Consider the following 138811-nt stretch of genomic DNA (forward strand, 5'->3'; position numbering starts at 1 on the left):
ATTGGGGGGCACACAAAAGGCAACCACATGTTGATGTTTCCCTCTCTCCCTTCCCCTCTGTCTAAAAATAAGTAAATAAAATCTTTTTTAAAAAATACAAACTACTTCAGGAAAAAAGTCACAATAGAAAGAGCACTGCACAAGGAAGCAGGAGACCTGGATTCTAGTCCTCTCAGTAAAACCCACTTACCAGCTGTGTGGCCTTGAGAGAATTCTCAGAGCCTTAGTTAGTTACCTTTTCTGAAACTAGGGAAAATGATATTATCCCATAAGCGGGAAGGGGTAGGGAGAGGGAATGAACCACATACTTTCTTGTAGGCCCCTTTCTCCTCTAAGATCTTAGGAGCAGCCTTAAACAATGGAATCATCCCAGTGTAAACACTTATGTAGAGGCTCAAATGAGACTTTAGGAGAAAATACTCGGTTCTGCTTTCAGCACTTAAACTTTCCCTCTCCTTGGATACAACTCTGAGGAGTAACTTAAGTGACCTTTTCTTGGAATGAGGGAAAGCAGTGATACCTGGCAAATCAGGCTTCTGTTCTGCATAAGTAAACCTGTGCCAGACAACTAAGTAGTCAAAAAGCAGTGACTAGTTTGCCTGCTGTGCCCAGGTATCTGTGCTTGCTTGATTGGTAGACATGGGTCAGAGGAGCCCACATAGCAGCATGAACTGAAAAATTGTAGTTAACTCCAAGGTTGAATGAAATGGTATCTGACTGGCCCCATGGGTTATGAGCGCATTCATTTAGTGGTAGTAAGATCCTTCACTCCTGCTGGACAATTTTTTGCTTGTTCTTATTTTTATACTCACCAGAGGATATGCCTATTGATTTTTAGTAAGAAGGGAAGGGAGGGAGAAAAATACTGATGTGATGGGAGAGAGAGAACCATTCAGGGACCAAATCCACAACCTAGGCATGTTCCCTGACTTGGAATTGAACTTGTGACCTTTCAGTTTACTGGATGACACTCCAACCAACTGAACCACACTGGCTAGTGTTGCCTACTCTTTGAGCCAAGTAAGAGGCTCTCTGCATCACCACTCATTCCCCATTTGAGAAAAAAAAAAACTCCATCAAAATAAGTAGTTAATCATAAGCAGCTTCTGGAGAGCCCTGAGAATTGGAATTTTGACACACTCCCTCTGACCATGACAGAAAGCTAAACTTGCCAGCAGAAGGGAAGCTCCTGGCTGAGTCCCAGCACCCTCTGTTGGAGCTTCTAGCCAGCCTAGCCAATAAGCATTTCCCGTCCATTGCCCCAGCTTTAGCACAGCTGAGAGAATTTGGTCCAGAGTCAAATGCTTCTGAAAATGTACACACAGACTGGGGCAGCCCTCTGCCTTCTGCCAAGACACCCAAGTGCCCTTCTTGGCAAAAGATCATCCCTGCCCTAGTGTCCTTCCAGTTGGCAGAAATTGTTCCCTCCCTCCTCACCAACAGCTGCAAATCCAGGGACTTCCACCCTGCGTGCAGGAAGAGCTGAGGTCCTGTTTCGGCTCTTCATTGCAGAGGAAGGAGCACTAGATTCTGCTCTCATGCATTCTCCTCTGCCTCTTCTTGGTGGATAATCACTCCACAGGGGAGGGAGTGATTTCACTGCTCTGGCAGTCTCAGCTTCACCTTTATACTAGACCTCATCACCCCCAGAAAAAAAAAAGTGATTTCAAGGACTATAGACCCTATAAATGAGAATTCCATCTTCTCAACTAAATCACTCTGGTATTCAGCAAAGACCATTATGGTTTCAGTTAACCATGGAAGATATAACAGGACCGCAGCTAGGTGGACGCACCTGTGTGACCTAAAGACGACACAGTTTTCTCTTTGACCTTGGAGGGATGGAGTTGTTCTTCTCTAAGGATCTAAGGAATGAGCTGATTTTATGGCCAGCAGCTGTCCTTTTACCATCCTACTAACAGTCTTTAACAGTCTGGGAGAGGGACATGAAGGGCCCAAGGCAGGAAGCTTCCTGTTTACCCTGAGGTCTAACAATGCTGCAGCTGGGTTGGGCTTCTACAATTTCAGAGAAAAGTAATTTCCTTCTGAGACCCAGCTAAAACAGAAACCAGAGCTTCGTGTATCTAGAAGTTGATTCTTTTTTTGTTCTTCAGTGAAGGTGGGAGGAGGGGGAGTGTTTGACATGTCTTCACCAGTCCCCCTGGTGGGGGGGTGGGGGGTCGCGGGGAAATCACTCCTTTTCTTGAACAGGCCCTCTTACTTTCATCTAAAAATATAATGTGTGCAAGCTCAAGGCATTTCAAGTTGACTGATTCTTTCAGCAATTGTTTATTCTTACTTTTGGGGAATAAAATGATTCACTATACCTCCCATCCTCAAATAACTGCCTCACAGAGTTACTGACAGATACACAGAAATATTAATCAAGACAGAAACTGATTAATTCTGGGAAATAAAGGGATACTTAAATGTCTCTCTGTGTATCACTCTGCTTTAACTTTTTATGATCAAGGTGAATTAAAGTTTTACTGGTATGCTCAGGAAAATGTAAGTGAGTTACAGAGTAAATACTCTGTAAATTCAAACAAAGTGGAGATCCGTTCCAGCTTGGAATACCTGAAAACGCTTCATGGACAAATGGCCTTTGGGCTGGACTCTGAAGGACAGATAAGATTTGAAAGTTAAGTGTAGAGAATGAGTATAGGAAGCAGAAAATGGAACAGGACAGGAAGAGCTTAGTTTGAGTGGAACTGAGGTATTGTCATTATTGAGATCTAGGCCTTGAAATCAGCCCTAAGACCAGCCCTACTGTGTACTAGTTGTGTAAATAGGAGCCAGATATTAAGTCTCTAGTCCTCAGTTTACTCCTCTGTAGAATGCGGGTAACACTATAGCTCATAGATGTGAATGATGACATTATCTATCTCAGGCTTGTTGTGGGTATTAAATGAAAAGTGTTTAAAACAGTACTAACAAGGGAATAGCTGCATTTGGACATACTGAGTTTATAATGCCATCAGCACATTCATATGCCAGGAAATGTGGAACTAGAGACAAGGAAAGGGCTCAGAGAGTCTTCTACCCAGACATGATAATTACAGCAGCCATGAGATTGGATTTGATTGTCAAAAGGAAAAGTGTGGAGAGAGAAGGGGGTCTATAAGACCTTGGGCAAGTGACTCAACTTTTCTAAAACTTTTCTCATCTCTAAAATAGGGGTGTTAGCACCTATCACACAGAGTAGTCATGAGGATTAAAAGAGACACTAAATAAAGCATTAGGTCTGTCTGACACACAGACCTTCATGAAAAACAAAAAAGAAAGAATTTCACAAATGGTAGCTATCATTATTATCATTATCATCATCACTAAAGGACTATAAACAAATAGCTTCATGGAAAGAGAGAGTTTCAAGAAGAAAGAAATTGTTACCAGGATCATGCTATTAAGATTAAAGAAAGGATGAGAAAAATCCACTAACTGCTGCTATAACAGCTCCCAAAATTCAGTATCTTAAAAATAAAAGTTTTTTTCTTGTTTACACTGTAGTATAATGCAGGTTTGGAGAGGGAAGCCTGTTTTACCCAGTCACTTGGGACCCTGGCTTCTTCCATTTTGTGGCTCTGCCCTCTGAGAGAGAGAGGGAGGGAGGGAGAGAGGGGAGAGAGAGAGAGAGAGAGAGAGAGAGAGAGAGAGAGAGAGAGAGAGAGTTTGATTGTAAGGTACTGGCTCAGGATTGTGGAGGCTGGCAAGTCTAAAATCCGCAGGGTAGCCAGCAGCTGAAGACCCATGAAAGAGTTGACGCTGCAGTTTGAGTCCAAAAACAATATGCTGGTAGAATTCCCTCTTTCTCAGGGGGAAGTCTATTGGGATTCCCACCCCTCCCACACACACCCATTAAGACCTTCAACTGATTAGATGGGGCCCACCTACCTTATGGAAAATAATTTACTTTGCTCAAAGCCTACTGATTTAAATGTCAATCTCATTTTTAAAAAATACCTTCATGGAAACATCTAGAATAATATTTGACCAAATATCTGCATACTCTGGTCTAGTCAAGTTGACACATATAACTAACACAATAGATTTCTGCTCTGTTAGCTTCTAGTCAGATCCACGTGACACTAACCACACTCAAGTTCTTTCCTAGATAGACTTCTCAACCTGATTACTTATTTGCTTGTTCACCCCCTTTCCTCACTCTCAATGTAATAGTGGCTCCATTAAAGCTGTGTGAATTAATAAGTGGGAAGGTCATGCTCTTCACCTGATGTTTGCCTTAGAGGTGATCACATCTTTCAATTCCAGTGGTTCAAGACATTTTCCAATCTTATACTATTTGTTGTCCAGAATCAGTCAACTTTTCCCATCCTGAAATGCCCATCACATCTAGACTTCCTCTACAGGTTCAGGCAAAAGTAGGCTTACAGTTGCTCATATGGAAAGTAATACAATAGTTAATACACAATAATAATACAAGAATAAACTTTTGTGTACTCACAACTATAAACCTACTTTTGCTGCACCCTGTATTTCCTTTCCATGTCTGCTTGAATACCAGCTAATTATCACCTAAGTCCACCTCTTCCTTCTAACACTTTATAAAGGAACCTGTGCTAGTTATTAAGTTACTGTCTTTCACCTCCAAAACCTCCCTTCTACTTTCCACTTTTGAGATACTGGAGCTGGGATGCTGCGTATAACATTTCTCTGCTGTCAGCGGGGTCTATGTGTGGCTCTGCCCATAAGGGCCACCAGAGGGAGCTAGTGAGGACGGAGGAGGAAGAAAGGACTCCTGTTTGCTTCCTGTTCCTGTGAAGTCACCCCAGCAATTCTCCTACATCCTGGCAATAGCAGTTCCTTCCTATAGCAGGAGCTGAATGCACTTGGCAATTTTTTAAAAAAATATTTTATTTATTCATTTCTAGAGAGAGGGAAAGGGAGGGAGAAAGACAGGGAGAGAAACATCATAGGTTGCTTCTCACATGCCACCAAGTGGGACTTGGCCTGCAACCCACACATGTGCCCTGACTGGGAATCAAACCAGTGACCTTTCAGTTCTCAGGCCAGTACTCAGACCACTGAGCCACACCAGCCAGGGCCACTTTGAAGTTTTTTCCAATATTTGCAGAAACAGCTTCAGAGTGTCCCCCTCAGAAACACCAGCACCAACTGGGTAGCACCCCTTTTCTCAGAGGTGTTGGTCCCTCTTCCAAGTTCAGAGATATCAGCACCAGACTTGGAGGTCTGAGTGTCAGCTCTGTAGGGCCCCTCTCCTAAGTGTCTAAGTTTTAGTAATTCCAAACTCTTCTCTTTGCTCTCCTAGCTCTAGGAATTACAGATGCTTCCTGCTGTTGCTGTCCCCATGATATCTCAGAGGGTTTTTTTTTTTACCCTTCCAGTTATCTAGTTAACAACTCTATACTTAGTCAACCATTCAACCATTCTTTATATTAAGTTCTCCCTGTCCAATGGCTGGTGTGGTTTCTGTCTCATTGGCTGGACACTGACTGCTATTGAAATTGGTACTAGTAGTGATCCCAGGAAGTAACCTCAAAAGATAGGATTAGGAAACTGGTTTGGTTGTGCCATTGAGTTTGAATGTGTTAAGCTCCTTGCCAATGAGAAACGTGATGCTACTAATCCATGGCATGCTGTGGCATCGTGATTAATCAAATTATCACCTAGGGTTATTTGTGATAAAGTGCCAACTAGAGCAAGTGCCTTGGGGACCCAAGTGGTTGTTGCACTTGACTGTTGTAGCAGTGATGATGACTACAGGGATTTGGTGTGGGAGGAATTCTTCTGAATGTATCAGAGTCCTTGCAGTAAATGACAAATTTCAGTCTTTAAACTCCTCCCTCAAGTCATGGTCAGAGAATCATAGACATTCCATGATAGCCATAAAATAATGTCTTATTTCTTGTAAGCACCAGACTTACTTGCTAGAAATAAAATAAAAAATTATGCATGGTGCGGAGTTACATCAGTTTAATTTAGTCTTACTAAATCTTCTGTGATTGAGGAGTGGGACCCTGAAACTTGGAATGGGGATATCTAGTTTGACTTTCTTCTAGGTTCTCAGAGTCTCCTGTATTCTGCTAGCAGACAGGAAGGAGAGCAAGGGCCAGCACCTGGGAGTTTTATGGGCCAAGCTATCACTTCCAGTCACATTTCATTAGTCAGAATTCAGTCACTTCTATCTGTAAGAGAGCTTGGGAACTATGGGTATTGGTGAATGAGTAGTTTATGCCACACAAAATTGGTCACTAGGGACATTTAAGATAGAAGTTTTAGGAGAGTGATGTAGACAGGATAAATTATAAGAAGTTAAGAAATGAATAGGTGGCCAGGAAATGGTAGCTGCTCTTTAATATGACTCTAATGAGACAGAAAAAGATAAACCTGAAGATAGAGGAAGGAGGTAGCCAAGCATGGAAAGCAGTTTCAGTTGTTGGTGTTTTAGCTTAGTTTTGCTTTTTAATTGATAGAGAGTTGAGTATGAGCTTGCAGTCTCAGTGAGCAGGAGAGATAAGACATGAATTGACTGTGGGCTGAGGGAAGTCCACATTAAATTTATTTAAAAATTTATTTATTGATTAGGGCCTGGCTGGTGTGGCTCAGTGGACTGAGTACCAGCTTGTGAACCAAAGGATCACTGGTTCGATTCCCAGTCAGGGCACATGCCTGGGTTGCAGGCCAGGTCCTTAGTGGGGGGTATGCAAGAGGCAACCACACATTGATGTTTATCTCCCTCTTCCTCCCTCCCTCCCCCTCTCTCTAAAAATAAATAAATAAAAATTTTAAAAAATACAAATTTATTGATTGAGAGAGAGAACATCAATTTGTGTTGTTCCACTTATTTTTGCATTTATTGGTTGATTCCTGCATGTGCCCCAACTAGGGATCGAACTCACAACCCTGGCATATCAGGACAAGCTCTAACCAACTGAGCTACCTGGCCAGAGCCAGAGGTCCACATTTTCAAGATGTGAAGAAAGGATAGATTCAAACACAAATTATGAGGCAGAGAGGAGGGAAGCTGAAAATTAAGTTGGTTTCCGTGAAGTGACAAGGAACAAGAGAAGGTTTAGGGTTTTAAGAGGACCCAGTTGAAGTGGGACAGCAGGAATGTGTACTGGAACCAGTATGTCCAGTTTTTGTGACTTTGTTCCATAGCCAAGGAGTGAGAGGAGAGAAAGCCCACAACTTGGTTGACTCCTTCAAGGTGGGGCTCATCAAATCCAGAATCTTTGGCACCAAGAGGGTGGCCTTGGACATGTGTACCACAATTAGTGATCCTTGAGGTTACTGTTATTGCCTTTCCACTTTCCATGGTATATTTTGACGTCCTTCCTTCCTCTCTCCTACCCTAGTCTCCAGCTCTCCCTTTTCTTTCTTTTTATTATGATTATTTTATATTGTATTTCTTTTCAGAGAGACAGGGAAGGAGAAAGAGATACATTGATGAAGGATACATCGATGGGTTGCCTCTCACATGCCCCTGCCCCACAGATGGGCACCTGGCCCACAACCCAGGCATGTGCTGACATGGAATCGAACCAGCGACCTTTCAGTTTGCAGTCCGGCACTCAGTCCACTGAGCCACACCAGCCAGGGCTCCAGCTCTCCTTTTTCCTATATTTTTACTTAGGTTTTCCAATAACCTCAGTCTGGTGCACAGACCCTAACTGACCCTCAGTGATTCCTGCCTCCTGGTATTCACACTTTTGTGTAATCCTCTGCTCTTGAGTTAAAATGGGACCTGTGACTTTCTTCTAATCTATGGAATATGCCAAAGGTGATGGGATGTCACTCTTGTTACATATACAGTTGACCTTTGAACGATGTGGAGGCTGGGAGCGCCTACCCCTGTGCAATAAAAAATACACGTTTCACTTTCGACTCCCTAAAAACTTAGTGGTCCCTTGGTATCCATGGGGAATTAGTTTCAGGATCCAGGCAGATACTAAAATCCGAGGATGCTCAAATCCCATATAGAAAATGGCATACATCAGCCCTCCTCATTGTGGACTCCCAACTGTGGATGAAAGGTACAGGTATTTATTGAAAAAAAAAATATCTGTGTGCATTTCAAACCCATGGTGTTCAAGTGTCAACTGTGAAATAAGTTACACTATATAAGTGTCTTAGCAGACTAGAGGTATAGACTCGCCCTGTGGGCTTGATGAAGTAAGCAGCCATGTTGGAGAAGCCCACATGACATGGAACTATGCTAACCTCCAGGAACTGCAGGTGGCTGAGGGACACCTCCAGCTGACAGCCAGCAAAAATCCTAGGGCCTCAGTCATATATTCCCAAGGAAGTAAGTTCTGCCAACAACCTGAATGGGCTTGCAAGCGGATTCTTTCCCAGCTGAGTCTCCAGGAGAGACTGCAGCCCGGCTGACACCTTGAATGTAGCCTTCTCTGAGACTTGACGCAAAGGACTCCGCTGAGCTGTGTGGGGGCTCCTGACCTGGAACATGTGAGGTAATGTGTGTGGTCCTAGGCTGCTAAATTGTGGTAATGTGTTACACACCAATAGAAAATGAACTCACCGAGAATTCCTGAAAGACACTGGGGCCATGAGGTGTGAACTTCACATGAAGGGACACCTAGGATCACGGAGTTGGGTGAGGACGGCCTGCGCATACGCTCCCCGCCCCCGCCGCCCACACATACAACTACCGGGCACTTTGAAATTCAAGGCAGTTAACAGGCTTTCAAAGAAGATTGTGTCCCCACACGCACTCCTGCTTGTCCCGTAAAATGCCTGCCTAGTCAGTCATCAAGAAGTAGGTGAAGCCTGGCCCTGGAATTACAGACTACAGAAAATCACGAAGTCCACCATCCCAACCTCAGCGCTTGGCACGGTGCCCGGCGCAAACGGGACGCCCAACAAATGGTTTGCTTGAAAAGGAACAGAAAGACCTCGAGACCTCATCTGCTGCCCTGTCATTGTGCAGAACGGACCGGGCCGCTTTAGGGGCCGCAAGGACTGGCCGGCACGCTGCAGCAGGTCAGGCAGGACCCGGCGGCGGGTCGGAGCGCCTTCCCGGGCCCAGGCCGAGGGGGCGCTGCGGCGGGAGGCCGCGGCGGCGGCGGGGGCAGGGCGGGGCGGGGCCGCCCCCAGCGAGTGAGCTATCGCCGTGCGCGCGCCGCCGCCGCCGTCGCCACCTCCGCTGCTCGGCCCGGTCCGGTGCTGCGCGGCCGGCCCGCGGGGCGCGGAGCGGAGGCCCGCGGCCGGCCGCATGAAGGACTGCGAGTACCAGCAGATCAGCCCCGGGGCCGCCCCGCCGCCCGCCTCCCCCGGGGCGCGCCGCCCCGGCCCCGCCGCGCCCCCCGGTCCGGGCCCCGGGCCCCCGCCGCCCGCCACTGCACCGCGCTGGAGCGGCAGCGGCAGCGGCAGCGGGAGCCTCGGCCACCGCCCTCGGCGCAAGTGGGAGGTGTTCCCCGGCCGCAACCGCTTCTACTGCGGCGGCCGCCTCATGCTGGCCGGCCACGGCGGCGTCTTCGCGCTCACGCTGCTGCTCATCCTCACCACCACGGTCCTCTTCTTCGTCTTCGAGTGAGTTCGGGGGCACCCCCTGTCCCCACCCCCTCAGGCGTCCCATCCCCTCCAGCCTCCTCCATCCCCTGTCGCGCATCCCACCTTCCCCAGCCTTTGATGGCCACCCGATCCTTCTGGGCCTCGTTGGGTACCTATCCCATCCCACTTCTCCGGGACTCCACCCTTCCCAGCACCTGACAGGCAGCTTTCACTCCTGGCCCCCCTGGGGCCTGCATCCTCTCTGTACCTCCGAGTCTGCCTTCAGGCCTCTCTCCAGCACCTTGCCTACTTCTTATCTTCCTCCCTGGTCCCCGTCCGCCCTCCCAGCCACCTCACCCTCTGTGGCCCCACCCTCGAACCCCCATCCTTCCCTGACACCCTGCCTTTGCCAGCAGCACTGCCCTCCCAAGTCCCTTGACCCCCATCCTCTCTGCCCTCTCAGAATCTTCCACCCCACCCCAGCCCTCCCCGGCTCCTTGGGCAGATCCCCTCTCCTCACCTATCCCCAGGACTGGCTCTGGCCCACCCCCTAGGTTCTTCCTGACTTGGAGGCATGTTTTCTGAATATTCCTTCCAGGTATCTTCTGAGATTCTTCCATGGCCTTTGGCTATATATTCCTCACCACAGATTTCGTAGCCGTCTTCCCCATTCCCTTCAGGGTCCTTCTTTCTAGGGTCCCCTTGCTCATCTCTCTACTCTCAGACCCTCTCCCTTTCTTCTGCCTCATGGCCTGGGTCCTCAGGCAATCTTCCTTCAAATGTAATATCTTTGGGCCTCTCAGGCCTCCCTTTCCCTGTCCAGCACCTTCTCTAGAGCTTTCTGTCCTTCCTCAGTCTCCTCCTGTCTCCCACTAGACTTCTCTTAAGCCCCTGTCCCCCACCTCCTGACCTCCTGTTTTTTTTAACCCACTTAACATTTGGAGCATCCCTCTGGCCTGTTCCATGGCTGTAGTGCCTCTTTATTTTTTAGTAGAGTCCATAGTACTTTCATGTGACAAGTCATGTTTGCCCCTGTGGATTTTAACCTCTTCATATCCCCAGGATTGGCCCACATGGTACCCCCAGTTTATGGATGAGGAGGGGACACACATCATTTTACCAGGGTAACATTTGTATCAGAAGTTTCCCACCCTACCCTTGGTCTCTAGCTTCAGCCACTTGCTACGTGATTCCTTGCACGCATACATGTGCACACATACACACCCACTGCACGCTGTATGAGCTTCACTTCCCCCTCCTAGTTCCCCCCAGTTTTTGTGGTCTTACTTCATAATACAATGTAGTTAAGAACACCATCTCTAGAGCCAAGAGACTTGGTTCAAATCCCAGATCCACCACACACTAACTGTGGGACTTTGGGGCAGTCACTTCACCCATCAGAGCTTCAGTTTCCTCATCTGTAAAGTGGGGAATATAACAGTACCCACTCCCTAAGGTTGTCATGAGGCCACGCACTTAGCTTTTAGCCTATAATAAGAAAATGCTGGCTGCTGCTGTTGTTGTTGTCTTTGCCAAAAACTCATCCCCGGGGCCTGTGGCCATGATGAATGAGTCTGCTACAAAGACATCAGTCCCTGGGGAACCCTTTCCAGCTGCCTGATTATGAATCTTCGACCTTGGGTTTTGTGTCCCTGCCTTTTTTTATCCTTACCTGAGGATATGTTTATTAATTTTAGAGAGAGGAAGGGAGAGAGAGAGAAAAAAAGAAACATGAATGTGAAAGAGAAACATTGATCAGTTACCTATGTGCCCTGACTAGGAATCTAACCCACAGTCTGTTGGTGTATGGGGACAACACTCCAACCAACCGAGCCACCCAGCCAGAACGGGTTTCCCCTTGAAGCGAGGAGAGGAGTTCCTACCACTTAGCTTCTCCCTTTCACCCTTCCCTTCTGAGTCAGGGTGGATACAAAGTTCTGGGATAGTTTTAGCAAGCAGAAGCTCTGAGGGCCCCCCAGTGATGCCCCTCCCACTCTACCCCCCTGTCCCATGGCTCTGGGCTGAGTTTCACATCTGTGTTGCTGAGACAGCCCACAGGGGTGTTTTGATAGTACATTTTCCAGTATCCTGCCCAGGTCTTCCCACCAGGGCTGCCACAAGGGCAGGAGGGCAGGAGGAAGCGGTGCTTGCCATGGGTTGGCCTCATGACCTGCCATGTGGGATTTTGTCATTTTGGAAGCAGGATGTTCTCTGGGCCGAGTGGGTGTCTTCACTTGGGACAGACTTGACCCCAGAGAAGGAGGAAGCAAGGAATTCTGAGTTTGGGGAGAGCTTGTGAAACATCTTGCCTTTCTCTTTGCTCCTCCTCACTTGGGGTGGTGGACTTAGCAGGGAGGTTTGGGTTCGGGCCAAGAGCTCACGTCAGTCTGGACTGGGATGAAAGCTCGGTAGGCAGCTGGCATAATGGGAATGGTGTTGGTGAGGGTGCTCACCTATTGCTCTGGGGAAAGGGAAAGGTGGCTCTCTAGGTCCTTCCTGCCGAGAATGGTTTTGCTCTGTTGTTTGGTTTGGCATATTATTGCACAGGCCTCCAAGCAGGGCTTCTGCCCTGTTTCCCACCACAGAGAACAGCCAGAGTGCATCTGTAATTGTAAGTCAGACCTTGAGTCCTCCCTGGCTCCTTGGATGAGGGCCAAAGTCCCGATAACCGGCTTCCTCCTGGTTTCCATCTCTTCCTGCTACCCTTGTGCATTTCCCTTCAGGCACACTGGACTCCTTGCACACTCCTAACCCCCGCCCTTGCACCTGTAGGTAGTAGCCTCAAGGCTCACTCTCTTCTGTCCTTTCTTGACCATCCCCATAATGCAGCAAACGAGGACCTGTCCCAAATTCCCTCTGCCCAGACTTACTGTTCTCATCTGACATACCATATGTATACTTTTTGTTGTTTCGTGCCTTTCTCCATGGGAGCAAGATTTCATTCTCCTCACTGTGGCATTCTTAGTGCCTAGAGCAGGGCCTGGTGTGTAGCAGACACTCAGTACAGTAAATGTTTTTCAAATGAATGGACAGGGCATTGCTGGGAACCTGAAGACCTCAGTCCCGTCACTGGCTGGGTGACCTTGCATCTGGCTGTGGGTTTTGGAGTCCCCCTTTGTAAAATCAGCGGGTTGGGGCTTGGTGTTTCTGAGGGCTCTACAAGTCTCCAATTTCAAGTCTCCTCTATCCTCCAAGAAATCTGGTTGAGTTGTCACGTGGGTGACATGGAGGGCTCAGCTCTGTTTGAGGTTTGGATCTAGGGAACACGAAGATGTTTGGAGCAGAATGTGTCTCACTTGGAGCTCTTGGCCTTGAAAGTCTCTGCTCCTCAAGGGATGGACCTCTCTGGAGGCCAGAGCCTCCAACGATGGAGGCTCCAGAAGGAGCACGTAGGTGCCCACATGTTTGCTTCCTGCTGTTATGTTAGCTCCTGGAACCTTGACTGATTCGGGCCTCCCAGTGGCCAGTCATCTCCCAAATAGCAGCTCCTCACCCCATCAGGTGCCGCTATGGCTCTGGGAGGGAAGGCAGCAGAGGGCAGTGGTTAATAATGCGGTTTGGCCTCAAAATCAGTCTTGTGCACAAGGTGCTCTGGAAGCCAGCTGGGGTCAGGGGCCTGACAGAACTGACTTGGGACACTGGCCTTTGGGCAACGATGTCAGTGACGACCATGTTTTTCTCCAGCCCCCTTCTGAGGGGACTGGGGACCTGGCTGATCCTACTCATTCCTCAGGGTTTAGTGTAGGCATCTCCATAGCCAGCCTGTCTTCCTGACTGTTCTGCTGCCCTCCCCTTACCACTGTAGCCTGCAAAGCTCTTTGTTTGCATATCTGTTCTCCTCACTAGACCCTAAGCCTCATCGAGGGAGCAGGGGACTCCTGTCTTATTCACTGCCAGTATGCCTGCTTCTTCTCGAAGGTGTTGCCTGGCACATAGAAGGCCTCAGTAAATATTTGTGGAGTGAGTGAGTGACTGTCGTGGATGCTTCATCTCAAGTGACATTCCAATTGGTTGGTAGTAGCTGCCTGGGGCTCTGCGTTTAGGAGGATTCTGAGGCTGCACTAATTGTAAGGGTTAAGAGTGCTGGGATCTACTTACCATATCTGCCATGCCTCAGGGTGAAAGTGCAAAGATTAATTAGTGATGTCAGGCTCCTATGGGGGAGTGGCTGCTGCCTCCGGGGAGAGGCTCTATTCAAGAATATGGTGCTGTTTGCTGGGATGACAACACCTGCCTAGTGCCCTGTGCCCAGGGAACCCTTGGGGTAGCCGCTCATCTCTCTCTCTCTTTCTCTCTAGTTGTCCCTACCTGGCCCACCAACTGACCCTTGCCATCCCCATCATTGCTGCCATCCTCTTCTTCTTCGTCATGAGCTGCCTGCTACAGACAAGTTTCACCGACCCTGGGATCCTGCCCCGGGCCACCGTCTGTGAAGCAGCTGCCCTGGAGAAACAGATCGGTGAGGCTTCTACTTCAACTGAAGCTGTGTCCCCCAGGTCCATGTGCCCTGATTTGAGAGGAGGCTTGGTTTTCCCTTCCCAAACTATGTTAGGCCCTAGGGGTCCAGTACGAGCAAGGCAGGCCGAAGCCACACTAGAATGGAGGAGACAGATGATAAATAAGTGAGCAGATAAACAAGAAATGCTAGCAGGTGAAGGCTGTGATGGCAGCCAGCATAGTATGGAGTGCTTCCTGGGTGCCAAGCACTGTTTTCACCTTTTTATATGCATGATCTTATTTAATTAGTCAATAATCCTATGAGGTGAGTACTGTTTTTATTTGCCTTTTATGATTAAATGGAGTCTTAGAGAAGTTAACTAAATGGTCCAAGATCACACAGTAAGTGGAAGAGCTGGGATGAGGCCCCAGGCAGCCTGACTAGAGCCCCTACTCTTAAACATTCAGATACATTTATTCACTGACTCATCAAACATTTATTGAGACCCTCCTGTGTGCCAGGTACTTGTCTAGATGCTGGCAATACAGCGGTGAACAAATCTACAATAATCTGTGCCCTCCTGGAGCTGACATCCTAGTGGGGAGAATAAAACAGTAAACAGCGATGGAAGATCTAGGGTGTGAGACAGAGAAGGGGAAAGCAGGGAGACAGGACGAGAGCTGAGAGTGTATGGTTTTAAATAGGGTGTTCAGGGAAAGCTTCAGGAATGAGGTGGCACCTGAGCAGAGAAGCAAAGACCTGCAGAGGTGAGGGGTTTAGCTGTGTGGGGATCTGGGGGGAGAGCACAGTAGATACGGGGAGTGGGCTCATTTAGACTAGGTGCTCAGGAGAGGCCGCTAGGAGGAGGTGGCACCTGAGGTGAGCCCTGAATGGTGCAATGGAGCCAGTAATAAGTGGTCTGTAAATAGGAAAAGCAAAAGTCTGGAGTTGCAAACAGATTGGTGTGTTTAAGGAAAGGCAGGCAGGCTAGTGTGACCAAAAAGGACCTGTGTTCCCAAGCACCCCAGATGGCCTTTGATTCCTCACAGTGTGGGTCCTGCTGGGTGGCTGGGCAGCAGGGGTCCAGGGCCTTCGTCTCATCTTGCTTCACCCCAGCTCCTTCCTGCTGAGAAGTGATGTAGGTATTTGCACACCTCACTGGTTTCCGGTTTGTGGTTGGCTCCTTCCCCTAATGGGGTGGCTTTCAGAGAAGCTTTTAAATACCCAGCTGGCCCTGAAGAGACCTGTGGCCTATAAATGTCAGAACCCTGCTGCACCCGTCATGGGAAGTCATCACACTAACTCCCCGCAGCAGCTCTGGAGGGTTGTGGGACAGGAGAGGATGTTCTCTTGCTCTATCTGTTCTTCGTCTCATACTCTGCCCAGGCCCATCCTCGGCCATGCCCTCGGTTGTTCTCTTCTTCTAGCTTCCTTCCCCCTTGCATCCCTGGGTCACTTGGCCTGGTTTCTGCTCTGTTCAAACCCCAAGGTCTGACCTGGGCCAGTCTGCCTGGCAGTCTAGCCCCATTTCTCCTCCCTCCTGGTTGGGGCCAATCAGGAGGCAGGATTATGGTCCAGTGCAGCCTGGGCTCAGGGGTCTGGCCGCCTAGAATGCTCTGCCTCCTGTGAGCTGTCTGGGTGATACTGACAGCAGTAATCCTCCATGTTTGGGGAGGGCTTGGCCATGTGCTGAGGGCTTTCCTTCCCTTATCCCCTCAAATCCTCACAGCAGCCGGCTGTGCTGATGCAGAAACTGAGGAACTGAGGCGGGTGATCACAGGCCAGAGGGTGGAGGGGCAGAGACGGAGTATGTGCCTTGACTCCCAAACCCCTTGCTTTCACTTCCGAGATTGCCACATCCTTGTGTCTCAGCTCAAGTGTCCCATGCTTTGGGAAGCCTTTGTGACCCCAGTTGGGCCACACCTTCCACGACACATTCCGAAAGCACCCTGTGGTCTTGGTCCTGTGCTACATGGTGGTCACTCGGGAATTGTCGGGCAGACCCAGTAGCCTTTCCTAGACAGTGAGTGTCTCATTCACCTTGTCTGCTCCTGGGACAGCTGAGTGACTTTGGCTCAGTGTATGAGCCTCCTTGCTGTCCCCATGTGATGGCGGAGAGACAGTTGGAACTTCTCCCAATTAAGCATCATGGGTTTGATCATTTATGTGTCAGATCATTTATGTGTTGATTCCTTATGCCGACTCCTGAGTGTGTGTGCATTGGGGGACAAAGATAGGCCTGACTGGCCGCTGCAGGTGAGGTCAGGCTTTGGAAGAGGATCAGGGAAGCCAGGAGTATCTTCCACCAGGAGGATATGGGGAGGCTTCATGGAGAAGTGCACTGAGCCAAACCATCAAGTTTAGGTGGAGTTCAAGCACAGGAAGATGTGTGAGGGGAGTCCTTTAGGCTGGAACGGGAGGAGGAGAGGACAGAATGGGAAGAAGCGGGCCAGGCATGGGACCCTGATCAGGCCATGTCTGCTAGGGTACAAGGAGCACTTCAGAGAATCTGGGACATTGTTGTTGGAGGATGAGGTAGAGGCAGTCTTGTGGGGCCCCCATGTCAGCGTTGGAGACTTTCCTTTGAGAACAGTTGCCAAGCCTAGAAAGAAGCATCTTTGTGGGCTTTGAAGTCTCCAACTTGAACAGGAGGCTTCCAATCAGAGTGAAACATTTTCTTGGAAAGGACTAAGGTCACTGAGCCTTTTTGTGAAGGTTGGGGACTGGCTCTGAGGTCATGGTGCTGTCCATCTGAACATGACCTGACTGCCTGGGCACAGGTCCATGCAGGCTGTGCCCTTCTCACTTTGGCCCCAGAGGCCGGCAGCTCCAGCCCCCCAGGATCTGGCCCAGAGCTCCATCCCACAAGTACCATCTGAGGTTGGATGACCAGGACCTCCCAGATTTCCCAGGACTGTCCCTGTTTTACCACTGAAAGTCTCCTGTTTTGGGAAACCCCTCAGCTGCAGTGCAAGGGCAAACCAGGCCCTTGGTCACCCTGGTCTGAGATCCTGAGTTGTCAGCTGGCACGCCGTGCAGCTGGGTCACCCTGCAGGGCCACACAGAGCCCAGGCACACTAGACAGTTGGGAGAGAGGCAGGGGTTGGAACATTGGCGCATAAAGCTCCTGGTATGATGTGAGATGATAGAAACATCTAAATCTGATTGACAGGCACTCATCTGGACAGTCACGACTGACAGGACAGACATGAATGCCTCCTCTTCCTCTGCCAGCACACAGCAGGTCCCAAACCCCATCCTGTCTCCAGGATATCTCCCCTCCAATCCTTCCACAGCCCTGGGACCAACTTTACCCTGACTGGCTCTGCTGACCAGGCCTGGACACCTGGCTCTTCCTTCAGTCATGGTTGTCTCTCTAAGACTCAAATTTGGCCATGACGCTCCATGGCTCAGAGTTTGGGTGACTTCGTAACACCCTCAGCAGTATTTCCTAAAGATGGTCTGTGGAGTATAACCTTTGTGACTTTTGCCCTTTCTGCTCTCACCATGTAACTGCAGTTCTTTAGCATTTTCCTTTAAATGGCTTGCTTTTAAATGTAGTTTACAAGGAAAATTTTTTGCCACCCTGTAAGCAGAAAGGCACTTTTCTGCATAGAAGATAAGCATAAAAACAAAACAACAAAACCTAACAATGTCAGGGAATTGTTGGTGGTTGCAGTTGCCTGCTGAAAGCAGCCGCTTGGAGGCCTGTGAGGATCACAGGTGTTAAATATGAAAAGCTGAGGCTTTCCCTTGATGGAATGAAAGGCTTGAAAGAGAATTGAAAAGTGGCCTTCGTCTTTCTACCAGCTTGGACAAACCTGTGGAGGCTGCAGGGAACAGGACTTCCATGATGACAGATATGTCTGGAAAGCTATAGTGCAAGGCCATTTTTGCTGGCTATAAGCATAGCTCTTCTTAAAGTTGAAGGTGTTTGTGCTCGAGATGAAACTGAGTTCTGTCTAGGCAAGAGATGTGCTTATGTGCACAAAGCCAGGAACAACACAGTGACTCCTGGTGGCAAACTGAACGAAGCCAAGGTCATCTGGGGAAAGGTAACTCATGCACATGGAAACAGTGTCTGGTTCGTGCTAAATTGCGAAGCAACCTTCCTGCTGAGGTCATTGGACACAGAACCCATGTAATGCTGTACCCCTTGAGGATTTAAATTTATTGAAAAGTAAATAAAAAGGATTTGTTCTCACAAAAAGTGGGGGCAGGAATTAACTCTCTCATCACGCCATTCAAGGTTGCTTTGTGTCATGGCCAGGAAACAAACTACAGTGTCTCTCATCTTCCTGAAAACTTGCTTGTCTGCAGAGGTGTGCTTGCCTGCAGGACCAAGGCAAGCTCCAGGCCACCCTTCCCCCATCTCCTGCCACTCTCCAGTGCCCCCAGCCCCACGGTGCAGTTCATGCCTCTGTGCCTGTGCTCACTGCCATGTCCTCCGCTGGAGGGCCCAAGGAATCCTGCTTTCTGATCTAGCTTAATTTCTTTCTTTTTCTCTTTCTTTGATTTTATTTATTTACTTTTAGAGAGAGGGGAAGAGGAGGAAGAGAGGGACAGAAACATTGATGTGTGAGAGACACATCGATCAGTCGCCTCTCATACACCCGCAACCAGGGACCTGGCCCACAACCCAGGCACAAGCCTTGACTGGGAATCGAACCAGCGACCTCTCGGTTCTCAGGCTGGTGCTCAAGGCACTGACCCACGCCAGCCAATGCACCACTTGCTTTCTTGAATGCTGCCTCCTGCCCTATCATATTGTCTATATTTTCACAGTGTTGAACCTAGACACCAGTTAATACCATTAATTTACTAGCTGTGGGGTTGGATTTTTTTCACTATGTCATCTCTAATTTGCATCATCATCTTACAATGTTGATAATATTACCCAGTGAGGATACTGAGGCTCAGAGAGGTTGAGCAACTTCCTCAAAGTCACAGACTAACAAGAGACCAGGGCAAGTTTCAAAATGAGATCAGGCTAGCCCCAGAATCACCAGGCCTGATTCACAGTGCCTCTTCCACTGACTGTAATTATCCACTTTCGGCTCACTCTGCCCTCAGGCTGAGCTCTTCCTGTATTTCCAGGTTACCACTAAGCCCATACTCAGCAGGGGCTCCATAAACCTCTGGAATGAACAGGAATGGTCAGATTGGGATTACAGTGACCCAGCACTCACAGCCTGAGAACTGGGACTGACTGACTGACCTTCAGCTGGCCCGGAAGCCAGACAGACCGCAGCCCTGCCGTTGCTTCCTCCACAGGTGGGGACAAGAGAAAGCAGCAGGGCTCAGCAGAGCCAATGAGATCCCCTCCTTCCCTCACTAAAGCCTTCTCAGAAGGTCATGACCTTCTGAAATCTCAGAGGGCTTCCGAGCCAGCCACTGGGCTTCATTTACAGCTCTAGCCATTGGGGTTCTGATTGCAGAATGCCTGCCACCTGCTCTTCTCTGTGGGTTGTGGCCGGGGTGTGGAGACCCATAGCAGGCCTCTCGGTCAGGAGGAAGGTGTCTGGAGACTTACTTGCTTCTCATGGACATTCGGTGGGAAGGACCCTTTCTCCCCATTACCACCTCCCCAGGGGCGTAGCGCCTCCCTGGAAGGCAGCAGGACAGCCTCACTAGTAGGAGGGGGCCTTTTTACTTTCTGGGGAAAGGCCTAAAGCAGAAAGAGTCCTGGCGTGGATCTTAGACTCCCTTAGGGCAGGGAGAGCATCTCTTATACCACTCTCTTCATGTCTCCCACACGTATTTTCTGAACTGGTAACCAAAGCCAAACGTACTTGACTCATCTATATATATGCTCGCCCCTTCTCCCCTCACCTGCCACCCCCAGGCTCTTGTACAATAGCTTGGCATAGTAGATGCTAATGTTTGAAAGAAGGAACAAATGAATGCCTTCAAAGACATGGGTTCTCATTTCAGCTCCATTTTATACTGTTGGAGTGAAGTCAGTTTCCCTATCTGTAAAATGTGGGCACATATTTTCTTGCCCAGCCCAGAGCACTTCGGTGCACCAAGTGAGACAGGGAATGTCAGTACACTTTGAAAATTGTTTTCTTCTATTGAAACATAAGAGGCTTGAGCCTTGTGGTAAGGAATGGCAAATGGACTTGCCCCGGGCACTGATAGTCTACCACTGATAGTGGCTGCTGGGAGGAGTGGGTTGAGAGTTCTGAGGCCAAGTCCAAGGGGGTGAATGGCCAGGACTGTTTGGCCTGAGAAAAAGCAGTGGACTGCTGCTTGTTTCCCCCTGCATGGAGTTCAGCCTCTTTTAACTCAGGTTGTTTAGGGTCCTGCAGTTGGTGACTCATTCAGCGTCTGGGTGGCACCCTTGCTCCAGCTTGACACCTCCTCTCCTTTGCCCCTGGCTCTTGGCAGCCTGGGGAAGCTGCGTGTGCAGAGCTTTACTTTCTCTGAGTTCTAGAGAAGTCCTGGCCCTGAGGCCAGAACGTGCCCTGTGCCGTGGAGGAGAGGCTTAGGCTCTCCTCCGCCCTGGGGAGGGCCCTCGAGTACTGCGGTGCTTTCAGTCCTCTGGAGGGTCTGTGGCTGTCCTTCACGCACAGATGGCTGTGTTCTGAAGTTTCTTTGTAAATCAGTTGTTTGGAATGTAGTGTGACATACAAAAAGCCATAATAATAATAATAATGGTTACTATTTCTTAAGCTCTTGCCAGGTACTATATACACTTGACTAAATACACTTCATGAATTCTCACCTAACCCTCCTAATGACACCAGAAAACAAGGCAGAGTTGATTATGTTCCATTTTCATCTGAGGATACAGGGAAGTTAAGCAACCTGGCTCACATCACACAGCTAGGAAGTGGTTGGGCCAAGATTCATACCCACACATCTGAGCACAGCCACAGTGTGCTCTGCCAGGGCCGCGACTCCCCTGAATCCAGCGCCATGCTCAGCCGTCTTTGCAGCATCTCAGTCAGCCCTCAACACCAGCCTATGAGATTGAGACTGTCTTACCTCCATTTTATGGGTGAGGAAACTGAGTCCCAGGGAGGTAAAGGGACTTCTTTAAGTAACGAATGGGTAACAAAACCAGTATTTGAACCCAGCGTTCCAGACTCCAGAGCCTGCCCCTTGCTGCCCCTTGTGAAAATAGCTTTTAGTAAGTACTCACTGGGTGCCAGGTCCTTTCTGTGTGCTATTTCCAATCCTCACAACCTTTCTAGGTAGTTGTTACATTTGTCTGCTTTTACAGACACAGCAACAGGCTCACAACCACAAAGGCTAAGTAACTGCCCTGAGGACACTAGCTCATAAATGGAAGGGTTGGAATTTGAACTCCAGGCCTGCCTGAGTCCAAAGCACATTTTCTTTCCTCTTTGCCTGTTGCCTATAGTTCATAGGCCTAGGACTGACTGTCCCTGCTCTCAAGGGGGGTACGGTCTAGTTGGAGAGACAGTATACACACAGCAGTCCTGTCATGCTTCAGCATGGAGCAGCGAGTATGTTCACATGCTGTGTGCAAGGCACGAGAGCCCCTGAGGCCTGAGTGGTCAAAGAACCTGCTAGAGATGGGACAGGGCTATGGCAAGTCCTGGGGAGCAAAGAGAAGCGAGGGGCTGGGGCTGGGTGGGAGCAGGGGCAGGAAGCCATGGGCTCCAGTGACTCGTGGGGAAGAGCTGTTGGACAAAAGCCCGGAATGGAGGTTGGGCTCAATTGTGAAAGGCCTTAATATCAGGAAAAAACATTTGTCCTTTTATCTTGATTTTTAGGGGAGGCAAGTGAAGGGTGTTGAGCTGAAAAGTGACTCTAAAGGGGTCATTTAGAGGAATGTGCCAGTGTGTACAAGAGGGAGTTGAAAGGCAGAGGGGCTGGAAGCAGGGAGTCCTTGGGCTGATTGGTGATATAGGCCTGGCCTGGGTAGGCTGTTGGAAGTGGAGAAGGTAGTGGCCAGGCAGGGATGAGGGAGAAGGAAGTGTCTGCAAAGAGACTCCAAACTGGGTTCTCCTGCCTCTGCCACTTACTGGCTGTGAGTCCTTGGGCAAATTCCCTACGCTCTCTGGGCCTCTCTCTCATTTGTAAACTGAAGGGGTTAGAACAGAGGCAGTGAGCAAAGGGACATTTATCAAGTATCTGCTGTGTGCTGGGGCTGTGTATTCTGCTGCTTGAGATTTCTGTCAACTCTTGGATTGTGACTCCTTCAGTAGAAATAAGCAACCAGGCAGGGATAAATAATACTCATTATAACACTTTAAAATTTACAAAAAGACCTCAACCCCACACTTTGGAAATTTGGTTTCACATCCTGGTTCTGCCACCTACTAGCTGTGTGGCCTTAGACAAGTCACTTAACTTCACTTTAAAGTCTCCTTACCTGTAATCTGATGATAATTATAACCTAACCTGTTGTGATGTTATCAGAGTTAAAAAAGATACTGTATGGCCCTGGCTGGCGCATCTCAGTGGATTGAGCACCCGCCTGAGGACCAAAAGGTAACTGGTGCGATTCCCACTCAGGGCACGTGCCTGGGTTGCAGGCCAGATTCTCAGCTGGGGGTGTATGAGAGGCAACCAATTGATATTTCTCTCACACATTGATGTTTCCCTCTCTTTCTCTCTCCCATTCCCTCTCTCTAAAAATAAATAAGTAAAAAAGATACTGTATATAAAGCCCTCAGTGAAGTGTTTTCTGTGCCTTTTCCCTTCTTTCTCTCAGTAATTCTATGAGCTAATAATAACAGTGCACACTTCTTAAGCATTTACTTTATGCAGCTTCACATATATTAATTCATTTAATTCTCACAACAACCTGGTGAGGTGGGTACAATTGTCCGCATTTCCGCACTGAGGAAACAGAGGCACAGAGAGGTTAAATGATTCGCCCTCTCACACATCTAGCCAATGGTATAATCAGGAGAAACCCAGCTAGTAAGAGGTGGAGCCAGGATTCATGCCCCGTTCTATCTGTTATTCCCATTTTACAGATGAGAAAACTAAGGCTTGGAGAAGTTCAACCTGACACACAACCAGTCAGTGGTAAAATCAGCTTCCAGAGAGTGTCCATTGGCCTCAGTCCCTCTGCCCTTTACCATGCTGCTGGGTTTTAAGGGAGAGATGGATGCTCAGATGCTTAGTTCTACTCCAGACACACGGATTGAGGTGATGGTGAAACAGCCTAGCAAAAGTCTATCTGGTAGCTAGAGATGTGACATTTGAATCTGCTTCACTGGTGCCTGCCGAGCGTCTAGAAGAGTGCCTGGCATGTGGTTTGTACTCAGTGATTAATAATGAGAGGCAAGTGGTCAAATTGAAAGTATCTGGGGAGTAGGTCCAGTGGAAGTGATGGTTGAGTGCTGGGAATCACAGGAGCCCTACGTGACTCAGAAATCTGTCCCAGAAGGGACCACTGCTCTGGAGACTTGGTCCTCTGTGGCGGGGCACCAGGAGGCTCGGGGGTGGAACTGTGGGCTTTGTATATGGCAGACCTGGGTTCAGATTCCTGTTTTGCCAGCATACCAACTACACAACTTCAAATGAGACCTTGGACCTTGCTTTTTTTAGATTTTTACTGAAGTGTAATGGGCCTACCCAACTGTACAAATCATATGTATTCTATATATTCATATAGAATATAATCAGCGTTCAGATCAAGAGAGTACATGAGTGGTGTCCCAGGAGCCCCACCTTTGTTCCCCTTTCTGATCACTGTTACCCCTCCACGGGTAATACCGTAGATTACTTTTACCTGTTTTTGTGTTCTTACATATGTGTTTTTTTCATTTTACACAATGTTGACGAGATTCACTCATATTGCTGTGTGTTGTTGAATATATCATTCTCATTGCTGTATTAGAATTTCATTGTCTGAATGAATACAACACTTGAGTGAGGACCCAAGGATATGTTTGTTTTGTTTTTTAGAGAGAGAGAGTGAGAGAGAGAGAAACATGGATCAGTTGCCTCCTGTACATGCCCCGACCAGGGATCGAACCCACAACCTTTTGGTGTATGGGGTGATGCTCGAACCAACTGAACCACTTGGCCAGGGCTGAATATGAGTATACCACATTTTTTAAAAAGATTTGATTTATTTTTAGAGGGAGGGGAAGGGAAGGAGACAGAGAGGGATAGAAACATCGATGTGAGAGAGAAACATTCATTGGTTGCCTCTCGTACGCACCCCAACCCTGGGCCAAACCTGGGAATCCAACCGGTGACCTTTTGCTTTTCAGGGCATTGCCCAACCAACTGAGCCACACCAACCAGGGCTGAATACACCACGTATTAAAGTCCATTCCACAATTGGTGAGCGTTTGGGTAGGTCCAGCTTTGGGCTGTCGGGAGAATTGTTGTGAACATTTCGTGTTTGTCTTTCAGTTCACATCGAATCATGCACACTTCTGTTGGGAAGACACCCAGGAGTGGGGTTGCTGGGGTGCAGATATTGCACTTTCATAGTTAGTGACAAACAATATGACATTTCTAGTTGCTTTACATTTTTGCCGACACTTGATTTCTAAATTTTTTTCGTTTTAGCCATTCTGTTGCATGTGTAGTGGTAGCATATTGTGGTTTTAATTTGCATTTCCCTGGTGACTAATGAGTGTGAGCCCCCTTTCATGTGTCTATTAGTCATTTGGGCAGCTTTTATGAAATGCCTGTTTGAATCTTGTGTCCACATTTAAAGTCAGTTGTCTGACTTTTTCTTACTGACTTTGTAGGACTTCTTTATATATTCTGGATTCGAATCCTTTGTCCTTTGTCAGATGTTGTAAATATTACCTCCTAATCTGAAGGTCACCTATTTATTCTCTAAATGCTATCTTTAGATGAACAGAAGTTCTTGTTGTGATTTATGAGTGCAGTTCAGCAAATTGCTCTTTTATGATTATCCCCTTTGTGTCTTGTTTAAGAAATCTTTGTCTACTTCACAGTCATGAAATCATTCTCCTATTTGTTTAAAAGATTTTTTAAATTTATTCTTGGATTGAGGAGAAGGGAGAGAGGTAGAGAGGGAGAAAAACATCTATGTGAGAGAGAAACATCAATTGGTTTGCCTTGCCCCCACCAGGCAGAACCCGCAACCTAGGCATATGCTCTGACTAGGAATTGAACCAGCGACCTTTCGCTTTGTGGAATGACACCCCACCAACTGAGCCATACCAGTCAGGACTTAAATCCCAAACTTTTGCATTTAAAGCTACAGTCCATCTGGAACTGAATGTGTGTTTGGAGGGCGACAGGAGTGCAGATGTATTTTCCCTATTTGTATGTCTAGTGGACCCAGCTCTGCTTATGGGGGAAGACCACTTTCCTTCACATCGGCGCAGTGTTGCCTTGGTTACTAACCGTATGATCATAGACATGTGTGTCTGCTTCTGGATTCTCTTTTCTGTCCATTGGTCAACGTTTCTACCCTTCCACCCAAACCAGTCTGTCTCAAATACTACAGCTTTATCCTAAGTCTTTTTTTTTTTCTTTATGTTTTTTCTGTTTAATCCTAAGTTGTTGTTGTTTTAACACCTTTCAACAAGTATTTATTATTAGGTAAGCCATGATTCAGGATCCTAGGGTGGGATGTACCCAGGTCCCCCTTCACCTCTCTGGGAGGATGGAGGACAGAGGACAGGTGGGCAGCCAGTTCAGATCTTCCCAAGAAACATGCCTTCTGCCCAGCAGTCATCTCAGACTGACACCCAGGATACGGGGCAAAGGGACTGGTACCTGCTGTAGTACCATTCCCACACAGAGACATCATCCCTTGTAGCAGTCATTGCCTTCGCACAGTGGTGGGAGTCCAGGAAGTTCTACCAGTAGTTCCTGGTCTGGTTCTGGTTAGGGAGTGACTATCAAAGGGGCAGTCTGGTAGTTCTCGATTTTGGTCTTAATGTCTTCTGCCATGTTGCTCAGCCCTAAAGACACTCCTACCCCAGCTGGTGTAGCTCAGTGGATTGAGCACCGGCCTGTGAACGGAAGGGTCACAGGTTCGATTCCCAGTCAGGGCACATGCCTGGTAGGCCAGGTCCCCAACTGAGGGTCTGTGAGAGGCAGCTGGTTGATGTTTCTCTCCCTCTCTTTCTTCTTCCCTTCCCCTCTCTCTAAAAGTAAAATTAAAAAAAAAATTTTAAGTATGGAAAAAATAATAAGAAAATAAAGACACTCCTGAAGCCACTCTCAGCTCAATGTGGCCCTCAGCAAAGATCCTGAGTCCTGATATCGAGTTGTGTAAGTCCTTTTGCTTTGCTCTTCGTGAACGCCCAGGCTGCTCTCAGCGCTTTGCATTTCTGTATGAACTTGAGACTAGTTTATCAGTTCCCACGCCCCCAAAATAACCCTGAGGTTTTTGACTGGGACTATGTTGAATATACAGATTAATTTATTTTTTCTAATATTGAGTCTTCCATTCCATGAATATGATGTAGGTTTGTATTTTTTTCTCTTAAAATTTTTATGAAAAATTTCAAACATCTAGAAAAGTGGGAAGAACTAGTACAATGAATTCCTAAACATTCACCATCTAGATTTAATAGTTGTAGATATTATAGACACTTTACCTATAAATATTTTAACATATATCTTCAAAATCCAAGGATAACTTCCAACATAACCACAATTCCATGATCACATCTAGGAAGATTCGTAGTTCCCAAATTTGTAATCTGTAGTTGTTTTTCCCAGTTACCCTCCAAATGTCCTTTGTTGCTCTGTTTTATCTTCTTTTTCAAAACAGTCTCCAGTCTAGGATCATGCATTGCTTGTTTACATCTCCTAAATCTCTTCTAACTTAGAATCATCCCGGCCTTTTTTTTTTTTTTTGATTGTCCTAAATTGTTTATTAGGTAAGAAGTTTACAACCATTACTTATATTAGCTATAATGGTGGAGCTAGAGAGTATTGTGCCTTCTCCAAGCAGCATGGTGAGAACCACCAATAGTGTGGCAGGAACGTGGCCCTTCCAAGGCCATGGCTCTTGCTGCCTGCAGGTGGTAGCCCTTGCATCTCCCTCTGCTTGTGGACTGGTTTACTGATCCATTGGGTGTCAAGGTTCCTCCTGATGGCCTTATGTAATGCGCAGACTGAGACACGAGCCCCCTGTCTTTTTGAAAGTGACTGACTTTTGTTGGAGATCAGGATAGTCAATATCCTGGAGATCAGGTCTTGTCAATATGCTCAATTCCGGATCTGATTGTTTGCCTGTAGCATTGTTTACTTTGTCCCTCCATGTCCAGAACTGCCTGGAAATTGAAACCTGCGTCTAGACTTGAGCAGATACAAATAAACCTCACTAAGCTTTACTGGCCTCCTTCTCTGATAGCCCTCGTCAGAGCTGTGTGAGGCCAGCTGTGTGCGAGCAGGTGTGTAAAACGCATTACAGTCTCAGTAAGTGGCAGCAGTTCTTAATGTCTGTCCCCACCTTAGGCTAGCATTTTACCCTAATATTTGGTCTCTGGAACCAAATGTTATGAGTAGTTATGAGAAGTTATTAAGAGAATATTAAGAGAAGTTATGAGGCTTCTCTTGTCCCAGCCAGGCAGCACTGGCTTCCCCCCAGCTGGGGCTCCTGACCCCAGGCTTGGACACCCCCCACCTTTCTCTCCTCCTGCCCCCAGACAACACAGGCAGCTCCACATACCGGCCGCCCCCGCGGACCCGGGAGGTGATGATCAATGGGCAGATGGTGAAGTTGAAGTATTGCTTCACCTGCAAGATGTTTCGGCCACCCCGGACCTCACACTGCAGTGTCTGCGACAACTGTGTGGGTAAGTGAGGGGCCTCAGGGAAGGATGTGGGGAGCCCTGAGAGAGAGGGAGACCTGGAGACAGGGGAGTCACTGGTGTAGGGGGTGGGCAGCCTGTTGGGAATATCTGGGGCTGAGCAGGAAGTCTGGTTCACTCAGGTGTGCTCTGACTGAAGAGGAACCTGAGTGTGACCAGTGGTGTCTTGGCTTCAGCCCACGATTGGTGGATTCTTTCCCCCCAGTTCTGAAGTGTGGGGCAGACACAGGGAGGCCCTGAACTCTTCTCCCAGGCCTCAGCCTCTTCCTCAGTAGGTCCAAGGTCCCAGGAACCAGAGACTGGAACAATAACTTTCTAGATTTGTTTGGTCCAGAAAGGGAATGATTTGTCATCCAGTGCCCAGGACCAGCTATACTAAAAGCCTTTAATCTGATTCCCAGGGTTTGGGAGAGACAAGAACCTGGGAATAGAAGGTGGAGAGGATATAGCTGGGATTGGAGGCTAAGCAGCCAACCCACAACTGCAGTGGTTTCTGGGTAACCAGAGGCTGTTTTGTCCCCTCTCCCTGCTCTCCAGGGGCTGGGAAGCTCTGATAGGGACCAAGGTGTGCCCCTGGGAGGGTGTCGTAAGGGAAATACTATGCAAGAGGACCCAGGTGAGGTAAGCCACAGTGACTGTGCACAGTCTCCAGGGAAGTGAGCTCATCACACTGGCTCAGCATTCCCTGAGCAAGAGAACAGTGGGGAACACCCCACGATGGCAGGCAGTGAAGTGGGTGACTCAGTGGGCGTCATTCATCCATGAGAATCTGCCCTGCCCACCCCCTGCAAAGGGTGCTGGCCTTGGTATGAGGCCTGCAACGGGCTTATGACCCATATTCCCACAGGGGACTTTTCTCACCAGCCTGGGTGTGACCCTACCCCCGGGGCGTGGTACCGGTGCGAGATCAGGCCTCTGATGCCAGTTCTCCACTATTTGCATAGAGGCCCAGCCCTTCCCTGGGCCTCTTGTTCTATCTCAAGGTACAGGGGTCATTGGTTGTCATCTAGGCTGGGGTCGTAGGCTGAGCATCAAGTACATTTTGTGAATCTTCCTTGTAGCAGGCACTGCTGAACCCTGGATTCAGCTCAATGTGAGGCCAACACGGGCGCCCCCACAGAGCTTAAATCGAGCAGGGGGAACTGGCCCGTCCATGAATTATAAATAAGTTTGTAAACACCGTGGGCAAAGTGCTTCAAAAGATAACTGCCCAGACAACAGGGGACCCTTGCCTTGTCTGGGGTCAGAGGATACTTTTTTACAGAAGTGGCTTTGTAGCCAAGACATGAAGGAGAAATTACCCTTCACCAGGAAAGAAACAGGGAAGAATGTGTGGGCAGCGGAAACCCATTCTCCAAGGACCAGAAAGCGCAGGGAGTGTCCCAGGAGCTGAGAGCTGCCGCGGTGGAGAGTGAGAGTGAGGCCTAGGGAAGCCCCCGCCCTGGTGAGGCCTCCGAACACCCTGCTGATCGCAGGCCAGCCCTGTGCCGACCTGTCCCCTCTGACCTTTTCCAGAACGGTTCGACCATCACTGCCCCTGGGTGGGCAACTGTGTGGGGAGACGGAACTACCGCTTCTTCTACGCATTTATCCTCTCCCTCTCATTCCTGACGGCCTTCATCTTCGCCTGCGTGGTCACCCATCTAACGCTGCGTGAGTGGGCAGTGGCAGTGGGATTGCGGAGGAGCAGAGGGGCAGGCCAGCAAGCTCAGCCAGGCTGAGGGGCTGTAGTTGCCATCCCTCTGAGCGGTGTCCTCTCCTTTTCTTCCTCCCCAGGCTCTCAGGGAAGCAACTTCCTCTCCACTCTGAAGGAGACACCAGCGAGATATCCTTTGCCTTTTGTCTGCTAGTGGATGCCCTGGTGGGAACTGAGACCCCTTCACTGGGGCAGGTCCCCCACACCTCATTGTGTAAACAGGGGAGAATAGTGTAGAGACGATGTTTGTCCTCTAGAATCCAATGTACCAGCTGCATCTGTTCACACCCAGGCTTGAGCTGATCCTAGATGGGCTGTTGTGGGGATGGGGTGGCTGAGAACTCTCAGGGGCACAGTTCCTGTCTTCCCTTGAGACACCACGCTCCCTGGACCACCTCATGTCCATCACCCTGGGCTCATCGTGTTCTTGAGGCAAGCTCCCAAACTCTTCTTGGGACTCAGGGGGTGATGTTGCTGAGAAGTTGTGACTGGGCCGTGGGAAGGTTGCACACTTCGTTTCCTTCCTGGGGAAGGACAGGTGAGAAAGGCTCCCAGGCCTGGGGAGGCTCCCAGCCCTGATCCCAGCTGTGGGTCCTTGACTGCTCTGCTCACTGTGCTGGAGTTGGTGATCTGCTTCTTCTCCATCTGGTCCATCCTGGGCCTCTCAGGGTTTCACACTTACCTCGTCGCCTCCAACTTGACAACTAACGAGGACGTGAGTAGGGCTGGAGCAACCCCTCGTTCCTGGGCAGGACCCTGGGCAGGAGGCAGGGCTGGGGGAGCTGGCGGGGCAGCGGTGCATCCCCGTCTCTCAGACTGCTGCGGAGACATGGGTAGAGATGATAGGCAGCCAGACGCCTCCTTCCAGTGCTCGTGGCCTGGCCCTGGGGGAACCAGTGCCAGTGTCTGAGGCCCCTGTGTGCCTTGGCCCCTCAGTCCAGGTTCCCAGGGCCCCCGAGATGCTTCCTCCCTCACCCCACAGAAGCAGCACTCATGCCCCAACAGCCATTACATTTGGCCAGCATGTCATTGTTTCCAGAGTTCTTTCAGTTTCCATCATCTCTGAATCCTTTTGCCAACTCTGAGGCAGAAGGAACAGGGATGCTTTTTCTCCATTTGATGACTGAGTGACTTGCCCCAAGATCACGCAGCTAGGAAGGGATAGAGCCAGGGTTTCACCCGGAAGCTATAGCCATGCTCACTGTGCCCCGTTTTACTTGTAGGCAGCAGAGATATGACTGTTCTCAGGTATCCCTGGGGCTCCCTGGGCTTTCTTATGGGGGGGGCGGGCAGCCAGCTGATTTCTGAAACCGGATCGTGAGTCTCCATCTACCTTCCCTGCCTGCTGTCTTACAGAACCCCCGCCAACAAGCGTTGTTTAAGCACTCACTCTGTGCCCAGCTCTGGGCCGGGGTCTGACCTCCCCTTCCCGTTCTCCCGAACAATAGAAAAGCCAGTGAGAGCACCCATTCCAGGGCTGCCATCTGATGCTAAGAGGCCCATCAACCAACAGAATACATTTCTTGACCTCAGCTTCTCATTTGGGGAAACAAAACTCAACATGCATGATGAGGTATCACGTGCTGGGTGAAGGAAGGGTACAGAGTAGAAATGACATCAGCCAGCATCTCCCAAGGTGGTTGGTTTCCTGGGTGCTGGTTCTGTAGGATATCACTAGGAATTAAGCCAAGAGGACTGATATAGCCAAATAAATTTGGAAATCTGTGGGTTAAAGTCAAGCAGGAGTCCTTCACTGCTAAACTTCTCAGTGCCTTTGATAGCCAGCTTCACAGAGCTAGAGATGGGCAAGATATCATCTGATACTCCAACAGTGCTATCAGAGAGTTCATATCAGAGAGTTCTCCATTTTTCAAATGGGGATTCAGAGAAGAGGCGCTCTGTCCAGGGTCATGTAGTGAGTCAGTGGGAGGGCCAGTGTTCATAGTCAGAGAAGTCTGAGCCCTGTCTTGCCCTCCTCTTAGGTGGCTGGCCAGAGAAGGGAGAATGCACCCAAAAAGTTTCTTTTGGAGGCTTCTCTGGCTCTACTCTCTCTTCTGTCCCATTTGGGGCCTCCTCCTCTCTGCTAGGTGCCCCCAGCATCCAGAAGTCCCCCACATTCTCTCTGAATGGCCTGGGTTAAAGATGTATCCCCTCCAATAGTCTAGCTGGAATTGGTTTCAGAAATCAGCTGGAATTCGTCAGTTTTTTCCCCTGCCTCTAGACTTTCCTTCTAGAAGAGAAGAACAAAGGGAGTTACCTGACCCAGACTTCCTTCCTGCTTGCAGATCAAAGGCTCATGGTCCAGTAAGCGGGGCGGTGAAGCCTCTGTCAATCCCTACAGCCATAAAAGTGTTATCACCAACTGCTGTGCTGTGCTGTGCGGCCCCTTGCCTCCCAGGTGAGATGGGGTAACCCTGTGAATTCATACCTCTCAAAGAGGTTCTAGAACCAGCAGACCTCGCTCCACATCACAGTCCTCTCTGTCCACCATCCCCTGCTGAATGCCCTGAGTGCATCCGTCACATAAAGGAGTTCTATGGAGAGTTTTCATTTTTAATCACATGCTCATTGTAGAAAAAAAATTAAGTACAGAATATAAAGAAGATGCCCTGGCCCATGTGGCTCATTTGGTTGGAGTGTCATCTCATAAACCAAAAGATTGCAGGTTCACGATCAGGGGCACATGCCTAGGTTGAGGATTTGGTTCCTGGTCGGTCTGGCATGTAAGGGAGGCAACCAACCAATCGATGTTTATTTCTCTCTGACACCTTCTCTTCTCTCTGGAATGAATATATATACATATCAATTTATTTAAATAAAAGGAGAATATTAGATCTCACATGTAATCATACTCCCCAGGGATGACCACAATTAATGTTTTGGCCACGCTTGAGCAACGCTGCCCTTCTGGTGCTGTTGGCCAGACTGGGTGGGGCCTCCATTCTCCTCCCAGAAGAAAGCAAGTCCTGGTGGTTCATCCCTGCTAGGAAGCGCCCTGTCCGTCCTGACAGCAGGGGGCGCCAGAGTGCCAGACCGGGAGCTAAGTCGCAGTGGACACTGAGTACAAGACTTCCCATACTGTCCCCCTCTCCTCCCACTAATCCTGCCCCGGGGTAGGAATGATAGGAATTGCACTATCTCCAAATGCCCCTTCATCCTTACTTTTCCCCTTACTTGCAGCTTGGCTTCTTGGCAGTCACACAGAAGGGTGGACCAGTTTAAATTAACACTGAATAAATTCTGTGGCCAAAGGCTAGGTGCTGGGAGTGCAGAGAGGGCCCTTTTGGAAAGGAGGAGTCATGATCCCCCAGTGGGAGGGCAGCTGTCTTTTCCTCAGACTTTCTAGGGCTTGGACTTCCCCTGGCTGGGCCTCGAACTCTGCCATCCTCCCCCTGCCCGACTGCACACCCCCACCGCCCGTCTGGAACTCTGGTGTCAGACAGGGCCCTCATGTGCCCCCCTTATATTTTGGAAGCCTGATTGACCGGAGGGGATTCGTGCAGTCTGACACCGTGTTGCCCTCGCCCATCAGAAGCGACGATCCAGCCTGCGGAGCCAAGCCTGATGCCAGCATGGTAGGAGGCCACCCCTGAACCAGGCTCAGTACTTGCCAACTGCTGGCCTGTTTGCCCTTCTGCACTCACCTGCCACCCTCCACACCTGCTGGGATCCTTCCCATTCCACCCAAGCGAAGCAGAGCTGCCAAAGACTCAAGTCTTTTCGTATTTATTTCCCATCCTGCGTGGCTGCCCCTACACTGTTCCGTGGCTGTACCCTCTGCTCCCCAAACCCAGGTTCCCACGGCCATGGGCCTGAGATCCCCGCCAAAGCTGATCAGTGGCAGGAGTGACAGGATAGAGAGACCAGGGCCAGGCCACCCAGAGGACCACACCAAGTCTCTGTGCCAGGGCGAGCCCTGTGTGAGTGAGGGTGTGGACTGAGTGTGATGCCTCCCCTTTGGGGAAGCTGCTGAGCCCAACTGAGCTGGGGTCCTGGGGTGAGGCACGGCCCATGAGCAGCTGGCCCTGGACAGTGGGCTATGGGAGAGGATGCTTTCTTGGGCTGCTTTGGTTTGTGAGCTCCTTCATTCTTTTTATGATGATCATTGTTTTTAATTCAGTTTTTATTTTTTTGTATGGAGTTGATCCAGTATGATAGAGCTGGGTTCCAGGTAGAGGAGGCAGAGTTGGGAGGTGAGTAGAGAGGCAGCCTGTATCAGAGAGAGCCAAACCAGCCAGCCAGGCACCCAAGACCTCAGCTCCTACATGATTCCTGGGCAGCACACTAGGAAGTGGGGGGCCTTGCCCTTTCTCTGCCCGTGAAGGGTTCTCTATGGGATCCCAGCCTGGCCCCAATCTCTCTCCCAAGTCAAATCTGGGATGGGTAGATTATACTCATGCTGGCAATACTTGAAACGGGTTTATTAATGCTGGGTATTTTGCACAATTTTATAGACCTCTTTTCTACATAGCATTTTTAAATGGAAGAAGAAGAAAGAAAAAAAAAAAAAGCCAAATTGCTGTCTCTGTAGTGCCAGCTTAAGGGTTATCAGAAGGCAAGCTGGTTTTAATAAGTTTATTGCAAGAGACCTTCTGGCTGTGAATGAGAGTGTGTGTGTGCGTGCACACACATGCTAGCCCTTGTACAAATGTGGCTGGCTCCCACTTCCCCACATGCCCTGGGCTGTCCCCTTCCCTGCCATCGCCCTCCAGTGTAGGCTGGCAACAGCAGGAGCAGCCTGTACCATGGGGACAGGGAACGTGTATATTGGTTACTAGAGACCCCTAGGCTCCTGCTGTGGCTCAGCCCCTCCTGCTACCTTTGCGTCCTGCAGGGACTTCAGACAGCCAGTGGCTAGAGACTCAGCCACCCCTGACCCCACCCCTGCCACCCAGGCCCCAGGTGAGGCATCCAGCTGGGATCTGCCTAGACAAGCCGAGGCTGGGTGTGGTGGATGGGGTAATGGATGTGGGGAGCGGCTGCCATCCTACAAGCCACACCCCCTCCTCCAAGCCCTGAGTATGGGACCCAGTGCCAGGGGCTAGGGGACAGGGAATCTCTGCCAACTGGAGGCCTCTGTCCACAGAAAAGGAAGGAAGGAGCAGGGCTGAGGCAAGTGAAGATTGGCCTAAATCTAGGCCAGAGACTCAGAGGATGTCCCTCCTCTGCTGGGAGCTATAGTTTCTTGTCAAAATAGATAGGAAATGTCCCTTTGGCCCCCTCCTTGGCCCTTCAAGTGGGCTGAAGTCCTTGGAAAGTGACATAGGAAGTCCCCTCATCTTGCCCTTCCTTGTTCCAGAGGCTAGTGGGTCCCAGGCTGCTGCGAGATGGCAGCCAGCAAGGCCCCCTCTGGGACAGCTTTGCCCCAGCCTCAGCGCCCTGAGCCAAGCAGCAGTAGCGCTGTGGGGTGGGGAGGAAACTGGCTGGAGGAGGGGACTCCCATCTGCCTTTTATTTAAGCCAGTATTCTTTGTTCCTGCTTGTAATAAAACTTTTGTTTTTAAGAGTTGATTTGCTTTGGTTGGTTTTTGTTTGCTCACCCTTTGCTGAGGCCCCAAATGGCAGCTATTTAGTCTTTTAGTCACACTTGGTCTTTCCTGGGGAGACGGAGAAAAGGCAGGCAGCCCATAGACCCAGCTGAAGTTCTCTCCTCGCTGGAGTCTGTCTGCTGGAGGCAGAACAGAGGGAGCTGCAGCTAAGCCCTACAGGCGAGTGAGAAGAGGCCATTCTGTCCCCTGTACCTTCCCCTGCCTCAGGGTCTTGGAGACCCCCAAGCCCTTCTTCCTTGCTGTCTTTTTACTCTGACCCCCCAGTGACTGCTCGGCTAAGAAAATGTTTAGGAGATGGTAGATTGCAGTTTGAGAGCCAGAGCCTTCCTGATCCCCACCCCCATGTGGGCAGCAGAGCCCAGCCAGACACCTCATAACACTGGCCCACCTCTCTGGTATCTCCTCCAGGAGGACACCTGTCAGGATTTTGCCATCTCCTGCACAGCCTGAGGGGAGCTAACAGGCCTCTTTGCAGAGGGTTAGCTGGTAAGACCATGTATCTCCTGTCAGCCAGCACTGCCCACTCCCCTTACACACCCATCTCATTCTCATCGCATGCCTCGCCAGCCTCATGGAGCCCATTCGTTTGTCTGGTGTGCGGTGTGGTGTGTGTGCTGGCGGTGGTAGGGTCCCGAGGGCTCCCCGCTGAGCTGAAGGATGGGGGTGTGGGGCCGGGGCCAGGGCCAAGAGCCCAGCCCCGCTCCACATGAGGAAGTAGCTTCGCACACAGCAGCTCTCCAACTGGCACAGGAGGTAAAGGGTGAGGCTGGAGAAAGGATGGCATACCTGCTCTGAGGTGCTCGGGCCTGTTCTGGTGGTGTCCTGGTGTGCAGGGGCCCTTGATCACTAACATGTGTCCTGGCTTTCTGTCCCTCTGGAGCTTTCACCTGCCCTTTTCCCCTCCTGCTTCGTTGCCTGCTGCGGAATTTTGACCCATCTGTGGGAAGAAGCAGGTGCTATGGCACCCCTACAGGCCTCCTCTTTCCTTCCAATCCCGCTAACCCTCTCTCTTCTCCTTCTTTGCTGTCCTGCCTGGGATCTCCAGTGTGTGAAGGGGCTTAAGGACCTCCTGAGGACTGCGGCTCTCTGCCTCTCCAGGAGTGGCCTGGGGGGAGCCAGGCACCCGGCACCTCTACCTGCCTAACCTGTGTGGCCCATCTGCCACCATCTGTGCCTACAGGGTCTACCCCCAAGCCTGCCCCACACATGTGCGCTCTAGGGTCCCCCCACAGGGGGCAGGGGCTGGCCTCTTTGCCCCCATCCCTGCTCCATGCTGGCCGGAGTGTAGAAAAGCCATAGCGCAGCTGTCAGCACAACGGTGTATAATATTGTGCTGAAACTCGCCCTCCCCTCGTCCACCTTACTTTCCCTTCCCCAGATTTGTAAGGTGTCAAGACTCTTTAGGAATCTTGCCTTACAGCCTGCCTCCCTTCCACCCCGGAATCAGACATAGCCATAGTCGAGCTGAGCAGGTTTCTTCAGGAGCTGTCTGGGGTGTTCATGGTTGATGACGCTGCTGAACAAGTTTGGTAACTGTTAAGCACAACTGGTTTGACACTGTTCCCACGGCCCCCTCCACCCCCCAGCACCAGGGTAGGTAGGTTGCAAGGAGAATGCTTGTACCTTTTGCTCCAGGCACTGAGGGGCTGAGTTAGCTTGGACTGCCCCTTGTTCTTCAGAGGAACTAAAGGAAACCAGGGTAAGCTTCAGAAATCTGCTGGACCCACAGCTGGGGGCTGCTTGTCTGCTGTCCTGTACCTTTTTTAACCAAAATAAAGATGTCCCTCTTCTTGCCATACCCTTGGCTGTCTGGTGCCACCTTTACTTTGGGGTCTGGGGCGGGGCCTGCAATGAGTGTGCAAGAGAACTGCTGGCTCACAGCTGCCAGCTTTGTTGCAGTTGGTCAGTGCTATTTGGAGATTTTAAAAAGGCACATCAAAGCCAGAAGTGACATAGGAAGAGTGACCAGCATCCTCTACACTCTGCTCCTCCAAGAATTCCTGGTCTCAGTTCCAGAGACCTTCAAGCCTTAGCTGACCTCTGAACTCTGAAAAATCCCAGCCTAGGCTGTGACAGAGGGTTTGACTCCAGTCTGGGGCTGTCACACCCCTGAACTGAGCCCAGCCCAGGGTAACACTCTCATGGGGCCTTCCCTCCTCCCAGCTGCCTCCCGGCCTCAAGATGTGCACACAGTGTTCTGAGAGCTAAAAAGTAAAAAAATAAATAAAAATAAATAACTACTGCGGCCATTTAGCAAGGACTTGCCAAGTGCTAGGCCTGTTTTCTCATGTGAGCTATGAGGAAACCTTTTTACAGATGAGGGAACTGTGGCTCAAGGAAAGCATAGGAGTTTCCCAGGGTCTCCCAGCTGATAAAGTAGCAAATTCACGATTTGAACCTGAACTCTGCTCTGACCTCTGACCCTTCTGCACTACCCAAGGAATGAATAGGGCTGCTTCAGGAGGAGGGGATCTCAGAAGGAGAAACCCTAAAACTAAAGAATGTCACTCACAGCAAGCAGGGGGCTTGGAGATGATCTGCAGGGCCTCCTTGCACCAACAGAGAAACTGAAGCTTAGAGCCAGGAACCTGCCCAAGGCCTTATAACAGAGTTGGAATGCAGTCCCACACCCTGAACTCATTCCATTCTGTTTCTGAAAATTCCACACCATGTCCTAGACTGGACTGGTCTTGGAAATGTGGGATACTTTAAACAGTAGTGCCTTAAGAAGGAAAAGTGTCAAGATAGCTGACTCAAAATAATCTAACTCCCCATCCCCCCCACACACCAAAGACAACTGGTGGAGTGAGCTCTTGGCTGGATAACTGAACTCTGGTTCACAACTAGCCAGGGGGAGAAGATGCTGTAGCTTCTGTAGTCACCTATTTAGTTCGATCCTGCCAAGACTGGAAGAATTTCCTAGGAAATTTTTCCTGGAATCTCAACCAGAGTCCCTCCTGCTGCAAGCAGAGCCCTATCCCTGTTCTCATTGGAGATAGGCAGAAACGACTGTATTTTTCTGTGTGTACCACGCTCCCATGTATAATGCGTGTTCACGTTTTTGGCCCAAACTTTTAGGAAAAAAAATCTTTTGTTTCAATATTTTAATTCCATTTTTAATTTATTTATATTTAGATACTTGTATTTTTTGTATTATAAAGGAATTCTAACATCTGTTTTTTAACATATTATGGTACAAGAAATTTTCTGTCACAAATAGTTACAAAACTCAAGAACAGATAAAAGGTATTTCAGGTACCACCCATGTATGGTGGGCATCCTTATTTTTTCCCTCAAAAACTTGGGCAAAAAAGTGTACATTATACACGACAAAGTGCTGTAGTTGCTTTCTGCCTCCTCTGTACCACAACCCTTCAACGCCTGTTTACCAGCTAAGAAGGATTGGTTGTCTGTGGGATCAGAGGCCATAAGCCTGCTGGGAGAATGGATATTATACAGAAGGGTGGGAGGTAGTAGGCAGGATGAGGAAAGCCCCTTTGGGCTGCAGCCCCAGCTTCTGTGCTGCTGACTCAGATGGCTGACTGGAACTCTGTGCCCTGCTGGGGCCTGCTGCCTCCCGCCTGCCTGGGCTTCTGGACTTGGGAAATGGAGGCCTGGAGGCAAAGGGAGGTGCCTGAGACAGGAACTGAGTCAGGATCAACAGGCCAGAGCGGGCAGTGGAGATGTCGGGCTGCCTGACTGTCAGATTCAGCGGGAGAGAGAGAAGAGTGAAGGGGCTTCCCATCTGTGTCGAGGGCATGGAGTTTGCCGGTGCCACCTGCCACCAGGCCTCCTGGCTTGAGTGATGAAAAGGAGCATGTTCACTCCCTACAGACAGAAATAGCTCCAAAATTACCAGGCCCTACCTCCCAGGTTTATGCTGTTCTGGGATCTCCAGCTTTCTCCCATGACTTGGAAAGCCTGGACTGGGTGACTACTCAAAGGAAGGTCCCTGAGGGCCCAGGGCCCTGCATAGGGCCGGAGGAATGTCCAAGATGGAGAAGGAGGAGGCGGTATTGAGTGAGCACATCTGACCGTTCATCCATCTTCTTTCCCATGTGGGCACCCAGCTGAGCAGGCTCTACCTGGTCTTTGACTGAGACCTGGTGTGGGGCCCTTCCTCATTTCAGAGGCCCCGGTTCCATGTTCATGCTGTGAGTGTGTATGCTTAGAATAATAAAGTTGTCTTTTTTTTCACGTAATAATAGTTATCATCCACTCGAATAAATGCGTTCAATCAACTCATTTAACCCTCCCAACAAGCCCCATTTTACACTTAGGAAAACAGGCTCACAGAGGCTAAGTCACTTGGCATAGGCCACAACAGCCTGTAAGAATTGAACCCAGCTGGTCTGATTCCAAAGATACTGGCTATTCTGTCTCTCAGAAAAATATTGCACATTCATGATTGGTAACTCGAGAATACAAAAAGGGAAAACAATCACTCACAGTCTCACTACTTAAAGATGCCCTCTGTAAGTTGCATTTCCTTTCCATCTTTTTCTGTCTGATTTAAGCAAAGCCTTCAGGATATCAAGCCCAAAATTCCTTCTGCTTCCTTGGGAAACCTGTAGCATCAGCCCAGATACGTCCCTACTTTTGCTCCTAAGGGGCAGAGCTCATCCTTGGGCCTAAGCCTCCCTCTCTCCAGAAGGGGAGGATGGGTATTCACACACCAAGACAGACACGAACTCGGACTCGGGGAGGGACAGGCCTGTGAATTGGCCCTGGCTCCAGGATTAAGCTGGCTGGATCCCGGTGAGGAGAGCCCCACCCTGAGCCCCACCTGAGCTTTAGCTAGGGGTGAGGCAGATAAGCAGGAACCCATCTTCATGGGCACAGTGCCGACACAACTCTTGGCTGCATAAGGACAGCACCCCAGCTAACAGGGACAGAAAGCTGGCAACAGAGACCTCTCCATCTCTGAGGCCTCTGACAGAGGTCAGAGGTGGGGCCATGGTCAAAGGAAGGGGCAGGAAAAACTCTGAGAGGCAGGCTATGGGAGGCAGCGCTCAGCTGGGACTGCTGCCCCATAAAATAGAATGATGTGTGTCATCGCCACCTCCTTTTTCTTGGTCCCATCTCTCTCCCCAGTTGCTAGCGTCCCCCCTGGGGAACCAAACTGGGCTGAGCACCCAGGTGGCCTGCTTCCCAGCCTCTGACAGAGGGTGAGCTGAGTCAGGCAGGAAAGTGGGGCAGCCAGCAAGCTGGGCCCCCACCCTTTGTGAGCCCCACTGATACAGGATGGCTGGCGACTTGGAGGGGGCAGGTGACCTGGCGTGGAGAGCCAGAGGGTAAGTCCTCAAACAAGTGGCAACAGGCCACCAACTTGAAAGGGAAAATTGTGCTGTGATGGGAAAGGTGTCCAACAAACCTACTGGGTGACTAATTACAACGGCTGGGCTGGAGCGTCAGAGGCTGCTCATTAAATACCTCATTAAGTGGCACCCTGAAAACTGCCACCTGTGCATTCTGGGAGTTCAGAGGGGACAAGACCCTAAGGGGGAATGAGGATGGGGGATGGAACCATTTCAAGAAGCTTGGATCTCACTTCTAAATACATCCTGGAGCTCCCAAGTCCGAGGCCTTCATGGGAGAGAAATCAAAGGAAGTAGAATGCAGGGGACTTAGTAGCTGTGTGACCTTGAGCAGATCTTATCCCTCTCTGAGCCTTAGTATTCCTATCTCTAAAGTAGGGTAGTAGTCACATTCTTGCCCCCCTCACAGACACAGTAAGGGTTAAATTAGATAATGGATATGGAGGTGCTCGGGGAAACTGCAGAGACCTACCTAAACATGAATGATCTCGCCTGAACCAAGGGGAGAACCTATCTGGCAGGAATAGGAACACCATCCTCCTGCACCTGGGTTTATGGGGTCTGCCTAGGCTGATGCAGCCAGGTGGCTGAAGTCATCCTTAGCCCCTGGAAGGACACCGTGAAGGAGAATACGATTTGAGAAAGTGGGGCAGCTACCTAATGTAGGCGGGCACCCATGTAATAGAGCCTGGAAAGGTGCTTGTGCAGGTGGGGCCAACGCCCAGACTTCTCCTGCTGACTGTCCGGATGACTCACCCCACATCCCAGCCCTTTTACCTTTAAGGAAGACCGGAAAGGGTGTGAGAAGAGCCGAGGGAGGGAGGTCCAGGTCCCCAGTCCCGCCCTCTGCCCCTCCCTCCCCACCCTTCTCTGGGCCAGTCCGTCCAGCCAAAAGGCAGGCAAGGAACTGGAGAGGCACAGAACCCAGCTTGATCCTGAGGCAGCCAGTTAGCCCAACACCTGTCTGTCTGTCTGTCCCCAGAGCCATGGAGAGAGCAAGTCTAATCCAGAAGGCCAAGTTGGCAGAGCAGGCTGAACGCTATGAGGACATGGCAGCCTTCATGAAAAGCGCTGTGGAAAAGGGTGAGGAGCTTTCCTGCGAAGAGCGAAACCTGCTGTCAGTGGCCTACAAGAATGTGGTGGGTGGCCAGAGGGCTGCCTGGAGGGTCCTGTCCAGTATTGAGCAGAAAAGCAACGAGGAAGGCTCGGAGGAGAAGGGCCCAGAGGTTCAAGAGTACCGGGAGAAGGTGGAGACTGAGCTCCGGGGCGTGTGCGACACCGTGCTGGGCCTGCTGGACTCCCACCTCATCAAGAAGGCTGGTGATGCCGAAAGCCAGGTCTTCTACCTGAAAATGAAGGGTGACTATTACCGCTATCTGGCCGAGGTGGCCACCGGTGACGACAAGAAGCGTATCATCGACTCTGCCCGGTCAGCCTACCAGGAGGCCATGGACATCAGCAAGAAGGAGATGCCACCCACCAACCCCATCCGCCTGGGCCTGGCCCTGAACTTTTCTGTTTTCCACTATGAGATCGCCAACAGCCCTGAGGAGGCCATCTCACTGGCCAAGACCACCTTCGATGAGGCCATGGCTGACCTGCACACCCTCAGTGAGGACTCCTACAAAGACAGCACCCTCATCATGCAGCTGCTTCGAGACAACCTGACTCTGTGGACGGCTGACAACGCTGGAGAAGAGGGGTGTGAAGCACCAGAGGAGCCCCAGAGCTGAACCACACCGCTACCCTCCCTGCCCTGCCCTGCCTGCTCCTGTCCCCCACCCCTAGCAGAGAGGACTAGTATGGGGTGGGAGGCCCGACCCTTTTCCCTAAATGCTCTGCCCCAGCTCAGAGAAGCTCCATAGAGAGGGACCAGCGGAGTCGGGCCTCCTGGAACCATTGGATCCCACTCTTCTGGCGCTGTCGGGTGCTCACCCAGCCCTGCTCTCTGCACCCCCTCCTTGAGACCCCACCCGTGAACCAGGTCATTTCCTTCGCCCTCTTGACTCCTTCCTGCCCCTGCTGCATCTGGATCTTAGGAATTGAGGAGTGTCCCACCCTTGTGGCTGAGATGTGGACTGTGTGGCAGAGGCTGGAGATGAGTGTGTTTGTGTGTGTGAGAGAGAGAGAGAGAGAGAGAGAGAGAGAGAGAGAGACCCAGAATGAGAGGGAAAGCATGTCTGCTGGGTGTGACCATGTTTCCTCTCAATAAAGTTCCCTTGTGACACTCCTCCTGTCTTTTCCACTTATTGGCGGAGGGCTGGGACTAGTATTGGTGTATGCTTTACAGAAAACCTGATTTTGGCCCCCTGACTTGGGGCCCTAACTTCCTACGGGGCTGGCTTAGTGACCCGCACGCAAGACTTTGGGGCCGGTGACTCCAGGTGAGAAGCTGGGGTCCGGCGCTCTCCGCCAGGCCCCAAACAAACAGGTCTGGTCCGGGGAGGGTCAGGTGAGCGCAAAGGTGGCTCTAAGGCTCTTCTGCTGAAGAGCTCAGATCTGAGGGGGCAGGAAACCAGTGAAGCCTCAGGTATAAGGTTTGAGGACGGCGCCGTACGAATATGCTGTAGTGAGCAGCATTGAGCCCCCCTCCGCCCCCCCGATTTGAAAGCGGGGGATAGTCCGATCAGGTGCTCAGAACTGAGAGGCGGGAAGTACGATCTGGGGCAGAATGTGACGCCACCATTAAAAAACCCAGTTCTGAGGAGAGGAGAACGCACTACAGCGTTCGCAGACGGGACAAAATGGAACGGGCTGGCGGAGAGAAGGCGCTAGCTGGGTGGGCAGAGCCTCGGAAAACTGAGGTCCGCCCCCGCGTTCGACCCCCGCCCCCCGCCGCCTACCCGCCGGGAAGCAACGCGCCTAGCCCGCTGGGTGCCGGCTGAAGGCGGGCCCGAGGCCAATATTGTCCAGTCACGGGAGGGGGCTGCTCGAAGTACTGGCCAATGGGAGGGTGAGCGGCGGCCGCGCGCCCGCCTTCAGACGCCCACGGGCTTTGCGGACGCCGAGACTCCCTTGCGGAACTGAGGATCTCTCCAGGCCCGCCGAGCGCCGAGGGGAGCGCTTACCGGGTTTCACTCAAACAAGTTGCTACCCGCCCAGCCCGGGATCTAGGATCCGCAGAGCTGCGAAACGGGGCGGTCCGGAAAAAGCAGCAGTCCCCTCCCTTTGAGTCATCTGCTTGGGTGCCTGGCCGGCAGGGCCAGCTGGGAGAAGCCACCAAGGGGTCCACACCACACGCCAGATTCCAGGCAGCCCTGAACTAGTAGTGGCCAGGAGGCTTAGATTGTGTTGTGGGACCTAGACTTGGTTGTGGGACCTTGGAAAAGCCATTATACTTTGCTGGGCCTTAGTTTCCCCTTCTGTATGTAAAGGGCCTTGAACTTAAGGATCTCGAAACCTGAAGAATCTGAGTTCTGGAGTCAAACCGCCTGGGTGGGCTAACTCCCGTCCTGCCTTGGCCAAGGTCCTTAACGTTGCTTAACTTTTGTGCCCTCGTTTATAAAGTGAGGATTAAAAAATAGTACCTTCCTCTTAAGAGTTGCTGTGAAATTTGAAAAAAATAAATGCACTTAGAGTAGTTCATAGTACATGTTAGCTATTAATCCTTCTAGCATCTATAATAGTCTAGGATTTATCCAACATTTCTGTGCCAAAAGCAGAATCATCAGTCAGGCCCAGTCTTGAGGAGCAGCTTTACTGCCAAAGCTGACCTGCGTGCTCACTTGAAAATTGGGGCCCCTGAAAATTGCTGGCGTGACTGCAGGAGCTCAGTCCAGCCTCATCAAGAGTCCAAGTTTGGCCACACCCATGGAACTCAAAATTGAAGGGCTCTTATCAGAGTTAGTAGTTCTACAGGGGAAATTGGCAGGACCACTGTAATGCCTTCTGAGTCCCCTATTTTCTCCTCTCCTTTCCTGGAAGTGTGTTGGATTCCCAAATCAGGCAGAGACTCTGGACTAGGGCAAGTGACTCCCCCTCCGCTCTGAAAGTGACCCAGTTTCTCTTACCAGACAGGTCTGGTAACTTTCTCTTAATGGGATAGGTTTTGGGAAAGGAACTTCTTTATTTTCTCTCAGCCTCTGACTTTGCCTTCTCTCTCTACACCACTTGCTGTTGACCTATATGGAGAAAGAAATGAGCATGTTGGTGTTGAAGGATTTCAAAAGCATATGGTGTGGATTAGAACACCATCAAATCAGATGGCTAAATGTGAGTTGGTTTAGGCAACAGGTCATGAGGGTCACAGACCTTTTTATCTTTGACTTAATCTCTGTAAAGCTTTCTTACTGTTACCCAGAGTGGGGTTTCAGTGAGCATTTCTTGCCATCTTTTCCTGGCCTAGATTTGCCATTTTAGAAAGTTCAGTCCTACTGCTAATGGGTACAGAGGTTTTTTTGGAGCAATGAAATGTTCTGGATTAAATTGTGGTGATATTTGCACAACTTTGTGCATACATAAAAAATACTGAACTGTACACATTAGAAGGATGAATTTTATAGTATGTGAATTTTATCTGTTTAAAAATCAGTCCCAGAAGGCAAAGCAGGTAAGAACGCCAATCAAGTTCCCCTGGAAATTTCATGGTGGCCATTCTCCCATTCCCATCATCCTCTCCACGGGAGCACACTGCTGTAAGCTTTTCCAAATTTCAAAGCCCATCTCCGGGTCAAAACACGACTGACCAGTTTCCCTCTCCCTTCAATACATTTACAGAGCTTTGGATATGCACTATTTTACCATCTCCTTTCCTTTATATAGGTGCATTTATTCAGCTATGACTTCATAGCTACTTGATTCTATCTCTGGGTTTGCAGCTATGTCCTGTGTTTATTTCTTGTCTCCTCAGAGAGCTCTCTAAAAATAGTAACTTTGTCCCATTATTCATCCTTTCTTCCCACTGTGTCTCCAGGAAGGTTTTGTGCATAGGAAGGTGCTCCAAACTCAATTTTAAAACCATCCTTCCAAGTGCCTGGAAATCTGGTTTAGTGCCAGATCCTGAGTTGTGGAAATGGAAATACAGCTGGTTCTGAGAGGAGGCAGGACTATAGACAGAGGTTGGCTCACAGAGATTTAAATAATCACAGCCCTATCCTTATAGGCTCAGGGTTTCGAAGATCATCCTCTCTTAAGAATTTGACTGGTATGGGGAAAATTTGCAACCTAAAATTTTCTAGAGAAGATACTCACTCTTAACTGGCTCCATAGATCCACAGCAGTGGGTGATGGAGGCAAGGCATTGGATTCAATGTGCCTTCTCAGAACCAACCAGGCATCCATCATAGGGAGGCCAAGGCACTGGGGGTAGGCAGGCCACTGTGGCTCCTTCCAGAAAGGCAAGATACTCTTACTACTAACACACACACAGATACACACAACCAGGGTCCAACTGTCCAGTGCCTTTTTGGGAAAACCTGAGTTCAGAGGCTCACACCAAGATTATTCTGATCAACAGGGCCCCACTCCTGCTTCTTCCTAGAGAACAGAGTACTGTAACAATAGTAGTGGGCATAACTGCTGTTATCACCTTTGTTTTGCAGATGAAGAGAATGGGCTCAGTGTAGCTCAATAACCTAATAACCAAGGTTATACAACTCTTGATGTGCCTGGAGAGTGGAATAGATCTGACTCCAAAGTCTGTGGTTTTTAACTACAACAGTTGTTTTCAGAGTGTGTTCAGAGGGTTCCCCAGAAGTTGCCACAAGGCAGGAGCCCAGTGGTCAGGGTTTCTCATTTCCACAAATGGCTAAAATAGCCACATGTATGTCTATATTGTATATTGGAGTTACATGAGTTAAAAATAAGTTTGAAAAGAACCACACTGTGCTATGCTGCCCTATTCCTAAGAATCAAGAAAGAATTATTCTACTCTCAGTCTAATGCCACCCCAGGGCCCGGCAAAAAGTTATTGTCTTAAATGAGAAAAAACTGTATAGTGGACCAATTTTCTGGCTCATTCACCAAGTTAAGCTTTCCTTAATCTGGTTACATCTTTTGTTCCTTTTCCATTCTTCACCCTGTTCACAGGGCCTACCCACCCCACAATCCTTGCTGTGTGTAGGGGATGAGGAAGGCAGGTTTTTGCAGGGTAGGTGCCCCTCCTCCCACCCCCCAGCCCCACCTACTCACTGATTCAGGGGCCCGGAATGTCTGTGGGGGCAGTAGACAGGTATGTCACCCTAGGGGTGTCTGAGGATGATTCATCTCTCCACCCAATCTTCTCCTTACTGCTCTCTGGGAAATTTAACTCTTTATTTGTCTAGAGATAAAAGGAGATCCCAGACTCTGAACTCACGGAGTCTTCAATCTGTGGCTAGGTACAGTACTTAATACATCAGATTATGGTATCCAAGAAATATATGTTGAAAGAGAAGGAGGAACGGTGGAAGGGAAGGAGGAAGGGAGGGAGGAAGACACATTTTCTCCCCTTTCTTCCTCCAGAATAAAGTTAACCTGAAATTTCCTTGTCTGAGTGTAGAGGGGACTGATTTTTAACTCAGAATAGATTGTGAGACCACAATCTATTCTGGTGTGCTTTGAGTTGGGAGAAATCTTACCCATGTCCCAATATCCCTTCTGTGATGTTTATATGATTCCACAGAGCAATGTGGAATCTCCAGGATTAATATACAGGAAGAGGCCACCAGTCAGTGTGAAGGGAGCTGTATTTGCACAGTAAGCACACTTCTTGAGATTTTGTTTATTTGGGATGGCTTTGAAGGGGCCTTTCATCTCCCTCTTCCACACTGCTTCAAGGTTTTGGATGGGGAAATTTAAAACTTTGTTATATATTCCAGTCCAGAGCATTTTTATCAATACTCATCTTTTTTCACTTTAGTTGGACTCCAAATCCTGGGCCTACCCCCTCACAGATCCTCACCTGAACTCCTGGGGCTGCCTGAAGTTGGCTCCCCGGTGGGAAATGAAGGCCATAATGGATCGTAAATGAGACTTATGACTTCCCCTGTCCTCAATAGGCCTGATGACATTGAAATATGTGCTAACTTGGAATTCGTCCTTCTAAAAGGAACAGAAAGTGGATGTGGGCAGCCCAGACCAGGCTCCATGGAGCCTGGGGCCCAGGCCAGGAAGGGCTCCATGGCCAGGAAGGGCTCCATGGCTGCGGCAAGAGCGAAGAGAAGGGAAAGGAAGGGAGCTACTCCGCTTGCTAGAGAATTTCCTTCCAGGAGTCTGGGGGCAGTTGGGCCTCCGCACTGCTTTAAAAAGCTGGTGGGACTTGGTAGTGCTGAGATGGGTCTGAAGTCATTCCCCCTCTCTCAGGAGTCTTGAGAAAGGACAGAGAATCTCCAAGTTTGACCTTCCCACAGACCTCAATGGGCTCAGGCTTCCTAGTCTCAGCCAACTGGGGGTGAGCATTTTGTTAATTCAAACAGCTGAAATCAGGCTGGCTGTGCTTCAGCTCTGTGGACTTCAGGGTGTTGCCCTCACTCCTAAGCCCCTTTGTCTGGGCTGGGAGCCTTTCCAATGAACTATGGTCTCTGAGAAGTTCCAAATGCTATCTTCCAATTGTTGGGGTCCCAATTCAGAGCCGGGACATGCATCTATCCTAATATCAGTGGTTAGTGGAGATGACCAAGAAGGTCCCTTCTAAGGTACTCAGACATGGTTTCCTTCCTCCACAAGTTGTTCACAACTTGCCAGTCCAGTACGGTCTGGGGGAAAGAGGGACACTTTCAGGAAGTGTCTTTGGATGTCAAGTGGCACTTTTCTGGAAGGCATTTTGGCAATATGAATTTGGACCTGGAAAACACCAGCTTTTTTTATTTCTAGGATGTTATAAGTTAAAAGTCAAAGACTCAATGGTTTGGGTACAAAGATGTTAATCACAGCACTATTTACAATAGCAAAAAAACGGTGATGACTTACAGGCTAGACATGGGAATCTAAATAGGTACACAACGTATTAGCCATACCAGAATATTATCATGTAAACAAAAAAGTTTTTATATTTTTAATTACATCAACTATAAAAAGTTACAAAGCAATTATATCTCACTTATATAAATGCTGTAACTATCCCTCTACATGTATAGGAAAATATATACACAATATACATTTAAATATAAAATTTATTATGTTATATTTTTGTTACAGGATTATGGGTCTAATTTTCTTTTTATTTCCCAAGTTTTTTATTTTGCTATTTTCATCAGGAAATTTTAAAAAATTAAGAAATCTTAAAGACAGTTGCCATATCCCCACCATACTGGAAAATGGGCTTTCTTCTACTCTACACATTTATATTGCTGAACAGACCTCACCTGGAGCCCAGACATGTAACCCTGTCTGCATTGTGCCATCCAGTCCCCAACATTCTGCGACCAGTGGGAGGCGGAGAAAGCTACATTTACTGGAGTAGAAAACATCCTTACTGTCACACAAATAAAGTTTTGAAAATTTGAAAATAAAGTTTTGGACTATTCCACCCTTCTCTACTCCATGACTGCAAAGAACGAATGCTGAGGGTGCTTGGATATGAGCCTATAAAGTTCTAAATGACACTTCTTTCCAAGTGGTTTGCTTTGGTGACATCTGTGGCGTCCGTGATGGTGTAGGCATCAAAAGCCATGACCACAGCTATTGGTACTATTTTCAAAAACATAGCACCCATTCTTACTCCCCGACGTGTGATTTGCCCAGCAGCCAGGGCATCAGGATTCCTGGGCTTCAGGCCCCACAGGTGACTCATGGCCAGCCCTAGGCTGGGTCTCCTGGCCTCAGTTTCCCTAGCTTGCTCTGTTGATACTTCCCACCTACTATATAGGGTGTTAACAGGAGTGAGGTGCTTTGAACTCTGCAGATGAAAGAGGCGGGGGAAGCAGCACCCAATTATTATCCCCTGTAACACCAGGCGTGGGAGCAGAGATTGGCTGCTTTCATACTGTTCCAGCCACAGGAGGCTCTTCGTAGTGCTTCACTCCACTCTGGGTGTCAAAACTGGAAAGCAAAGCTCAGTCATTATCTCAACACTACTTCAGAATAGATTTTTCTTTCTTTCTTTTTTTTTTTTTTTAAGGAAGGGAGAAAGAGAGGGAGAGAAACATCAATGTTTGGTTGCCTCTCATGTGCCCCAAATTGGGGACCTGCCCACAACCTAGACATGTGTCCTGACTGGGACTCGAACTGGCAACCCTTTGCTTTGTAGGCCACCACTCAATCCACTAAGCTATACCAGCCAAGACCAGAATAGATTTTCTTAAACTGCCCAAATCACCAGTGACCTATCTTCCCCCTGGATTTATGATTCAGTAACACTCTAAAGGTATCTAAATTCTTCCTTCCGCCCTGGCTGGTGTAGCACAGTGGACTGAGCCCAGGCCTGCGAACCAAAGGGCTGCTGGTTGGGTTCCCAGACAGGGCACATGCCTGGGTTGCAGGCCAGGTCCCCAGTAAGGGGTGTGCAAGAGGCAACCACACATTGATGTTTCCTTCCGTTTCTCCCTCCCTTTCCCTCTCTAAAAATAAATAAAATCTTTAAAATAAATAAATAAATAAATAAATCCTCCCAATTGGCCTCAAATCCTGTGGAATATGAACCATGACTTGTCACCAGTAAGTATTCACAATTAAGAAGTCAGCAAAGTGAGTCAGATAGTCAGGCTGACCAAACTTCAAATGCTTCTTTTTCCTTTTTGCAAAGTGGGGCTTACTAACAGTCCCCATCTTGTTTGTATCCTTAGGAATTGCTGTGGAACCACAGGAGGACCATGTGTGAAAACACTTTGTAAAATGGTAGCCCTTTACATGTGTTAACAGGACCAAATATCTGCAAATAAGACTTCTGGCACAACTGCCATCTGTCCCCTTGAACCTCCAAGCTATAACTGCAAAAATAAGCCTGGGTAGCCACCTATTGGTTAAAAATACAAATTGCATCCTACCAGTTGCAAGTAGAGCAAAGGAAGCAAAAACTAGTATTTTCAACTTTAAATCATCTTAATTTTTCCCATGCCCCTCATGTCACATTATGTACTTAACACATTGTTTGCGGGTAGTTTTTATCACGCGCTCTACTACCAGTTAACGTAAAACGTATAAATACGTTTCCCACATACAATGTGTTAATACTGTCCTTTAAAAAATGTACTCTATGTCCTGGATGGTGTGGCTCAGTGGATTAAGCGCTGGTCTGCAAACCAAAAGTTCGCTGGTTCACTTCCCAGCCAGGTCCCCAGTTGGGGGCACGTGAGAGGCAACTGATCGATGTTTCTCTCCCTCTCTTTCTCCCTTGTTTCCCCTTCCTCTAAATATAACTACATAAAATCTTTTTGTAAAAATGCACCTTGTATAAATAACTTCATTTTTAAAGTAAACTTTTAATTACTACTATAAATGGAAACTAACTAGCACTTGCCAAAAGCAGAATAAAACCAGAAATAAATACAATGAAAATAAAGTTAAGATCTAGTTCGGAAGTCTTGCCTCAAGCTTAAGGTTCACTGTTAAAACTGAAGATTAACCTAAGTACACAAATAGAGAATAAATGTCAACCCTCTAGTGTGATCCTGTGCTTTGGGGAAACACTGCCCTGCATGAAAAAATAGAACTCTTCTGAGGGAGGATGACATTCACTCGTTCTGTCCCAGCTCCCTGGATGGTTGATGGAAGTTTGAAAGCCACAAAATGTATAAGAAAATAAACTCTTGTATTGTGGCACATCCCACCACAGTCCGAGTGGGGCCAGTACTGAACTCCCAGTGGCAGTGCCCAGGGCTTGTAAGCACTGACGATATGGTGGTGTTTTGCTTGAGCCATGCCTGGCCTTTGGCCAGGAGTCCTTTGCAGGGCTGAGTGTCCCTTCACCACTCTGGCTGGGAGGACTGTTCTTGGACCTGCAGCCTGCTGAGCTGTCCACTGCTCATTGGGAGTTGCCGCTTTCCCAGGTGTTTCTTTACGTGTCATTCTCCAGAGTCCAGCTGGTGGTTACAGCTTCATGGCTTCCTGCTCCACTGACTGGTCTGAGGGTGCCAGGTACTTCTCCTGGATGCTCAGGGTACTGCGGGAGTCGGTCAAGGATGGCAGCATGGGCAGGATCTGACCTCTACTGACGACAGCCTTCCAACCACGTCTGGCAGAGTGCTTGCATCCTTTCCCCTTCTTCATAATTACAGCCTCAGGCAACAGGGACCAACTGGGTCCGAGAAGCCTATCAAAGCAACCTGACTCAAATGCTCCCATACTCAACTCTTCCCCACACTGCTGAGGGTCAAAGGACCAGAGAGTGGTAACCCTTCAGCTCTGCGTTATGACACACACTCTGAGCCAGACCAATGTCATGCCACAGGTCATGCCATTCTACTTGCAACCCTCCAGACCTGTCTCAGTCTTGGACTCCTATGCCTTTGTATACACTGTTCTCTGCCTTGCATTCCCTTTCCTTCTTAAGTCAACCTGACTGACCCTCACTTTGAGATGACGCAACTCAAATGCCACTGCACAGCAAAGCTCTCTTTACCCACGCACTCCTTTCTTTATACCAGTCCCTAATTATACACAGAGTGAAGATGAACCCTAAGGAAATTAGGATGCAGGGTAGAATCTAAAATCAGCACAAATGTATATGGTTAAAAATACCCTTAAAATTCCTTTGTAAAGTACAATATTTGATTGTCTAACCACTATGATGTAACACCTGAAACCAAAACAAAGTAAACTATAACCAAAAAATTGAAAATAAATAAATAAATAAGCCATGCAGGGAATCAAAACCAAAATAAAATACCTTTAAAATTCCTTAAATCGCTTATTAAATACAGTATACATAGTTTTATGAACAGAATCCTGTATGATAATATGACTGCATAATGTATGGTGTGCAAAACATCACAGCACTATTGAAAGTGCCCCTTTCCTTTTTTGCTGAGCACATGCAGTTGACTTTGCCAACATTAACTGCATGTGTGAGGCAGCTCCTCGGTCCCTTCTGCAGGTACTGCATGCTCTGCTGCCATCATTTGTAACTCGTCTGTTTCCCTGTGAGTGTTGTTTCTCACATGTGAAAGGGTCTGACCCAGGTCAGTAAGTGTTGGCTGGAACTACTGTCCTCCCTGTCCAAGGACCCTGGTGCCCTCCTACCCCGCCTTGTCTCCAGTATCCTGTGTAGATGCCAAGTGTCTGAAACCAGCTTAGAAAGCCCAGACTTCCCTTGTCCTGCCTCATATGTAATCTGTGTGACCTGAGAGACTTCTGCACATGACCTCAGCTCCACCCCCGCACTGGTCCAGTTCTGAAGGTCTAGCTGCCTCCCAGACAGCTCTGACTGTCCTGGGGCCCCTCAAACATATCACATCTGTCAGCTCCCATCCCTTCTATCCACGTGACAAACCTTCCTCTTTCTTCCCTTGCCTCAGTGACTAGCACAACCACCCACACCACTGTCTAAGCCAGAAACCAGAATCTAAATTCTGCTCCACCTCCATCTATCTTACAACCAACTAGTCACAAACGCTGGTAGTCTATCACCTTAATATTTTTCTAATCCACACTCTTCTTTCTATTCTCACCATTAACATTTCATCTCTTCTCTTCTAGACTGTAAAACCTCTCCTGCCCACAATCACATTCCTTAAATGTATTTTCCACACTTGGAGGAGATGTCTTATCCTGCTCAACAACACTATGCTGGCTGCTCCTGTTCACCCAGGAGCTGAAGTCCACACTCTTCAGCAGGGCACTCACGCACTCCATTGCCAGCCCTGCACCCCACCTCACCCCCCCATACTCAAGACACTAGGCAAACTGAACCCCTTGCTTCTCTCCCATGTGACCAGTGCCTTTTCATTTCTGAGCCTCTGTATTTGCTGTTCCTTCTTATCAATATCCTTTCTTGTCCTCAGGTACAACCAACCCCGAAGCCTTCCAAAGAACCACGCTTTGTACACGAAAGACCAGGAAGCCCAACTGGTCCACATAAAATCAGTCATCTACAAGGGTAGATGTAGCCGTTCCTGAGGCCCATGTCTCATTCCCTCCCCCTGCCCCTCAACTTGACTGTGGCTAAGAGGCTAGCCAGCAAGGATACGAGGAGAAGTGGAAGTCGGCTCCCATTGCAGCAGACATCATGGCCTCCAGGCTTCGCTGCTCTTGGACCCCGAAGCAGTAGCCATTGGCTTTATCCACAGCCTGCAGGACCCGCTGGACACTCTCCTTGTCCTAGGCAGAGAGGAGAGAAACGGCTCGTGAGTAAAACAGGCATGTGGAAGTGAGGTTATATCAAACTGTCTGCTGTATCCAAACACCCTCCTCAATCTTCCCTCATGAAGCCTCTGCATATGCAGCTTCCTTGGCCTGGAGTAGTTCTCCATGTTCCCAGAGGCCTGGCCACAGCCCATTTTCCCTGACCACCAATCCACCTCAATTAGAACAATAAGCTCCTCTATGCACAATCACAGCCCCCTGGGTTTATCCCTATTGCAACTCTGATCCTACCATCTAACTATTAATAAATTATTAACTCACCTACCTCCCCTACTCAACTGTGCCACCCTCAAGATCAGGAACTCATTTGTCAAGGTATTCCCAGTGCCTGGCATAGTACTTAGCTAACTGTAAGCACCCAATAAATATGCATGTAACGTATTTATTTACTCATCCACATTAAAGTAATAAGAACAATTCATACTCACATGTCAGGAAAAAAAGACCAAAGTAATGTATCACAGTCCCTTACCACAATGCCTAGCATAGAAAGCCTTCAATAAGTGGTAGTTGTGCCCTGGCCGGGTAGCTCAGTGGGTTAGGACATTGTCCCAGTACACCCAAGTTGTGGGTTCGATCCCCAGTCAGAGCACACACAAGGATCAACTAATGAATGCATAAGTAAGTGAAACAACAAATCAATGTTTCTCTCTAAAAATCAATTTTTAAGAAAGTAGTAGTTGTTATGATTAATATTATAGAATTCAACTCATTTTAGAGAAGAATGTGGCACTAAAAAGGGAAGAGACAAGTTCACTCAAGTCTCCCAGCTTATCTCTGCAGGGTGAAGGTGAGAGGCACAGAGGCACAGTGGTTGTGTATGACTTTGCAAAGTCAACAAGCAGTTGCTCACATTGAAGGAGCCCAAGAGACTTGTTCCTGGTTTTGGTCAAGTCCCTTGCTGGTGATTTTCTGATCTCATCCATTCTCACACTGAGGAGGGAACATGTGTGGAGAGGACCCAGAAACACAGAACAGATAGGGCCAAAGTTTGGCCCACCCTCTTTCTTGGAATCCTGCTCACCAGAGCCCCTGGTCCCTAAACCAAGGGCAATGGATGATAATTGGACCCAGGACAAAGAGCCCTGTTTGAGCCCTCAAAGCCTCCTGTACACTTGGCTTGGTGAGGTCCCAGGCACTGCCAGAGCCTATAGCTAAGGGAAGAGGCTTCTTAGTCCCTGATACCTGGATATTAAGAGGAATGAAGGAGACCAGGCTGTAGTCTTCAATGAGCTGCACCAGTTTCTCATTGAGCTGACGGTAGTGGCGGAAGAAAGGGTCAGAAGCCAGGTGGTCAAGCAAGTAGGAGAGGTCGAGGACCTCTGTGTAGTAGTCCAGGTTGAAGGCTAAGGAGAGAAACCAATGTTCAGGAGTAGTTGGCATCAGGCTAAAGTCCCAAGGACAGGGACCGTACTTTTTCTTTCTTTTTCTACCTTTATTCCTTCCCTCATGTATTCTTTCAACAAGAAAATAGATAGTTTCACCTCCCAGCTCTGTCATTTACTGGCTCTGTCATATGGACAGGTACTCAGCTCATAGGGTTGCTGTGAGGACTACCAGTAAATGCTATAAGCCCCAGTGCCTGGCACAAAGACGTGCTTGGTCAATAGTAGTAAAGAATCACATCCAGCATGTACCAAGTACAGTGCTTGGTGTCTCCCTCACGAAGCTCAGAGTCGGGTATCCCCAGGACCCAGCACACACTATAAGGACTTCAGCAGGGTGGCATCTGGGTAAACCTCTTTCCCTTTCTGGGACATTTCCTTCTTAATGTAAAGTGGGGAGATCAGACTAGATGACTCAGGGCTTCCTGACTCAGTTCTGTGACTACAAACTTCCCACTAAGGGAAGGAAAGTGGGCCTGCATTGTCCATTGCAGCCTGGAAAACCAGGCAGTTGTGCTGCTCAGCAGGTCTGTCCCAAAGTGAGCTGAGGGGCTAGGCTGTCAGACTAGAGATTTGTCAACTCACTCCCTGAGCTCTGTCTCTCACATTCTATATCAGCTCTGATTGGAAACTGACACCCCTAGCTGGCTGGTGTGGCTCCATGGACTGAGTGCCGGCCTGCAATCCTAAAGGCTGCTAGTTCAATTCCCAGTTAGGACACGTGCCTGGGTTGCATGGTTCCCCACTGAGGGCACGCAAGAGGCAACCTTCTCTCACATACCAATATTTCCTTCTCTTTCTCCCTTCCTTCCCCTCTCTCTAAAAAAGTAAACAGAATTTTAAACAGGAAAGAAACTGACACCCTTGTGCCTACAAAGAAGAACATCCTGGGCATTCCAACAGACTTCTTGGGTTGCTTGACAGGTACATTTCTCAACTCAAATTACGAGAGTGGAGGCAGGTACACCTGGGTTTAGATTCCACCTCAGCTAACGCACTAGCTGTGTGATTTGTGTAAGGTCTCTGGGCCTCAGCTGTCTCATCTGACTTGCTCATCAGCCTCTTGTGAGGATAACTGTCAAGAATCAAGGCTAGGAAGGTTGAAGACCACCACACAGCCTCTGAACTGGAGGCTGGGAAGGGGGAGAGAGGCTAGGGAGGACTACAGATCCGGGCATAGGTAGAATGGGGCTTTTCTGGGCTTGCTGAAAGACGGACCGGGACTCTGACTGACCAGAGGTGCTGACATCCCTCCATGTCCTGATTGGCAGCCAGCAGGCCTTCCCTGTACAAGCCCCTATACATCACTCTCCCAACAACCTCCCTTCCTGCTCACTGCCCGTCACTTCAGCTGTTTTTTTTTCTTTGTGGCTAGAGATACTATTTAGGAGAACTGATGCCCCAGCTCAGCACAGCACTAATTTTGTGGGAAAGAAATTCTGGCTATAGGGTCCTTATGCAACTGCACTGCCTCATACCAGCCTGCTTTTCCCTCAATTTTCTCCACCTTGATAAATGTCACCCTTACCTGTCCACTGGCTTGGTCAGAAACCTGAACGTCACCCTTAACTCCTCTGTCTCCATGTCCAATCCACAAACAAATCCTATCTCTTGAGTAAGTTTTGAATCTATTTCTCTCCATTCCCATCACAATTGCTTGGGCTGCTATGAAAATCTCCTAAAGCAGCTGTTTTTACTCTTGCCCCTTTCAGTGCATTCTTGACAAAGCAGCCAGAATAACATTTTCAGTTCATGTTATTCCCCTGCTTAATATTCATCAATTGCTTTTCTGTGTTTAAACGGTACAGGTTTTGCCCTGGCTGGTGTGGCTCAGTGGACTGAGCGCCAGCCTGCAAAACGAAAGATCGCTTGTTTGATTCCCAGTCAGGGTACGTGCTTGGGTTTCGGGCCAGGTCCCCAGTTGGGGATGTGTGAGAGGCAACTGATCAATGTATTTCTCAAACATTGATATTTTTCTCTCTCTCTCTCTTCCTCCCTCCCCCCCACTCTAAAAGTAAATAAATAAATACTTTAAAAAGTAGTACAGGTTTTTAGCCCCCACCGACCTCTCTGACCTCTCCTACCACCCTTCCCCTGACCACTATTTTGGCTATCCTGTCTCACCCACTTTCCTTGAACACAAAAAGCACTTCCCTGCTGAAAGGCCCTTACCCCTACTGGTCCCTGCCTAAAACAGTTCTCCCTTGGCAGAGAACTGTTCAAATCTCAGATCTCAGGTCAGACAGCACTGCTCACTTCCCACCACTCACTGTCCTAGCATTCAATTTTAATTCCTTCATAACACATATTGCTATTTTAACCCCTTGTCCCCAAAAGCCAGAACAGTATCTGGCACAAAATAAATGGGCAGGGGTCATGACCTGTCTGTGGCTATGATCACCAGGCCATGCATAGTCCCTGGAGATGGCTCCCTTTAGCTGAGATCTCTGTTTCACTCTGGCCTAGCCACTGCCCTACACCTTGCCAGACTGAAACAAGAGCACTTACCCAGCTTCCCATAGTGCTCAATGAGGTCCATCTTGGAGAGGATGTTGACGTGGGGCAGCTCTACGTGCAGCATGGTAGCCAGGGAGGTACACAGTACTGAAATGAACTTGGCCGGGTCTGTGCAGTAGTGAGAATCCACCAGGTGGACAGCAGTCAGCTGGGAGGGGAGGAGGAGACAGGGTGAGAGGGGTCTGCGGAGGCAGGGAAAATTAGGGCCTATGTCTCCCCAGCCATAGGCCCTCAGGGGGTACCTGAGGACAGAGTGCAAGCCCTCCCCATTAGTTTCCTCCTTCTGTTTTGTTCTAATAGCCACACTCATTTCCTTCTCCCAGGAGATACGGGCATTTTTCTTACAAGATGCCTTGCACTGAGCCTTCCAGTGGGCAAATGGTTAGATTTTCACTACATCTAACTCCATTCTTTCACTTAATCTTGCCCCTAACTCACAATAATAATCGCCATGTCATTTTTCACTCAACTCCTTCCATACTTCCAATAACCCCAAATTGGGCACGAGCACATCCATTGTACAGATGAGAAAACAGATTCAGAGAGATAAACTGACTTACCAATGACCACATAGTGAGTCAATGGCAGAGCCAGAATTCTAAATCACACTTGTTATACTCCAAAGCAACTCTGCCCCTACCTCGCTGTGTGACATGGGGGTGTGGCACGTCCTCCCTGTCTTAGTTCCTTCATCTGCAAAATGGGCCTGCCCAACACAAGACGCACCCTGAGGTCCCAATGGGCCATCTGGGAGAAGATGCTGCGCAGGGAGCCATGGTGCGTGCAGAGCTCCACTTGGCCTGGGCAGTCGAAGAGGAAGTAGTGGCCACGGAGGGGGTCAAGCTTGGCACGCAGCCAGTCCAGGTTGGCCTCCAAGTACTCCATGCAGTACAGCAGCCCGCCGTTGGGCCCCAGCCGCAGGGCGTCCATCACGTCGCTCAAGCCTACCAGCTCGCTCACGTCCACCGCGCATTCGTACGGCAGCCCGTCGTTGGCCGGGTCCAGGTTCACTACCGCCACGCGCCGACCCAGCGCGCGCAGAAACTCGCTCATGCCCAGGCAGTACGTGGTCTTTCCCGAACCCGGCGGGCCGATCACCGCCTGCCCAAAGGCCGTAGTCAGAGCAGCCCCCGCCATGAGTCCCGCTCGGTCCGGTGAGCAGCAGGTAAGCGCGGCGGAGAAACAGGGAGGGCGGCCGCACCAGAGACAAGAGCGAGGGCGACGAGATCTCCGGTGGAAGAGTGGGTTGCGGTGGCGATACCCTGGATTTACCTAAGGAGAAACAGCAGGGAGCCGAGCAACGCAAAAACTGAAAGGCCCGGTTACAAACTGCACCAGCACCGACTTCCGGATGACATCGGAAACGGCGGGGCCCGGGAAGGAAGTCCCGCCCTCACGGTGACGACACTGCTTAGCGCCGAGTATCCTGGCGGTGCGCTGCACTTCGCCCCCGGCGGACTGGGTGACGTTATGAGCCGTCCTTGGGAAGTCGGGTTCGGGCGGGGGACATTTCCCGGGATTTCCCCAAACTTCCTCCAGGCCCAAATTAGAAGAGAAATAGAATTCTAGTCATACTTCTTTATTACCCTTTCGGTCGCAGATGCGGGCCACCTACCGCGGATTCCCCCCTTAGTTAGTCCTAGACAGAGGTAGAAGCAGTGGAGGGCCCGCCCCAAGACCGTCTCTTCTGAGCACCACAAACCACCTCTTCCAGGTCCTTTTTCCACTCTTTCTGGCCTTCACGGTGACCACACCCCAACGAAAGTTGTGATGATAAATAACCTCAGTAAATCCAGCTTTTCAAGGTAGTGGGGGAGGCAACAGCCGCAAGCCCAAACAGGGAGGAGGATTAGACCACCAAAAAGAGGCCATTATGCCCTGGCATCAAAGGAGAGGACAGGGGGCTTTTTGTAAAAATGCCCCTGAGGTAGAGAGCCAGAACGCAAGTTCATAACAAAGCACCCTGAGGGAGCCTTGCAGATTGCTGCTCCCAGACTTCTTGCTTTCATGGGAGATTTCTTCATGCTTCCCAGGCAGATAAGGCTGGGGCAGAGGGCTGCCACTGTGCACTTATGAGTAATCCTGAGTAAGGAAGCCCCTGAACCTGTCAGTCAGGCTTGGAGAAGCTGTCCAAGGCACAGCTGGGGCCCCTCACAAAGGTCATATCTGTCCGAAACTTCATGCTGGTGGGTGGCTGGCGGCGGAGCAGCAACTCCCCTTGGTCCTGGGGTAGGGGCTCATCGTAGATGGTGGAGATGAGCCCCAAACCAGTTCCACGGGGTCTCTTCCGTTGCCCAAATGGCTGTAACTTCTCTCCGTGGTACCTGGATTAGAAAGGGCCCTCTGTCTCTGAAACCCCAGTTAAATGGGTTGGGGAAGGACAGGGAAGTAGCTACTACATATCTGGTTTATTCCGAAGACAGAGCCTTTAAGCCTGGATCTTCGCTCTCCAGCCCCCTTATCCATTCATTGACAGTGCCAGTAAGCAGGGTCCTCATTGCTTTCATTTTTAGTATGCAAAGTTTAAAACAACCGTCACCGCTCTGTGACTTCCTAATGGCAATCATCAAGCCCAAATTCCTCAGACTAAGGGAATGGACCGCCCCGCCACCCCCCCCCCCCCCCCCGGCCAGGACATCCAGACCTATTTTTTTCTATCTAACTCTATTCTGAAATTTACCCCCTAGGAGTCTCGAGCACCCACCCCAAAACCAGAGGGAAGGGAGAAGCACGGTATAGCTGAAAGGCTAGCTTGGGACCCCAGGGAAGTTCCTCAGCCATACTCACCCCAATCCACGCTTGCATCTGGGGTGCTGGCCATCATTATCCAGGGCCTCAGGCACCCCTGAGCACCGGCTGCCCAGGCCCTGGCCCTCAGCCCATCCCTGCCGCTCCATCACCTTCCGCCCAATGCCCTGCAAAAGGAAGGGAGAAGACTCGAGATGGGGCTCTCTTGGAGGGCGGGGGATGGAAGGTGGAGAGAAGGAACAGGGGCAGAGAAGGAAAAGAGGTCAATGGACTGGGCACAGTACTCACCTTGGTGTGGCGCTCAAAGGTGCCCACCTGGTGTTCCATCACGGAGCAGTCCTCCTGACCAGCTCGGAGTCTTTGTTCCAGACGCATTTGAACAGCATCTCGGGCATCCTTGTCTCCACCATCTGAGGAAGCAGAGCCCAGTTTGCAGAAACATCTCTCTCAGCAAGAGGGGAAAATCAGGTTTCTTGGACTTCCTCACAAAATTTACATATTTGTCTTTATGGTGTTTTATTACTTTATTATTCTCTCTCTCATTAGGCTGGGAACTCGCCAAGAGTAGGAACCTCAGTTTTCCCATCTTAACAGATGAGGGAATTATGGTGCAGAAAAATCATATAGCCAACAAATGAAAGATAGAATTAGAACCCAGGTCTTCCCCTTCTCTCCCCATCCAGGTCGTTTTTGATTCCAGAATCTAAATTCTTAACCAGAGTGTGAGTTCCTGATCCCCACTCTACCAGGGTCTGCCCACCAGAACCGAGATTCCTGAGGGCTGTCCTTTCATGTCCTTGCTCCATAAAGAAAGGAAAAAGGCTCTGCCAACAGTGAGTGCACTCGACTAGAGATGTCTTAAGAGAGGAACCCTCTCAGTGAGCTACCCCAAGGGAACTGGTGTCCTGTCTCAGCTTCTGCTAAGCAGGTCTGCTAAACTTCACTGCGAGACCAGGGCATCAGTTCCACCTCCCAGTACCGCACCCCCTGGCCCAGTACCAGTACCTCTGTCGTAGTACACGCTCATGTCCACATCCCAGTCATCGGCTGTCTGTTCATCAAAGTCTGCAGGTGTAAAAGCATTAGCAGAGTGAGCTAAGGACTCTCAGTTATATTGAGGGTTAAATCTAGACTTAGACATATGTTCTAGAACTTGAGGCTTTTGAGAGTAGTTTTAAATTTCTCCTCTGGGAGGATCATTCAGAATTTGCAGGAGGGCATATTCTTTCCACCCCACTAATTTCCCCCACCCCTAAATAGGATAACTGGTCCTTCATACACAGTCAAGGCAAGCCACTTTCCTAGTGCTTTATTTGGGCCCACTACCAGGGAATGCAGCAGGAATCACTCCCACCCTTGACTGGTGCCAGTATTACCTCCTTCTTCCTCCTGCCAGAACTGGGCATCAGTGTAGAACACCAGACCAGAGCCGCCCTTCTCCCACTTGAGCTCAATCTCCTCCTCAAAGAGCCGCTCAGTGGTACGCTCTTGCCCGGTCACGTCTTCATGCAGCGCTTCATGCCGCTCCCACTCCTCACCCCGATCATCATCCTGGGAGAACGGGAGAGGTGACCTGCCTGTTTAGCTTCCTGACCTTAGGCCCACAAGGAGGGCAGCTCAGGGGACAGGCCCATGAAATGCACCCTCAGCACCGTTCCTCCAAATTCTTCCAAGATGCAATACATATTAGGCTCTTGAGGTCTTGACCAACCCTTCCCTCCATCCCATTTCTCAACATACTTGTCTTTTTCCCCTGACAAGCCTGCTTCACTCTTATTTCTGTTTTTTGGTCATATTTTCCCCCTACCTGAAACATCTGCTCTTCTCTTTCACCCTCATGTCTTCACTTGGTTAAATCCTCCTCCTCCCTCAAGTTCTATAGTCTACATGGAGCCATCCACACTGACGCCCACAGCACTCTCACTGGTCTTGGAACTTCTCAGTTTTAATCAGCATCACTGTTTAGGCCTTTGTACACAGTATCACAAAGAAAGAAGGGACAAGAACTAATACCTATTTTCTACTGTGTCAGGCCCTTCACATAACTTAGCTCCTTTAATCACTCCAACAACCCTATGAGGTGAGTACCATTACCCCATTCTGTAGTCAAGGACACTTGGGTTCAGAGGAGTAAAGTGATGTGTCCAAGGTAGTATGTCTACACAGTGGTAGAGCCAGCATTCAAACCAGCTCACCACACTATACAGCCTTCCCAGATGCCCTTTCTTTTCAGGGAGATTTCCAGCTCTTCGAGGGCAGGAAATGGTCTTAGAATATCTTTGGAATCCTGTGCTAGGCCCTGTGTTTATACTGCTTAACTGGACTTGTGGAATGGTAAGGTGAATTATGGTTTGAAATCTTGGGGGTCCCTGTCTGGGTTAAACTCCAGGAGGCCTCAGGAATCACTGCTGCAGAACAGGTGCCAGAGAAGTCAGTACGGTACCACATGAGGGTGCGGTCCAGATGTGTTAGCAACTCTGTGCCTGAAGCTTTGAATGCATAGGTGGATTACTTTTTACCCAGTGTGTGCAAAAAAAAAAAAAAAAAAAAGTTTCCCAATCACAGGGGGTGTAGGGGATGGGTGGAGGTGGCAGAGGATATAGGGGGGAATAAATGGTAATGGAAAAATACAGTAAAATTAAAAAATAGAAAACATAAAGTTGTAAAATGGAAAAAATAGTTCCCCAACAAATCACACCTCCCCTGACTTTATGTATGAATAACCAAGTTTGGAGAAAGAGGTAAAAGAAATGTGTATTTCATTGATAAAACTGAAGTGGAGGCTAGTGTTCAATCCACAGACTCAAGGTCAGAAAACAGAGGTGACTTCTCAGCCACATAATGAAAGGACATAGAGGTCAGACAAGCAGTGAAGGGGAGTTGGTTCATGTGCCAGCTCTACCTCTCCTTCCTTAGATGATCTTATCTCTTGGTAGGTTTTCATCTATGAAAAGGACTCTCTTTCCATTCCTGCTGAGGAATGAAAAGATGACCCCTTTGAGAATTTTCTGATAAAAGTTCTGGCCCTTCTTCCCCCCAAAATGTGTAGTTACACATGCAATTGTAGTATTACATTTAATGCCAGGGAGTTCTAATTCTTTGGAATCCTCCTGAGGACTCCAGGTTCAGAACTTTTGTAATAGACTTAATGATTGAGAGAAAGAAAGAGAAACATTGATTTGTTATTCCACGTATTTATGCGTTCACTGGTTACTTCTTGTATGTGCCCTGACAGGAGATTGGACCTGCAACCTTAGCACATAGGGCAACTCTCCAACCAACTAGGCTACCCAGCCAGGGCGAAGGGTGGTATTCTTAAGGTCTTGGCCTCTCTAAGCTGCCAGTAAGGACAGGGTGGCTCACTGTACTCACATCATCTGAGTGTGACTCTTCTTCCTCCTCTTTTTCCTGTTCTTCCTCTGACTCTCCACAGAGGCCGGCTGGTATGTCTGTCAGGCAGGTTCCCTGGGGTATTTCCTCACCCTCAGCTGTGTACACATGCTCTTCCTGCTCCACAGTCTCTGAGTCCTCATACTTGAAAGGCACATTGCCATAGCGCCTGGAGGAGCCTGTCTTGGGGAACTGGAGCTGCAGCTGGGTGATGATCCGAGGGGGCAGGCGGCAGGCCCGGATCAACTCCAAAAAGACATGCAGGGGGGTCCCCACATTCCCATTGGGCATCAGCACTGGTGGGTTCAGCTCTGGCAGTTGCTTCAGGTCACCAAGAGTAAAGGCTTCACTCTTAGCCTTCCGACTCTGCAGTTCCTTCCGGGTCTTGAAGGGAAAGGAGCCCAAACCTTGAGAAGCAGTGAGAAGAAATGGTTCTTAAAACCTAGAAAGCCTCAAGCAACACTTGAGCCAGAAATTGGTCAAGGTTTAAAAATCCTTTAGTCTAATAATGTTCCTCCCTTTTAAATTTTCCCAGTGTGCCTTCTTCCATTCTCTGACAAGAACCAACTAATAATTTCATGCGATTTCTCATTGCTTCAGTTGAGCACACAAGTTTCTTCCAGATCTGGTTCCTGTTGACCTTTTGGTTCTCAACTGCCACTAACCCCAACCCCTGCACACCTTCATATTGTGCTCCAGCCACATCGAACAATTTAACATGTCCTGAAACTTGCATGGGCTTTCACATTCCTATTGGTTTCTCCTCCTCCGTCTTCTCACAGCACTTGGTGATAAACAGCATATGCTCTGGAGCAAAATGCCTGGGTCTGTATTGTGATTCTGCCAATTACTAGCTCTGTAACCTTGGGCAAGTAACAATTTCTGCATTCCTCAGTTTCCTCACCTATAAAATGGGTAACAATAAATCCTAACTTATAGGATTGATATGAGGAGTCAATAAAGAAATGAAAGGCTTAGAAGCCTAGGAAGTACACAGGAAGTGCTTAGTAAATGTTAACAATGAGAACAGCATCTCTGTGTCAATTACCTTTTTATACATCTGACTTCCTCTCTGGACTTTGTGCACAGAATGTGTCCAACTGGTCTCTGCCTACCAGCTGGAGTAACACTAGGTCTAGCAATATAAGCTGGGTTTGTTGAAAGAATGAATGAATGAGAGGGCTCTTCACTGTTTCTCATTCCTCATCAAAGTGATTTCCCATGAAAATGGGAGCTGTCCTTAGAAAACAAAAAGTCTCTTCATTTGCATCTTGCTAAGAGAGGACTGGGTGGGGAGCAAGGAAGGCAGCAGGATAAAGACAATAAAAGAATTAGAAACCTGATTTCCTTCTCATACCATGTCAGTGCAAAAATCAATGCCTTCAAATAGAAAAAAAGGGTCTAGAAGGGGACAGTAAATGGAAAATGTTAGATCATAAGCATAGGCCCCTTCCTGTTTGTTTGTTTTTTCTGAGTAAACAAACTAACGTGCATTTTGAGCCTGAAGCTCTGTCCAGAAATGACCTAAACTCCTATAGAGACGTAAACAGAGAACTGACTTATCCTCATCACCTGTCAGGAAAGGGACCTGCGTCCCAGGTCCAGTTTATTATCTTTCCCAACCTTACCTGATGTCTCCGTAGGTAGCCGAAGTCTGCGGATGAAACAACGACCAGGCAACGAAGTCCCCTGAGAATCCAGCCACCGACGGCCCGAATACATGCGAAGCAGCCTCTGGGCTTGAGCCGCCCCCCGTACCGAGATGACGCAGCAGCAGGTGCGGGGCTGGGCGGAAGCAGAGTCCCGAGTGGAGAAATCGTGGGCATCGGTGTCTAACGTGCCGGCAAGACTCTGGCCCATAGGAGTTAGGCCAGAGTCGGGAGTAGCCTGGGGAGCTGCCCGCTCAGGACGATGCCGATAATGGAAACAAAGGAAGCCACAGCCGCTCTGTTCCCGGAACTGGCTAAAGTAGCTCCGTAGCTGGGCCGAGCGCAACTCCGGGGGGATGCCACTCACAATTAAATAAACTGCCGCTTCTTCCTCCCCCTCGCTGGGCACCGCCATCTTGGGTTGTCACATGACCGGCTGGAACCAATTCTCTCGAGAACACCGCGACCGACGCATAGAGCCTGTCACATTGCCCTGTAGTCCTTGATTGGTCCGCGGGGGGCTGTAGAATTGGCACCTGTAATTGGGGAGGTCTCCGGGAAGTTGTAGGGGTCATCGTCCCACCAAGAGAAGCCAGCGAGAATGGAAAAACTCACCTGAGCTCTGGCCTGGTATCTTACTTGGTTGAGCTTGGTCTCGTATACTAAAATTTTTCCGGATGACTTTCAGTCAGGGCACATGCCGAGGTTGCGAGTTCGATCCTAGGAGGTGTAATAGAGGCAACCCGTTGGTTTGTCTCACTTCGGTGTTTCTCTCTCCCTCCCTTTCTCTAAAATCAGTGAACCTACCCTTGGGTGAGGATTTTTTTTTTTAAGAAAAACTCACCAGAGAAATGGGGTTACAGAACTCTTTTATAAACTCATGAGGATCAAATTAGAAGCCTGCGAGAGGTGCAGTTTTCAAGACTTTTAGTCATTGGGGAATCTCCCCAATCTTATTTCAATTCTTACTTCAGAGACTTTTCAGTCGTTCACCCATTTATTCTTCCAAAACACTGGTGGACTTACACAAATCACTAAAAATCCAGTTGAAAAGTGGGTCGAAGTCACTTGACAGAAGAGAAACACTTCCAATGAATACTTAAAGATGTTCAATCTCTTTAATAATCAAGGAAAGGCAAGAAGACATCTACCAGATTGGCAAAAAACAAAAAACTTAAATCCTTAAATGTTGGTGAGGATGTGGAGCAAGTGGAGATACCGTGCCCTGTTGGTGGAAGTGTGAACTAGTATAACCACTTTGGAAAACAATTTGCCCAGTAAAAATGAAGCTGCACATATTTTTTGACCCAGCATTTCCACTTTAGGTCTATACTTTAAAGAAATTCTTGCTTGTTTATCAGGCGGTGTATTGACGTCGTTGCACTCTACTAACCCGGTGATCCTGGAAAACAGGGAGGGATAAGAAAACCCTCAACCTGTGTTCTGGAACACAGGTTGCTGCAAAGAAACACCTTCTATGACAGATAAAACATATGGACACCCCCTTGTTTACCTATGATAATGCACAGGCTCCAAATTCCAATTTTTTGCTTCATAAACTCTCAGATGAACTACTTGTCCCCACTAATCCATCACATCAAAAAGTTTATTAACCATGCTCTGGCTGCTGTCGATCAGTGGATTGAGTGCCGGCCTGCAAATCCAAGGGTCGCTGGTTTGATTTCCAGTTTAGGGCACATGCCTGTGTTGTGGGCCAGGTCCCCAGTAGGGGGCGCGCGAGAAGCAACCACACATTGACGTGTCTCTCCCTCCCTTCCATTCTCTAAAATAAATAAAATCTCAAACCAGACTCGGTAAGCTTCTCTTTTTCCCCCCAGGTCCCTGAAATTTGCGCCCTCCATAAACCCCCCATAGGTCCTCAGCCAGCACACAAGCCCTCCTTAACAGTCCCTCCAGAGAACAGACTGGCTTCAGGGTAAAGCCTCTCATCAGGCCAAGGCCAATCCTGACCATTCCACATCCTCACAACCTTCTTTCTAGCCCGTGTACACTTCCCTATGAAAGAATAACTCTTTTGCCTAACGCTTGAAACACATGCAGATCTTAGGATCAGAGTGTTCTCCCATTACAAAAGCTTCTCACTTCCTATTGCAATAGTTCCTTTCCTCCATTGCAATAATCATTTCAAATAAAGCCTCTCCTTACTAAGTCCAAATTTGTTTTTATCTGACAGTATATATGAACATTCATAGATGCATTTTTTGTAAGAAATAAATTGGCATTTAGTACCAATAATCTCAGATATATAATGTTGAGTGAAAATAAGCAAGTCAGAAAACACAATTATTCTATTTATATAAAGTTAAAAAATGCAAACTAAAAATGTTTTTTAGGGGTACATAAATAAGTATGCTTTAAAACCATAAAGAAAAGTAAAGAAATTATTAACTTGAAATTCAGGGTATTCATTACCTTTGGGAACTTCAAAGTTGATGATAATAATGACTTATGGGGCAATGATGAATGTTCATTGTACTGTTAGTTTTTAAAAATATTTTATTTATTTCCAGAGGGAGGAGAAAGGAAGAAGAGGGAAACATCAATGTGTGGTTGCCGCTTGTGCACCCCCTACCAAGGACCCGGCCTGCAACCCAGGCATGTGCCCTAAACTGGGAATTGAACCAGTGACCCTTTGGTTTGCAGGCTGGCACTCAGTCCACTGAACCACACCATCCAGGGCCATTGTACTGTTATTCTTTTTTTTTTTAAGATTTTATTTATTTATTTTTTTAGAGAGGGAAGGGAGGGAGATAGAGAGAGAGAGAAACATCAATGTGTGGTTGCTGGGGCTTATGGCCTGCAACCCAGGCGTGTACCCTGGCTGGGAATCAAACCTGCGACACTTTGGTTCACAGCCCGTGCTCAATCCACTGAGCTATGCCAGCCAGGGCTTGTACTGTTATTCTTTACATGTATTTTATAAATATTACTTTGCTTTATTCAATTTGAATAAAAACATCTTAAATGGGAAAATAACTTCAAAAACATAAAGCAATGCTTACTTTGTGGTGACCACAAATTTATACCTATTTGAGAAATAAAAAAATAAAAACAATTTTAATGATCACCTGGATAATTGTGAATGGAGACAATGTTATATCTGGATTCTAAAATTAACTGATGGAAATATAGATTGGTAGAACCATTTTGGAAAACTGGCAAGATCTACTGAAGTTGAGCACACTTTCTATAACTTGGAATTCCAGTTCTTGTTATATAACAACAGACCTGCAAACATCTGTGCACCAAAAGATATGTACAAGAATAATCCTAGCAATATGATTTGATGAACCAAATGTTTATCAGCAGTATATGAATGAATGAATTATAGTGTATTGGGATACTGTACAATGAAAATGAATCAATTACTGCTACACAGCAGAAGGATGACGCTCAGAAAATACTGAGTGAAAGAAGACACATACAAAAGAGTACATGCTATATGATTCCATTTACATAAAGTTTAAAACAAGCAATCTCACTTATGAAATCAAGGATAATGACGCCCTTTTGGAAGGATGGTGAGGGTAGTGATGGGGAGAGTTTCTGGGATGTTGCTAATGCTGTTTTATTTCTTGAGCTCGGTGGTAGTTATAGGAATGTATTCATTTTGTGATAATTCATCAATCTATACCTGTATAATTTGTATACTTTTCTGTATGTTATACAACAAGGTTCAGTTAAAACTATATTTTTGAAAATATAAAAATTGAAAAATAAATGCTTTATGGCAAACAGTGTGGACCGAAGTAAAGCTGGCATGCTTTAAAAAAGCTGTTAGATGACCCAAGAAGTTATGCAGTTATGATTGTGTGCAATTGCCATTTGTGGAACCAAATTTCCAGAACCTCGCATGATGCTAGGTATGTAGTAGACTGTTAGTAAATTGTTATTGGTGGAATGAATATTACTGGCACTAACATGGAGATATGCCACTAGCTGTTGGTTGGGGACTGCCTCCAGAAAACTTGGGGCCACTTCCTTGGGGGAACACACAGGTCAGATTTGTCATCAGAAAACTTAAATCTGGGCCCCCGTTGGTGTGGCTCAGTGGGTTGAGTGCCAGCCTTCGGATCAAAAGGTCACCAGCTCTATTCCAGTCGGAACACGACTAGGTTGCAGACCAGGTCCCCAGTTGGGGGTGTGTGAGAGGTAACAGATCTGATGTATCTCTCACACATTGATGTTTCTCTCCCTCTCTTTATCTTCTCCTTTCCCTCTCTCCAAAACAAACAAACAAACAAATAAATAAATAAATAAATATCTTTTTAAAAACTTAAACCTAAAGGTAACCAAGATTACATTTTCACTCTCATTCTGCCTTATAGTAAAATTTATTTTCCAGTTGGTTGTTCCTGATCTGTAAAGATACCTGATAGCATCATGTATAAGAGTGTAGGCTCTAAATCCAGAGCACCTGAGTTCAAATCCTGACTCTACTACTTAGTAACTGTGCAACCTTGAGCAAGTTACTTAACCTCGCTGTGCCTTGGTCTCCACATTTATAAAATGGAGATAATGATAGTACTTCCAGCACGGAGTTGTTGGGTGAGTATCCACCCAGGGTGAGTATTAAATAACATAATCCATGTAATGTGTTTAGTGTACAGTTTTCAATAAATGTTTAGTAGCTACCCAGAATGATCTTCCAGGAATGGGTGGTCCCCTTCATTAATGCTGATTCCCCTGAGAGCTTAGTCTTGTCACCTCCACCAGTTTTACAGTGATTGCCTTCTCTGCTGCCTTGTTCTGTGACATGGTTTCCGTCCACCATCTCTTGCCACAGTGCTCTCTGACACGTCTGTGCCTTTGCACCTGTCATCCCTTCTGTCCATAATACCCATCCTTGGTTTGTCTGGCAAGCCCCTATTCATTCCCGTTAGCTCAAAGCAGTCACCACTTGGCTGAAACATTTTTCCCACCTCCAGGCAGATTTAATTACTTCCTCTTCTGAGCTCCTGCTGCCTCTTGCATTCCCTCTATCACATTTCAGATCACTCTGTGTGTTACAATGACTACTTATGTGTCTCTCTTTGCCATACAGGATGTTCAATGAAATCAGAGACTGTACTTTATTTATTCTGTGTCATTTAGTAGCGAGCACAGGGGTCTGGTACAAGTGGATGTCAAGAGAGATGTTGAAAGATGAAGTGAATGGCTGGATGGCTAGTGGATGTTGGCTTTTTGGAGGCATGACAGGTTCTAGAATATGTGACTGCCCCAAGGCCAGGGTGTGTCAGTGCAAGGCACAGCCCCCTTCAGTGGCTGACTGCTTAATAAGCAGTCAGTGATTTGGCTAATGAAGGTAGTGATAATAATGATAATAAAATAGTACCCGACACTGACCCTGCTTCCCAGTGAGTCATCCCTGGTTGGGCCTGAGAGTAGAGATCAGGCTGAAAGGTGGATGGTCAGTGAACCATTGCTGAGCTGGCTCCAGATAGCTGGACCCTGCCATGACTCACTCTAGCCTGTGCTGGTGGCAAGAGCCTGGTCTTCAGAGTCCCACAGACCTGTGTTCAAATCCCAGTACAGTGATCTACCCAGGCCTTGAGTAATTTCAAACTCTGTCTTGAGCCTGTTTCCTTCTCTACCTTCCCTGGTTGATGAGACACAGGTCCCATTCCTAAGAGGATGCTGATAATGGAGAAAGAGTCCCCCACCTTCGGAAAGCCTGCAGTCTCACAGAGAAAGCATTACTGTATTTTCCTTATTACATTATACTGCAATTCTCTCTTTAGTTTTGCTGTTTTGTCTTTGTGTTTCTTGCAGACAGCTGGGGTAGAGCATAAGAAGTGACTCAAGAGACAGCCATAAAACAAACAGAAGTGTAGCTCCCAAACCACATGGGGGGTGGGGGGGTAGGAAAAAATTTTGAAAGGGGGCAAGGTAGGGTTAATAAGGGAAGCTATCTGGGTGATGGAAACGTAAGTTGAGGGGGAAAAGGCTGGGGGGGGGCGTAGTGGAGAGGTGTGCCTTCTAATTAAGGGTTGTGCAGGGTTGGAGGAGGGGAAGGGTAAACGGCAGGAAGACTCAGCCCGAGGGTTTAAAGAGGTGCAACAATAAACTCATGGGATCAGTTAGTAAAGGGACATGAAAGATAGAATGACCTGAAATCCCTACATCTGCTGGATTTGGTTCCTATGGAGAGATAAGGCGTCTGCTCTGGGAAGAATTGCCTCCTGTGTCTGCAAGGTGAGAAGGGGCCGTGTGTGCCAAAGTGCTGGGAAGGGCAGGGCAGGGAGGGGTGCCTGTGGGCCTGAGGTCTGGGTCTGGGGTGTCTGCTGGGGTTAAGGGTTGGGGGAGATGCAGGACCTGTTCTGAGTTCTAAAGGATATTTCTGTCCTGGCCGGTGTTGCCCAATGGGTTGGAGTGTCATTCTGTGACCAAGAAGGTGCCACTTCGGTTTCTACTAGGGCACAAACCTAGGCTGTGGTTCCACCTCTGTCCAGACGCATGCGGAAGGCAGCTGATCAATGCTTTTCTCTCACATCAATATTTCTCACTCTCTCTTCCTCTCTCTCTCAAAGTAATGGGAGATAAAAAAGGATATTTTTAAAAAATATATTTTATTGGTTATGCTATTACAGTTGTCCCATTTTCTCCCTTTTATTCCCCTCCACCCTGCACACCCCCTCCCACCTGCATTCCCCAATTTAGTTCATGTCCATGGGTCATATATAGGTTCTTTGGCTTCTACATTTCCTATACTGTTCTTACCCTCCCCCTGTCTATTTCCTACCTATCATTTATGCTACTTATTCTCTGTACCTTTTCCCTCCTCTACCCCTCCCACTCCCCTGCTGCTAACCCTCTTATGTGATCTCCATTTCTGTGATTCTGCTTCTGTTCTAGTTGTTTACTTGGTTTGTTTTTGTTTTTGTTTTAGGTTTGGTTGTTAATAACTGTGAGTTTGTTGTCATTTTACTGTTCATATTTTTAATCTTTTTCTTAGATAAGTCCCTTTAACATTTCATATAATAAGGGCTTGGTGATGATGAACTACTTTAACTTGACCTTGTCTGGGAAGCACTTTATCTGCCCTTCCATTCTAAATGAAAGTTTTGCTGGATAGAGCAATCTTGGATGTAGGTCCTTGCCTTTCATGACTTGGAATACTTCTTTCCAGCCCCTTCTTGCCTGCAATGTTTCTTGTGAGAAATCAGCTGACAGTCTTATGGGAACTCCTTTGTAGGTGACTGTCTCCTTTTCTCTTGCAGCTTTTAAGATTGTCTCCTTATCTTTCATCTTGGGTAATGTAATTATGATGTGCCTTGGTGTGTCCCTTCTTGGATCCAACTTCTTTGGGACTCTCTGAGCTTCCTGGACTTCCTGGAAGTCTATTTCCTTTGCCAGATTGGGGACGTTCTCCTTCATTATTTTTTCAAATATGTTTTCAATTTCTTGCTCTCTTTCTTCTCCTTCTGGCACTCCTATGATTTGGATGTTGGAATGTTTAAAGATGTCGTGGAGGTTCCTCAGCCTCTCCTCATTTTTTGAATTCTTGTTTCTTCGTTCTGTTCTGGTTGAATGTTTCTTTCTTCTTTCTGGTCCACACCATTGATTTGAGTCCCAGTTTCCTTCTCATCACTGTTGGTTCCCTGTACATTTTCCTTTATTTTACATAACATAGCCTTCATTTTTTCATCTAATTTGTGACCATACTCAACCACTTCTGTGAGCATCCTGATTACCAGTGTTTTGAACTGTGCATCTGATAGGTTGGCTATCTCTTTGTCACTTAGTTGTATTTTTTTCTGGAGCTTTGATCTGTTTTTTCATTTGGGCCATTTTTTTTTTTTGTCTCAGCGCACCTGTTATGTATAAGAGGCGGAGCCTTAGGTGTTCACCAAGGTGGGGCAACCACATCACTGCGCTGTGATGCTATATGAGGGGGGTGTCTAAGAGGAAACGATGCTGCTTACTCTGCTCTCTGCCAGATTTTAGTCCCTTCCCCCACTACCCACAAACAAATTGGGCCCTTCTGTTGCTGATACCCATGTGGGTGGGCTTGTGTACATTCTAGGACTCTGGGTCTCTGCAATGGACTCTCCTGTGAGGCTGGGAGTTTCTCCCACTGCTGAAATCCACACAGGTGTTTTCAGTCAGAGGTTTGAGGCTTTATTTCCCTGCACTGGGACCATGGGTTATGCAGTTTGTCTCACTCCCCAGTCGTTCCTCCTGGTTTATCTGCACTTGAATGTGGGACTGCCCAGTCCGCAATCCACCACCTTGTTGGGCCCACCAGTTGCAGCCTTGCCCTCCCCTGTCCTCAAGCTGCTGCCTTGCCATGAGTCCTCTCCGCACTGGCTGCCCGTCTCCACCCCTCCTACCAGTCTGGATAAATGATTCTTCTTTAACTCCTTGGTTGTCAGACTTCTATACAGTTCAATTTTCTGTCAGTTCTGTGTGTTTTTTGTTTTTAAATTTGTTGTTTTCCTTCTTTTGGTTGTGCAAGGAGGCACAGTGTGTCTACCTACACCTCCATCTTGGCAGGGAGTCTCAAAAAAGGATGATTTTATTTGGGCATTTGATTAGGTTCTGACTGAAGAAGCTGTTAGGAAGGGCATGGCCTGGTTGAGAAGAGGGTGGATGTTGGAGTCACCGTGGGGAAAAGGGGTGATTGGCTAGGTGAGGCACTAAATGCCAGGCTCTGGGTAGACCTTGTAGATGTGCAGATGCAAGTCTGCCTACTTTAGGGTTTACTTTCCCTTTTCCTGTGACACACAGAAGATGGAGAACACACCCTGGTGTGAGGGTGTCTGTATGTTGTACGTCCCACCCTTGGGTGCAGGGGTGTATGTGTGATCGTCTGGCCTGGGTGCATGTCTCTGTGGTATAATGTGTTTGGGTCTGTTACGTGTCACTGAGTAAGTGTATCTGTATTTCCATGCTGTGTATGGGTGGATGGAGGGTCTATTTTATGGGTCTATGTAGGTGTGTCTAAGTTTTACGTCTTAGTGTATGGGTGGGTGTAAGAGAGCCATAGGTCTGAGTGTGTGTCTTTGTTGTGGGGTCTGAAGTGTGTGTTTCTGTCTCATTCTGGGTTTCTGAGTGGTGAGTGGGTGAGAGGCACTGGAATGCGTGCCTTGCTATTACTACTGGGTGCCCATAATGGGTACAGAGCCAATTCAGCTGTGGTGTCTATCCTGGGGGACCTTAGGGAGAGGCCTGAGTGATGATTTCTAGACTGTCTTCCCTGAGTGAATGATCTCTCATTGAGCAATAATTAACTTGGCCACCGTGAGAAGAATTCAAACTGTGGTGGTGAAGGGGGTGGGGCCTGGTCAAGGCAGGCCTTATTGCTGCAGAAAGGAGGAGTCCTGAAATGGGGGCCCATAGGCATGTGTGTTGTTATCATTCCCTCCTGTCTACCTACCCTGCAGGTCAGTCACCCTGACCTGGGTGCTATTCAAAATATTTAACCAACAGTGAGGAACAGGGATTGACCAATCAGAACAGATACAAGCTGTGCCCTGAATGGAGCAGTCCTGGAAGCCATGGTCATGCCAAGCATTGCCTCTCTAGTTGCCGGACAATGGGAATGGATTCCAGGAGAAGGACTGAGATACAGGGGCTGTACAAGAGAGTTCAGGTGGCTTATGGCAGTGCTGTGAACCAATGTCATGGAAATGTTTCAGACTTTAACAACTAAACCTCTACTTGCCTTGGCCTTTGAACCCAGCCATGGGTGTCCTTGCCCCCTCCCATTGGGAAAATCATGGACCATCCTCTTCTCTTGGCTGTAGGCATGGGGTAAGTGAACGATGCCAAACTGTAGAAATTCCAGGGACTTTGCCTGTTTCAGACTGGGGATGGGCTGCTTTGGTATCCTTACTGGCTGTGATCTGATTCTTACTGAGGTGAGAGGAAACCTGTGAGAGGCAGGAGCTGAGGGCGGGGTCAGTAAGGGGTTGGGGAACAAAGAGAAACCCCTTTCCTTCAAAGATAAAGGCAAGGAGGTGATGGGGCTCTGAACTGGATTCATCTTATGCAAATCTCATCCCCAGAAATGAAATCATCACCCCACTCTGAAAATTAATATCCCATTTCTCTGAGGCCTGGCTCCTGCATTCCTTATGGTTCCTTCCTCTTGCGCTCCCTGTGATGGGGGCTGGAGGCTGGAGGCTGAGGTGAGATGGTCCCTTCTACATGCACAAACTACAGGGTCAGGCTCCAAGGGTGTAAAACATTTTATTACGAAAACTAATAACTTAGGTCAGTTCTGTACAAAGTCAGTAGGACGTCTGGTCCAATGAGCAGTCTAAGCTTTCATCCCCATCCCAGGAGGGGACAGGAGTCTTGCATCAGAAAATATGGGGACTACCAAGGGCTGGCCAGACATCTGGAGCACTGTGCCAGACCAAGGGAGGCCAAGATGGGGTGTGGCCGAGTGAGGATCCATACAGTCCATCTGGCTGTGCCAGGGCCAACTTGCCCCTGGGAAGCCAAGTGCTGTCTGCACAGGCTTGCCCCTCTGGGGGCACTGGGTCACCCCCGGGGATAGCTTGGCTAAATCAGTGCTTCCAACTTCTGCTCAAGCTACAGTTGATCTCTGCGTGGACTGGAGCAGGTCGACTCAGCAAAAGCATGTCCTCGAGCAGGCCAGTGATGTCAACATCTCCAATGATAGGGCGAAAGAAGAGGTCCCCAAGCAGGCTGGGAGGAACGGACTTGAGGGTAGAGGCTGTGAGGAGGACACGAGCCAAACGGCCTTGGCCTGCTGGGCACCAGGGTTCCAGGACCTCACACAGTGCTTGATGAGCTTCCTGTTGCAGGTGCCAGATGCGGGAGGAGGCATGAAGGCCTGGCATGTCTGTGGGCAGAGGGTGAAGAGGGCTGGTGAGCACCCCATGCCCAGCCACCCCTGGGTGAGACTGGCTCCAGACCTGAGGCTACTGCTCAGCCTTTGAGGCCCCACTGCCACCTCCTCCATTTACTTTTTTTACTTTATTCATCCATCCATTTATGAAGAGGCAGTATAGAGTAATGGTGAAGAGCCAGGCTGCCTGCATTTGAATTCTAGGCTGTCACTTATTAGCTGTCTGACCTTGGGCAAGTTATGTCAGCTCTGTGCCTTGGTCTCCTCATCTGTAAAATGGGTATAATATCAGTACCTATTTCCTCAGCTTGTTATTTTTTAGAAGATTTTATTAATTTCTTTTTAGAGAGAGGGAAGGGAAGGAGAAAGGGAGAGAAACATCAATGTTCAAGAGAAATATTGATAGTTACCTCTCACATACTCCCAACGGGGGACCCTGCCCACAACCCAGGCCTGTGCCCTGACTGTTTCAAACTGGCGACCCTTCAGCTCACAGGCCAGTATTCAATCCACTGAGCCATACCAGCCAGGGTCTAGGCTTGTTACAATGTTTCAATGAGCTGGTATATGTAAAACCGTAGAATTGGGCCTAACATATGGTGAGTATAATATGACTATTTTCCTATTATTATTATATTTAATTACTGTAATTTCTTGCGGGCCTCTTGGCAAGGAGTTCTCATCTAGATGCTCTGCAGATTACAAAGAACACTACCTCAATCCATTGCTTTCCTGGCTGAACTTTACAAAGGCTCCTCCCTCCCCTCCTCCACACCTCCTTATTTTCATTCCTCTTCTCTGTGTGATCTATCTAAACCCACATAATTTTACCTGTGTCTGAGGCACAGCTGTGTCCACCTACCCTCCCTCCCTGACTCCCACCTTTCCTGAGGGTCAGGGCAAGCTTTTGGGGCAGAGTGGCAAGGGAGTCTTTGGTGTGAACAGATTTGAGTTTCTATTACTGCTCTGCCCCTACCTGGCTGTGACCTTCAGCAAGTCACTTAGCCTCTCTGAGCCTCTTTCGTGAGAGGTCTGATATAAGGAGGACCCAAAGAGATAACAAATGTCAAACCCTTAGCAGGTGCCTTCCCTGGCCGGGCCCTCCCCCCTCCAGCCTTGGCCCTCAGCCTGTAGTGTCTGGGAGCTCACCAGGGTTGAAGAGGATGGTCCCTTTCAGGTAGGCATACTCTTTGGGGCCCAGCTCCAGGCTCCAGAAGGACTCCAGGCAGCACTGAAGCCACTGCACTGCAGCAAGTGAGGGCTGGGGCCGATCCGGCCGCTGGCCACTGCCTGCACTGCCGCTAGGCTCCTCCAGCAAGATCTTCCTGAGTATGCTGGGAACTGGGGCCTCCGCCACCTCGAAGGTCACAGTGTCTTGGGCCAGCCCAATTAGGAAGAGGGGGCCCCAGCAGCCCCGCAGCAGCTGCCGCTGATCCTGGGGGAGCAGCTGGCAGAAGGACGGCAGGTTTCTGAGGAAGACCACGGTCTTGGCCAGAACGTCCAAGGCCTCCCGGCAAGTGCGATGGGGGGCACACAGCCTGACAGGCCGGTGCTGCCTGCAGAGGCAGTGCCTAGGCGCCGGGGGCACCGAGGGCCTGGCCCTGAGGCTGGGGCTCAAAAGTGCATACAGAATGGCTGGGCGCTCTACAGCACACTGGCATGGGCAGGTCCCCGCCTGGCTGGAGCTCATGGTTGAGGATCCACTCCTTCTTCCTCCAAGCTCTCCCGCCCTCTGCTGTGCGCTGTGGGTGCTATTTATATTCCCAATGGGATGGAGGGGGGAACGGCCTGGCAACCTTGACTCCAGGAGTCATGTTCATTGAAAAAAAAAAAAAAGAAATACACTGACCCTGGCAGGCCTGGCGGGGAACTGTTGGGGGAGGGGTACTTGGGCGTTCCACGTGGCCATGATATCACTTCAGTCAATGAAGTGGATGGTGCAGGGCATGGGGCCACCTGTCCACTGGCCCAGCTGCCCCTTATCGGATGACTCAAGTAGATAAACAGGGTTATTAACCCCAGCTGTACCAGGGAACCAAGGCCTCAGGTGCACAATCAGCAGCTGACCATGGCAGCCTTCCCTACTGGTGCCTACAGGACTCACTAAACTGGGAAGGCAGCCCCAGAGCTGGACAAGCCTTGAACACAAGGCCCAACCTGGAAGTGCCTTATCACTGGCCTGTTTGCCTAACCTTGGGGCTCAGTTCCTGTTGTTGGTAAGGAGCAGGCTGCAGGGAAGGGAGCCAGAAACCTGGGGGGCTGGGAGGACTTTGCCCACTGTGCAGTGCAGGAGGCTCCTTCCTCTGACTCCAGTTCTGGGACCTCTGTAGAAATAATATCCTTAAGAACTCTCCTTCTCCAGTCTGGATTCCCAGAGCTCCTGAAAGGCTGTATCTGTTGGGAAGCCCTTGCAGGATGATAATGAAATATGGCTGCTGCTTCCTGAATACCTACTATGTGCTGGGAACTCTCCACTCTAATATTCAGAGCCTCCCTATGAGGTAAGATTTTCACTTTTGAGACTCAGAGAAGTGAAGCAAATTGCCCAAGGTCATGATGCTAAGAAGAAAGAGAGAGCCCAGATCTGTTCGATTTCAAAGTCTTTGCTTGTTCTTCCACACCCATTGACCCAATTGTGCAGCTAGAAGAACTCTGGTGGCCTGAGTTTCCCAGCGTGGGTGGCTCCCTGGGCCCTCACCTTGGCACTGCCTTGTTTGCAAGTGTTGCCCACTTAAACCTACGCAGAAACATTGCTCTGTCTCTAGCCACATGGTAACTCTGTCCCTGGCAACTGTCCCAGGTGGCGGGGCACGGGGTGTGAGAGTGGCAGGAAGGTCCTCAACTGTGTCATGTCTGTGGACCTTGCCAAGCCCAGCCTGCCTGGGCAACTGTCACCGTCCCTGGCATTAGCTCCTGGCTCCCAGTTGCAACCTTGGGCTGACCCCCAAATCTCTGTGAGCCTCAGGAGCTTCATCTGGAACAGTAATGCCTGCCTGCAGGGCTGCTGTGAGGACAAAGTGAGGTCCTGGATGTCAGATTCCAAGCAGTTTATGGCATACGTTAGGACTTTGCTCCGCATTGCCTCTGCCTAAGGACCTAAGCCTCAGCAGACAAACAGGCATGCCTCTTTCATCTGTTAATAATTTTAATCCTTACATTTATAAAGTTCCTTTCATGTCCTTTTTTTCCTCAATCTTCATATCTTCCCTTCAAAGGAGACTCTGGGGTCAGACTGCCTGGGTCTAAAGTCTGCTGCACCACTTAGTCGGGCGACCTTGGGCAAGTCACTTTAGATTTCTGTGCTTCAGTTTCTTCATCTTTAAAAGGGTAGCAAGAAAGGCAAATAGTGGATATTGGTTTTGTGGGGCCTAAAACTTATACAATTTGGAGGGCTGTCTTTTTTTAAATTTATTGACTTGAGAGAGAGAGACAGAGAGAGAGAGAGAGAGAAACAGGATTTTGTTGTTCTACTTATTTACACATTCATTGGTTGATTCCTGTATGTTCCCTGACCAGGGATCAAAACTGCAACTTGGGCGTATCAGGACGATGCTCCAACCAAAAGAACTACCTGGCCAGGGTGAAGGGCTCTATTTAGCAATAGAAAAGCAAGTAAGTATAAAAGTGGGTATTTAAAATGAGAAAACAAGTCACTACCAATTACAAACTAAAATGAGCTGACTGAAAACACAGACATCAGAAACTCAGGAAAATAACAAAATACTTTTGCTGACCAGTTGCCTGACAATATTTGCCTGCGTGTTTTAGCTGTACACTTTTTGCTCATCTCTTCACCTGTCAGTGCTAGTTCTTTTGAAACCATCACAAACACAAAAAGTTTGCAAGTACAGGGAACTATTTTTTTTTACTTTGAACCATTTGAGAGTAAATTTTTGCCTTCCTAATGCCTCACAACTCTCGAATACTTTAGTGTGTAATTCCTACAAACAAAGATGTTCTCCTATATAACCATAATATAATCATCAAAATCAAGACATGAACATCTAATCTCAGACCCCATTTCAGTTTCACCAAATGCTCCCATGACCTAAGTTACAGTGAAAGGGCCCGGTCCAGAACCTCACACTACATTTCTCTGTCCTGTCTCTTTTTCTCTGTCAGTTGGGGAACCTTCTCTCAGTCTTTCCTTGCCTTTCAGGACCTTGACACTTTGGAAGGGTTGTAGTTATTTGGTAGCAAATCTCTCAATTTGGGTTTGTTTGAGGCTTCCTTATGATTAGATTTGAGTTACGTATCTTTATTTTTTTACTTACAAATGTTTTATTTATTGATTTTAGAGAGAGACAACAATTTATTGTTTCACTTATTTATGCATTTATTGGTTGATTCTTTTTTTTTTAAGACTTTACTTATTTAGCTCTGGCTGGTGTGGCTCAGTGGATTGAGTACCAGCCTATGGACTGAAATGTCGGGGGTTTGATTCCCAGTCAGGGCACACACCTGGGTTGTGGGCCAAGCCCCCAGATGGGGGCGTGCAAGAGGCAACCGATAGATGCACGTCTCACACATCGATGTTTTGAAAAAGAGATTTTTAAAAAATCTTTAAAAAATATTTTACTTATTTATTTTTATTTCTTTTTAAAAATATTTTATTTATCTGTTTTATTTTTAGACAGAGAAGGGAAGGGAGGGAGAAAGAGAGGGAGAGAAACATTGATCAGGATTGGGACCAAACCAGTAACTCAGGCATGCGTCCTGGCTGGGAATCAAACTGGCAACCTCCTGCCTTGCAGAGGATACCCAACCAAATGAGCACACCAGTCAGGGCACTGGTGGATTTTTGTATGTGCCTTGACTGAGGATTGAACCCGCAACCTTGGCATATTGGGACAATGTCTAACCAACTGACCTACCAGGCCAGGACCAAGTTATGTATCATTAGTAGGAGTATCACAGAAGTGATGCTGTGTTCTTCTTGATACATTCTTTCAACGAACACACATTTCCATTTGTCCCATGGTTCACTTTGGTCACTGAATAAGGGATGTCTGCCAAACTTCTCTATAGTTACTCTTTCCTCTTTGCAATGAATCAGTATTTTGTGAGGAGGCATTTTGAAATAATGTAGCTATTCCTCCTCATACTTTGAATGTATGTATGTAGGTACTTAGGTATGAACTCACGGTCTCCTATTTCACTCAGTGGCTTGTAATCTGTCATTATCATTATTTATTTTGATGCTCAGTTTGTCACAGACTTGGCCAAAGGGGGCCGCATTCAAGCTGGAGTCTACATTCTTTTGATATTCTCCATGATTCTCTGAACACCTTTTATTTTCTGGTAAAACAAAATGTCATTTTTCCAGCTCCTGTAATCAACCATTACTCCAAGAAGCTCAGACTCAATCTTTTAGTGGAGAATAGTATGTAAAAACTGTGACCTGGGCACTGGAGTCATATTTAGAAATCAAGATCCGCTCATTGCTGTTAGGGTGTCACTGCTCCCGGGCCCTCCCAGAGCTAAGGGACGTGGGTACACGAGTGCACTAACACACACGTTTATATTGAGCTCTATACCTATTTATAGATACTAAAAAACATGAATTCAGACTACTATTTACAATGTTAACCTACTATAATGGGGCTTATTCCAGTTTTCACCCTTTCTATATTTATGCTTCCCTTCTCTGACACTGATAAATCTGGCTTCCATTATTCTTAATTTATTAACTTGTTGGATCAAGCTCCTGCTTGTAACCAATCTCCCATCTCTGCCCCACCCCATCCCATGAGAGATACTTTCCTCACCCCACTTGGGCTCTGATACTTTTTGCCAGGATGCCCACCCCCCACTCAGGGTCCCCTTCTTCACCATGCTGAGCCTCTGTCACCCCATGCCAGGTCACCACCACTGGTGGTTGCCCTCCTCACCTTGCTGGGGCTCCTTCCCCCTCTGGCACACACCTCTACCTTGTTGTGCCCAACCTAATTGTTTCAGGACTAAAATTTTTCAGGAAGAGAAAGGAAGAGGAGGAGGTAAAGCTGTCAATGACTATTAAATATAAATTTCTACAGTGAGATTAGAGAGATGATTCTGTTTTTTTCTCTTGCATGGTTGGTAAAAAAAAAATTCCTTCTTGACAGGACACATAAACCTGCCACTTCACACAGAGATGTATATGCCACTTACAGTGCTGCTTATAGTTTTGTAGCAGGAATTTTGATAAACTCCACATTGTGGAGTTCCTATCAAAAAAGAAAGATAGCAGGGAGCATTTATAATTGCATGTGCTGAGTATTCCTTATAGGAAATATCTTCTTTTTTGAGTTGATCTCAGTATGAAATGACAACTTAGTGATAACTGATAGGATTTTGCACAGCTTTGCTTCTTGTTCTGCACATATCCTTTTTTCTCCTCCATCACCCACGTACTGCCAGGCATCTTGGGAATCATTCATATTGGGAAGTGGGATTAGAGTGGGAAGAAACAGTGGTCTTAAACCAGTTGTAGTCTTACAATTTTATTTTTTTAAATAAAAAATACACATGACCCTAAGACATTGCTGGGGCCTCTCCCAGTGCCTTGAATGGGCCCATGCAAGTGCAAGTTCCTGAAGTTCCAGCTTCACTGGCTGTACAGAAAATCTGCCTCTAATAGTGCCTGCCTTCCCTAGATGTTTGTAAGGCTCACATGAGGTGTTTGTGAGGACACAAAGTGTCTGACACACAGCGAGTGTTGAATGCAATGGCAATTCCTGAACGACTACTTTTAAGTAAGGGAGTAATGAGATCTGGCTTATCCTTTAGCCAAAGATTGCTCTGAGTGCTGGGGGGAGAGTGGAATATAAGGGATAAGAACAGAGGTAAGACCAGTTAGGAAGCTGTAGGTATAGTTATTCAAGCAAGAGGTGATCCAAGCAAGGTGAGAGGGGACAAAATCAGAATATATTTTAGAGGGAGAGCTGATAGGACTTACTAGTGGATGCCATGAGACTAGATTTTTGGCTGTGTGAATGGATGGGCCAGTGGAGGCTTGGGCTTTGGCGAACACATGCTTGAAGGGGCCATTTATTCAATGGGAAAGACCTTGGGAGGAATTAATTTCTGTGTGTGGGTGTAAAGATGTTGGCCATGTTAGTTTTTTTAAAAACACTAATTCTTGAATAAAAACAAATATCTAGTCAGAATTCAAATTTCAAGTTGTCTCATAAAGTTATATTTTTTACTGCAGCAAAACACACATACCATTAAATCGACCATTTTACCTGTACAGTTCAATAGTATTAAGTACATTCACATTGTTGTGCAATCATCACCACCTTCCATCACAACCTTCCATCACTAGAACTTTTTCATATTCTCAAAGTCATGTGTCTTTTGAGATATCTGTTAATTATCCAAGTGGAGTTGTCCGGGAGGTAGTTAATTAGATGAATCTGGATCTCAGGAGAGATCTAGGTCTGAAATATCATGAAATCACCTATGCAGAAAGTGTAAAGAGGCAAAGAGGATAGAACAAAGGACAGGGCCTCCAACATCTTTACAAGTCTGGGTAGGACAGGGCACTGGGAAAGTGTGTTCGTGAGTGAGAAGGAAACCAGGTAAGTGTGGTGACACAGAGCTCTATTAGTTTCCTGGGGCCTCCATGACAAACAACCACAGACTGACTTAAACAACAGAAAATTATTTTCTCTGATCTAGAGGCTAGAAGTCCAAGGTCAAAGTGTTTAACTCATTAGGACTCCCGTCTGCTTGCAGACAGCCGCCTCTTGTGTCCTCTCCTCTGTGGTTGGTCTCTTTTCTTACAAGGGCACTAATCCTGTTGGAGGAGGGGTCCGTTCTTATGAACTCATTTAACTTTCATTGCCTTTTTATAGGGTCCTATCTCCAAAAACAGTCACATTGAGGCTTCAGTGTATGAATTTGTGGAACATAATTCTGTCCATAACTGAAGCCTAAGGACAAAAGTGTTTCCATAAGGAAGAAGGGCTAACCTGTGTCAAATGCAGCGGAGAAACTGAGAAAGGTAACAGTGGTCCATAGTCAGAGGCTTTTAAGAAAAGACTAACTAAACTGAGGAGAGGTGGAAGGTAAGGAAGTGGAGAAACAAATATAACAATCTTTCCAAATTTTGCTGTGAATTAGCACTGAAAATTGGGCCCTGGATGGTGTGGCTTAGTGGATTAAGCACAGACCTGATAACTGAAGGGTCACAGGTTAAATTACCTGTCAAGGCACATGCCTGGGTTTCCGGGGAACAAGAGGCAACCAATCCATGTTTCTCTCAGACACCGGAGTTTCTCTTTCTCCCTCCCTTCTCCTCTAAAAATAAATAAAATATTTTAAAAAACCCTAAAAATTGGGGCACGGTAGAAAAAAGTGGGTCCCATGATAGTAAAAAAGGTAAGTGACATTAGAGCATGTTTGTAAGTTGAAGGGAATGATCTGGAAGAAATTTGTGAAACAGGAAATGTAAAAAAAGGATAGCAAGGGTAGAGCCCCTGAAAGACTAAGATGATGAAACTCATTGCCAAGCGGTGAGGTTGTGCTTAAGATGCCTGGGACCTGTCCCCCACATTAAAAGGACTTAAGGTCGAATACAGCACTATTACATACTTTGCAGGCCCTAGCGCAAAATGAAAATTTGAGGTTCCTTGTTCAAAAATCATTAGGAATTTCAGGACTGCATCAGAAGAACATTAAACCAAGCACAGAGCTCCTTTAAGCTGAGGATCAGGGCGACTGAATATTGCATATGCCACTAAGCCTGGTGGAGTTGGTAACGATGATGGAGGTAGGCTGACCTTTGGGCAGGTCCCTCCTCCTTTCTGGGTCTCCACTGCCTCTGGGAAGGACTGGAAGAGATGACTGTGGACACTTTCAGATTGACCGTTCTAGAACCTGGGAAACCACTCTCAAGGCGGTTGAGTCAAGTTTGTTTCTTTTTCACTTCCAAGTCCCGCCTCCACGCTCCCCGCCCCCGCAGATTAACTCTGGGATTTCTGGAAGGCTCCAAAGCGTCTGGTGACCATAGCAACGCACTCCAAACTTGGGAGCCTTCGGTTCCGCCCACAGTTTACTGGGCGCGCTTGTTGATTGGCTCAGCAAGTTAGCCAGTGGTCGATGAAGCGGGCTGTTTGCTGCGTGCTCAATGGTCTCCAGGCGAGAAAAAGACAGGAAGAGAGGCCGAGAAGGCGGGTCGGAGCGGCGAATCTGTGCGTGTTTCCGGCTCCGATGCTGCGGAAGGCGGGGGGCTGGAGTCTTGAGGCCCAACTCGACTTGAAGGAGCAGGGAAACCGCATACCCGAGTGCGGCGTTCGGAACTCGGAGCGTGGCTAGCGGTCGGCGTGATGGGTGGAGAGCAGGAGGAGGAGCGGTTCGACGGCATGTTGCTGGCCATGGCGCAGCAGCACGAGGGCGGTGTGCAGGAGGTAACGGCCCGCGCGGCGTCAGACAGGCCTGGTTCAGCGGCGCCCGCCCACCCGTTAGGCCCTAGGCAGGCTCCCTCTGGCCTCTGCTTTCAAAGGCCAAGATCCACCCTTGGGCCTTCCAGGCTACAGGGATACCTCCACATTCTCACCCCGGAAGGTCTGGCCTCCCCGCCTCACGACCTACCCCATTTGTATCAGTCTCAGGCCCGAGCAGAGCTCGGTAGTTTCTATCTTTGTAACTCCGGCGTCCCTGTACCTGCTCCTGGAAAACCCCAAGAACCTGGGATCACCCCTCCCCGCTCAATCTCACACATTCTTCCGGCCCCGTTTCCTCTCCGATGGCCGCCTGCGAAGAGCATCCCGTAGGGCGAACCCTTATTGAGATTGGCAGCTACCTATTTGGAGCGAGCCCAGTGATGTTTGAGGGGCAGGGTGATGTTAGCACGTGGTTTTTTAAGGCTTCAGTAGGGAATTGGAGGACTGGGTTCACAGTTGATTTCCACCACCCCACACACTGGGGACCTTTACTTGTCTTCAAGCCTCAGTTTCTTTGCCTTTGAAACAGACTTGTGAATCCCTGTTTTCTGAATCTTTGTAGGGGAGTAGTGTCTTGAAATGAAGGACAGTGAGGACTAACTAGAAAACAGGTTTGTTCATTCAACAAGTATTTGTTGAGTGATTGATGTGTGTCAGACACTCACTGGGCTGGGTCCTGGGGATTCAGACCTGAGCGTAAACCTATCCTTGGCCTGATGGAGTTTACAAAGAGTTTTTCAAAAGCATAATTCATGCATAGTGACCACACACAATAACACATAGTGTGCAAGCAACACGGATCACCTAGTATTGATTCTGGCATTGGTTTGTTGGGACCAAAACACAGGGAGTTAGAGGTAGAAAAGCCTATTAACATCAGCCCAGAATGCTCCTTCTGTAAAGAGACCAAAGGAACTTGCTCAAGGCCGTCCAGCAGGTTCCTGACCTAGAGAGGGGCCCAGACTCCTTAGGCCTGTGTGTTTTCCGCAGTTCACTGCTGATTCTCTGTCTCCCTGGGACAGGGTTTTTTATTTTTATTTTTTAATTTCTTGATTTTTAGAATGAGAAATACTGATTCATTGTTCCACTCATTTATGTGTTCATTGGTTGATTTTTTTTTTAAACAGACACAATGTTTGAATTCTCTTGAATTTAATGGTATACGTTTTTTAAAAAAAGATTTTATTTATTTATTTTTAGAGAGGGAAGGGAGGGAGAAAGAGAGGAACATCAATGTGTGGTTGCTGGGGGCCGTGGCCTGCAACTCAAGTATGTGCTCTGACTGGGAATCGAACTTGCGATGCTTTGGTTCGCAGCCTGCGCTCAATCCACTGAGCTACGCCAGCCAGGGCTCATTGGTTGATTCTTTTATTAAAGATTTTATTTATTTTTAGAGAGAGGGGAAAGGAGGGAGAAAGTGAGGGAGAGGAACATGATGTTCAAGAGAAACACCAATCTGTTGTCTCTCTCACGACCCCAACTGGGGACATGGACTGCAACCCAGGCATGTGCCCTGACTGGGAATTCAACTGGTGACCCTTTAGTTTGCAGGCTGGCACTCAGTCCACTGAGCCACACCAGCCAGGGCAAGACCTTTTTTTTAAAGACTTATTTATTAATTCATTAAAAAACAATAACAGTAACACAATCATTGCATGCTAATGTAAACATTCTTTATGAAAAATAATTATTTCCAGAACAAAATAAATTTAGTGAAAAACATTATTTTACTCTTTTTGAAGTCAGTCTCTTTAGTATTTGACTTAATCCAAGGCCGACTCTGCTAGATTCTGATACTGCTTTTGCCTCCAATTGGTTGTAATATCACATGTCATGTGGCCTCTGGAAAACTCCACTGTGTACACCCCTGTGAGGACATGAGATGAAAAGACAAATTAATGCCTCTCAGGGTCCTCAGATGTCCAGACCACATCTTGAAGACTGTTGCTCTATAAGAAGATCTGTTTATTTCTTGCTTAAAACTTATACCCATCTGAAATTACCTTGCTTACATGTCTGATTTCCTGATTATTGTCTGTTCTTGCTTTTAGTGCTTTTCCCTTGTTTTATTTTTTGTTTGCTTTTTAATTTTTATTGAAATTATTGGGGTGACATTGGTTTATAAAATTATATTGGTTTCAAGCATACAGTTCTATAATACATCATTTGTATATTGTATTGTGTGTTCACCACCCAAAGTCAAGTCTCCTCCCAGGGCCCAGGCTTTGTTTTGTTTTTCTCCTTATTCTCACCTGAGGACATTTTTTAATTGCTTTTAGAGAGAGAGAGAGAAACACTGATATGAGGGGAAAGCATTGATTGGTTGCCTCTTATATGTGCCCGGACGGGGGATTATATGCACCCAGACCAGGGACCAAACCCGAAACCTAGGTATGTGCTTTGACTGGCAATTGAACTCGCAACCTTTGGTTACGGGTCAATGCTCCAACCAACTGAGCCATACCGGCCAGGGTGAGGGCCCATGCTTTTTAAGCTCTGGATGTAAGAGGAGTCCTTCATATCATTAGGTTGCTTCTAGGACTACAAGGAATGTGAAACACCCTTACACATACACACAAGAAACGAGAATCTGTCTTTCAGGTGATACAGGTAAGTGACTAAAGTGTGGCCCGGTTGGGAGGATGTCTCCTCGGTTGAGAGGCTCCTGGATGAAATAGTGAAGCCCCAAGATCCCTTGTAGATAAAGGAAGTTGACTTTTGTGCGTTTGAGGAGCTCCCAAAAGGGCATCTCTATAAAAGGGCTTTAATCTTCTTTTGTTTTTCAGCTTGTGAACACTTTTTTCAGCTTCCTTCGACGCAAAACAGACTTTTTCATTGGAGGAGAAGAGGGGATGGCCGAGAAGGTAAACATTGGGGGCTATTCTCCCTTTGATAGCTCTGTTTCTTTGGAAGAAAAGCTCACCTAGCCTCTCTTCAGTGTAATAGTAGCCTTCAGCAGAAGTAAATGCCAAGGGACATTGAAGCCCCTCTCCCTGCCAGGTGCTTAATCTGCCCTATTTCTGATGAACTTTTAGCAGTTCCAAAGGGGTAGGTGTTACTGTCCCTACTTCATAAATGAGGAAATTGGCTCTGGGGTGTTTGGTACTTTATCCAAAACCTTGAGCTGAGTTGTGGGATAGCCAGGGTTAGAACCAGAGTCTGTTGTAAAACTGCCTTTATAATTACCTAGCTGGGAAGTGAGAGCAGGCAAATGTTAGAAACTGAGCTTAGCCCTGGCCAGGTAGCTGAGTTGCTAAGAGCATCGTCCTGATACACCATGGTTGTAGGTTCAGTACCCAGTGGGGGCACATACAAGAATCAACCATAAAATAAGCGGAACAACAGATTGATGTTTTTTTCTTTCCCTTTGCTCTTTCTAAAATTAGATTTTATTTATTCACTTTTAGAGAGAGGGGAGGGGAAGGAGAAACAGAGGGAGAGTGACATCAGTGTGCCGGAGATACATCAGTTGGTTACCTCTGTCGTGCCTCTAGGTGGGGACCTCGCCTGCAACCCAGGCTTGTGCCCTAACTGGGAACTGAACTGGCGACCTTTCTGTTTGCGGGTTGCTGTTCAATCCATTGACCCACACCAGCCAGGGCTCTCTGGTCTTTTTAACCTTCACATCTGTAAGAGGGAGAAGGGTGGACTCTGATCTATAGGACCTCTTCTGGCTCAGATGTTGTTTTATATTAGCATTAGCACCTCCCATTTTTTCTGTGGGCGGGACTTCCTTATAAGGAATGCCTTCCTTATAATGTCAGCATTCATTCGTTTGTTCAATGAATATTTATTAAAAATTTTAAATGAATGTGTTGTGAACACTTAACATTTTGCCTCTGTTAGGTATTACGCCATTCTCTTCAGGATTAGGGAGGTGAATACAGACATGGTCTTTGTTTTCATCGATTTCTCAGTATAGTACCCTTTGCCCTCCAAAATGAAAAGAAAGGAAAATGAAGAAGTGTGGAATAGGGAGCATAAAATGGGTATTAACCTGGGCTGGGGGCTTAGGAAAACTTCATGAGGAAGTGATACGTGAAGCACAAAGGATGAGTAAGAGGAAGCTGGGAGAAGGATGAGTGATATTAAGAAGCCTCAGACGTATCGGGGTAACGTTAGCTACCATGTATTGGCTGTCTGCATGTTCCCTCTTGGACGTGGTTATACGCCTTGGCTCTTTGTTCCCATAGGGTCACCTTCTTCCCCAGAGGTTGGTCAGACTCTTGGACAGGCAGACACCTGTCCAGGCTTCCCACCTGGTCTCCAGGTGCAACACAGTAACTCCTCTGTGTTGAGCATCTACCATGTACAGGTCCACCAGATATATCATTTCCAGTCTCGGCGGTTAAAGAGCAAAGGCTCTGGAGTCTGGCAGACATGAGTTTGAATCCTGGTCCCTCCACTCCCTGCTTGACAACCGTGTGTGGCATTCGCTGAATCATGATCTCTCTGAGCCTCATTTTTCTTACCTGTCAGCAGGGATAACCTTCACAAGGCTGCTGTGAGGATAAAAAGGTTATACAGTGGCTGGCATATGAGAACACAAGTTCATAGTCCCTTTATTTTAAACCTCTCGGGGCCATATGTGTTTTGGGATTTAGAATTCTTTGGACTTTAGGAGGCAATATAGTGCATATACTGTACTTCTCATACATCACCCCAATTCGGGGGTCGGGAGCTGCATCTTGTAATCAAGCACATTAAAGTTTCTGCAGAGAAATGCGTATCAGTATTCATACCAAGTGGGAGTCATGAAGACTGTAAATACCTTCATGCTACAAACTTACAAAAAGTACAAAAATACTTAGTTTTTGTAGCTTTGGAGACTAGGAATTATGGATGAGAGATTGTGGATTTGAGTAAGGCCATAATGATCAGATCAGTATGGTGCGGACAGAGGAAGGGAAGTGGACCAGTGAAGCAGAAAAGAGAACCTAGAGAAAGTCTAGCATTCATAAGGATTTCATATTGGTCCAATATGGTAATCCAGTTCAGTAGGCAAAGGATGATTTAGTAAGTCATGCTGCTACAAATGGATATTTGTCTGTAAAAAACCAAAATTGTACCATCTGTTTAACTCTTATGTAATAATAAATTGCAGATCAAGTGGAGTCTTGTAAGGAGAGCTAGGAAACTATGTGTAACCTTGTGTGGGGAGGTCTTGCAAGTGGAAACCTGGAAGCTATGAAAGAAAAGGTGGCTGTTTGCCTCTTCAAACATTGAAAACTTTGGTATGGCAAAAAAGATACTGACATAGAAAGTCAACTGCAAAACTGTAGATTTTGCAATGTAGAGGGCAGATTTAATAGCTGATTTAATATGCAGGAACTCTTGTACATTGACAAGAAAAGGACAAACAGTGGGCAATTACAGGAAGAGCAGATCTAAAGGGAATGTGAACAGATGCTCAAATTCACAGGTAGTCAAGGAAATGTAGGAGGAACAGTGAGATGCCCTTTTCTTGTCAACAAAATTTTTTATAAAGTGCTTACAAGAATGTGGGAAAAGGCTACTTTTTGGGCATTGCTAGTAAAGATGAATTTTTGTAACTCCTAAGAACTATTGTAAAAGATGCTCAGTATCCCTGCCCTGGCTCGTGTGGCTCAGTGGGTTGAGCGCTGGCCTACGAACTGAAAGGTCACTGGTTCCGTTGCCAGCCAGGGCACATGCCCGGGCTGCAGGCCAGTTCCCCAGTTGGGGGCGTGCAAGAGGCAGTCAGTCGATGTTTCTCTTGTACATCGATGCTTCTCTCCCTCTCTTTCTCTCTTCCCCTCCCTCCAAAAATAAATACATAAATCTTAAAAAAAAATAAATAAAAGATGCTCAGCATCTCTAATTGTTAGAGAAATGCAAATCAAAACTTTAAGATACTACCTCTCACCCATTAGGGTGGCTTCTATCAAAAAAAAAAAGGTAAAAGGTGTTGGTGAGGATATGGAGAAATGGAACCCTGTGTGTGCACTGTAGGTGGGAATATAAAGTGATGTAGCCACCATGGAAAGCAGTATGTGGTTCCTCAAAAAATTGAAATAGAACTAGTGCATGATCCAGCAGTCTTCTAAGTATATACCCAAAAGAATGGAAATTTGAAGAGTTTCGTACACCCATATTCATAGAACTATTTACAGTAGCCACCAGGTAGAAGCAACCCATGCATCCATTGACACATATGGATAAACAAAATGTATATGCATATAATGGAATATATTCAGCCTTTTAAAGGAAGACAACCATATACATGTAAGATTACATTTATATAAATTTTGAAAATAGCCCTGGCTGGTGTAGCTCAGTGCATTGAGCATGGGCCTGCAAACCAAAGGGTCACCAGTTTGATTCCCAGTCAGGGCACATGCCTGAGTCGTGGGCCAGGTCCCCAGTAGGGGGTGTGCAAGAGACAACTGCACATTGATATTCCCCACCCCCCCAACCCCCACTAAAAATAAACAAATAAAATCTTTTAAAAAAAAGAAAGAAAATAGGAATGTGTCATCTTCCTCAGATGTGTTGGGGATTTTCCCTCCGTTCTGGCCCCCGCCCCCAATACAAGTTCAAGAACTCATGCCTTTGGATTAGGTTTAAACACTTCTGTGTCTTCCCTGGCTAGACTGGTGGGTACCACTCTACATCCCTGTCACCCAGCCCAGGTCAGGAAAAGCCTGTGTTAAGGTATATCCACTGAGTGGTCTGGGGCCTATCTTCTAGAACTAGCTCAGCCTTCCTCACCCCTTCCCTACTTTGCTGGGCTGTGGTTCCCAAAGATGTGCCCTGTGGCAGCAGCTTGACTGACAGCCTGCTGGTTGGCACTCTGAGTAGGCTACACACCCCCAGGGGTCTCTGGGGCTGGACTGGGGCTGGGGCTGAGCCTGGGTAAAGCTGGTTGGAGGAGATGGGGAGGTGGGGTCCGAGGCTGCTGTGATTGGCCTTGACTCTGCCCTGTGGTTCATCTCTGCCCTCACCTAACCTCCAGGAGCTAGGAAGCAACAGAACAGATGTAACATGATTCACTGGAGCTGGGAGAGGGGAGGATTCTGCTTGCGCCTACCCTTGGCTACTGGTTAGCAAATGGCTTGAGTTCAAGGTCTCCCTGATTAGGGACTTGGAACCAAAGCCCTGTGGTTGAACAGTCTCTGCTGGTGTAATTATCTCATGACTGTTTCTGTTAACAGCAGAATGGCCTTCAGGTGGCTGATTTTTCTCTTTCTCTTTCTCTCACCCTCTCTCCCCCTCCCTCCCCCTCCCTTCCCCTCCTTCCCACCCCATTTTGTTAATCCAATTGGTATTGGGAAGGGTTTTGGTGCCCTTTCAACTTTGTAGATTACAGAACTTCTGCAGTGTGGCTTGGGGTTGAGGATATGGGGGTGCCAGGAGAAATTGGCATCAAACAAATGAGAAGTCACAGGACATTGGATCCAACCTTCAGTTGGGAGCCCATAAGTAACTTGGGTGACCCCTAGTACCTCGTGGGCCTCTCAACTTTGGCAGACCCCTTCCTCCCTCCATCTCGGACTCAGAGATTCTGGGAAGATGGTTTATTGATCACTGATTACATGGTGGGTACCCTGCGAGGCCTCCAGATGGGTGGGTCAATATAGGTTGGGTTTCCTAAGTTTGGTATGTTTGTAGGCCTTCTGAAGATGAAGAGGTGAAACTCAAGAAACACTTGAGCTGGTCCTGGAGGATGAGTAGGGGTTTGCCAGGTGACCTGAGAGTAGGAACAAGGACACTCTAGGCAAAAAACAGCTTATGCAAGGCTGCTTTTAGGATAAAATAGAAGCACAAAGAGAGGGGACCCCTGAGGTCACACAGCCAGAAGGAGTAGGCCAGGAACTCAAATCTAGATGTGACTCTCCAGTGTGTGTGAGAATTAGCCAGGAATACTTGTTCAAAATACAGATTGCTGGGCCATATGCCCAGAAATTCTGATTCAATAGGTTTGGGGTGGGGCCTGAAATTTAGCATTTCTGACATTCTGGGTGATGCTAATGCTACAGGTTGTAGGAACCGTACTTTGAGAGTTACTTACTAGTGAGGTGTAGCCATTGTTCTCGTGTTTTGGTTGCAGAGAAGATACTTCTCCTCAGCCCCCAAAGCTGACTTCAGCTTAGCCTCAGCCAGGCGAGCTGTGATGTGGCAAGGACTGTGGCAGGCTCTAGACAAGTGTCTGTCATGTTTGATTCTCATGACAGATGAGGAAACAGGCTTAGAAGACACTGTTTGTTCACTTGTCCAAGGTCACAGTACAGAGTGGATGAGTGTAGGCCCGAGCTCAGGAAAAGCTCAGAGGGGCCTAGTCTGGAGTTCTGATAGCTTCCCTCTCTAGGGAAGGACTTGGAGAGCATCAGAGCACTTAACCATTTGGTTTGCACACCAGCCTATGAGGTGGGGATTCATTCTCACTGGTGAGGATTTTGAAGCTCTTATAGTTAGGTAGTTTGCAAAAAAATACAGTAGCTAGTGTGAGACAAAACCTGGATTAGAACCCAGGTTGTCCAAATTCAGTGTCCATACTCTTAGTCACTAGACTATGTTTTTCTTTTAATGTAGTCACTGTCTGTTGAGCCAGGTATTTGCAGGTGTCCTCGTGATAACTATCAGATACTTGTGTTCCCATTTTGGAGGTGAGGAAACTGAGGTTCTGAGTGCAGTGCCTTGCCCAGACATCCAGCAGATGGGGACTGTCTCCTGTCTCAGTGGCTCATTGCCTAAACTTCCTTCCCCAGCTCATCACACAGACCTTTAACCACCACAACCAGCTGGCACAGAAGGCCCGGCAGGAGAAGAGAGCTCGGCAGGAGACTGAGCGGCGGGAGAAGGTGGAGCGAGCAGCTCGGCTGGCCAGGGAGGCCAAGTCAGAGAGCTCTGGGCCCCAGATCAAGGAGCTGACAGATGAGGAGGCGGAGAGGCTGCAGCTGGAGATTGACCAAGTAAGAATGGGCTTCCCTCATTTGCCCCCTGACTTGTTGGCACTGGAAGAGAGGACCCTCCTGCCAACTGCTTTGCCCTCTGCCACAGAAAAAAGACGCAGAGAATCATGAGGCCCAGCTCAAGAATGGCAGCCTGGACTCACCAGGGAAGCAGGTGAGATGGACTGGGGATGCTTGGGAACTTCCGGGGACTCTGCCACCTTGTCTCATCTCCAGAATACCCTTCCTCCTCTCAGCTTCAGGATCCTCCCCATACTTCAAGATCTTGCTCACTCAGAGACATTGGACCAAAGGATTTGTGTAAAAAACACCCCAAATCCACTGGCCTTAAGCCTTGGCAATAAAGCCCGAAGGCCAGAGAGGGCAGTGCCTATGCAGGTGTCGTTCAGGTGGGCTGGGGTTTCGGGGCCCAGCTGGCCCTTTGTGGTGGGTCACTCCTCTTGAGAATGAGCCCCTTCTCCCACCCGGAGCCTCCTCCCACTGACCAAGTCCAGGTTCCCAAGCAGTTAACCATTGCTGGGGCATTAACTTGGCTTTCGGGAGGCTCTGATCTGAGACTAGGGGTCTTAGCCATACAGACACAGAAAAAGGACGTCGACCATTTGGCAGCAGCCTGGTTTTATTTTAGAACAGCCCTGCTTGTGGCCATTTTGTGACCTTCTATTTTTCTGTGCTGGGCTTTCTTCCCAAATCCCTTGGCTTGACAGCCCCAGCTGGATCCTGTGGGTCCATCTCTGGTTGTCACTGCCCCTCAGCTGTGTCCTTTATCACATGGTCAGAACAGTCTGAACTCCTCTTGGAGACCAGAACCAGGTTTTACTTCTAGCTCCCAGTGGGCCATGGAGTAGGCAGGGGCCAGGTCTGTCTCATCTTGTGGCTGTAGCCCAGTGCCAGTCCTGGGCCTGGCCCAGAGGGTTTCAGTCTGTGTCTGTCAAGTAAGTGGCTGAGCACTCTGACTGTGAGCAGGAGGCTGAGGATGAGGAGGAGGAGGATGAGAAGGACAAAGGAAAACTGAAGCCCAACCTCGGCAACGGGGCAGACCTGTCCAATTATCGCTGGACACAGACCCTGTCGGAGCTGGACGTGAGTAGCAGGACAAGGGTGGAGGGGAGGGAGCCAGCCTGGGGCCCTCCTGACCACCTCTGTGTCATGCAGCTGGCGGTGCCCTTCCGTGTGAACTTCCGGCTGAAGGGGAAGGATGTGGTGGTGGACATCCAGCGGAAGCACCTCCGGGTGGGGCTCAAGGGGCAGCCCGCAATCATTGATGGCGAGCTCTACAACGAGGTGAAGGTGGAGGAGAGCTCCTGGCTCATTGAGGACGGCAAGGTGGTGACGGTGCATCTGGAGAAGGTGCGAGAGGCCTAGCCTCCTGGCCTGCATCTTCATTCTTGATGGAGGAAGGGAAAGGGTTTCTGCTCATTCCCTCAAGGACCATGCTGGGGACCTTGTGGACATATCTTATTAATCACACAAGACTTCAAATAGGTCTCTCCCATTTTAGAGTCAGGAAAAGGGTAGCTCATAGATTTGCCCAAGCTCTTAACATCTAGGAAGGGGTGGAGTTGGGATCAAAGCAGTCTTCGTTACCAGCTGCTCACCTTTCCTTAGGTTTATATACATACTCAGTTTCACAAATACTTAAACATGTATTGTGTGCCAGGGACTATTCTGTATGCTGGAGAAAACAGTGAACAAAACGTAGAAAACTGCCTTCAGTTTTCTGCGTTCATTCTCACTGTCCCTCAAAAAGAGAGGTGGGACACAGATGTCGGGAAACAAAGGCGGTCTCCGTAAAGTGCCACAGGTCTGAGGAGGGCTGGATGGCTCCCAAGGCCCGTCCCAGTCTGCCTGACTGGCCACGGCCGCCTCTCTCTCAGCCCTCTGTGCTCTCGGCACTTGGTTTCTCTCTCACCTGAAATGTCCTTCCCTGCTCCTTAAATCTGGTATAGTGCTTGTCCTAGCTTGGCATCACTGTCACTGCTTTCCCTTCTCCCTGGATGGCATGCCCCTCGATACTTCATTCTTTCCTTTACTCTGATTTGTGAGTGTATTGGGGTCAGTCTCCCCAGCTGCTGTGGAGGGCAGAGGCCTTGCTCCTCTGTACTTAAGGTCCCAGCATAGGCCTGCTTGGGTGTCAGGTGAAGGATGTGGGTGGGAGTTTGGTTTCTGGGAGGGTTGGTGGGTGGTTTCTGAAGCCCAGAGTCAACTACTTCCCACCCCCCGGTCATCCTCCCCTTCCTCAGATCAACAAGATGGAGTGGTGGAGCCGCTTGGTGTCCAGTGACCCTGAGATCAATACCAAGAAGATCAACCCCGAGAACTCCAAGGTGAGCCCTGGCTGGTTGGGGAAGCCTCGGCTGGGAGATGAGGACCTGGGTGGCCCCAGAGTTTCACCTGTTCTGTTGCTGCCTGCCCCCAGCTCTCAGACCTGGACAGCGAGACGCGCAGCATGGTGGAGAAGATGATGTATGACCAGAGACAGAAGTCTATGGGGCTGCCTACCTCGGACGAACAGAAGAAACAGGAAATTCTGAAAAAGTGAGCAATCCAGAGATTTGGGGTGGTGGATACTGGGGGACTTGGATTTTGGTGACAGCAGCAAGATGCAGGAGCTGCCCTGCCCCTTCTAGAATGAGCCAGCCAAGTTCCTAGCCTTACAGCCTCAGCTTGCCTACCCTAATCACTTGCTGAGGTAATCTTGGGGGCAAGGCCACCTGAGGATAGAAAGGAAGGTACTAGGTGGTCATTGCAATCTACAGAACAGTGCCAATATTGGCACCTCACCTTGCCGCACAACGGGTGCTGATGGGCCTCAGAGACCCTGGGGTACACCCCATTCTTGGCCTGGCTCCAGGTTGCTCAGGGTTCTAAAGAGATTAGACTTCATGCAGGAGGTTGGGGGAGAGGGACTAACTTTGGGGGAGAACAACCCGTTTCACTTTCTATTTTCCCTTCCCAGGTTCATGGATCAGCACCCGGAGATGGATTTTTCCAAGGCCAAATTCAACTAGCCCTGAACTAGCCCGTTCGCCTCCCTGAACTCTTGGGGCCGAGCTGACAGCCGTTCACCTTTCCTTCCCACCCTTCTCTGGGACTTGAGAGCCTCAGAGTTGAGGCAGGCATGGGACCGGCCTCGGCACACAGGTCCCAGGGCATCATGGAAGAAGGGCTGAGGCCCTGGAGGGGGTTCTTATCCTCCCCAATTGGCCTACTGTGCTGTTACACATTAAAACTATTTACCCAATTCCACTTTCCTCTCTTCTCTCTGGCCTTTCCCTGGGAGAACAGGTCTCTTGTGCCTGCTGCAAGGAGTTGGGGACTTGGCGTCTAGCTGATTCCGCCACGTGACCTAGGGCAAGTTCTTGCCCCTGTCTGGGGTTCAGTTTCTCATTACTTAAAGGGAGGATTAAATCAAGACTTGCAGTTTGTGATTCTGAGCAAAGGTGAGTTTTTCTGGCTGTAGGGAACAGAACATACGTCTGGTTTTCAGAGGGGCCCGTGCCTTGGCAGAATTTAAGAGCAGCTGTACTTGATTGCATTTTCACCTCTAAGACATCTTCCCACTGCAGTGGATCTGTCCTCCAGCCCTGGGTCAGGTTTTCTGAAACTATACACTGTTGTTTCACAGGGGCTGAGAGCAGCAAAGGCAGGGGTGACAGCCTGGGCTCAGGTCTGCTCTAGGTAGAGTCCAGTGGGGCCCTATTGTTGGTGTCTCTGACCCGGACCTCTGCAGGTTTCAGGGCTGGAGAGGTGCTTGCCTCTGCCCAAATCCAGTCCCCCACCTCACTTTGGCCAGAGTGGAGGTCACCGAGTGCAGGGGGCCGCAGAGGTTATGGTTGCAGCAGGAACATCTAGATTGACTTGCCCAGGGTGCTTCGCTCCGTGGATTAGGGCGACCCCTGAATTTCTGGAACACAGCATATTCTTTCAGCATTTCAGGATAGCTTCTTGGAGACTTTGAGGCTGTGCGGTACCTAGTTTTGTCTATTTCCTGTGCTCGATAAACCCTTTTTTCTGGGAATACCAATACTGGTTCCCAAGGCTGGCTTTGGAAAATTGTGCTCTAGGGCCAAGGCTGGGTTTGAAGGACTGTTTCATCACTCCTATGTTCTGCGATATCCCTGATCTGCAGTGCCGTGTGGTCATTTTCAGATTTGGAGAGGCCTTGACCTGGATGAGATAGCTTAAGGAAAAGGCCCGTTTTATCACTGGTACTGGACCCTGTGGTCATAACCCCAAGGGGCCATCCTGTGTGTCCAATAGGAAATTTGATAGACAGATAGTTTGCTTGTTTGTCACTTTCCAAAGGATGCCCATGAAGACAATGATACGGGCTACGGGGGCTATAGGTGAGGTGGTCCTGGGTCCTTCCAGGTTGTTCATCAGTCAGCTGGGCTGGTGGGCCTGCTCTGGCCTCACGGGGAAAGAGACCCTCCTATGTGACTAGCTAAGTAGGATCCTTATGAACCTAGCTGCTGTCTGGGACCCTGCTTTTGCCCCAAGCAGGTCAGCTTGCCAGCATGGGGGCAGAATCTCAGACCAGTTTTTGGGTCCGGAGCCACAGTTACTTGACTGTGTGGCCCTCTAAATTCTTTGACCTTCTGTGAAAATGACCCCACTCCAGTGTTGTTGGGAAGGTCGAGGTTACAGGGAACACAGTGCTCTGCAGCAGCAGGGAGAGGTGGGGGAGTCGCAGGTCCAGAGCTGGGTGAGACTGCAGCCAGCCTGTAGGCAGTGAGCCTGGGCAGCAGCGTAGTCCAGTCAGGCCAGCGTAGAACCTCACAGTGACAAAGCACACGTGAGACCTCAGGTCCAGACACTTCCTGGGCGTGCTCTCCGGGAACACAGTGAGTCTGAGAGGTTGGTGTTACTGCTCCCATTTTAGCTTTCTGACCTTGGCCCTACAACACTAGCCAGGTGGGATAGTGTATCCTGCTTCCTGTTCTGGGCAGTAGTCAGGCAAATGGACAGAAAGGACAGTGCCACAGCTAAGCTGACAAGACATCTTTATTTTTATTTCCTTTGTACTTTTAACTATGGTCACGATATATGTAGTGGAAACAACTGTTCAACAGAATATAACGGAGTAGGCACTGCCCACAGAAATCGACGGAGTCTTTCCTGCCCCGCAACCCAATCCATTTAAGATAAGCTGCTTGTAGCCGTCGCCCTCTCCCACCTACTGTGGGAAAAGGGAGGTGTGCATGATTGGGGGGCAGGTTTTAGGCATGGGGCTGGGATTCAATCCCAGAAGGTAATTATTAAGTTTTGCTTTCCATGGCCCAGGCTGCCTGAAGGCCAGAGGCAGAAAGGACGGGTCAGGCCAGCCAGGGACCCAGGGGAATGTGGGCACCATGGCCCGGTGAAGTGCACGCGTTCCAGGAACCAAGGGCGGAGGAGCCAGAGTGGGCACTGCCACCCCCAAGGGGGTCCTGGTCCCCCTTTTCATTCTGCAGGCTGTGCTGCTCTCCGAAGAGGTTGGTTGTGGCCACTGGGCCCCACTGGGGTTAGCAGTACACCTGGAGCAGGGGTGCCCCTGAGGAGTCCGTGTCGGTGCCCTGGAAGGACGAGTCGTGGCTGGCGGGGTACCCTGATGGGGAAGAGAGGAGGATACAGGCTGAGAGGGGAAGGCGCTCAGCCAGGTCCCGTGGGCAGGGAGAAGCCCGCTGAGCAGGAGCAGAGGGAAACTTGAGCCTGGGGCTGTCTGACCCTGGCTGGGCGGCCCACTTAGTTTCTTGATCTCTGAGCCCCAGCCTTCCTGTCTGTAAAAGGGTAACAACCCCACGCCCAGGGGCTTGTGAAGGCCCAGAAGATAACATCAGACTGGATGGCCTCCCATCCTCCAATGACCTGGGCTTAGAGGCTGGTGTACCATCACTTCCAGCTTGCCTGTCCTGGCACCACCTTCCTGCTGATTCAGGGGCAGCTAGCTTGCAGGGCTGGGGTGGCATCTGCAGCTCCTCAGGTTTCTTGTCCCTTTCTGATCCCGTCCTCACCCACCCCAGGAGGAAGTTGGGAGGGGGGCATGTGGGGGTCCCTAGGGCAGTCCCTTCTCCTCTCCACACTCATCAGGTCAGGACCAAACCTGGGGGTCCAAAAGGCCTCAGCTTCCTGGCGATGGCATCTGCAGTCGTCTCCTGGGAGATCTGCACTGTGAGTTCTAGAAAGGAACATGAAGGGGGCAGTGGTCATTACTGCATCTTCTCAACTCCACTCCCCACTTCTGCTCCCAGCCTGATGAGGGAGGGGCCACTCACAGCTGGGCTGGAGAAACAATGTGTTTAAAGCAAAGACATAACAAGTTGTGTGTGTGCACGTGCGCTTCTGGGTATGCACAATGGTGGGTGTTTTAATTGGGCCAGGACAGGTCAGAGGTCCAAATACATATAAGCTCCTGAGTCCTGTTAACCATGCCGGGCCTGGAAGCTACTCTGGGAAGGTGGTAGCAAGGGATAGAAGGAGACTTAGGAGATGTAGAGCCCCATGAGAAAAAGGAGGAAGAGGAAGAGAAGGGATTGCCTGAAGGGTGGTCCCACAGTGGCCAAAGACCCCAGCGCTGCCCTCCCTTGGCCAGAGCCTCCTCCATTCTGTTCCTCAGCCCTGTGGGGCCCCACCTACCATCCTGGCTGAGCCCAGAGCCCACCATGGTCTCATGGCCACTGTCAGGGGCAGTGGTGGCAGGGGCAGCAGCCCGGGTGGAGCGCCCCTCTGTGGTCTGTGGTCGGGTGCGGCTCTTTCGGGTACTGATGCGAATGATGCCGCGTACCAGGCGGCCCTCAGCATCCTGCTCATCCAGGTGGTAGTCCTGCGTGATGCTGCTGATGAGGTCCGAGATCTTACTGGTCTTCTCCAGGAACACAGTGTCTGACGTGCACTTGGCCAGCTCGTCGATCTGGTGTACGCTGAACAACTCTGTCAGCTTCTTGAAAATAAGCACATCGATCTCTCGGCTTGACATGGAGCCACTGCCCATCTCAGGCAGGTCCAGGTCCGACTCGTGGAAGGAGTAGTACTCCTCAGAGCCACGGGGGCTGCTGGCAAGGGTGCTCGGCAGGCTGTGCCGCATGGGTGGGGGCCCAGCCAGCGGCTCCTTGCAGCAGGAGTCCGCATCAGGGGCTGGAGCGGTGGTACTGCGGTAGGGATATACAGGGATGCCTTTGAGCTTGACGTCAGGGTAGCTGAAGCTGCTCCCCATGGGTGATTTGAGCCGCTGGCCATCCCGCCGGCCGGAGGGTGGACGGTCAGGACTGGGGGGCACTCCATTGTGCTCCTTGGCCCAGTTGACTTCAGCAGCCCCCTCAGGGGACTCCCCGGTGGACAAGCAGGGGCTGCAGCCCCGCACACAGGCTCCACAGCGCTGGAGGCAGTCCCGGCAGCGGCGGAAGCAGAAGGCTGCCAGGCACCAGTCCCACACCCAGGGTCGCCAGAGCAGGCAGCAAGCCGGGGGCTCTGCAGCAGGCTCAGCAGAGCTGGAGATGAAGGTAAGGCTCTCAGGCCCATGGTGGCCAGGATCCTTGGGGTCTGGCCTACGGGTGCGGCGGCTTGGTGGGGGCTGAGATGGTTCATCGTAGGTTTCCAGGCATAGTTCTGATGGCCGCTCCCAGGGTCCCAAGCGTGGGGGCCCAGATGATGGGCGTGGATGTCCAGGGCGGGGCATGGCTCATTACATGGTTTGCTGCAGCCAGGCACCTGTGGGGAGAGGTCAGGAAGGAGTCAAGATCAGAGATTAGGGGCAAGTTCCTGCAATGACCTGAGGAGCTTTAGACTTCTGGTTTGTGAGAGGCCTGTGATGTGGACGAGCCCAAGTGTGCCCACACACCCTCATCTAGTGTTCCCTTCCTTCCCCCTTCCAGAAGGAGGAAGTTCTTTCTGTGGTCTAACCTACATGTCAGAATCTCCTGGGACTTCACACTCATTAGAATGACTACTATTGAAAAGAAAAACAGCCCTGGTTAATGTGGCTCAGTGTACTGAGTGCCAGCCTGCGAATCATAGGGTCCTGATTTGATTCCAAGTCAGGGCACATGCCTGGGTTGTGGGCCAGGTCCTCAGTAGGAGTGTGTGAGAGGCAAGCACACATTGATGTATCTCTCCCTTTCTTCCCCTCTCTCTAAAAATAAACAAATAAATAAATAAAATCCTAAAAAAAAAACAAAAACGAAAGTGACAAGAATCGGAGAGAATGTAGAGAAGTGGGAACCCTTGTGCATTGCTGGTGAGCATGCAGAATGGCGCAGCTGCTGTGGAAAACAGTTTGGTGGGTCATCAGAAAAATTAAACACAGAATTACAGTGTGATCCAGCAATTCCACTTCTGGGTATATACAAAAAAGAACTGAAGACAGGAACTTAAACACATATTTCTACAAAAATATTCATAGCAGCATTGTTCACAATAAACAAAAGATGGAAACAACCACAGGTTCCCTGAGATGGATGAATAAAATAAAATGGGATGTATACATACAATGAAATATTGTGCAGCCCTAAAAAGGAATGAAGATTTGATATATGCTACAATACAGATGAACCTTGAGACATTATGCTAAGTGACGTAAACCTGACATAAAAGGACAAATATTGTATGGTCCTACTTACATGAAATATCTAGAATAGTCAGATCCATAGAGACAGAAAGGAGAACGGTGGTTGCCAGGGACTGGTAGAGGGAACGAGGAGTTAGCATTGAATGGGCAGAGTTTCCTCGGGTAGAGTTTCAGTTTGGGGAGATGAAAGTTCTGGAGACGGTGGTGGTGACAATTACACACGACTGTGACTGTGTTCAGCACCACAGGAACAGGTAGTGAAGATGATTTTTTAAAAGTATTAAACTGGTGCCCTGGCTACGTAGCTCAGTTGGTTAGAGCGTTGTCTGGATACACCAAGGTTGTGGGCTTGATCCCCGATCAGGGCACATACAAAAATCAACTAATGAGCCCTGGCCATTGTGGCTCAGTTGACCTGCAAACGGAAAGGTCGTGGGTTCAATTTCTGGTTGGGGCACATGCCTAGGTTGTGGGTTCGGTCCCTGGTCAGGGCATGTACACGAGAGGCAACCTATTGATGTTTCTCTCTCACATCCATGTTTCTCTTCCCCTCTCTCCCTCTCTTCCCCTCTCTAAAATCAATAAGCATGTCTTTGGGTGAGGATATTTTAAAAAATCAACTAATGAATGCATAAATAAGTGGAACAACAGATAGATGTTTTTCTCTCTCCCCTCCTTCCCCCCTCTCCCTCCCTCTCTCTAAAATCAAGAAATAAAAGTTAAAAATGATAAATTTTTATCAATGGTTATTGATAGTTTACCACATAAAAAGCAAAAAAGTCCTGGATGGTGTGGCTGTTGGTGGGGCATCGTCCTGAGAACTGAAAGGTAGCTGGTTTGATTCTTGGTCAGGTCACTTGTCTGGGTTGTGGGTTCAGTTCCCTGGGGTATAGAAGGCAACCAGTTGGTGTTTCTCACATTGGTTCTTTCTCCCTCCCTTCCCCTCTCACTAAAATCAAAAATAAAAGAAAAAAATATCTCCTGGGATCTTGCTGTCTGGGGAATAGTCTCCCACAGTTTCTTCCCACTGTTGATAAGCCCACCCAGCACAGAGCCTCTGAGGCCGCTCAGTAAATGCCTTTCCACGTGACTTGCCACCAAACCCGATCGTTACCACCTTCTCTCTTCCCCTCCTCCTTCAAATCAGGGTGGGAATGTAACAGGTACCCTGCCAATATTTCAGATTTGCTCTTCTGGCAATGTTTACACCACGCAGTTTTGCTTCTTTTGATTAGACAAGAAAGCCGAGCCACAAAATACATCTTCTTTCCCCTTTTGACTTGGTTGCTAGCAAGCTCAGAGCTAAGACTTCACTCATTTCATAATAATGAATCTGGTTCTGTGTCAGGCACTGTAGAACCAAAGAGGAGTGAACTATAGACCCTGTTCTTGTGATTTACACATGGTTTTGTAGGGAAAACAGATGCCTAAAGGCTCGTAACATGGGACCTGTAGTTTAGATGAGGCATTACCGGAGTAAATAACTCTGCCATAGGGAGTCAGGAAACATTACATACTGATATATTTGGGAAGGTACTTGGTCACACGTAGGGGTTTGCAGGGCAGTAACTCTTCCTAGCCTGGATTTTCTAAAATATTGATCCCTTACCGTTTTATCCCTGATTTAATGGCACTGGGATCCTAGAACTGCTGATGTTCGGGAACTAAGTGTCTGGATACCTGTGCTTTAGTCCCAGCTCTGGCTCTACTAGGTAATGTGCTTTGGGCAAATCAGTGCCACCTCCCTAAACAAAATCACCATCATCTCTCACCCAGATATGGCCAAGACCCCCATTCTGGCCACCTCCATTCCTTTCTATTTGCTGCAACCAGTGAGAACTTAAAAACAAAAAACAAACCAAAACCCCCAAATCTGGAAAAACTCGGCAAACACCACTTCAATCAAATGATCAACATTAGCATCACCAATAATGGGATGTACCGACGTCACATGCCTCTTGATACTACGCACTAAGAAGGATACAATATTGCTTATGAAGTATTCCTGCCCAAAATGCATAACCTGGATGTAGCTGTGAGGAGACAAACCCAAGCTGAGGGACATGACAACTAAGCACAATGTGTGGTCCTGGATTGGATCCTGGGTCAAGAGGAAAAATTGGAATAATGAGGATAATTGGTGAAATTTACCACCAATAAACTGAATATTATTTAATTATATTGTGTCAATGTTAAATTTCCTGAATTTGATTACTATGGTTATATAAGACAATGTTCTTATTCTAGGAAATATACATGGAAGGATGTAGGGGTAAAAAAACCATGTCTGCAAAATCTGAAAATGTTTCCACCCCGAAAAGCAGGTGTATGTTGTAGAGAAAGGGAGGGAGGGGTTGTTAGCCGTGGCGAATGTGGATGAGGACACAGGAGCGCTTCATTCCTGCAACTCTTCAACCCAACTCTGCTGTCCCCACTCAGCGCTGCTTCCCCAAGGACCCTCGGGAGCCCCACATGTCCCCCCACAGCATTCTGCTGGGCTGTCAGCTGGGTTGGCCTTGAACCCACAGTTTGAAAACAAGCCAATATGACCCAGAGGGGCAGGGACCTCATCTGATTCCTTTCTGCCTCAATGTCTGAAACACATTCAGGTACAGTAAGTGCTTCAGGGAACTGACACAGTCTGTGTGACCCCAGGGTGAGCAAGGACCACTGGGTGGAAATAAAAAGGACTTAGGCTGTAGGCTGACCAGGGTGGAGGCAGCAGAGTCTGTGTGTGTGTGTGTGTGTGTGTGTGTGTGTGTGTGTGAGAGAGACCCTCTCTCCAAAGGGGTACAAACTGAAACTGTAACAGTCCTTCACAGCCCAGGGAGGCAAAGCAAGTGGTTAAAAGCCTTTGCCTTAGTTTGAGCAATGTGGGGGTGGGAATGGGTTCACTCATTCACTCAATTAACAAATACTATCTGAAGGCCTACTGTGTGTCAGATACTGTTATAAATCCTGTGGACATAGTGTCAAAACAGACAAAATCCCAGAATATCAGGTTTTTGCATTCTAGTGAAAGAGTTAATTATTGATGGTTTACATTGTTCTAAGTGCTTTGAATGTATTAAACCAATTCTCACAGCCCTATTTGTAGTTATTATTATTATTATTACTATACAGAGAGACTAAATAAGTTGTCCAGAGCCATAGATTTATTTGTACCCAACCAGCCTAGCCCAGCTCTTATCCACTACCCCATCCCATCTGTTACTTGAGAGGGAGGGGACAAAGTGGCCAGCGGCCAACTCCATGACAGGCCCAAGGAGGGAGCCCTGACTCTTTCAGGCTCCCACCTTGGACGAGAAGGATGAGCGTATCTATACTGTTTCAACCACACTGAGCTCTGAGGTGCCTGGGGTTTTGTAAGAACATCAAGGGGTTACTGATGATGGTCTGGGTCACTATCTCCTCCTCCACCTCCAGGGCTTTAGGATTGCCACTATTCATGAAATTCATCCAACAAGAATCTACTGAGCACTTACCATGTGCCCAGCACTGTGCTAAATGTTGAGAAACAGCAGTGAGTGGGCCAGAAACAGGTTCCAGTCCAAGAGGAGTTCTGCTTTATTTAACATTCACAGTTGCCCTGTAAGTGTTATACCTCCACTTTACAGATTGAGGAGTCTGAAGCCCAGAGAGCTGAAGTGACTTGACACCTAGCTGGAAAGGGATAGAACCAGATTTGTTCTGTGTCTGCCGACTCCAGAGCCCATGCAACTGCTGTGTGCCACACACTTCGAACAGGAGTGGGAGAGAGGGAAGGGGAGCAAAAGCTGAGGTCCAGACAATGCCTGGCCTAGTTCTCCCTTCCCCTCTATGCCCTGCACGCTCCTGAAGTCAAGTTCGACCCATCTCATCCAGGCTGTATCTTCCCCTCCTTGCTGCTGCCCGAACCTCCAAAATCCTAGGAATAGTGCTCATTTGGTTTTGTGAGGGGAGGGTCCCTGCTGCTATTGCAGTCTGGGGCAAGACTCTAGGCTTCAGTTCCTCGTCTTTAAGGGTTTTTTTGTTGATTTTAGAGAAACAGGAAGGGGGAAGAGAGGGGTGGGGATAGGTAGAGGTAGAGAAAGAGAGAAACACCATTTGTTGTCCCACTTATTTTACGTGTTCATTGGTTGATTCTTGTATGTGCCCTGACTGAGGATCCAACTGCAACCTTGGCCTATCAGGACAATGCTCTAACCAACTGAGCTACCCAGCCCGTTTGCTCAACTTTAGCAAGGGGAGATGAGTATCTTCATGCACCAGGTGAGGTTTAAATGAGATATTGCATGGAGGGGCTTCAGAGCCTGGAAGGATCTGGGTCACTGGGAGCCCCAAGGCACCACAGGGATCTTCCTCAGGCTCAGAGGGCCCCAGGCCCGCCTTCTCCACACTTCTTATTGACGCTCTTCCCCACCCCTCAGTCCTTGAGAACACACACTCAGGGGTCTGTCTCCCTACCAACTCCCTCATCCCTGCATCGGCCTCTGTCCCACACCCATGCCCAGTCGAGTCTCGCACATTGGGCCGGGAGGGGCGCCCCAATCCTGCTCAAGAAACAGCCGTCGGTTCTCGCGCCCCGCATCCGTGCGCCTTCGGTCTCTCGCTCCAAAGGCTCAGCCTGTAACTCCTGCATCCGCGGGCACCTAGCCCGGGGAAAGGGAGACTAGACCGTAACACTGCCCCGCGGACTTTCACAGCCCCAGTACCAGCAATGCCCTGGGGGCGAGCACCACCCTCTCCGGCTGCAGTGGCGGGGGGGGGGGCGCCCTCCAGCGGACCCAGCCTTCTTCCAGCCCTGTTTCTCAGGGTGTGCACGGTCCCCACCCCAAGCCAGCGCAGCCCTAAGGGCGAACACAGCCCCCTTTACCTCACCCTGCCGGCCCGGCCCAGGCATCCGCTCAGGCCTTTCCTTGGCTGGGTCCGCTCACCCCGGAAGTGGGAGGGTGGCCCCCGAGAAACCGGCCCCGGACGCTCCCTCGCCCCTGCACAGCCTCGGGGGTCTCTATACACTGGTGCCTCCCTGGTTCGCGCCCCCTCGGGCCCGCGCGGGGCTTACCTGTCCCGCCAGGTGAGAGCCTCCGGCTCGGCCCCTCCCCCTGGCCCCCTTCCTCCCGCCCCCGCGGCTCACCTGGGGTGCAGGTGAGCCTCTCGCGGGAGCACCGCACGGGCCGCCGCTGGGGACACACTTCCTGCCTCCGCGAAGTGCCGCCTCGCCTTGCACCTGGGCCAAGGCCCCGCCCCGGGCACTGGGCTGGCACCTAAGCTAGGCTTGGGCTCTCCGCCTGTAGACTCTGAGAGCTGTGCTGCGCCCAGTGGGGTAAGTGAGGCCTGGTGGGCAGAGTGTTCAGACGCTGGGGCGCAGTCTCCTCTTCCGTAGGCTGGTGGTCCTAGCACATCCGAGCCCCAGGAGCGCTTGCCAGGCCTTAAAAAGCTCAGCTCAAAAGGCGTGTCTCCTGAGACGCCTTCTCTGACCCCTGGCCTGTCTGATTTTGTTATATAGAACAATTTTATGTACTTTTTAATCATAATACTCAGCACACCGTTGTGTTCCTGTCTTCTCTCTCCTCCTCTAGCCTCTGACTTTGAGGACAGGATCTGGTCTTACTCCCGATGCTCCTGCAGTGTAGGACCTGGCACATACTAGGTGCTCAGCGGATATTCTCAACTGCAGGGCCCACTGGCCTCAGATTTCTTTTTTTGCCCTGAGGCAGAATTGGGGGCCTGGGTCTTCTACTCCCTGGTCAGTTCACTTCTGTTCCAGAAAATCTGCAAGAGAAGGCAAGTACCTCTGCTCCGGGAGGAGGAGGCTGGGCTGTGAAGTCCTGGAAGACACGTTCAACATCAGCAAAAGTGGCCTAAATGGGCCATAATAACCCTATCCCATGGAGTCTCTATGAGAGGCAACATCAGCCCTGGCTGGTGTGGCTCGGTGGTTTGAGTGCTGGCTTGCAAACCAAAGGGTCACTGGTTCAGTTCCCAGTCAGGGCACAAGCCTGGGTTGTGGGCTGGGTCCCCAGTAGGGGGTGTGCGTGAGGCAACCACACATTGATCTTTCCTTCTGTTTTTCCCTCACTTTCCCTTTCTCTAAAAATAAATAAATAAAATCTTTACTTAAAAAAAGAGGTAATATGTGTGGCAAGAAGTCAGGGCTCAGACTATCTTTGGTTCCTGCTCCCCTTGATAACAACTTAATAACTTTTAAAAACATTTTTCTCATAACTATTTACCCCCCCATACCCTCTTCTACCTCCATCCACCCCCCTCTCCACAACTTAATAACTTAATAGCACCAATAAACAAGTGACTTTAGGGAGCATCTCCAGGATTCATGCCAAACCCCTTACTTGCATAGTATTATTTAACCTTTCCACTAATCTGTGAGGTGGGGCAGGTGTTATCATTCCCAGTTTACTGATAAGAAAACTGAGGTTTAGGAAGGGGAAGGCTTGTTTGCTCAGGCAGTTGGCAACAAACCATTTGACTCGGGGGGAAGGTACTTTACTTTCCTAAGCCTCATCTGTGGAGATAATAGTACCTCTCTCCCATTGGATGAATTAAAAAAGATAGTGGATGCAAAGCAAAATAAAGACTATGGGAAAAGAAGACTGGGGATAAGGATTGACAAGTGGGGGGAATTCAATACTGCCTAGCCCTCTTCCCCTCCAGGTGTACCACAAATACAGGACCTTCCAACCCCAGGCCCCCTTTCACCTCCCATCCCCCAGATGGAGATACTGCCAATAAGAGCAGACCCCTTTATCTGCCTTGTTTGGGTTGGCAAGCCCACCCCTTGCCCATTTTCTTTTTTAACTTTTTAAAAAATTTATTGATTTTAGAGACACAGGGGAAGAGAGGGGGATAAATTGATTTGTTCCACTTATTGATGCATTCATTGGTTGATTCCTGTATGTACCTTCACTGGGGATCAAACCTGCAACCTTGGCATATTGTGTATCAAGAGAACACTCTAACTAACTGAGCTATCTAGCCAGGGAGCCATTGCCCATTTTCTTGGAAGAGGAATCTTACTGTAACTATGGAGTTTTCTTCCCTATCTTACCTCTCAAGACACTATCATCTCATTCCACAGGTGCTCTACCATGTGCACACAGTAGGTGTTCAATTTCCACCAGAGACCCTCCATGGTGACCCCTCCCACCATATCTTGTCCACCTCAGCTGCAGCAAGTGGCACATTGTGTTCTCATTTGGAGCTCAGAAAGCATTACTGCATTGTGTACAGTAGAACATCTGTGTACTCTAAGGCCCAGTGAGTCCATTCTTAGGGTACAAGAATTGCATGCATGCACCAGGAGATGTATACAAGAATGGTAGTAAAAACATTGTTCACAGTAGCCCCAAACAAAAACACCTAAATGCCACTGACAAGAGATAAAGAATGAAAAACAGCAATATGGATGGATCATGGTCACAGAATATTCAATGAAAAAATGCAAATCCCAGAAGAGTACATACAAAATGGTGCCCTTTTTATAAAGTTCAAATACAACCAGAACTACTATGTTTAGGGATAATGTTGGGTTGAATCATATGAAATTACTGTTTTTGACCTGTTCTGACCTATAAAAACTTTAAATTGATAATGTTTAGCATAATTTATGTGTAAAATTATTTTTTAAAAAAGCAAAAGAATGAGGAACACAAAATTCAGAGTAGTGATTACCTGGGGTCGGGTGGAGAAGAGGTCAGAGATGGCAGGGAGCCCATTAGCTGATTTAATTTTTAGTAATGTTCTGGTTAGTGGGTTGGATGTTAGATTCAAGTGGTTTCATTTTTTAATAAATGAATGTATAAATGGATGAATCAATAAAATATAGAATTTTTTGCTGTAAATAATTAAAGGTACTGTCACTTGCAAAGTGTCAAGGTAGCAAAAATATGAGTCTAGAGTCTATTTAGTTTTTTCCCCCACTCATTCATTCATTTTTTTAAAGATTAAGCTATAACAGTAAAATTCATATTTTTAGTGTACAATTCTGTGACTTTTGAAAAATGCATACAGATGAATAACTACCACCACAATCAATTATAGATCAATTCCATAATCTTCCAAAATTCCCCTAAACCCCTCTATAGTCAGTTCTTTCCTTCAACCCCATCCCTTGGCAACCACTAATCTCTTTTCTGTCTCCATAGCTTTGTTTTTTCCAGAACATGTTTAATTGTAAAAGTTCAGAACTGCCCTACAAAATTATGATTATGTGCTATCTAATGCTGTAGATGAATAGGAACATGATGACTGAAGCAGCCCAGAACTACCTTCTTTACCTAGAAAGAAAAAATGAAGGAAGGAAGGAAAGTATATCTCTGACCCTCTGGCTGCACTTTCTGATGGCTGAGGAAATCTTTCTCTGGAGCTCCAGTGTTGCCTCTCACCAGCTGGGTGAACTTGGAGAAGCCACTTCTCGTTGGTTAAATGGGGATGATAATAATGCCCCCTTAGAGTGTTTTGTGGAGTGTTTTTCAATAACAGCCACAAGTTAGCTGTTATTCCAACCACAGCCACACTGAAACCTCTCTCCTTCTCTGTCCCTCTCCCTCCCACCCTTGAACACATTGGGCCCTCGGTATTCCCCTGCCACAGTGCATATTGGACAACTTCATCAAAAACAGGTGTCATTCTATGTGTATACCTGAAAGAGTTGAAAACAGGGACTCAGATAGATATTATATACTGATGTTCATTGCAGCATTTTTCACTGTAGGGAACCAATCCGAGTGGCAGTGGCGAATGTAGCTCAGCCCTGATTTGGAAAACCAGCAGGCTTGAGGCAGCACACAGGAGCCAGGCCCACAGATTGGCTTTCCCATGGGGAACCAGGCCTGCATTGTACCTAGGCTGCTTTGAGGCTTGCTTTTGTTAAAACTCCCTCACCCTGAATTGAGGCAGCAAATGTTTACTGCATATCTTTAAAGTAACTTACTAAAGCCTGTGCTAAACCTCTCAAGGATGGAGTGTAACCAGTTCAATCACTTTTCCCCTTGCATTCGCAACATTCTTTTCTTAGAAGTAAGCAACAACATCCTTTCCTTTGTTATCTATAAAAGCTAATCACCTAAAGCAAACCTGTACGTAATAAATGAGGACCATCCTCAATGTAATGTGCCCAGAAAAGCAAAAAAAAAAAAAAAGCCTGTCCATGCAAGGGTCAGGGCATTCTCTCACTCAGAGAATGGCCATGCCATCCCTTTTTCCCCACAGGACTTCTGCAGTCCGTGTGCATTTGTTTGTCGCAGCCACAGCACACAGACCCCGCTGGTGGGAGTCCACATCTATTCACAATAGGCGAAAGGCAGAAACAACTCAGGTGTCCATCAATAGAAAATGGATAAACAAAATGGAATATTATTCAGCAACCAAAAAATGAAGTTCTGATACATGCTGAAATAGAAATGAACCTTGAAGATATTATGCAAAGTGAAATAAGCCAGACACAAAAGGACAAATGTTGTGATTCCATTTATATTAAGTATTTAGAACAGACAACCTTACATAGAGACAGAAATTAGCAGTTGCCAGGGGCTGGAGGGAAGGGGATGGTGAGTTATTGCTTAATGGGGGCAGAGTTTTTATCTGGATTCATGGCTCACAGATGATGAAAAGTTTTGGATATAGAAGGTGGTAATAATTGTACAATAGTGTGAATGTAATTAATGCCACTGAATTATATATTTTAAAGTGGTTAAAATTGCAAATATTATGCTCATACAAGGGGGGGCACCCTCAAAAACCAGAATTATCTTCTCGAGGGCAGGCCCCTGGCAGTACAGGCTTCCCCCACTAGGTGAGTGGGGACACATCTAGGAACACATCTAGGGACACATCTAGGAACACTTCTAGGGACACATCTGTATTGGTGCACCAGCTGGCATTATTGTGAGAGTCTGTGTTCAGCTTCAGTGAATTTTCTTTGAAGACTCTTTTAATGCGTTTGCCCATTTCATGAAGGGTGATTTATGAGTGCACCTGCCCACATGGTGCTGAGTGTTTGACCCATGCCCCACCCTCCCTATTCACCTGATCTTGCCCTGAGTGACTTTTTTTTTTTTTAATTTCCCCAGATGAAAAAGCCCACAAAGGGAAATGTTTTGCTGATGTGGAAAAGGTGAAACCAAAAATGGCAGAAGCACCAAAGGTCATCAAAATTGACGACTTCAGAAACTGTTTTGAGCCCTGGCTGATGTGGCTCAGTGTTTTGAGTACTGGCCTGAGAATCAAAGTGTCACCATTTCAATTCCTAGTCAAGGCACATGCCTGGGTTGCGGGCCAGGTCCCCAGTTGAGGGTGTGTGAGGTGAGGGGCAACGAATTGATGTATCTCATGTATCTCTCACACATTAATGTTTCTCTCCCTCTCTCTTTCCCTTCCTCTGTCTCTAAAAATAAATAAATATTTTAGATTTCTGGTCAAGATGGAGGCATAGGTAGATACACTGTGCCTCCTCAAACAACCAAAAGAAGGACAAAAAAAAAATTAAAAACAAAAAACAGTCACAACTGGCAGAGAATCAAACTGTAAGGAAGTCTGACAACCAAGGAGTGAAAGAAGAGATATTCATCCAGACTGGTAGGAGGAGTAGAGACGGCAGCCGGATAGAGAGGACTCATGGCAAGGCATTAGCTGGAGGACTGGGGTGAGCGAGGCAACAGCAGGTGGACTGGCAGGCAGACTGGGCAAGGTGGCCGCTGGCAGAGCGGGTGGTCCCACATTTGCATGGGGATAAACTAGGAGGATCAACTAGGGAGTGAGACAGACTGCGCAACCCAAGATTCCAGTGTGGGGAAATAAAACCTCAAAACCTCTGATTGAAAAATACCTGTGGGGGCTGAGGCAGTGGGAGAAACTCCCATCCTCACAGGAGAGTCTGTTGGAGAGACTCAAGGGGTCCTGGAATGTACACAAACCCACCCACCCAGGAGTCAGCACCAGAAGGACCCAATTTGCTTGTGGGAAGTGGGGGAAGTGACTGAAAGCCGGCAGAGACCTGAGCAAGCGGCATTGTTCCCTACCCTGAATACAGCACTACAATGCAGTGATGTGGGTTGCCCCATCCTGGTGAATATCTAAGGCTCTGCCCCTTACTATGTAACAGGTATGCCAAGACAAAAAAAAGTGGCCCAAATGAAAGAACAGATCAAAGCTCCAGAAAAATAATAAAACTAAGCGACAAACAGATAGCCAACCTATCAGATGCACAGTTCAAAACACTGGTAATCAGGATGCTCACAGAGGTGGTTGAGTATGATTACAAAATAGAGAAAAAAGTGAAGGCTATGGAAAGTGAAATAAAGGAAAATGTACAGGGAACCAACAATGATGGGTAGGAAACCAGGACTCAAATCAACAGTTTGGACCAGAAGGAAGAAAGGAATATTCAACTAGAAAAGAATGAAGAAATAAGAATTCAAAAAAATGAGGAGAGCCTTAGGAACCTCCAGGACATCTTTAAACATTCCAACATCTGAATCATAGGAGTGCCTGAAGGAGAAGAGGGAGAGTAAGAAATTGAAAATTTATTTGAAAAAATAATGAAGGAGAACGTCCCCAATCTGGCAAAGGAAATAGACTTCCAGGAAGTCCAGGAAGCTCAGAGAGTCCCAAAGAGGTTAGACCCAAGAAGGAACATGCCAAGGCACATCATAATTACATTACCCAAGATGAAAGATAAGGAGAGAATCTTAAAAGCTGCAAGAGAAAAGGAGACAGTTACCTACAAAGGAGTTCCCATAAGACTGTCAGCTGATTTCTCACAAGAAATATTGCAGGCAAGAAGGGGCTGGAAAGAAGTATTCCAAGTCATGAAAGGCAAGGACCTACATCCAAGATTGCTCTATCCAGCAAAGCTTTCATTTAGAATGGAAGGGAAGAGAAAGTGCTTCCCAGACAAGGTCAAGTTAAAGTAGTTCATCATCACCAAGCCCTTATTATATGAAATGTTAAAGGGGTTTATCTAAGAAAAAGAAGATAAAAAATACAAACAGTAAAATAACAGCAAACTCACAACTATCAACAACCGAACCTAAAAACAAAAACAAAACAAACTAAGCAAACAACTACAACAGGAACAGAATCACAGAAATGGAGATCACATGGAGGGTTATCAACGGGGAAGGGGAGGGAGAAATGGGAGGAAAGGTACAGGGGATAAGTAGCATAATTGGTAGGTACAAAATAGAGAGGGGAAGGGGTTAAGAATAGTATAGGAAATAGAGAAGCCAAAGAACTTATGTGTATGACCCATGGACATGAACTAAGTGGGGGAAGATGTGAATGGGAGGGGGTATACAGGGCAGAGGGGAATAAAGGGGGGGAAATGGGACAAATGTAATAGCATAACCAATAACATATATTAAACAATAAAAATAAAATCTTTGGAAAAAACTGTTTTGAGCAGTGGAAAAAAATATCTCAGTAGGTGTGTGTATTGCATCAAATGGAGAGTACTTTGAAGGTGACTGAAGTTTGAACATGTAAGAATAAATACACAGATTTTTTATCTTTTTTTAAAAGATTTTATTTTTTTACTTTTAGAACGAAGGGAAGGGAGGGAGAAAGAGAGGGAGAAAACCATCAATCAGTTTCCTCTGCCCCCAACCGGGGACCCGGCCTGCAACCCAGGCATGCACGCTGACTGGGCACCGAACTGCTAAGCTCTTGGTTCTCAGCTTAGCGCTCAATCCACTGAGCCACACCAGCCAGGACATAAATACACAATTTTTAAAATAAGTAAATCCTGTTTTTTTTCTCCACAGTTTAAAAAATGTGTAACAAAGGAAAGAGAGGTCTACTGGAGTAAATTGTCCAGATAACAATCCATCTCTTCTATGTCCTTCCCTTTACAGTTCACAAAGCAAACACTCTTTAATTTGACCCTTACAAAAACTTTCGGTAGGCATCATCATATTCACTTCACTGATGAGGAAACTGAGGCTCATCAGGATCCCAAGACCCTCCTGGACTGAGTAGTGGAGCCGGGTGGGATCCCAGCCCTACTGGCTGTCAGTACAGTGCCCTCCTCCCAGCCATGCACTTGGACTTCTTTCTAAGCAGAAAGGCCTGCCTCTGTAACTAGAGCCACCCGGGCTCAGTTTTGTTTCTTGGCCATGACTGGGGCCATTGTCCTGATCCTCTGCTTCCGCCACTGTTGCTCTACTGTATTCAGTGTTTACTTTTCTGGTCTTTTTCCTCAGCTAGCATGCAGACTCCTGGGCTGGCGGCAGATGGTGGTGAGGAGATGGAAGTGTCAAGGATACCTAGGGTCTGGTTTGTGCTGCTGGGTGAATGGATATGACTGAGGAGGGCAAATTTGAGGTATAAAAGTACAACCTTGGTGTGAGACCTGTTGAACTGGAGGATTTGTAAGAGAGCCAAGAAATGTCATGACTGTGTATACAGATGACTTTCAGAGTGCTATTTAGGATCTATGAGACCTGCAAGTTTGGGCACCAGAAGGAGCAGTGTGGGTCAGGGAAGTGTGAATCCATGGATTATCTCTCGTCTACTTGCCTCTGTTGTGCATCTCCCATAGGGGGCACTAGGGGGCAGCATGCAACAGCATAAATGCCAGAACTTCAGGGTCACAGGGTCTGAGTTGGAGTCTTAGCTGCACCCCTGTTCAGCTCAGTGTGAACTTAAGCTCTTTGAACCTCAGCATTTCTCATCCAAAAATGGATTTAATGTGAGGTAGGATGTGCTTCAGAGTGTGAGCTCTGGGGTCAGAGGGCCTGAATATGTGTCCCAACTCTGCCACTTACTAGCTGGGTGACTTCAGCCAAGTTACTGAACTTCTCTGTGCCTCAGATACCTTGTCTATAAAGTGAATATAATAATAGTTTCATGTGGTGATTACAATAGAGGCCAGCTCATGGTAACTGCTAAATAGATGATAACTATTTTATTTTAATCCCTTCTTCCTGCCCCATCTCTGCCTCCACAGCCATTCTGGGCCAGGACTCTCTGAGGCAAGACCACAGACTCTGACGCCCCCAGACCAGTGTGGCTCAGTTTGGCTGGACGTTGTCCTGCAAGTGAACGATGTTTTTCTCTCACATCGATCCTTCTCACTATTTCTCCCTCCCTTCCCCCTCTCTCTAAAAATAAATACATAAAATCTTTTAAAAATATATATTAATAAAATATATAATAATGAATTATTACATTAACAATTAATGTATAAAATTAACAAATATTTTATTAATATACATTTAAAATATTTTATTTATTTATTTTTAGAGAGGGGGAAGGGAGGAAGAAAGAGAAGGAGACAAACGTCAATGTGTGGTTGCCTCTCACACGCCCCCTACTGGGGATCCGGCTCACAACCCAGGCATGTGCCCTGACTGGGAATCGAGCTGGTGACCCTTTGGTTCGCAGGTTGGCACTCAATCCACTGAGCCACACCAGCCAGGGTTAATGAATCATTTTAAAAAGACCACTGACTTTGAGAATCAGCAGGAAGACAAATTACTACTACTGGCCATGGCCACCTACTGTGTGGTAGGTAAAGGATGTGCTTAATTCCATTTAACCTTCACAATAACTCAGTGAATAGATCCCAAATCCCCATTGTACAGCTAAGAAAACAAAGGCTCAGAGATTTAAGCCCCTTGCCCAAGATCAGCCCGAGTCCCTTCTGTTCAGAGCCTGAGCTTCTTGCAGCGGCTCCTTTGGGTGTTCCAGAACCTGGGCCCTGGAGATTGCCCCAGGCCCCAGCCAAGTGGGGAGTTATCCCTCTGAAGTCACTCCTATAATCAGCTCCAATTCTGCCTACCATACCCCATTTTCCCAGGTAGAATACCCTGGAATTCTGAATGGAATAAATGGAATGGAACCAACTGAAAGGAAACCCAGAGAGGTGGAAGGGAACAGAATGGTGGAGGATGGGCAGAACTGGAATGTGAAAACTGAGGCTATCTCATCTCCTCTGAGGGGTCAAGTATGTCTATAAGGTCAGACAATGGGCCAGTGGCCATTCAGAGTTGCCTCTCCCCTTTCTTTCATTGGTCAAAGGATGGTGTGTCCTGGAAGCTGGAGAGAACCAGGGAAACTAGAGAACCAGAGAAACCAGGAGTTACCTGGGGAGGAGTGAGGGGCAGGTGAGCTAGGATCTGGGCTGGGCTGGTGATGTGGCTAAGGTGCAGCTTGAGCCCCAGAATTCTAAGGAGCTGGGCTGTAGGGGCTTCTGGAAATCTGGATTGGGCTGCGTGATGGGGCTCCCTCAGTTTAGCTAGTGTGTGGCACCCAGTCGCTGAGCCTGGAGGGAGCTTCAGGGTGAGGCACCGTCCTGTACCAGGTTGAGGCAGGGGCTCCTGCTTTGCTCCTGGCTTTGGTTCCAAACTCTGGTAGAAGTATTTTCTGCAGTCTTTGTGCTTAAAGAAACTATAGCAAACTCCCTCAATTTATTGATGAGTAAATGAGGCCCATGAGGTGGGGAATGGCTTTAGCTGAGGTCACAGAGTGAATAAGGAGCGGGCCCTGGAGGAGGTAAACCTCTACTTGTTCACCTTGCTCTGTATGTGTCAAGATAGGCCTGGGTTCAAATTCTGCCTTAACCACCTAATGGCTGTGTGAATTGGAGCAAGTGACTCGGCCTCTCTGGGCTTTAATTTCCACATCAGTAAAATCCATTTATTCAGTCAGCCCTCTTAGACTATCCCCCACCTCACTCCCAGTACTGCTGTCTCATTCTCTTACACACACACACACACACACACACACACACACACACACACACGGATACATGTGGCCAATGCTGAGTCTTCCTGTCACTCACAGGGAACAATAGGCACCTCTGGTCACTGAACACCATCCCCATTTCTGAGACCCTCTCTTCTCCACCCCCCATCCCCACCCCTGCAGAGAATCTCACAACCCTGTTAAGCCTTTCCAGAGAGCCCCCAGCTCCCTGGAAGTCATTCTCCGTGAGCTAACTCAGAGGCTGCCTGAGCCCCTCTGATGGCCTTGACCTCCTCTGCTGCTTTCCATGTCCCCAGACAGAAGCTCTCAGAGAGAGCATGTCCCAGAGAGCAAAGTCTGGCTTGATTCATCTCTCATCCCCCAGCTGAAGGCAGGGTTCAAAGGCTACAGCTGGTAGTGTTTGTGGAAAGAAGCCCCTCCAAGCCCTCCCCTTCCTCAGGAGCCCATGCCCAGACCCTCCCAAACCACTGATGGGGTAGCAAGAGCCCTGGAGTTGGGGGCTGGGGGAGGGTCTCACAGACCTAGGATGGAGTCCTAGCCCAGCCTCTTCCTAACTGTGTGAACTTGGGAAATGGCCTCATTTCTTCAAGTCTCAGTTTTCTCCTCCATGAGTAGCCTTCCTGAGGAGGGTACATTTGAGCTGAGTACTGAAAGGCCTAGAGGAAAAATCTTATGGACCCCAGTGTGGGGATCCGTTTGGCATGTTCTGGAGACCTAAAGGAAGCCAACGTTGCTGCTGAGCTGGGGGAGTGTGGCGGACTCCGGCCAGCAGCGTCCGCCTGTTGTGACTGAAGATGAAAACAACGCACAGGTGACAACAATCTTGTGGAGATAAAGGGGACGGCACGGCCACTGTCTCAAGAGGAGAGCACCCCGACCCTTGCCTAGACAAGCTTTTATTGTTTTTTGGGGGTTATTACATCAAAGAAGGAATTATTATCTATTACATAGAATATTATTGTCTATATTTCAGGTACAATCAAGGAAATGAAAATAACATGCAGAGGGGAAAGGCGGCGAGCTGATTAGCTGTGTCCTTGGGGAAATTCACACAGGCTTTGGAAATTACCTTGAAGATTGACAATATGTATTTGTTGTTTTAGACCAGGGTGGTGGAGTTTTAGCAAGAGCAAGCCTTAACAGCCTGTAAGCATTTTCTAGGCCTGATTCCCAAGGGCAACTTGGTTCGAAGGTCTGGCCCTTGCCCACCACCTCGCTTCTGTAGGTTTTCCATACAGAGCTGAGTCACATTTGCCAGACTGAAACAAGCCGGTCCCCTACAGGGGAGAGTGACTGGAGATGGGGGAGGAGACAGGGCAGGCACTGGCCCTCACAGGCTTCAAAGGACGCTAAGGAGTCTGTCTTTTAATCCAAGTGATACTAGAACTTACTGGAGGGCCTTGAGCAGGGGAATGGCTTCACCGGATCAAGTCCCCAAAAGCTTCACTCTGGTCACTGTGTGGCAAATGCAGGAGAGTAAGACTGGAGGCAGAGAGTCCAGTGAGGAGTCTGTGGCAATAATCCAGCTGAGAGGTGATGGTGGCCGGGGCAAGGGTGGTGCCTGGGGACAGGGCTAGACACACAGTATACTCTGGAGGTGGATCCCTCAGGACTACATGTGGGGGATAAGGGAAAATGCGTTTGTTGGTTAAGCAATCTATTGCTGAGAAATAAACTACTCTCAAACTTAGTGCCTTAAAGCAGCAATGACATTATTTCTAAAACTTCTGTGGTTCAGCTGGGGTCCGCTGGTCAGTTCTGCTGGTTGCCGCGAGGGTCGAGTATGGGGCTGCATGTAACTGGGGCAGCTGGGGCTGGATTACCACGATGGTTTCTCTGCCCCCAGGACCTCTCTTTGGCCTCTCATCATTTAGAAGTCTAGCTGACCTTTACAGCATGGTAGCTGGCTTCCAAGAGGTCAAGCTCCAATAGGCAAGTATCTATTAATTCTCTGCTTCCTTCATCATTCTTGACATCCCATTAGCCAAAGCAAGTCATATTAGCCAGGCTCAGAGTCAACACGGGAGGTGACACCCATGGCATGGATATCTGGAGGGCTGCTTCATTGGAGGCCACCAATGTAACAATTTAGCACACCCTTCCCTGTTTGCAACCTGAGGAAATGGCTGAAATTCAAGTGTAAAGGGAAAAGGGTGAGGTTTACCAGAAGTCTCGAGGTGGTGGTAGAGTGTCCTGTCCCTGGACCTCCCAAGTGAGACCCAGAGGAGGACAGTGGGCTTGGGAAAGCCAGCAGCACTGGAGGCACACCGTTGTGGTGAGGCTGGGGTAGGGTAAGGTAAGAATAGAGACCGGAGTGGGTAGTAATCATGGTAGGGAACCTGAAAAGCCCTGGTCCGGTCTCTCATGCAGCAGAGATCACTGAGCCCCTACTCTGTGCCTTGCTCTGGACTCAGTGCTGCAGACACCAAGAGGAATAAGACTCAGCATGTGACCTTGGGGAGCTCACAGTGTGGGGGGAGATCCATCATACCGAGAAGCACCAACAGTGTGAGGTGACAGCTTAGTGCTGCAGCGGAAGGTTTTCCGGGGCCCTTTGGGGCCCCAGGGAAGGGATTCCAGGGGTGCTTCCCCAGGCAGGAATGCTAGAAGGATAGACAGTTGATCAGACCAAGTGATGGAGCTGGAGCAGGTAGAGACCAGCTGGGGCAGCTGCCTTCCAGCCCTGGCAGCGAAAGGATGAAAAGCAGATCCACAGTGGGCTCTGGGAAGACCACCAGAGTGGTCTTTTTATAGATGCACGAACTGAGGCTCAGAGTGGGGAAGTCACTTGGCCCAGATCCGTCTCCTCACATGCCGAGCTTCCTTTCACCCTGTTCGGTTCTTGCCAAAATCATAGGGAAGGCGGGGCATGGCAGGGTTCTCTCCGCGCTTGCAGGGATGTGTCTAGATGCTACTGTGGAAGTGGGAGGGGCTGCTGTGTGGTGCCCCGCCCTGTGTCCTGGATGTGGGTCACCTCCCTAAGGAAGGCACAACCCTGTGAGAGGGCAAAGGGAGGTGGTGACATGGACTGGGGATGGGTAGACCCAGGCGTGGAGCTCCCCACTCCTGCCCTTAGGCCCACCCGTGGAGTTTAGACCTCTAGGACCTCCATCAGGGATGAGGGAACAAAGATCTGAGGGATGAAAAATGGAGATGGACTGTGTGGAGGTCAAAGATCAGGGCCAGGAAAGAGCATGGGGTGCCTCTGGCTAGGTCTGAGCCAGAGCAAGTAGGAAAGGGTGAGGGGTTGTCAGGTTTGGCCCTAGGGGATCAGGTGGGGGGATAGCAGGGGGACTGGGAGCTTAGAGCCTGGCTCAGCTCAGCTCAGCCTCAGCCTAAATGGCTTGGAGGTTGTTTCACTCCTCTAGGCTGGTGCTCAGGGTCCCCAGTGTTCTGTGAAGCCACCAGCGAAGGAGCTCAGTCATATGGGAGCCAGCTGAGCCCTGGCCTCTCTTCTGAAGGGAATAGCAGCCCCGCATCTGACCCTAGCCAGGCCTCTGCGGTTCCTTCCTCCCAGCTTTTCTGGAGGAGGTGGTGGGGTGGCTGCTGAGCCCAAGCCTCAGATACTGGAAGAGGAGGGAAGGTAAGGTGGGGAGGGAGGCTGGGGTGAGGGAAAGGCACACCTGAAGAGGGAGATGGAGACAGACCTAGAGAGTCAGAGACAGAAGGTCTCTTTCCAACTTGGGTGTTGGGTAAAATAATAGAAAATGTATATTCAGGCATACCTCAGAGATATGGCAGATTCAATTCCAGACCGCTGCAATGAAGTGAGTATTGGAATAAAGTAAATCACAGTCTTTGCTGGTGGAGGGTCTTGCTTTCAATTTGTTAAAAACAAAAGCAGCGAAAAACCAAAAACACGCACCAGCTGTGAAGAGCACTAAGTGAAGCGCAATAAAAGGAGGTGTGGCTGTGTTGCTGTCTGCCCCGGTTCTTGACGCAGAGCTCCTGAATCCTTAGAATTTCCTGGGTCATAGGGGCGCCTCTTTTTTTTTTTTTAAAGATTTTATTATTTTTAGAGAGGGAAGGGAGGAAGAAAGAGAGAGAGAGAGAAACATCAATGTGCAGTTGCTGGGGGCTGTGGCCTGCAACCCAGGCATGTGCCCTGACTGGGAATCGAACCTGCTACTCTCGCCTTTTGTTTTAATGAAGTGATTCTTGGTGGGCACCTGGATAGCTTCAGGATGGCGGCTGGTCCCAGAAAGACCAAGCCATGATTAGAAGCTTGGAACTTGCAGCCCCAGCCACTGCCTGCCTCATCCTCTGGAAAGGGGAGAGGAGTGGAGATTGAGTTAGTGGTCAGTCATGCCTATGGGATGAAGCCTGCATGGAGATCCCAGAAGCACGAGATTCAGAGAGCTTCTGGTGAACACATCCTCTTGCTGGGGACATGGCACAGGTCAGTTCCATGGAGACAAAGCTCCTAAGCTCAGGACATCTTGCCCTAGGTATCTCTTCATTTGGCTGTTCATCTGTTTTCTTTATCATAGCCTTTATTCTATAATAAAATGGTCAATGTGTTTCCCTGAGTGCTGTGAGCTGTTCCAGCAAGTGACTGAATCCAAGAAGATCATGGGAACCTCTGATTTATAGCCAATGGGACAGAAATTGTGGATAAACTGAGGACCTACTACCTGCGATTGACATCTGAAGTAGGGGGCAGTGTTACGTGAATGGACCCTTCACGTCTGTGGTCTGCATTAACTCTGGGTACCATCAGAATTGAACTGAGCCCTGGCTGGGTAGCTCAGTTGGTTAGAGTTTCATCCCAATATGCCAAGATTGAGGGTCCTATCCCTGGTCAGGGCACTTACAAGAATATCAACCAATGAATGCATAAATAAGTGGAACAATAAATCAATCCCTCTCTTTCTCAAAAATAAAAAAGAATTGAATTGGCCCTGGCTGGTGTGGCTCAGTGGATTGAGTGCTGGTTTGTGAGCTTATGGGTCTCCGGTTCAATTCCAGGTCAGAGCACATGCCTGGGTTGCCAGTCATGTCCCTGGATGGGGGTGTGAAAGAGGCAACCAATTGATATATCTCTCTGGCACATTGCTGTTTTTCTCCCTCTCTTTCTCCCTCCCTTCCCCTCTCTCTAAAAAGTAAATAAATAAAATCTTGAAAGAAAAAGAATTGAATTGAATTGCAGGACAACAAGCTGGTGTCAGAGAATTGATTGGAGTGGGGAAAAGAACACAAGTGCGGTGACAAGAAGCAGAGTAATCTGTGAGGAGAGCACTGAGTAGAAGATAAAAGCAGAAAAGTTTCCAAAACAAAATTATTTTCAAAAGCTTGTCCCCTATGTGTGTGGACTTTTACCAGAAATAGATTTTTCCTCTTTGTATTATTTTTATTGAGTTTGCCTTTCTCATTAGACTGATACACAATGAACAGAGTTTTACAAGTAAGACCTGCATTGTCCAGTGCGCTGTGACACAAATCACATGATCTGAGTTTTCTGTCAATGCCAGTTATCTGTAGTTGTTCCACTTTTGAAACTGAAGGTATATCTCTGCAAAGTATAGTATTTATTAAACTAAAAAAATGGGAAGATATAATGGGCTATTACTATAGACCCCTTTTGTTCTTATTTTTATAATGAAGCAATTATCATTTAGGTTAAAAAAAAAAACAAACAAACTCTTGACTGTGACTTTTCCACTAACCCTGTTCCTCCCTCAGTCTTTGGTCTTTCCCATCTCAGGCAAGGGCAGGACAATCCCTTCTGCTGCTTTATCCACAAACCCAGAAGGCATTCCCTCACCCTCACACTAATCCATCCACAAATCCTCTCAGTTCACCCCCAAATAGAACCCAAATTCATCCCCCCTCCCGCCCACCTCCTGTCATTGCTCCCGGAGTGGCACTTTCCTCTCTCTGCTGGATTACTGTAGTGATCTCCTAGCTGGTCTCCTTCATTCCCCTCTTACTCCCTTTGAGTTCATTCTCAACACAGCAAACAGCACAATCTTTTAAAAACAAATCAGATCATGTGGATCCCCACTTAAACCTTTCAAAGGCTTCCCCCGCACTTATAGGAAAATCCAAAACCCTCGCCCTGGCTTCCATGCCCAGCCTACCCCTCTGACCTCAGCTCTCCCCATTTTCCTGCTGGCTCAGCAGGCACTGAACACACTGATCTTTCTGCCTCAGGACCTTTGCACGTACTATTTTTTTCTGTTGGAAAATCTCTCTCCCCAATTCTACATGACTGAATCCTTCTTGTATTTTAGGTTTCAGTTTAAATATCACCTCCTAAGAAGAAGCCCCCCTGCCTCCCCTTTTCATGGTGTCACCAGTTTATTCTTTGTGCATTATTTTGAAGGAAGCCCTGTGGCTTCATGGTTGAAACAGGCTCAGGAGGCAGACTGCCTACATGGTGAGTCCTAGTTCAGCCACTCCTTGACCATGTGACCTGGGCCACATTTACTTAACCACTCCGTCCTTTAGTTTCCTCATCTATAAAATGGGGTATGTTAATAACAGCATCTCATAGGATTGGTACCTGGCATAGAGTAACACTAAGTAAATATTAGCAGGTATTTTATTATTCGTTTATGGCACCCGCCTTGGGATTAATTATTTCGTTTGTTTGTTTTTAAAGATTTTATTTATTTTTAGAGAGAGGGAAAGGGAGGAAGAAAGAGAGGGAGAGAAACATGGATCCATTGCCTTGTGCAAGTGCCCCAACCAGGGACCAGGGCTGCACCCCAGGCCTGTGCCCTGACTAGGAATTGAACCAGTGACCTTTCGCTTTACAGGATGACACCCAACCAACTGCGCCACACCAGTCAGGGCAGTTTAATTATTTTGACTTCTGAAGTGTGAGCTGTGAGGGAACAGGGACTGTGCTATCATTTTTTGCTCTGCCTCTAGCACCTTGCATAGTGTCTGTTTCATAGTAAGTGCATAATTCTGTTGTTGAATAAATGCATGAAAACAGAAGCGATCTCATCCTTTTGGAGCTCACAGTCTAGAGACCATACAGTCTTCCTTACCTTGCTCTGCTTACCCTTCAACACCTGGCCTCTTTAGAGATGTGAAAACCGAGACCCACAAAGGTGGGGTGATTTGAGCAAAGACCCATCGAGGGGGGAGGGGTATTGCTCTTCCCAACTTCCCAAAGGGAAGTAAAATTTCTACTTGTCAGAAACGTGATGAAGCACCAAAAGCACATGAAACCTGCTGCATGCATTGTGAACGCAAGTCACGCACAGCCTTTTATTCTAAGAATAATAACCAGGGCAAAATTGTCATCACAAGAGAAGTCAAAAACAAAGAGAACCTGTGAGCTCTCGGGATGGAGCAGCAGAATGGCTTGCAGTGCTGCTGGCGGACCCGGCACTGCCATGGCAGCTGTGCCCTCCTGGGAACGACACCCAGTTCCCCGGCCAAGGAATCGCTGCCACCCAAACATTTTGTTCCCACCACACTTCGGAATCCAGAGGCCTCCTTTTATAAAAGTGGAAAGAGAGACTTAGAAGGCACTTGCTCAGTGCACATAATGAATTAAACCCAAGCTTCTGACTTCCAGCACAAGATTCTTTTAAGCTCTAATTAATATAAAAGCTCTTAATATGAGAATTGAGAGAAAGAAGAGGAGAGGAGGAGAGCGGAGAAGGAGAAGGACTAGAAGAAGAAAAAGGAGGAGGCGTCAAGTGAGGTGCCCGCTGGTGGGCAGGGGCAGGGGCAGGTGTAGGGGCAACCAGAAGCCTTGGGGGGAAAGCAGGGAGGCTGCTGGGGAAAGAGGAGATGGAGGCTGGGCCTAGCTGGGTTATTTTCAGAGCTGCTATCTTTGTCTGCATCTGCTAAATTATTAAACTGATATCACATCCTAGAGGGTGCCAGATCAGGTTGCAGGGAAGATACTGAAAGGGAGGGGTTGGATCTCTTAGCAGAGGCCTTGAATCTTCTAGGCTGGGATGGAAGCAGACTTTTCCGGCCTTGACCTCCTGCCCCATCCCACTTGTAGCTGACGGAGGGGACCCTGATTTGGGCCACAGCCACACACTCCCTCCGTAGGCTCTGCTTCTGCTGGCTGCTGTCCTGGGAAGGGTGTGTAGATAACGGACGGGATGCTGGAATCGGGTCCCTCTCCGGCTGCCTCTTCTCTTTCAGTGCCTCTGGCTCAGGTGGAGGACAGATATTATCAGCTTCTGAAACCTTGGACAAATCCTTCCATCCATCCATGCCCTCGTCTATGCCGTGGGTATTAACAGTTCCATTCCTTAGACCCTGAAGATCAGAGAAAAAACATGCCTTTCTTAGGGTTGCACAGCTAGGAAAGGACTGAGGTTCAATTCAAACTCAAGTCTCTCTAAGTCCAGATGCCTTCCTTCTCTATTTTTTTTATTTTTTAGAGATAGGAGAAGTGACAGAGGGAGAGAAACATCGATGTGCAAGAGATGCAGCAATCAGTTGCCTCTCACAAGCCCACAACCCAGGCGTGTACCCTGACCGCGAATCCATCCAGTGACCTTTTGGTTCACAGGCCGGCACTCAATCTACTGAGCCACACCAGCCTGGGCCCTATTTTTTAAATTTCAATATTTTCTCTAATTTTATTCTTTGCTATAGTAGGAGGAATATATAACTTAAAACAACCAGAAAAAAACAACAATGATAATTACTATCTAAATATGTACTTCCTAATTCCAAATATTGTGTTTGCCAGGCTGGCTGTGCACTAAGAGATGGTTGGCTGTAGTCCCCTGTCCACTTCTGGGCGTACAGAGCCCAGGGCCATTAAGGGAGCCAGGAAGGAAGCTGGCAGGTGCCCAAACCCTCACCCTGGTCCTGTGCACACAGTGTTCCCATCCTGAGTCCTTCTCCCTTTCCACCCCCCATCATATCTGCGTCACCTACTTTGATTCATCCTGCAGGTCTCGGTTTAAACAGCATCTGCAGGGAACGCTCCCTGATCCTCTCCCCACCGATTGGGCTCACTCTCTGTGTTGTGTCCCCAGAGCCCCTGTCTCCCCCTATCCCAGAGGACACCTCGCTGACTTGCTATTGCATGTGTGTGCCCCCCGGACTGCGTGCTCCCTGAGGGCAGGGCCCCATCCAGCCATTGCTCTGCTTTCAGCAGCCAGCCCAAGAGAAAAGGTAATGATCACATTTGTCAAATAAGTGAACTAATAAGTGAATGAATAAATGGATGAATAAAGAAGGGGACTTCTCTGTTCTCAACAAACTCTATCTACCCTTGCATTATTTTTTTAATTCAAATGTTTATTGGGTGCTTTATGGGGACATTCTACTCAACTTCAGGGGAGCCTAATGATAAGCAAAACCAGTTTAGGGTGAGAGACTATTAAATAACTAAACAACAAGCAAATACATATGTATATGTATATGTATATGTATATATCTATCTATATCTATCTTGTGGAAAACACCATAGAGGACAGGAAGAGGGGACATGTCAGAGAATAACAGGGAGGTGAACTATGACTTTGAGTTGGGTCAGATCTGTGTTTGAATTCTTGCTTGGCCACTTATCTGCTGTGTGACCCCTCTGGGCTTTGGTTTCTTATCAGGAAGAAAAGACTGCTGATGCCCCTTTCTTCTGTATGCTGAGAGGAAAGAGAGAACATCTATTCGTTCGATAAAAATAGGTTGTCTCCTCCTACTTAGAGAAAGGACTTTCCCAAGGTCACTCAGGTGGGCCCCGTGTGGGATGTGAACTCAAATCCGGCCGATTCTCTGGTTCTGGCCGATGGTGGGAGTAAGTCCTACTTTTGTCCCCCTTGCTTATCCCCAGAAGTGGGCAGCAGTGATCTGCCTACTTCAGGCAGAACCTCTGCCAGTCTCCCCACAGTGATGATGATGATGGGGTGGGGGGGAGTCATATGCACAGAGAAAGACACAGGGTTTGATGACACGAAGGAGACCGTTCAAAGGGATGACACCGTTAAGCAGGGAATTCCTCCTTGCTGGGGGCAACCTGCTAATTCCTGAGCCTCCATCATCCCCATTGAGCCCCTTTGACTCCCTGAGGCCCTATCTTTGCCACTAAATTTCCCTTCTCCTCATTCTGTGCGCCTCTTCTATTACCAGTGCGCCCATAATCTCCTCCTCCCTCGCTAGCCCTTCACGGTCAGTGAACCCCTAGTCTTGCCCTCATCGAGCCCCTCCCCTTCCCCTCTGCTGAACCCCCACCACTGCTGGTCACTGAGCACGCTTCTTCCCCTCACGCCCTCCTTCCACGTCTTCCTCCCTTCTCCTTCACTGAGCCTGGCCCCTTCTTGGACCTCTCCCTCCTCTTTCGAGCTGCCTCTCAGGAGCCCAGCTGGCTCGCCCACGAGTCCCAGTCACTCAGTCTAAGGCACCTGAAAGCACTTAGAGCACATGGAGGGGGAGGCTTCATCCTTGTCCTCCTCCTCCACATCAAGTCAGTGCAGCTCCCCCATCCGCTTCCTCTTCGGGTTGAGGCAGTAATCATACTGGCCGCACTTTTGGCAGGTCCCCCCGAGCCCAGGGTTGGCTGCAGTTCCCAACTGGTATGAACTAGTTTCTGGCCCTCCAGCGTCTGCCCCACCCGTCATGGAGACCTCCCTCACCTCTGACAGCAATTCCAAAGGGATGGAAGCTGAGGCAGGGCCCTGTCGTCTGGACAGTATTTGGAGAGGGTATGGCAGGGTCATTTCTGTTGTGGGGAAAATGGGCAAGGCTCCATTCTGCCATTTTCCAGGTTGACGAGGTCCCAGTTAAGGTCCTCCCCAAGGACAGTGAGCAGACCCAGGTATCTAAGCCTCCAGAGGGCATGAATGGCTGAGCTGGTCCCATTCAGTGGTCCGATTCAGCAACAGACCTGCAATGTGACCCTGGGGAAGGCACCACTGCTACCCTCTGGGTAAAGAATGGGGACATCCACTAGGAGGAGCAAACAGGAGCAAGGGCATGGAAAGAATTTTGTACGCCATGTGGTCTGGGGCTCCTTTGGGGGTCCATCAAGGTTTGGAAAAGCTGGGACAGACTCAGTGGCAGCGCTATGCTGTGTTCTGCATGCAAAGAGCCTGTCTGGTGGGGCACAAACCAGATCAGATCCCCACCAGGACGCCAGGCACCCATGTGTGTCAACCTCTACACTGCCCCAGTGTAACACTGGGGCTCCAAACTGAGGAGCTGCACTTGTGTTCATGATATTCCGGAAAACCCACCCAGAGGACCAACAGACGTGGATGCTGTGAACGTGCCGTTTATCACTCACGTTACAGGGGAGTGCACCAATGGCCGTGGATCGGTGAGAAGTGCTGTGTCCCGCACCCAGCCTTGGTGCTACTTATAGGGTTAGGGAGGGAGTCGCGTGTGAAAATTCTACACTTTAGTGATAAACACAGGAGCCTTGAGACCCAGGGGCCTTGAGGGGGCTGGGACATCCAGATACGGACTATCTTCCTTGTTTCTTATGGCTGCTGGCTAGGCAGCCATCTGTTCTCTGAGGTCGTGGAGGGGCCATGTCCTGACTGACTCTACACCCAGGGAGATTGGAGAAGAGGTTTTTGGCGAGCCTTGTGGCTCAGGAGACCGGGCAGAACCGATTGGACCAAGGGGTGCGGTAGGGGAAGGGGCACTGTGCAAGGAGTTAGGCCTCCTGAGTTCTGGTCCAGGCTTTCACTGTCACACGGTGTGGCCTCAGGCACAACCATCCCCAGGTGGAGACTGGCGTCCATGATTTCTAAGCACCAGCTACCAGAGCTTATGATTGGGGCCAACCCAGTGAAGACGCGGTCCTCTTTCCACCCAAAATTCGGGGGGAGTTGGATGGAGACCGGTTGTCCTAGCAGAGCGGGTCGAAGGACCAGAACGGTGCGGCCAACGTCCTCAACAGGCGGGGCAGAGGAGGCGGAGTCAGGGCATGCCAGCCTTTGATTGGCTGTGCTGTCTATCGCCCCGCCCCGTCTCCCATAAGAGGCACCGGCCGCGGGCTAGGCGCTGGTGCGGGGGCTGCGGCCACATTTCTTGCGTCGTTGGCGTCCATCCTCCCCTGCGCGGGTGCCGCTGGACAAACCTGCAGACAGCGCGCTGCTGACCGCCGGGGGGCGGGGGATGCCGGGCTGCCGCATCAGCGCCTGCGGCCCGGGGACCCAGGAAGGGGCAGCAGAACCCGGGTCTCCGCCGGTGCCGCCCCGGGAGCCCCTGCCATCCCCCCAGCCCCCGCCCCCAACCCCGACCTTGACCCTGACCCCTACCCCTACTCCGGCCTCGCCTCCGCCAGAGGCGACCCGCGCGTCGGTGGGCTCGGCCGAGGGGCCGGAGCTGCAGCGCTGGCGCCAGAGCGCTGACGGGGGTGCGGGGGGCACCGGGCGGGCAGGGGGCGCGGGCGGCGGCCCGGGCGCGGCTGGGGCTGGGGGCCGCGCACTGGAGCTGGCCGAAGCGCGGCGGCGACTGCTGGAGGTGGAGGGCCGCCGGCGCCTAGTGTCGGAGCTGGAGAGCCGCGTGCTGCAGCTTCACCGCGTCTTCTTGGCAGCCGAGCTGCGCCTGGCGCACCGCGCCGAGAGCCTGGGCCGCCTGGGCGGTGGCGTGGCACAGGCCGAGCTCTACCTGGCGGCGCACCGGTCGGGTCTCAAGAAGGGCTCGCGTCGCGGCCGCCGCGGCCGCCCGCCCGCGCTGCTCGCCTCGGCATTGGGTCTGGGTAGCTGCGTACCCTGGGGCACCGGACGCCTGCGGCGGGGCCACGGCCCGGAACCGGACTCGCCCTTCCGCCGAAGCCCGCCCCGCGGCCCCGCCTCCCCCCAGCGCTGACCTCAGCGCTGCGACCCCTGGCTACCCCCAACAGGCTGTCGCCGAGGTGCGGACGAAGGATTGCGGACGTCAGCTGGATGAACAGCGTCACCGACGCGGATGGATGGACTGACCGACCACAAGAAGAGACAGTCGGGGGGCCGGGGGACCAGTAAAGTAGGCTGAGGTGCGATCTTAGCGGCTGGTGCATCCAGGGGGCGGAAAAGGGTGGTGCAGGGACCAGGATCTCCCTTCTTGGGGCTTCTGGAGTCTGCTGGGTCCCTAATAAAGCTACTTTCTGTTGCTGCCTTTCCCAGACCTCCTAGGAAGTGAGGCGGCAGCATCGAGTCCCCATTATAGAGTTGGACAAATTGAGGGTGCTCAGACCTCAGGAGGGTTTGCCAGCAAACTTACCAGTTGGAGCCTGCTGCACTGACGCAGCACCCCTCCTCCCTCCGCGTACCTGCGTTGACTTTCCTGAGTCCCTTGGGGCTGTAAGAAGAGTCTTGCCCTTGAGGCTGCGGTTTTCTGGCACCACCTACCTCCATACCTTTGGGCTGACAGAATAATGAGGTCCCAAGATGGGGTGGAGGCTGGTACAGCAATGTACCGCTGAGTTCCCTTCTAAGACTCTGTATCCCATTTGAGGAGATGGAATCCTGGAGAGATTGAGGATCTCCTCCCCACCCCCACCCCCCATAATACTTATATTTAAGGCCTTCCACATGTAGGAGAGATTTTTTTTTTCTCTTGCAGTTTTGCTCAGAGTACAGCCTGATTTAGACAACCAGTATTTGGCAACTGCCTGAAGCCTCACTTGCTGTCCTAGGGGACCCCCTCCCAACCTGTCTCTAAAATGGCTCTGCCAGGGATGGAGCCAGGTGACATCTTTTAACAGGCTCCAAGGGGGCAGGTATGCCATTGGCTTCTAGAAAGGGGGGCCTTAAAGGGCCAGACCTGGAATGAGATCTGCTTCTTCTCCTGTCCACATGCCCTTCAGGCTCCCCTCTCCCGCCTCCACTCAGCTGTGAAGGCCTCTCTGCTGCTTTGCTGCTCACCAGCTGAGTGGACTGCAGCCTTACTTTTCCGTCTGTGAAGTGGGTGTCTTCACCTCCTGGAAGGGCTGTAGTGAGGTTGACACAGGGCAGAGGTCTGTCTGCTTCCCCCATAAGTTACGGAAGAATGTTTTATTCTATCAAATCACACTTAGAAAGAGGCAGTGTTTTTGCTGGTGGAGCCAGGAGCTAATTTAAAGTCCTCATTTTGCAGAGTGGCAAGGTCACGTACCGGCAAAGGGACAGAACTAGATCCCAGGCCTTCTCTTAGTGTCTCTTCCCTGCCCAGGGGCAGGGGCTAGGGAGAACTGATGTCCAACTTGTCTGCTGTGTGATGTAGAACAACTCCTCCCCCTCTTTGGGCTGGTGTCCTCAGTCTCTCTCTGAACATACCTGTCCCTCCTCATGTCAGGGCTTGGAAATGGGGAGGAGGGGGTGGGATGAGAATGCAGAATCAAGGGAATCTGGTTTAATCCTAGGTCCTGAGGGTCTGCTGTACTGTGCTGAAAGGCAGAGCCCAGGGACCCTCCCCTGGCCATCCCCCATCAGCTCTTCCTCTCCCCAGCTACCAAACTTTTTGGCTGGTTTCTCAGCAAACAGCTGGACCTTCCTGAACCCATTCTTAGCTGGGGCACGGAAGTCCAGGAGGAGGTCTCAGAGACTGAGGAGAGCTTGGGGACCAGCACAGCAGTGGGTAGCCCTGGCGTCCTCTCGCCTCCCCAGAGAGGAGAACCTTCTGAAGCTGCTAGGGTCATTTGGGTCCTAGGGGCCCAGATAGGACAAGGACTTCTTGGAGGAAGGCACAGTGAGGAGCTTCAGTGCAGCGTTGGGCTGCAGCCAGAACCGTTTGTTTTCTGGGTTGCATGGAAGAGGGGCACCTGGTCCAGAGAAGCTTTTAGCTAATGGTGTAAAGTGCTCTGTGCCAGCACAATTTCGCCGTCTCTGGGACTTATTGGTAATCAGCTTTGTCCTGATTTGGAGGCGGGGGTGGGGAATCAGAGATGACTCTTGGTGCAGAAAGTGGGATGTGTGTGTAGGAAACGGATATTGGCCCTGGTGTCGCAGGCAGCTCTGTGCCCTCCCTTCACCTGCAGGTGTCCCACTACTTCTCAGCAAGGGCGCTGGCCAGGCACACAGCACTCAGGGGCTTGCACCCCAGCTCTTGGTTCAGTGCTCTGCCCACTACCCCTCAGCCCAGGGCCCCTTCTAGGAGGCTCCATTTTCTCCTCAACCAACAAAACGTTGACATCTACCTAGTCCAGGGGCTCAGGAAACAGCACTGAACCAGAGGGTCTCTGTTTTTAAGGGTTTGTGTCTCCTGGCCCTGCTCAAGGCAGCCGTTCCGGACAGTCACCACCCCAGGGGACCTTCCGGGGGCTGGGCAGTTCGTGTTGTGGGAGGGCTATGTTTAGGTCTTCACAAATAACTAGAGTCCCTGGGCAGAAAACTGACCCCCATCCCCACCCATGACTTCCTGAACACTTTCTCGATGGCCCCTAGCACTGGGTACTGGACCTGTGCACTGAGGCCATTGATGGCCACCAGTGAATCTGGGGTCCCAGCAAAGGGAAATGAGCAAACAGGAAGCTTTCTTCAGGTTAGTGCCTGGGGCTGGGGAACCAGTTCAGGGCTGTAGTCTGGGGCCTGTCCCGTCCTTGGATGATAACCTTCCCTCTCTTGGCTGGAGAGAGGGTATCTCTCCAGTCTCTGGGTGGCACCACCAGAGGGCAGTGTGGGGCTGCTTCCTGGGGCATTGGGCGTTGCCTGGAGCAGCTGGGCTCCCAGTATCCCCACCCCCAACCAGCCTCTTCCTGGCAGTGGTAGGGCATCCCAGGCCTTGTGCTTTAAATGGTTGGCAGGAGATTGGTTAGGGTGTGTCACTTGGACAAGGGGCTCAAAGAAAGCACTGTGGTTGGGCTGGTCCCTGGGCCTGGGGAGAAGGTCCATCAGGATGCTTTCCTGGAAAGAGGCTGCCCCTGTTGGTGATCACCATTTGAGTGAAAGTAAAAACCCGGAGTTATTTAGCTTCTCACAGATTTGTTACACTGATGAATGACCAGAACACCCCCTCCCACCGCCACCTAGGCACCAGGGTGGCTTCCTAGAGATCAGGCCAAAGCAGCGGGTCTTGGCTCAGGTGTTACAAGTCTCTGGGAGGCTCTTCTTCACTGACAGCCAGCGCTGGAGAAAAACCCAGGGGCCCACGCTCAGAGCTGAAGGTCAGGCTCTTTACAGCCAGTGGGGAAGGAGGTATTTGGGAAAGCTAGGAGATCCCCGGCCTATTTCTTCCCCTATTAGTCCTGACCAGCCGTACCCTGGCTGGGAGTCATGGGGGAAGGGAATCCTTGGCTGTGGAATAACGTATCAACCATCTCCTCCGTGCCAGGCACTGTGCTAAGCACTTTACACCCACTATCTATTTCAATCCTCCCAGCTATTCGTAGGGGTTATTCTCATTTCCACAGATGAGGAAACAGCGTCAGGAAGAACAGGTGACTTGTCTAAGGACATGGAACCTGTGAGAGATCCCTTAAATATTTGGCTATGTGGCTTTTCATTTACAAGGTGAATGTGGGGGATTTCTGGGCTCTCACTTTGATATCTGGGTCCAGTGATCCCTGGTCCTTGGTTCTGGGAGTGATGTGATAAGATGTTGGAGGGGTAGCAGAAGGTGCTACTCCCCAAGGTCTGGGCACACCCCCAGAGGCTGGCTCCCCAGCCTGGTTGTCTGGGGGAAGGGGTTGGTGAGTCAGGCTGAGTCAGCACACCTGGTTTCAGGCAAGGGCAGGCCAACGACGTTGAGGGCCTGCAGTTGCCTTGGAGGGCTGCCTCCTCCCTGCACACCTGGGCTGGGATGCTCGGTGTCAAAGAGAGCCGAGAGCCTGGGGTGGCACAGGAGGAGGAGGGTGATGGGCTCCATGGTGGGGCATAAAGTACCCCAGGCTGGCAACAAGACAGACCTGGGATTCTGTCCTGGCCTGGAACTTCTCAGCTGCGAGACCTTGGGCAAATAACTTACCTTCTCCCTTAAACCAGTTTCTTTTCTGTGTGTATATGCACGCACATGTGTGTTTTGGGCAGCTAGGGAGGAGATAGCTTCTGAGTATTAAATGAGAGGTCACGCTTGGGGCCGAGCACATAGTGGAGGTCTGCAAATGTGTGATGGAGCGGATGTGCCCAGTCTAGGAGAGGCTGCCAGGACATAGTCCCCGGGCAGCTTGGGCCTTGGCTTCTCCAGAGCATCGCCATATCAGGAATCCCTGGAACGGTCCCCCGCTCCCCCCACCATGGGCCTGGGGAATTCCATAAGGGGAGAAGTGGAGGAAGGAGCAGGCTTTTCATCCCAGGAACATTCCATTCCAGCTGCTCAGACCAGTGGGGATCCCGGCCAAGGACAAAGGCCCAAGAGAACCTCTGCTTATCCCGAGTCCCCACCTCTTCTGGGGTGGGGGCCAGGGGGGCCCAGATCCGTAATATTGCCCCAGCACCTTCTCTCCATAATGGCCCCTCTTAAGGAGGTAGATGTTGAAGTGTTTGGGTGGGGCTGGGCGGCTGTGGGAAAGAGGTAATTGAAGCTCTTAAAATTGTTCTCTCCAGCTCCTCCCAGTAACTCAGAGCCTCCACTCTATGGATCTGAACTCCTGGATTCTGTTCTTCCCTGAGCACCTCCTCCAGGAAGACTTCTGCAGTCGACCCTACACAACTGGGCCCTCCTCACTTCACACGAGCCCTTGTTTTACAGAGGCAAGGGGCTGGGGTCTGGGGAAGTTGCTTGTACCATGAATTTTTTGATGTATGCCTAATTGGGCTCTGGCTTACGCTGTGTAATTGGAAGGGCTCCTACAGGTCCATGAGACACAGTCAGGTTCTTTAAGAGTGCAGCAAACATTTCCAATATGGAAGTGGAAAGGATTTCTTTTGAAATATAGTCATCGTTCTTAAGTCACAACGCAGCTTGGTAGCTGCCATTGCTTCTCAGTCTAACAGCTTGGAGACCTGTTTGAAGGAAACCGGTTTGAGAAATCCCTGCCTTCCTCATTCACTGCCCTTGCCTTGTCCATGTGGGAGCATGCCTGTGGCCCTCAGGCGATCAGCTCTGCCTCCTGGGGGGACATCTCTTTCTCAGAAAGAGGTAGTGTCCACATCAAAATCCTAAGCAAAGTTTTAAATGAGCAAAGGACCCACGCTTATTCAAATATCCTGATAATAGAGGGGAGGGAGCCATATTTACTCACATACAACCCAGAACCTATAGAATTCTGCAGAATGAGTGTGTACTGAGTCAGTCCCCTGATTCATACAGGCAGGAAGAATAAACTTCAATAATGCGGCACAAACACATGTGGTTTGGAGGTTTACTTTGCCAGTGTCCTTGCCTCCTTTCTTTTGTGTGTCTGTCACCACACTTTAAGTTGGCAGTTCCTCAAGCATATTCTGTTTAGTTTCATTTGGCAATCTTGGGACTGTTGACTGATTTGCAGACTGATTTCTCCCTTGACTTGGTTCAAAGCTGGCCCTCTCCAGGAAGTCTTCCCTGATTGAGGCTGTGATGAGGAAGTTAGGGGGTGGGGATGCACATGTGAGACCGTGTGACCGGGAGGTCGGTCGTGCATGTTTATGATAACATGGCAGCGGGACTGTGCTGGTGACTGTATGGGCCTATTTGTCAGTCAGGGTCCCAGCAGGAGACAGGTCACCCTCACGCTGGGAGGAGATTTAAAAGGGACTGTTTCCAAAGATGCAGGCTTAAGAAATGAACACGGTGTGGTGTAGCTCTCAGGGGAGAGCAAGAGCGGGAAGCCTTTACCACTCCTGGGCCTAAAGAGGGCCAGGGGAGGGGAGGAAAGGGCAAATGGCTGAGCGTGCAGCTGTGTGGGGAGGGTCCCTGACAAGAACAGCAGCCTTGGATTGAGAGATGTAGCCAGCCATGACAACCCAGTGGGGATGGAGCAAGGGAATAAACACCCCATTTCCCTCCAGTTTCCTGCTGGGGCCTCTCATTGGCCAAACCCAACAGGAAGGCAGGGAACGAGGGAGTCATTGATGTGTAGTCCCTAGAGGTCACCCTCCTGAGGGCACAGAGCAGGGGGCAGGGTGGATAGTGGGACTGGAGGGGCAACACTGCTTCGGGTGGGCTGGCAGGATTGTATCTCCTGTTCCCCAATGTTCACAGCAATGCTCTCTCCTCTGGAGCTCCTGCACCTGCTGTGGTCATGGGGTGGGTGGACTGTTGCTCGGAAAGCACCGTGGGGCTGGCGGTGGAGGGTGGGGGCCGGCGCCTTTCCCTCCTCACCCTTCTCCTCTCTGGCTGGCTGATGTACAGCCCTTGATTCCAGCCTGTCCTGGCATCTTAGATGGTTGCGGGAATCGTCTGTGAGAGAACAGTCACAGTCACCAAATCAGTGTTTTTAACACACCCACGGCATCACCCCCAAACATACCCACAGGCACGCCTATTGTCACCACAGGCCTCTGACGTATTCACAAGTCGTGGCTGTTGTCACATGTACATCAAGAAAACGTACATCTCGTCACACTGCTACCCTCTGCCATAGTTACATAAAATGGCAAATGCCACAGAAATACAAACCTATCTCTGTCACATACTTGTGTAGGAGACATGCTGTCATGCTTATCTGTGGGAAGTTGGTGTAGGGGCAGGAAGGTGCAGGTTTAACAGCAATGGCTTTGGAGTCAGACAAACTTCTCTGACCCCTCCAGCATTAGTTTCTTGGTCTCTAACATGGAGATGACCCTTGCTCTTTTCTCGTGGAGTTGTGAAGATGAAATGAGAGGTAGTGCTGGGGAAGACCTTAGCATAGTTTTGGCCTGGAGTAAAACGCTTTAGAAATGGTAGTGTTACTGGGAATTCCTGTCTCGCCCTCTCCTGCTTCTCACACCCATGTAGGCTGCATATGGGCAGCAGGGAGCACATGCACCCTGCACAAGGCCAGTTAGACACGCTCAGATGCACACGCCCTCCCCAGACATGCCTGCTGGGAGCATGCGTGTGTTATCAGACAAGTTCCCTCTGCTCAAACGCTGTTTCCCCAGACACCTGCATGGCTCGCTTCCCACCACCTTTAATCTGTGCAATCAAATGTCACACTTTCAATGAGGTCCACCCTGACTTCTTTTAAAAATTGTAAACTCCAGGCCTGGCTGGTGTGGCTCAGTGGATTGAGGACCGACCTGCGAACCAAAGGGTCACTGGTTCAATTCCTAGTCAGGGCACATGCTGGGTTGTGGGCCAGCTCCCCAGTATGGTGAGTGCTAGAGGCAACCACACATTGATGTTTCTCTCTTTCTCCTTCCCTTCCCCTCTGTCTACAAATTAAAATAAAATCTTTTTTAAAATTGTAAACTCCAGCTATTCCAATCCCTTACTTTGCTATGTATCAATATATTTTTTAGCATCGCTGACCTAAG

General features: G+C 48.8%; 8 protein-coding genes and 1 pseudogene across 14 annotated transcripts; 4 read left to right on the forward strand and 5 right to left on the reverse strand.

Moving 5' to 3' along the window:
- Positions 1–9130: 9130 nt before the first annotated feature.
- Positions 9131–36699, forward strand: ZDHHC18 (zinc finger DHHC-type palmitoyltransferase 18). 3 transcript variants are annotated; one of them, XM_045859118.1, is made up of 10 exons: positions 9132–9534; positions 13794–13954; positions 27517–27666; positions 29197–29334; positions 29458–29506; positions 29990–30092; positions 31663–31775; positions 32853–32952; positions 35334–35411; positions 35971–36699. In XM_045859118.1, the coding sequence occupies exons 1-9, from the start codon at positions 9218–9220 to the stop codon at positions 35373–35375; spliced, it is 1173 nt and encodes a 390-aa protein (XP_045715074.1). In that variant the 5' UTR covers positions 9132–9217; the 3' UTR covers positions 35376–35411; positions 35971–36699. The 3 variants fall into 3 exon arrangements, with proteins under 3 accessions (XP_045715073.1, XP_045715074.1, XP_045715075.1); XM_045859117.1 differs by lacking the exon at positions 35334–35411 and having other exon boundaries at positions 9131–9534; XM_045859119.1 differs by lacking the exons at positions 35334–35411; positions 35971–36699 and having other exon boundaries at positions 9133–9534; positions 32853–34885.
- Positions 25549–25807, reverse strand: LOC123831849 (annotated as a pseudogene).
- Positions 36700–41131: 4432 nt separating the features above from the next.
- SFN (stratifin) lies at positions 41132–42473 on the forward strand. Its single transcript, XM_045859120.1, has one exon. The coding sequence runs from the start codon at positions 41230–41232 to the stop codon at positions 41974–41976; it is 747 nt and encodes a 248-aa protein (XP_045715076.1). The 5' UTR covers positions 41132–41229; the 3' UTR covers positions 41977–42473.
- An 8091-nt stretch (positions 42474–50564) lies between these two features.
- GPN2 (GPN-loop GTPase 2) lies at positions 50565–58820 on the reverse strand. Its single transcript, XM_045859777.1, has 5 exons — positions 58090–58820; positions 57355–57511; positions 54647–54807; positions 53286–53416; positions 50565–51260 (listed from the first exon to the last, which is right to left on the reverse strand). The coding sequence occupies exons 1-5, from the start codon at positions 58498–58500 to the stop codon at positions 51188–51190; spliced, it is 933 nt and encodes a 310-aa protein (XP_045715733.1). The 5' UTR covers positions 58501–58820; the 3' UTR covers positions 50565–51187.
- A 106-nt stretch (positions 58821–58926) lies between these two features.
- On the reverse strand, positions 58927–65594 carry GPATCH3 (G-patch domain containing 3). Its single transcript, XM_045859776.1, has 7 exons — positions 65130–65594; positions 63484–63908; positions 61488–61662; positions 61117–61176; positions 60400–60521; positions 60151–60278; positions 58927–59687 (listed from the first exon to the last, which is right to left on the reverse strand). The coding sequence occupies exons 1-7, from the start codon at positions 65563–65565 to the stop codon at positions 59471–59473; spliced, it is 1563 nt and encodes a 520-aa protein (XP_045715732.1). The 5' UTR covers positions 65566–65594; the 3' UTR covers positions 58927–59470.
- Positions 65595–75346: 9752 nt separating this feature from the next.
- NR0B2 (nuclear receptor subfamily 0 group B member 2) lies at positions 75347–77718 on the reverse strand. The gene is made up of 2 exons (XM_045859363.1): positions 77143–77718; positions 75347–75987 (listed from the first exon to the last, which is right to left on the reverse strand). Exons 1-2 carry the CDS (start codon positions 77681–77683, stop codon positions 75689–75691), a joined length of 840 nt encoding a protein of 279 aa, XP_045715319.1. The 5' UTR covers positions 77684–77718; the 3' UTR covers positions 75347–75688.
- A 7448-nt stretch (positions 77719–85166) lies between these two features.
- Positions 85167–97600, forward strand: NUDC (nuclear distribution C, dynein complex regulator). Its single transcript, XM_045859164.1, has 9 exons — positions 85167–85385; positions 88208–88285; positions 94148–94351; positions 94440–94505; positions 95318–95434; positions 95507–95701; positions 96595–96678; positions 96771–96889; positions 97311–97600. Exons 1-9 carry the CDS (start codon positions 85305–85307, stop codon positions 97360–97362), a joined length of 996 nt encoding a protein of 331 aa, XP_045715120.1. The 5' UTR covers positions 85167–85304; the 3' UTR covers positions 97363–97600.
- Positions 97601–99340: 1740 nt separating this feature from the next.
- On the reverse strand, positions 99341–108088 carry KDF1 (keratinocyte differentiation factor 1). Of its 4 annotated transcripts, none has more exons than XM_045859324.1 (4): positions 108013–108088; positions 100970–102040; positions 100437–100511; positions 99341–99941 (listed from the first exon to the last, which is right to left on the reverse strand). In XM_045859324.1, exons 2-4 carry the CDS (start codon positions 102006–102008, stop codon positions 99859–99861), a joined length of 1197 nt encoding a protein of 398 aa, XP_045715280.1. In that variant the 5' UTR covers positions 102009–102040; positions 108013–108088; the 3' UTR covers positions 99341–99858. The 4 variants fall into 4 exon arrangements, with proteins under 4 accessions (XP_045715280.1, XP_045715278.1, XP_045715281.1 ...); XM_045859322.1 differs by lacking the exon at positions 108013–108088 and adding an exon at positions 107941–107989; XM_045859325.1 differs by lacking the exon at positions 108013–108088 and adding an exon at positions 107757–107835.
- Positions 108089–130549: 22461 nt separating this feature from the next.
- On the forward strand, positions 130550–136708 carry TRNP1 (TMF1 regulated nuclear protein 1). 2 transcript variants are annotated; one of them, XM_045858448.1, is made up of 2 exons: positions 130550–131514; positions 135980–136708. In XM_045858448.1, the coding sequence occupies exon 1, from the start codon at positions 130653–130655 to the stop codon at positions 131346–131348; it is 696 nt and encodes a 231-aa protein (XP_045714404.1). In that variant the 5' UTR covers positions 130550–130652; the 3' UTR covers positions 131349–131514; positions 135980–136708. The 2 variants fall into 2 exon arrangements, with proteins under 2 accessions (XP_045714404.1, XP_045714406.1); XM_045858450.1 differs by lacking the exon at positions 135980–136708 and adding an exon at positions 132084–132234.
- Positions 136709–138811: the final 2103 nt, after the last annotated feature.

Source organism: Phyllostomus hastatus, unplaced genomic scaffold (genome assembly GCF_019186645.2).
Source record: "Phyllostomus hastatus isolate PE091 unplaced genomic scaffold, TTU_PhHast_1.1 phas_scaffold_182, whole genome shotgun sequence".
Taxonomy (NCBI): domain Eukaryota; kingdom Metazoa; phylum Chordata; class Mammalia; order Chiroptera; family Phyllostomidae; genus Phyllostomus; species Phyllostomus hastatus.

Excerpts from the sequence above, each read along its gene's own strand:
- ZDHHC18 (XM_045859117.1), top strand. The coding sequence starts at position 9,218 with ATGAAGGACTGCGAGTACCAGCAGATCAGCCCCGGGGCCGCCCCGCCG. Across the intron at positions 9,535-13,793 it reads GTCCTCTTCTTCGTCTTCGA|TTGTCCCTACCTGGCCCACC; the intron begins GTGAGTTCGGGG and ends CTTTCTCTCTAG. Across the intron at positions 30,093-31,662 it reads ACTTGACAACTAACGAGGAC|ATCAAAGGCTCATGGTCCAG; the intron begins GTGAGTAGGGCT and ends TCCTGCTTGCAG.
- SFN (XM_045859120.1), top strand. The coding sequence starts at position 41,230 with ATGGAGAGAGCAAGTCTAATCCAGAAGGCCAAGTTGGCAGAGCAGGCT.
- GPN2 (XM_045859777.1), bottom strand. The coding sequence starts at position 58,500 with ATGGCGGGGGCTGCTCTGACTACGGCCTTTGGGCAGGCGGTGATCGGC. Across the intron at positions 57,512-58,089 it reads TGGCCCATTGGGACCTCAGG|CTGACTGCTGTCCACCTGGT; the intron begins GTGCGTCTTGTG and ends CTCCCCTCCCAG. Across the intron at positions 54,808-57,354 it reads TGAGCACTATGGGAAGCTGG|CCTTCAACCTGGACTACTAC; the intron begins GTAAGTGCTCTT and ends TTCTCTCCTTAG.
- GPATCH3 (XM_045859776.1), bottom strand. The coding sequence starts at position 65,565 with ATGGCGGTGCCCAGCGAGGGGGAGGAAGAAGCGGCAGTTTATTTAATT. Across the intron at positions 63,909-65,129 it reads GCTACCTACGGAGACATCAG|GTTTGGGCTCCTTTCCCTTC; the intron begins GTAAGGTTGGGA and ends CTGCTTCTCAAG. Across the intron at positions 60,522-61,116 it reads GAGCGTGTACTACGACAGAG|ATGGTGGAGACAAGGATGCC; the intron begins GTACTGGTACTG and ends CTGCTTCCTCAG.
- NR0B2 (XM_045859363.1), bottom strand. The coding sequence starts at position 77,683 with ATGAGCTCCAGCCAGGCGGGGACCTGCCCATGCCAGTGTGCTGTAGAG. Across the intron at positions 75,988-77,142 it reads GACCATCCTCTTCAACCCTG|ACATGCCAGGCCTTCATGCC; the intron begins GTGAGCTCCCAG and ends CTCTGCCCACAG.
- NUDC (XM_045859164.1), top strand. The coding sequence starts at position 85,305 with ATGGGTGGAGAGCAGGAGGAGGAGCGGTTCGACGGCATGTTGCTGGCC. Across the intron at positions 85,386-88,207 it reads ACGAGGGCGGTGTGCAGGAG|CTTGTGAACACTTTTTTCAG; the intron begins GTAACGGCCCGC and ends TTTGTTTTTCAG. Across the intron at positions 94,506-95,317 it reads TGGACTCACCAGGGAAGCAG|GAGGCTGAGGATGAGGAGGA; the intron begins GTGAGATGGACT and ends GACTGTGAGCAG.
- KDF1 (XM_045859324.1), bottom strand. The coding sequence starts at position 102,008 with ATGCCCCGCCCTGGACATCCACGCCCATCATCTGGGCCCCCACGCTTG. Across the intron at positions 100,512-100,969 it reads CTCTGGGCTCAGCCAGGATG|AACTCACAGTGCAGATCTCC; the intron begins GTAGGTGGGGCC and ends GTTCCTTTCTAG. Across the intron at positions 99,942-100,436 it reads GAGGCCTTTTGGACCCCCAG|GGTACCCCGCCAGCCACGAC; the intron begins GTTTGGTCCTGA and ends CTTCCCCATCAG.
- TRNP1 (XM_045858448.1), top strand. The coding sequence starts at position 130,653 with ATGCCGGGCTGCCGCATCAGCGCCTGCGGCCCGGGGACCCAGGAAGGG.